Below are 121,896 nucleotides of genomic sequence, written 5' to 3'. Positions count from 1 at the left end.
TATTTAATTTTTGTTCTTGTGGGTTTTTTTGTTTTTTTTAAAAAATAAATTTATTTATTTATTTTTGGCTGTGTTGGGTCTTCGTTTCTGTGCGAGGGCTTTCTCTAGTTGCGGCGAGCTGGGGCCGCTCTTCGTCGTGGTGCGCGGGCCTCTCACTGTCGCGGCCTCTCTTGTTGCGGAGCTCAGGCTCCAGACGCGCAGGCTCAGTAGTTGTGGCTCACGGGCCTAGTTGCTCTGCAGCATGTGGGATCTTCCCAGACCAGGGCTTGAACCCATGTCCCTTGCACTGGCAGGCAGATTCTCAACGACTGCACCACCAGGGAAGCCCTGTTCTTGTTTGATAAAATACAACAATCCCAGAATTTTAGTCAGTTTTTAAAAAGAAGATTCTAGATCATAGAAGCTTATTTTCACTAGAGAATATTCTCATTATTTATTATATCTTCCGAAATAATTTTAAGAATCACTCTAATATTCTTTTTAGGTTTAAGTGCTAAAGTAGGAGTTGGGGTATTTAAAATGAACTAGAATTTACATGCATCTAAATGGATGGATTTAAAACCATGGTGTCCCAGTTGGCTATCCTGCATGCTGCACGGGGAGGAGCGTTGGGTCCAGAAGAATCCTGGCTACTTCAACCACTAATCACCTGTATGACATTGGGCCGGCCATTGCACCTCTTGTGTCTCTTAGGTGTTAACGGAGGAGGTTGGACTAAATGGTCTTCTGGGTCTCTTTCTATCTCTGATGGTCTGTGAGTCTGCTGTTGAAAAACACAATGGCATTCATTCTTCACTGGATTAAAACTGAACAGTGTGTAGGCTGAATCTCTACCTTGAAGCTAATTCTGACAGATACCAAACCATATTTGGATTATAAACAAACCTTGTCAGTGATCTCTTCAATAATGACATTTTCATAAAATCATTTTACTTGCACAGTCTGCCTTCCTCCTTTTTCCATGTTATATTTGGTTTTAAAATGGTGTAGGATTAGAATCCTACCTCTACCACTGACTTACTAGCTGGGGTAAGTGTGATTTGGGGTAGTTAACATTTCTGAGCTCATTTATCTCATCTGCTCAGTGGAACTAATTGTGTCTCCTTCAGAAGAACTGTTTAGAGACTTACGTGTAATGGCTCACGAAAAGTGCCAGGCTCAGAACATGGCACACATTGGTTCTCCATAAAAGTTTCTAACTGTTCTTTAACATCTAGACCTGATCCCCTTAATCTGTAAAATTCTCCAGTGAGCTCAGATTCTTGTCTCCTTTTACTAAACAGCAACAGATCACTCAAACTATACAACAATCAGAGGTGAAAGTATTTGGATTCTATAATTAGCATATTTATTCTGTTAGATTGTATAAATTCATCAAATATTTCTTGAGTGCCAACTCTATGCTGAAATACTTTCCATAGTTTAACTCAAAAGCCTATGAGGTTGGTATTTATCATTTTCATTCAGAAATATATCTCACATGAGGAAATTGAGACACAGAGAGGTTGAATAACTTATTCAAAATCATACATTCATAAGTATGGAGCCCACATTTGAATGCATGTATTTTGTCACTCGGCCACATTTGCAAAAAGCCACTTTAATGATTTTTATTTTAAAATGCAAAATTCAGATGTTTAAAATGCAGAAGAATTAATGGCATTAAGGGGTTTCTTTTTTTCCAGAAAGTCTTTTAAATAGCATTTCTAGGAAAAAAAAAGAGAGGCAACAGCTGTCAACTCCACTGACCTTGCTTAAATATAACTAAGGCTTGATAATACATTAGGTTTTGATACATCCTTCCCGCAGCCCAAGAGAGGGGAGAAAGAGCCGTCAGGTGGGGTTAGAGCCTAGGGGACTGAGCAGACTCCATTTTCTGTCTCTATGCTCTAGCCAGTGCCAACCAATTTTTTTAAACTTAAATCCTTGTTTGCTCTAATAAATACAAAATATACTCTGCCTAAAGAAGAGCCTCTACTAATAAAAGTGGCTTCTGGTTCAGTAGGAAAGAAAAATAAAAACAGAGTGGGTGTCAGAAGAAGCCGAGGGGAAGTGTGAAGAGAGGCCGGGGGGAATGGCGAGCTTTTCTCCTGACCGTCCTATTAATGTGTGAGTGGAAGTTGGGAGTGAATTTCATGAGAAAATATGGAATTTTGCCACCACATTCTTTCCTCCAGAGCTAATATTCTCATGGGATATTAATATTAATGCAAGGAAGAAGGCCCTGGTTGAAGAAAATGATTTTCCTTTTTCAGGGGCAGAGTGAAGTTTGAGTGTCAGAAAGTGGTAATAGAATACTAAGCATTTTATCATGAGCAAACAGGAAAACAGAGTACAACCTGTAGGATTCTCTTTGGAAAGTTGAAAAAAGGAACCTAGTAATACCAGCCTAGTCAAGAACCGTTTTCCCTACCTAAAACCCTCTAAGCTTTCCAGGGTGTGTGGGCCTTTTGATCCTCATCATTATTCCAGACTAACTAAGGTCATCAGAATAGAAATCTGGTAAATGTGGATGTTGTGACTGCATCATGCTTTAGATACATAGATAACACATTAGGTGGGAAGGGCGTTTATATTTTATGAAGTTCATCATTTCATTATTATGAATTAATCTTTTTATGATTTCTCTGAATCATTCTTTTGGAGCATTCTGAAAGAGCTAAAAAAAAAAAAAAAGAAAGAAAGCTTTTTTTCAGGCAACTGACTTAATGGATAGCTGCATGTCCAGTTTCAAAAGCTGTTACTTATAGAAGGCCAAAAATGTTAATATGGCCTTATAACTGTAACATAATTTTTCCAAGGTGGGAAAGGCAATAAATTACAAAATACCACACTAATGGAATATATGGTTTGTAATAAGAGCAGCTGTTATTTCACTAAGGTATATAATGTTTTAAGTCTTGGTTTTCTGTTTTGGAAGTATGTTAATTAGTTCAGTTGTTTTACTTAATTTATTACCATTCTCTGTGTGTTTGTGATTCTTAATTGTATGATGTGGTTTATATTCACTGCTTTTATGTGATGGGAATGCCACAATGTGCCTTTGGTATTTTTATGCTTAAAAAATAAAAAAGTGAAATCACGAGGACTGCTCACAAACAGTTGTATATCCTTGACTAGATTCTTTAGCCATGTGTGTGCATAATGGTTTGCATGTGGGCAATTATCTGATCACTTACCGTGGGATAGTTTCCTGAACTGAGCTTCAATTTCAGTTACACTGGATGCAAATGAGCAATACTAAAAGTATAAATAGGCCCCAGAATGAAAACTTTCCTTTTGGAAATGCTAAGCCAGGAGCATATATCAATTAAAAAATAAGTTTCCATTATATGAGACTTGCCACATATTGGGAAATAAATACCAGAAAGCAGGTGTATTTTAGGACAAACCTGTAACTCTTCTGATAATAAAGTAAATCTTCAGATGCTTTGAATATTAAAGACTTGAGGGGTTGCCATTAATTGCATTTCGGGGTTAAATTAGGATGAATGAGAAATGCTTTCTGGCCTCAACTCTTCTAGTTGGAAAACTTTCTGAAATATATGAGTAGATTTTCTTAACCAGCAAGACAGTGAATTTTGTCAATGTATTTTTTTATGATTTAGACCTAGCATGCCACAGGGACATAATTCTAATATTGATCACCATATGTATCGATCATCAATACAATAAATAGGTAGAAATGAAAGAGATGAGACTATCTGTATTGCTGGACTCAAAGTAGCGATAGTCAGTCACCACAGGACTCTTACAGACCAGCCCTGTGAAAATTGCTGAAGGGGGATAAAAATATAATTCTTTGCTGTAGGGGGCGTTTTATACATTTTGGGATGTTTAGCAGTAAGCAGTTCTGGCCTCTTTTTATAGGGGCAGAAATAATAACAGACATACTTCCTGTGAGTGTAATAGGAATTCAGAAAAATAACACAGGTCAAGGGAGGTTTTGTAGAGGAGGTGGGTTATGAGCAGGATCTTGAAGGATATATAGTGTTGGCATGTCAGGTTAAAGAACTTGATGACTAGGGGGTTACTGCTTTTTAACCAAAAGGAGGTCATTGGTGACCTCGATGAGAAAAAATTCAGTAAGCTACATTACAACTATTGGATGAATCATAAGAAGTTTTAAAGACAAATTCCTCTTCTGACCCAGGCCTGGGCATAGGCTTAATACCCACCACACTGATAGAAGTGGACTTTAGGGGCTATGTGAACTTCTCCCCAATATGATTCACACATGACCTGTACCATTCAGTGAGTTATTTCTCCTCCACTTTTTTCCTGATTCTTCTTTCTTCTCCTCCTCCTCCTCTTCCTTTATCTCTTGCTTGCATTCTGTTTCTTAATTTTTCTTTTTCTTCCACCTCCTGTTTCCCTTAGGTTAGGCTAATAGAGGTCTGTGAGAAGAGAATCCACAGTCATGACGAGTATATTCGTTTCCTGTTGTTGCTGAAACGAATTACCACAAACCAGTGGCTTAAAACAACAGAAATGTATTGTCTCACAGTTCTTGAAGCCAGAAGTCCAAAATCCTTTTCACTGGACAGTAATCAAGGGCTGCACTTGCTTCAGAGGCTCAAAGGGAGAATCCATTCCTTGACCCTTCCAAGTTCTGGAGGCTGCCAGCATTCCTTGGCTTGTGGCCACATCCTTCCAATCTCTGTCTCATGGTCACATGACCTTCTCCTCTTCCCAGTGTATCAGATCCTTCTCTGCCTTTCTTTTATAAGAACACTCATCTATGGAAATGAAAACGCTAGTTTGAAAAGATATATTCACCTCAATGTTCATAACAGCATTATTTACAATAGCCAAGATATGGAACCAACATAAGTATCCATCAACAAATGAATGGATAAAGAAGATGTGAGATAGATATATAATGGAATATTATTCAGCCATAAAAAAGAATGAAATTCTGCCATTTGCAACAATGTGGATAGACCTAGGGAGTATTAGTCTTAGTGAAATAAGTCAGGCAGAAAAAGAAAAAGACAGATACTCTGTTGTCACTTATATGTGGAATCCAAAAAGTAAAACAAAGGTGTAAAACAAAACAGAAGAGAAACAGACTCACAGATACAGAGAACAAACTAGTGGTTACCAGTGGGGAGAGGGAGGAGGGGAGGGGCAAGATGGGGTTAGGGGATTAAGAGATACAAACTACTATGTATAAAATGGATAAGCAACAAGGATATATTGTGCAGCACAGGGAAATAGAGCTATTGTTTATAATAACTTTACATGCAGTATAATCTATAAAAATAGTGAACCACTACGTTGTACACCTAAAACTAATATAATATTGTAAATCAATATACTTAAGGGAAAAAAATGACACTCATGATTACATTTAAGGCCCATTCAGATAATCCAAGATAAACTTCCCACCTGAAGATCCTGCAAAGGATCACATCTGCAAAGACCCTTTTTCCAAATAAGGTAATATTTACAGGTTCCAGGGATTAGGACCTGATATATTTGGGCACCATTATTCAACCCACTGTAATCAGGCTACTACAAAGAGTCCTCCCTTGACATATGGCAGACATCATTAAGTCCATCCTAGACACACATGACCTTCTCTGGTGGATCTCACTTGCAAGCATGAGAAAGGAGTCATACCTCTTCATGTGTCTTGTGTTCACTGGAACAGTGCTCTGTGTTTGAGCAATACCTCCCTGCTAATGACTGAAGAAGGAAAAGAGACCTCACTGTAACTTTCCAGTAACCTGAGTACCAACCATTAAGTCCCAAATAATGAAGGTCAGCACCAAGGGTGTGTTCCTCATGGAGAGCTCCCTATTTTCTTCCTCAGACTTTGAAGCCTATTTTTTGTTTTTGGTAAGGAAAAGCCATCCCCTGGGCTTACTGGTTTCTGGTTCAAGTTGCCAACATACCCTCTTCAACTCAGGCTGGAGGAGAAGTAGAGAAACACGCAGAGAGGATTGATAAGGAATTCTCCCAGCTAGAGATCCTGCTAAATTCACCTGAGATGTTGAGACTGTGAGAAAAGAGATGCTCTGAGTCCTTCACATTTAGCTTTCTTTAATCCCATCACCCACAAAGTATCTGGGTGAGGATGAGGAGGGTGAAAATATAAGTAAGGAGCATGAAAATGCGTGCCCACTTTCTTTCCTACCCAGTGTCCATTACTGGCAGACCATTTTCACTTGCAAGGTCCTCTGGCAGAGGGAATCCGGATAAATTTGCCAACATTAATTTTTATGGTGTGGTCTCTAAAGCCCTTATGCATCCTTGTTCATTCACTCTCAGAATTCTTATTCAGTGAATTTTAGAATAGTGATTCTAATGAGGAATATTACTCTTTTAAAAGAGCATTTTAAAATAACTCTAACATGCTGTTACAGTCCCATACAGTCAATAATTACTTTCACTTTTTCCAGTGTTAGCTTACTGGATATTAAATGGGTTGTAGTTTCTGTAGGGATATTTTTGGTTTTCCAGCAATCTTTGCTTCGTGGCCTCTTATGCCCCATGGGGAAATATCTCAGGATCTCTGTTGACCAGGGATGATTTTTCTCAGCTCAGTATTTCTCAACCTTGGCACTATTGATATTTTAGACTGGATAATTATTTGTCATGGGTGTTGTCTTGTGTGTATTAGAATGTTTAGCAGCATCCTGGCCTCTGCCCTCTAGATGCCATTTCCTTGCTGAGTTGTAACAACCAAAAATCTTCAACATTACCAAATGTTCCCTGGGGCTCAAAATCACCCCTGGTTGAGAATTAGTGTTCTAACTCTATTATTTGCTTGGTTAATAATTATAGCTAGCATTTATGGAGCACTTACTAAATGCCAGTCACTGTAATAAGCACTTCACTTGCATTAATAAATTCATACCTTACAGAATCTCACAAGGTAAGTTCCATCATTAACTCTGTTTTGCAGATAAGGAAACCGAGGCACGGAAGTGTTGAACAACTGTGCTAAGATTACACAACGTTTAAAGAGTAGAGCCAGGATATTAACCAGAAGTTAGGATTTAGAATTCATGCTCTTAGGCGTGATGGTACACCTGTGGTCCAGTGCTCATGAGAATATGTGGTTACAGATTTAAAAGCCTCTTCCTTTGCATCTATTTAAAGGTTGTAAATAAACTATAACAATGGACGAAAGGATTAGAAAGGACCATTTATTAAAATCATGCTATGAGTGGGGCACTCGTCTTGAGACTTTCATGTAAGTTAGTTCATTTAATCTTCACTGTAGCCGATGGAGTAGATATTATCATATTAATTTTTTCTATGAGAGAACTTGGCACCAAAGAAGTAAGTAATTTTACCCAAGCTAGTATAATAACTGGCAGAAACTGAATTTGACCCAGTGCCTTCTGACTTCTAAGTCCATGTTCATTCTGTTTTACTCTGATACTTTCCTTGGGTTTCAAAAAGATGGAGGGAGGGGCATTTTTAGGTTTTCCATATATATTTTCTGGTCCAACCTCTCTTCCTGTACAAATTCCACATTACTTGGAGCTGATACTTGGAGATTTTGAGCTCTCACTTATCCTTCCCCAAAGCCTTCTGACAGTGTAATAAAAATATGCAGGCACAGGTGAGTGGGCATGAGCATCCATAGACCTGGTGTGAGTCCTGGCTCTTCCGCTTCACTGCTGCCTGACCCCGGGCAAAGCACGTAACAACTGGGAGCTTCAGCTTCCTTATTCGTAAACATGGGGCTAATAATACTGCCAACTCTGCAGGGTAAAGATTAGAAATAACGTATCAAAACACTATTTTAGTTGGTACAGTTTTGCTCCTTAAAATTACAAGTTATATATATTTTGCCACTTTTCTTTTTTTCTCCCTTTCAGAGCACTTGCAGTGTTTCCACCCCAGTTCCCCCCCTACCCCCATCAAGGGTATCTGGAGACCTCCTATTTAGAAATTCACTAAGACTCATTCTTGATTAAAATGAAGGTATCTTGGGCGTAGACAGAACATTTGAAGTCTTTGTTAGCTAAACATACTTCTGAAGACTAGTTTGGGTACCTGGAATGGGGAGATGAAGACAAGGAGAAAGTGACTTCACAGATATTTTTCAGAGAGACCATATGAAAAAGATTATTATGAAAGATAGCATACCCTGACCTGTATCCACAGAGAGCAGTGTTAAGAGCTTATTGAAAATTTTCATTTTTTATTGAAAACTTTATTTTTATTGAGGTATAATTGATATATAACACTATATTCATTTCAAATGTGCAACGTAATGATTTGATATTTGTATATATTGAGCAATGATCACTACAGTAAGTCTACCTCTCACCACATCTGTCTCCATCTAACCTTGCAAGGTGACCAGTTATTCCCCATATATAATTACAAAAATTGTTTTCCTTGTGGTAAGGACTTTTAAGATCTACTCTCTTAGCAACTTCCAAATATACAATATTGTTAACTATAGTCACCATGCTATACATTACATCCCTATGACTTTTTTTCTGGAATTTTTCTTAGCAACATTCTTCTAAATAATTCTAAGTATATATCTCACTGATGCCTCTTCTTTTCAAAAAATGTTCAACTTTTTAAACAATTTTAAAAGGTTACACTCCATTTACAATTGTTACAAAATATTGACTATATTCCCCGTGTTGTACAATGCATCCTTGTAGCCTATCTTACACCCAATAGTTTGGTTTTATAATAGTTTTATAACTGATTTATTTTATAACTGGAAATTTATACCTTTCTACCCCTTTTAAAAAAATTTATTTTATCAAAGTCTAAATTGTGAGTTAGATAGGTGGGACTTGATGTAGAACTTATATTTTTAACTATAGATGTATGAGAACACGCATGCATACACACACACACATACTCACGCGCACGCGCACGCGCGCGCGCACACACACACACACACACACACACTTCCCTTGCTACCATAAAATAGAGCGTTCCTATGAAACCTTAATAAACCGAAATGGCATAAAGCAAAGAAACGGTTACGTACCTTTTTTCATAAAAGCGAAAATCCTCTTTGGATTTCTTCTGGTTAGGGAAAACAGGTACTAATGTAGGTCTTTTGTAAAAGCAGAGTTGCATAAAGCAAACTTTCCAAAAGCAGGTGGTACTTGTATATGTACAATTGGGGTGGAGGATGGAAAAAAGTACAAGAAATATTGAGGAATGTAATTCTATAGGAAAATATTGTGAACTTCACAGCTCAAATATGTGGGGAGATATTAACAAAGTTCTTGTTACTTCTAAGTTGAGCAAAAGAAATTCCTATAGTTCATTGGAATAGTAACACAGTACTCAACTCAATGGATTGAGACCTTGCAAGGTGACCAGTTACTCAAGGGAGATGTCATTTTATTATTAAAAAAAAAGTCGATGGAGAAGGTGTTCATATCTAGTTGCCTTGCTGAGAATGTCAGTCACAGTCTAAAGAGATTCCAAAGGTAATGTGATAATATGGCAGGTCTACTCAAGGGCAACCAGTGGAAATGTTCTGAATCAAAAATAACTCAACATTTGAGAATTCTGAGAGGACATTCAATACATCTCCATGTAGAGGAATTGGGGGGGGGAGGGATGCATTAGTTTGTTTCAAGATTTCAAGAGATTAAATTTAGTATGTTATAAATTTATTGTTGGAAATGTTAAATCTCATTACTAATTGAATTTCACTGAAATAAAGACTTGAGGGAAAGCTGATATTTATCTATTTGGCAGAAATCAGTTAAATTCAATTACACATGATTTTTTTTTTTAATGTTTTCACAGTCACTGTGAAGACCAAAGCTGTAAAATTCAATTACATGAAGGTGATCATGCTGTCACATTCTGGTTACCAGAAATGGTCATGATGGAATTCAAAAATGGTATATTGGATATCTGCCCTTTCAGCAAATACCATTATAAGAGCAAAGACAACGCATAGCTGAATGATTCCTAAGCTTCTCTTTTGCTTTCACTCAATAATAGGTATAATAAAATTTCATTCTAAGAAACGAACTTGGAAACTCCCTTTACCACAGAATTTATTCCCATTACCACAGAATTTGACCTGAATATTCATTTTCTCAGTTAAGAAATGAAGATGGAATGACAAACAAGTTATTCCAGTTATTGCTCTTTGGAAATCACATGTGTTCATTCTATAGTATGGTGTGTGAAGCTAGGGATAAAGATTTTTTTCTTTTTTCAGAAAAATAACCCATAGCTTCAACTTTGTGAGAAGAAACTTTATAAAGAAAACTTTGTAAAGAAGAAAAATGAAAGAAGAAAAACATATTAGGAAAGGAAAATACTGTTAATCTGAGTAGGAATGACAAAGAGAAAAGCAGTAACGGGTTCATAATTTTTTGGAGGTGCTTGATTTGGAAGACGAGCTAGGGGTTCAAATATGGAACCTGAGTTTTCTTTCTAGCAGTGATATGCCAGTCATGCTGATCATCCTTCTAAAACAGAACCGTGTTGTGTTTTATAACCTGTGGGTGAAAAGAATAGATAACCTCCCTTAGCGTTTTAGAAGACAAGCAGTGCAAAGGAGAGACAAGTCTCCAGGAAAAGGAGTTACAAGAAGCTACTTCCCACTAACTGTCATTTTGGGTCACTGGAAATACACATGTGTGCCCAGGACATGCGTAGATGCTTTGGGAAGTTGGAGACAATTAACCTTGAGTGTTGCTGAGTGGAAAACACGTCAAAGGCAAGGGGCAGTGAGAGAACCAGAAGCCAATCAGAGTGAAGAGCATGTTTGAACAGAAAGAGGGGGGCATATAAAGACTAAGTGTTTGGGGCTCCTCTCCCTCTGCACTGTCTCTGTTCTAGCAGACACCTGCCAATCGGGGCAGGTATTTACGACTCCAAGAGGACAAGAGGGGTCAGGTGAGTCCCGAGATCAACTAGACTGTGTTTACTTGCATACATTTTGTCCCTTTGCAGTTGCTCCGCGAGACTGGTTAAATTTTGAATCACAATGACTGGCATTCCCAACGTATTCTATTTGTTTACTCTGAACCTGCTTAAGGAGTCTGTCATTGACATGAGAGCTCACAAATGCACATTCAAGAAATGAGTAGAATATGTGGCTGTCACTGCTTCCCCTCATTTTCTCTGCATAGGGAGAGGCTGGAATGACACTTAGGCCTCCATTTGTCAGAGGGGGCTGGCGCTCCCTGCGGCCTATTTGGCAGGTACACCATGATACTAAATGAGACTGCATTTGGACGCCTCCTTTGGAAGAAAGGCATATTATGGTTCAGTTCTAAGGTGGCAAACTTTGAATACATTGCTGCAGAATTCTTCTTTAGGAACTTTTTTTCTTGTAAGTGTCAGAAAATAGAAATATTAGACTGGAGAAGAAATTCCAAATTATTTTTTTATACATAATTGTTTAAAATATTTTTACTCTAATATGCATTTTTATTTACACAGTGATCAAATATTTTGAAGTGATGAAAGGAGCCTGTAATAGTGGAATTTCAGGCATCAGCCACAAGACTGGGGGTAGGGGAAATATTTTTTTTAAGTTAATTTTTATTGGAGTATAGCTGCTTTACAATGTTGTATTGGTTTCTGCTGTACAGCAAAGTGAATCAGTTATACGTATACGTATTCCTTCCCATTTAGGTCACCACAGAGCATTGAGTAGAGGTCCCCGTGCTATACTATAGGTTCTCATTAGTTATCTATTTTATACATAGTAGTGTATATATGTCAATCCCAATCTCCCAATTCATCCCACCCAGAAATTCCAACTTCTGAAAGACCTATATCCCAGTCGTGAGTATTTTTTAATGCCTGTAGACCCTTTTGGAGTGATGCTTTGGTTAAACAATGAGGCCAAGCACACCAGTAGAACGAAGTATTAAAGTGATAGTCAATGACCAGCTCTTGCTTTTTTGTTTCCATGCCATCTGTGCAGAGATTTCTAACCCATTTTATTATATGTTATCATTTCTTAAAAGACTGGGGCATGGGGGGAGAATCTCCAATGCCATTCTTTGCTAGTTCCAGCGTTAACCTAATGATTTTACTCTGAGATTTTCAGTTTGAGTTAGATGACCATCAATACTAATCTGTCCAATAAAAATACAGTCTAATATATTCATTGTTCGTGTTAAGGACTAAGGCCATAAAACGCAATGCTTTACTTTTGCATGTTTTTTAAAAAGATCAAAGGGAATTGATGGATGGTTTCAAATAGAATGGTATTGCCTGAGCTGATGAATCAAAGTTGTTTGTATTAACCCTCCACCTCACAATGAAATTAATTCCTAATTTATTTACCTGTATATAAAAAGGAATGTAGCTCACTTAAAACTAACAGGTGGTGTGGGACTAGGAAAAGGAAAGATTAGTCATTCTTATTCTTATCATCTCACGATTCAAGATTATCACTAAGGAAAAAAGTTCAGAAGAATGTTGTAATAACAGTCCTGCTGAATTTAGGGTACAAGCCTAATGTGTGCCTTGTATTGCACTATGGGAACTTGACACCTCTCAGATGTGACTTCCAGAGAACTCTGGCAGAGTTGGCTTATTAACTTTATCACCCAGGGAGACAGTGACAGAGTAATGGGATATGGGTGACATTGTATGATTAGATGTAGGTCATTATTAAGATTCCAACTTTTATTTGTGGGGGGCAGTTCACAAGTGTTCAATAAACTATTAGTAATCTGTTATTACTAATAAGGGAACGAAAGTCCCCTTATCTGCTTTGCTTTTAGCCATCAATGAAGAGCAGGAGGGCTCCACTAAAACATGCTTCTCAAGTGTCATCTGCATGGACTTTGTTTTGTTTTAAAGCGTCTCGTTGCACCTTTGCATTGTGTGTTAACCTATAACTGCCTTGACTCACTTTAGAAGCAGCCGGGAAATAAATCCTAAATAGTAAAGTTTTTCAATTTAGCTGATGTGTGCATATCTTTATAAGCACACGTGTATATATGTGTTCATATGTATATATATGAACACATTTATAGGTGGCTTTATATTGTTAATGATGCTTTCCTTACATAACACACACATACATACATACGTATGTGTGTGTGTGTGTGTGTGTATATATATATACATATACTATTGTGTATTTGTATAAAGATTTTTATTTTCCAAAATGCTTCTTATAGATTATCTTTTTCTGAACTTCATAATTACCCGGCACACAGGTTAAATGACCTGCTCAAATTCACACTTAGTAAGTAGGAAAGCCAGGGCTAGCAATGAAGTTTCCTGATTCCTAGCCAAGGGTTCTTTCCACTACAACAGCTGTCACTGGTTATTGGGAAGCCAAGGGGAAGAAACAGATTTAACTTCTCTGAAGTTGAGAATTATTGATAGTGACTGAAATATCAGCAGTGCAGTTACTTTCCAAAGTCAGTTGATCTAAGACAGTCCTATGTGTGATTGAGTTAAGTTATGTAAGTGGCTGTGTATGATAATTTGGGTGCGTTCTGGCTATATTATGCTATATTCCACCATCACGTGGTGCTCTAATTCTTTTATGTTAACTATCTTTTTATTAACTTTATTTTTGACAAATAAACCATCTCATAGCTATTCATTACACTAGTAATAAAAATACTGATGCAAGATACCCTATTACTGAAGGTATACAAAACTAGAATCTTGAATCATACAATAAAATTCTATTTCCGATATTGTCCTTTAGTCAACAAAATTTTTTTAATGGAAATCAGTGATTATGGTATACAAAATTGACACTATTATTTCAAGGTTAAAATTTGATGAACCATTTTTTTTTAGATATTCTCTTTTGAGACACCCATTCCTTTATCTAATTTATGGTTAAGCTTCATAGAGATAGGGCAAGTTGAAAGGTCTTTAGTTTTTTCAACCGGCACTCACTGGCAGGATTAGTAAAAGAAATGGGAAACCGCTACTTCATTACAAACAACAGCATACTCATAATCAAAACCAACCAAATTGACAAGTATTCCCCATTAGAACTCAAAATACTGTTACCAAATGAGTGATGGAAAAGCCCTTGTAGTAACCTTGGTGTAATAATGAGTATTCAGAAAGTTCAGCCTGACACTTCGGACTTTCATATTTAAAAATCTGTTTGTCCCATAAAGTCTTAAGGGCAATTTTCACAATTGAAACAATTTTTTTTTCTTGTAAAACAAAGTAAAACCCTGCATTCCATGGGGTAGAGGTTGAGATGCTCTCACCCTCCCTCCCAAAAATGTTTTAAAAACAAACAAAACCCAAATGTAGTGGCTTACGTAGATAGAAATGTATTTCTCACATTACAGTCCCTCTGGTCCAGGTGGTGAAGGTCATTAAACAACACAGGTTTCTTCCTTTCTGCTGCATCACCATTCCCTGATGTGCTCATCAGCATTACCAAAGCTGGGTTTCTACCACGTCTGTGCTACAGCCCGTAGAAGAAGGGAATAGGAGAGAGTCCAGGGCAAGTGTCTTTAAGGAGGTGACCCAGAAATGAAAGATATCAATTCTCCTCTCCCATTGCCCAGAACTTTAGCACATGAACTTACTTAGCTTCAAGGGATGCTGGGAAATGTAGTCTGTAGCTGGGAGACCATGTTTCTAAAAGATGGGATGGAGGAGGAAGGGTGGAGGGGTGGTCTCATCTATTAAAAGAAGGTGGAGAAGGAAAGATACTGGAGACCATATACCAGCATCTGTCACAGCCACAGTATACAAAGTAAAATTCATTTATTCAAGCAGGAATAGTATCCACAGTGAATCATCAAAGGCATTCAAACAATTAAATGAATTAATGCTGGTAGTACTTGTGTTATTTAAAAATAGTGGTTCTCAAGTTTTCTCAGTCTAGTACCACTTCTTTGGAGTAAAAGTTACACAGGTCACCTACACTCTGCACAAAGATTTAGCTGTGTACATGGCTTTGTTTCTAATGAGAAGATATGAAGGTAGTTTCTAGTTTTTATATAACACAAGTATATTAGAGGGGCATGCTATTTTTTTAACATTATTGAAGAATGAACTTTTCTAAGTTAACTTTCCAAATAATGGAAGCTTACCATTTTAAATTTAATGTGAAACAAACGTAAGATCCTCTTTTGTGTGTATTTGTCTAAGTGTGAATGTAAATATTTACTAAACTGAGGTAGTTTTCTATCTCCTTAAAACAGGTATACTGAGCACAGTTGAATGAATTTATACTTTCATTCAATGCATTTATTCAGCACCGATTATGTGCCAGTGATTGCATCAGGCTTTGCATAGGATTTCAGATTTAATCTTCCCAACAAGCCAGCAAGGTAGGACAGATTTTCCCTGTTTCACATGTGAGGAAACTGAGTGTCATCAAGGTTAGGTAACATGCTCAAGGTCACATAATCAAGCCTCATTTAAAACGCTGGTCTCGCTATTCACTCTACTTCAGTCAGTTTCCTTCATTCAACAAATATTTATCAAGCACCTTCTCTGTCCATGCAGTATGCTCATTGCTTTTATGTTTTACTCCTATTTAACCTATGTGACAATCCCCTAAAGTAGATATTATTTTCCATTTTATAGATGATGCAGCTCTAGTTCAGAAAAGTGAAATACGTTACCCAAATTGCAGAGGAATGGGTAGGACAGGATTTACATCTAGATTGCTCTTTCTACTCAGAACCTGCCTTTCCTCCTATCTTATAAAGTGATAAAAGTCCCATTCGGCTCCCAGCTTAGACACAGCGCAGACCTGGTTTACCCTGCTCTATATTTCCCATCCACCGGCTCGGCATATCCTGTCAACTCTTGCAGAAACACCTCTCCAGTCCACCCTCCAGCCTAGCTGAGCCTTTATCATATTGGGCCTGGAACTGTTTCCTAACTGGTCTTTTTATAATCAAGTTATCTTTATTTATTCCAGTCTCTACATTGTCATGAGGTGGTCACCCTCAAATAAATAAAAGTATCCAATAACAGTTCTTTCATTCTTAAAATGTTCCATTTGTTGCTCCACCTCCATAGAATAATATCTCAGTTTATTACTTTGGCATATAAAGCTCTTCTCAGCTCAGCTGTGGCCTCATCGCTCATCACTCAGCTCCCACCCAACCTAAATTCTATGCATACTTAATGCTTTGCTAATCTCCAAACCCATCTGCTTATTCATGCCGATGTACTTTTTTTTTTTTAACATCTTCATTGGAGTATAATTGCTTTACAGTGGTGTGTTAGTTTCTTTTGTACAAGATGTTCTTGTGACCTACAGTAGCCTTTCCCATTTTTCCTGCCTGAAAAATTTCTACACTTTAATGATCCAATTATAATATAAAATTATAAAGTTACTTCCCCAAATGAACTTGGTCACTCTTCTTTGCTCTTGATACTCTTGTGTATCTTAAGTGCTATCATAATTATGTGTATACATGCCTGGATGAGTATAGTCTCATCCAGACTATACTCTCCTTGACAGCCAAGACCACCTTGGCCTTGCACAATGCCTGGCACATAATAGCCATTCAGCAAATGTTTGGGAACGGTGGATGAAAAGACTCAGCTGCTAGACATAGCACAAAGGCAGTTGTGATGAAGTGACCATTTAACAAAAAAAAACAACTGCTTATTGAAAACTTACTCTAGAAAAGCTCTGTCTCTTAGTACTATAAAGGGATCAAGAAAGAATATAATAATCCTCACTTTTAACTCTTTGTCCTAGCTTAAAACTTAATTAAGTGTCTAAAACTGATACATTGGAATTAGAGCATTCATGTACCTTCTTAGTTGTTACTATTTTGTTCTTATTAGATTGTACAGTCCAAGAAGCTGGATCCTGTTTTCATCCTTGTATTCCCAGCTCTTGTCATTGTTCACATAGTAAGGGTTCAAAAATCTTTGTTGAAATATGAGTGAATAACAAGTTTTCAAAAATACACAGAATGACTATATTTAAAGTACAAAGTAAGTAGCATAGCCTCTGTAGACGTTATTGGAGATGAGATAAAGATATAGGAACTGAAAGACCATTTGGGTCAATCTGAGACATAGGAAGGATTTAAGAAGATGGAGAAAGTGTTGAAGTCATGTCAAGGACATAGAAAAATTATGAGAAAGTGCATTATATTAATCAGCTAGTACCACATAAATACTGCCTAATAAAACTACCCCCAAACTCAGTGTCTTATATCAGCACTTATTTTCACACTTATAGGTCTGCTGATTTAGGCTGGATTAGCCAAGTAGCTCTGTTTCAGGTTGCAGGTCACCCAAGTTGGAGTTGGCTCTAGACTGGGGTTGGGTTCAGTTCTGCTCCACATGTCTCCATCCTTGTGGTGTTACTTGGGGAGGACTAAAGTGTAATTTGGGTATGAGAGGGACATGAATAATTACGACCAAAAGATGGGATTTTGTCAATTGATTCATTCATTGTTCACAATTATCCACACCTGCCCTTTGTTGGCATTACACATTTACACCCTTCCCCACATGACTTTGCAATACCTTCCACGAGAGTGAATGGAGTATATTTCCCAGCCTCACTGATGTTCAGATTGGCCGTGTGGTTTGCTTTGGTCAGTGCAAAGTGGGAAGAAGTCACAATATGCCAGTTTCGGGCTAAGAACTCAAGAGAGACTGTGCTTTTCTTATTCACCCACTTGTGCTCCTGCCCTTTGCCACAGGAAGTACATGCCCCAGATCGCTGCTGGTCTAAGAATGATGAGAGATACGTGATATAAACTTGTTCCAGATCCAGAGTCTGGAGCCCAGCCAACTACAGACAGAAGCACATCTGCCTCTGCTGACCATCAAAGAGTGAACAAGAAAAATATACCTTTAATGTTGTAAGACCCTAGGTTTGCAGGAATAGCTGACCAATACAGGTGTGGAAGTGGGCAAAGAGAGGAAGTATTCAGAACTTATTTTGGAGAGAAAGCTAAGGATTCATTGAATGGAGGCACGAATAGGATGTGGGAATTGACAGGATAGAGAGGCAATACGGGAGAAGGGGTTAAAGCTGACTGGGTGGTCAGGTCCAGGTTGGAGTTGAATGAGATCTTGAAATTATGTTGGAAATTGTAGTCTCCAGGGCAGAATTTGTCTGTAGAGTGGTTTTGTTTGGCCCATCTAGATCTTTTAAAATTTGAATTTGAATCTATTAGGTAGGTCATCTACTCTCCAGTTCCTTACCTTCCCTACCTCTCCTTTTTCACACTCCATTTCTTGGAATGCATATATGTCCCCTGTTAATCCCATCACCGCTTATTGCCAGGTCCATTGAGTTTAATGAGATAATGTGAATTATAATGATGATGAAAGCTGGTGTGAATTGAACACATTATGGGTTCAGTGCTTTTTCTAAGCTTTATACGTCTTATCTCATGAATTCCCATTTCATACATAGGGCAAAAGTAAGTTAAGTAACTTGCCTAAGGTCAACAGCTGCAAGTGAACAGGCCAGAATTTGAAAATACCAGTTTATTGAATAGGTCAGCTCAAACATGAAACAGGAATTATTATTATTATTATTATTTTTTTTTTTTTGCGGTACGCGGGCCTCTCACTGTTGTGGCCTCTCCCGCCGCGGAGCACAGGCTCCGGAGCGCAGGCTCAGCGGCCATGGCTCACGGGCCCAGCCGCTCCGCGGCATGTGGGATCCTCCCAGACCGGGGCACGAACCCACGTCCCCTGCATCGGCAGGCGGACTCTCAACCACTGCGCCACCAGGGAAGCCCAGGAATTATTTTTGTTTAAACACTTTCCTCAGTGTCCTATCTTGCATCCCCCCTTCCTTTCCTGGTTGTAAATTCTTTAGCCACATCTCGGGCAGATTTATACCTTCCCAGTCACTTTTGGTGTTAAAAGACTATCCAATTTACAACTCCAGTCTTAACTCTAGTTCAGACCTTTCCTTCCCTGATCAACAGCTACATCTAGGGCTCAAGGGACCAGAGGGGAAGAGTGGTGGTTTCCCCTCAGTCCTCTCCCACTCCTCGCCCTGGCACCATGTGGCATGTGTGGGTGTATTCCGGTTGAGAATCGGGGTCATGATCTGGTTCTCTTATTCTCTTTTCAAGGTCTGTGACCTCTGGTGTTGAGGGAGGGTTGGGAGAAACGGTAGAGGAATGGCAGATGTTTCTTGACTCAATTGCCCAAGTTATTCTCTTTCTGGAGACTGTCTTTGCTTCTCTGGCCAACACAGCTGGCCTGCGGTACTATTGGTATAATAGGTGTCCAAATACTGATGCTACAGTAAGTCACAAGTATAAGTTATTTGGAAATACATTTTATGGTTAAACACATTTTAAGAAATTACATTTTATGGTTTTACTCCCCTGAGCTAAAGGAAATTCTGAGTTTTGCTCTCTCTTTGTCGTCTCACTTTGCCCCCTCAGAAATTGACCAGAGGCATTGGGTGACATCCCTAGTGAAAGGGTAAATTACTCTTACTTTCATGAAAGAAAATTTAGTTTTCTCTTGCAAATTTAAAAAATTTAGCTTATTGAGGTATAATTTACATACAATAACATTTGCCAATCTTAAATGAGCAATTTGATGAGATTGGATAAATGTACCCAGTTGTATAAATACCACATAATCATGATACAGAATATTTCCATCACATCAAAAAGTTCTTTTTCCTTTTGCAGTTAATCCTTCCCCCACCCCAACAAACTCCAGACCTTAAAGCCTAAGGGTCTGCTTTATATCACTGTAGTTTTGACTTTTCTAGAATTTCATATAAATGGAATCATACGGTCTTCTGTATTTGATGTCTTTTATTCAGCATTATGTTTTTGAGGACATTTGATTTGTTTCCAGTTCTTGGCCATTATGGACAAAGTTTCTATGAATATTCCTGTACAGTTTATCATGTGGACATGAATATGTTTTCATTTCTTTGGATAGTTAGAATGGAACTGCTGGGTCATATGGTGGGTATATGTTTTAGTTCATAAGAAACTGCAAAACTGCCAACGTGTCTGTACCATTCTTGTATTCCCATATGCAACGTGTGAGAGTTTTGTTATTTCCACATCTTACCAGCACTTTGTATTGTATTTTTAATTTTAGCCATTACATTGTAACTGTAGTGTCTATTTGTGGTTTAATTTTTTTTAATTTTTATTGGTGTATAGTTGATTTAAAATATTTAAAGATGTATGTAGTTGGGCTTCCCTGGTGGCGCAGTGGTTGGGAGTCCGCCTGTTGATGCAGGGGACACGGGTTCGTGCCCTGGTCCGGGAGGATCCCGCATGTCGCAGAGCGGCTTGGCCCGTGGGCCATGGCCACTGGAGCCTGTGCTCTGCGGTGGGGGAGGCCACGGCAGTGAGAGGCCCGCGTACCGCAAAAAAAAAAAAAAAAAAGATGTATGTAGTTTAATTTTATATTCTTCTGATAACTAATAATTTTATGAGAAATTTTTTATATTAAAGAACATAATTTTAAAACATTTTAATATTAATTATATTAATTTAGTATTTTAATTTAATGTGTTAATTTAATAATATAATTAATTTAAGATTAATACTATATCTACTTTTTTTCAGCAAATATTAGTTTACTTTCTATTACAGTTTAAAGTATACAGGTCTTACACATATTTTATAAATTCATTCCTAAGTATTTCATTTTATTATAAATGATACTTTTTACATATTACTCCAATTGATTATTTCTCATATATAGAAATAAACTTGATTTTTGTGCATTGGCCAGGCATCTTGCAACTTTGCTAAATTCGTATCAGCCAGTAATTTTGTAGAACTTTTCTTCAGATTTTCAACAAAATTCTGTGGCCTGAAAATAAAGGTGGCTTTACTTTTTCCATCCCAGAAGCAACACTTAAATCTCAAGTGAAATTTTACCTCATATAATAAGTATGCTCATTTAGCAATGCTTCATTATAGCTCCTGAAAAATTAAATCACATTGTGGACAACTTTCTTTTTTTTTTTTTTTTTCAGAATAATATCTTTTTTCACCCAAAATCACAATAAATAAATACACAATTAAAGGTGATATTTTGACATTATACCCCGGCTAATTTTCTTGGCACAGTGCTTTCTAGTCAAGGACTATCCTGTGGAAACAAATAAAAATTGTGTGCCCATTTGGATAAACCCAAAATATTTTGCTTGCATACATGTGCAGCAAACAGATGTTTTGCTTTCAGATACATGCGCAAAGTAAGAGGGATGAAAAAGTAACGTCTTCTACCACAGTTTTGTCTATATTGGATGTGTGCTATTTTCACTTGGTGTTAAGAATTTGGTCTTTATTTTTCCCTAACAGGGAGTTGCTGTGCTATAACTTTAAAGTGTAGTTTGATTGCAAGGTAAGAATGAGCCCCGAAGTATTGCAAATTATTTACCGTAAGATTCCTATTTGATTCCTATCTGTTCTTATTCCTGTAAGCATCTGCCTCGCAGTACTGTTTACCTTGGAAGCAGCAGTCCCTTTCAAAAACAGCAGCTGAATCCAGTTTTAATTTTTCCCATACTGGTAGAAACATCCCCATCACCCACCCCCACCCCCCTCATTGCCCCAGCCCAACACAAAAAGATATCTGCACCAGCTAAGCAGAGCCGCATTGTCATTGGAAGTCTGACTTCCAGCACCACAGGCCCTCCTTCCAGCTTCTAGGGTTTAAAAATTCCAAACTCTCCCCCTTGTCTCCCACCCCCAGCCCTAAGGGCGGTAACTGCTTCCTTCAGTTGCTGCCTCTATGACACCTTCATGTTTTCTCCCTCTCTCTCTAGTGCTCGCTCTTTTTGTTTCTCTGTTACATAAAATACAACTTTAGACATAATTAGTAATTCATTCCATTAAGTCAATTCATTTCAAAACATTGATATGCTTTGCTTTTGAAGGGATCCCGACTGATAAAGATTTTGGCACTAGGAGTAGTCCTATGAAACATACCATCAAACATAGTACTTTAGGGTTAATTTGGTCATTTTGTGGGCTTGCATTGAGTGTTGAGCTACTTGTTCATGGAAAATGCATTGTTAGTGATCTATGACATGAACTGACATATGATCAATCAAAGCATCACTTGTGATTGATGGTAAAATGCTGACTGAAGCAGGTCCTTAGAAAACCAAAGGGTTACTGTCCTTCAGCACTGTGGCAAGGAAGGTAACAAGGACTGTGGTGAAGGATAGAGTCTGTGTGCATTGGAACATTTACAGAGAGAAAATGAGGAATATTGTGAATGGATTCTAAGGGCGTTTGCCCAAGGAGGAAGGAACAGAATTCCAGAAAGAACCAAGCTAATTGATGTTGATGGTTTTATGAGTGTTTCTGGGTTGAATGTGTTCATTGGAGGTGGTTCTAATAGTTTATTTTGAATGAGTGACATCTGACTCTTTGATAGCCTGCATTTAATGAGATTGAGATGCCAAAACACCCCTGGGAAAGTGTAGAAAAGCAGATCCAAAAGGCTTGGGGAGAAAAGAATGTTAGAGACATTTATCACCTGTGACCTACAGTCCCACCCCTCCGTTACCTTTAACCCACACTGCATTCACTGAGAAGGCTCCAAGGACACCCCATTTACATTGGTGAGGGGAGAACCTGAATCTTGGGAAAGCCCTCTGGTTGCTGTTACTTATAAGTACAAAAGTGGGTGATACTGCCGTTGAAATGTGCGCTCTGATTTTCAGTAGGAAACTGCATTTGCAGAGGCTTAACTGACACTTAGCCAAGTATCAGTGCTTAACTGACAATGTGGATGTGTTTACCATAATGGGCAGAAGGAATAAACTGGTAATCAGTATGTTTTGAGTTGCAAATATCTTTGGCAGTGGAAAATTGTTTACAGTGTCTCTAGGGATAAAATATATAGACGGGTCACTAAAATGTTACTTGATCTATAAAATAGAAACAATTCAAATGTCTGAGAGAAACTAGGTGTGGACTGACACAATGCAGTGTCATAACCTCTCACCCAGTTTCTATATATAAGCCTAGAACCCCTTGATTGAAGGGGAGAGGTTAAGTTCATTTGAAGGTAGAGCCTGCTACCTTGCCATACATATATACTATGAATCTTCCTTCAAGCCTTTTCCAAAGGAAACTGTAGGCATTTATTAGTATGAACGTGCTATGGGAAAAAGAAGTACCCAGATCTTTTGGGAACTATGAGGCACTGGCTTTGAACTGGTTCTGACTTCTAGGAACCCTAAATGCCACTTGGCCCACCAGTCATTATTGGGGGTTTATGGTGGTCATGCAGCAAATGGAGTTAACAGTGGTGTGCTGGAGAAACACGTGAGATGGAGATACAATTTTTGAGTCATTAGAATATAGATGAATATTTAGGAGCCATGATACAGGATGACCTCACCAAACAGTGGTATAGATAGAGAAATGAAGTCCAAGGATTAAGCCAAGAGCTACTTCAAATTTTAGATATTGATAATATGAGAAGGAACCAGCAAAAGAGATTGAGAGAGAGTAGCCAGAAATAGATTAGGGATAGCAGGCGAGTGTGGTGTGCTGGAAGCCAAGGGAAGAAAAGAGAATAAGCAACTGTGTCAAATGCTACTAATCAGGCAAATAAGAAAAGGACCAAGAGATTGCAACTGGATTTTAGCAATACTGATGACCTGGAGAAAAGGAGTTTCATAGCAGTGGCTGGTGCAGAGGCCTGAGTAGAGTGGGTTCAAGAAAAAAAATGAGAGGATACATTGGAAACAGCAAGTACAGACAACTTTTTAAAGGAGTTTTGCTGTAGCGGAAAAGAGAAATAGGGCAGCATCTGGAAGTAATGAGGTCAGGAGAACATTGATGTTGTTGTTGTAAGTTGAAGAAATAATAGTATATTTTATGTTGATGGAAATGTTTCAATAATAAGGGGGGGGAATATGATGATGCAGGGAAAGAAATGAGAATTGTCAGACCAATGTTTTTGTGTAGGAGAAGGGAATGAAATTTAATGCACAAATGAAGGGGTTAGACTTAGCTTTGAGCACAGATAGTCTGTTCACAGTAATAGGAGAGAAGGTAAAAAATATTAGTACAGATTTGGGACATACATAAAAGAGAAATAATCTGCAAATTTAAAAGTTGTTTCTTATAAAATTCTTATAAACTTATAAGCCTTTAAATAAGTTAAAAGTTCTTATAAACATAAAATTGACAAAACAGTGACAAGGTTTATCAGGAAAAAAAGATAATGCTTTCACAGGCAAAATTAGGAATAAAACAGAAATCATAACTAAAGATGTAAAAGAATATCATGACCAACTTTATGGCAATGGATTTGAAAACAAGTTCTAGGAAAATGTAACTTAGTAAAATTGACTAATAAAGGAACAGAAAATAGTCCTATAACTGTTTTAAAAATTGAATCAGTGGTTTAAAACAAAGTAAACTCCTATTTAATGATGAAATATTAAAATCATTTCCTTTAAGATTAGGAATGGGGTAAGAAAAAATAATCTATTACCAATTATATTGATGCCTGTATTGGAGAACCTAGCCAAAGCAATAAGGCAAGAGAAAGAAATAAAGGTTTTGAGAATCAGAAAGGAAGTATAAATAATTCTTGATATTTGCAGATGCCATCACTGTCTACATAAAATAACCTAAAAGAATCAACAAAATCAAAAAAATCTAAATAATTAATAAAAGGTAACTGGATTAAAAATCATTTAAAAATCATTTGTATTTTTATAAACTTGCAACAGAAAATTTATTTAAAAAAATATCATTTCAATAGTAATAAAATCATAGATACTTAGAAATGTACAAGACCTATATAAAGAAAATTGTAAAACTCTTGAAAGACATTAAAGAAGACCTGCATAAATGGAGATATACCATACTCGTGGTTCATAACAATATCATAAAAATGTCTTTTATTCCAAAATTAATGTATAGTTCAGTGCAGTTCATCAAAATCTTAGCAGGTTTGTGTGTATGTGTATCTGTGTGTCGGGGGGTAGGGGTGCAACCATGCATGTATAAGTGAATAAGTAAAACCTGAAAACTAATTCTAACTTCAGTAAAGAAGTTCAAGTTTATAAGAAAACCCAAAATTGTCTTAACGAATAAGAGTAAGAATTGACAATATCTTTGAAGGAAAATATTATAAAAGTTACAATTTATAAAAATAATTTCCTAAAGTATCCTGTGAAAGTTTTAAAATAGCTTTATTGAGGTATAATTGAAGTACAATAAACTGCACATGTTTAAGGTGTACAGTTGGATATGTTTTGTCATATGTATACACCTGTGAAATCATCACCCTCCAAAAGTTTCTGTATGTTCCTTTGCAATGCTTCCCTCCACATCCCTGCCCATTTCCAGGCAACCAGTGATCTACTTTGTGTCACTATTGTTTCTTTTTTTAGAATTTTATATAAATGAAATCATACAGAATGTCCTCTTTTTTTTTTTTTTTTTTTTTTGCGGTACGCGGGCCTCTCACTGCTGTGGCCTCTCCCATTGCGGAGCACAGGCTCCGGACGCGCAGGCTCAGCGGCCATGGCTCACGGGCTCAGCCACTCCGCGGCATGTGGGATCCTCCCGGACCGGGGTACGAACCCGTGTCCCCTGCACCGGCAGGCGGACTCTCAACCACTGCGCCACCAGGGAAGCCCTGGGCATAATTATTTTAAAACTCATTCACACAGTAGCTTGGATGAATAGGTCCTTCCTTTTTGTTGCTGAGTCTTATTCCCAAGTGAGATTTAAAATGGCAGCTTCCTGAAAACATGGGAAAGTGAAGACCAAGTGGATGACCTCACGTTCTAGAAATCCTCACACCAATGGACCTTCACAAATTTTCTTACGTTGGCCCTGATTTTGCTCCCACATTTTAGAAAGCTGTAGTTTTAAGGAACCAAATTCTTCTCAAAGCGCCTGTTGCTGAACACCATCTTTCCTTTTCACAGATTTTGTTTAGCTGAATACAGTATATTGTTACATGTTTGTAGCTAGGAATATGGTTTCCCTATGGGCTCCTTAGGCTTTACTTTATTCTGTTTCTTTAAACTGTAGCACAGGGCTACAGTTTATTGTTAGCTTTTGATCCCAAGAAAGAGTTTATGGTTAGGTCAGCCCTGTTCAAGCTACTGCAAGAAAAGCAGTTCAAAGAGCAAGTTGATTGATTATCAGGAGAGACAACACACCCAGTAAGACTTCTAATGGATACATCATTTACTCTAGTGCAGTCATGCAAGTAGCATTTACTTGAGTATATTCTATGTACTTGTATTATTATCAGAGTTTTACATGTATTGTCTCACTTAATCCTTAAATCCCAATGAGACGGATGCAATTAGTTATTTTATACAGAGGAAACTGAGGCATGGAGATAGTAGGGTAACAGAGGAAATGGCAGAATACAGCAGAGCATGGAGTCTAGAGACAGATACACCCGGGTGTATTCCAGCCTTGACATTTTAGTAGTGCCTAGCTTCCTTGCTGGTTAAATAGACTTGTGTAAAATAAATACCATAAAATAAACAGTACCAGCTCATAAGGGTGTTGTATGGCTTAAATGACACGACACTTGCAAAATGCTTAACAGAGTGCCTGGTACCAAGTGAGTTATAAATGGTAGCTATAATAATTTTATTATCATTATTATTACCATGACCAACAGTAATACTTTCATTATTACCTTGAGCCAATTATTTGAAAGTAAAATGTTTCCAAACCTCCTAATCAAAAATGAGATTATGTCGCTTCTAGATACTGGACATGTAAGATGCATGGGATATTAATATTAATTAAAATGCATTATAGTCTTCCATGAAAAGTGTTGATTTATACTCTGTCACTAGTCGTGTTTCCTTGCAACATTTTGAGACAACTAATTTCTTTTTTAAACACATTCAGAGAGAAACACCACTAATATTTTGATCCTGTGACAATTATCTTTACCACATGGGTATTATCTGAGAGTTAGCAATTTGACTCCTTAATCAACAATCCCTGCTTTACTTTGTTCATTTCAGCCAACTCCCATTTCTTTTACTTTTCTCACCACATAATGTGATAAATGTTGCTGCTGCAACATGATTCACAGAGTAACTGTGAGGTCGCCAAGGCACAGACACAAAGTCTCACCAGGAGATGAGGAGGATAATATACCAAGGCTGCCATGGCATTCTGGGATTGTTTATGGCTAGGGAAAGCTTGTGGGCTTGCTCTTGAATACAACCTCATGGTAATTGTTAGTGTAAGTGTTTCCTTCCTCATACACAGGATCACAACCAAGGGTTATGGGCTCTTACCTTAGGTAAGGCGGAGCACATGCCCTTGCATGCCACATGACAAAATTAGCCTTGCCAGTTACATCTCTCTCTACCCCCATTCCAGCTCAGGATTAGTACAATGACCTTTTCTAATTGGATGGCACAAATTCTTGTCTGGGCTCTTACTCTGAATTGTAGGTACCAGTCATATGACTGTAATAAAATACTCCAAGCTGTTAGCACCAGGCAGCTGGAGGAGGAAACCAAGGTAGGAATCCTTGTTCTACAAAGCCGGCTTTGGTTCTCTCTTTATAATAGAACAGAACTGGAAACACTGTCTAGTATTGTGGGAAAATAAAGACAGGCATTTGGCTGTTGTCACTCATAGCCACCCAGTCCTTCTCTAATTTCAGCCATTGCTTGGAAACAAGAAAGAGTTGGAAGCAATCTTAGCCTAAACCCACCACCTCTTCAGTTTAGGTTTATTGCTCCAGTCATCTGCATTTTGGTTCCATCACATCACATGTCCATGTCTCCCTCAAAAATAGCCCCTCCTGCACACACAAACATTGAGCCCTCCATACCATCCAGCAGTACTGTGATATCTCTTTTGTTGACCCACTCTTCCGTTTGTCATAATCTCAACTCTCCTTAAATACCCAGCCTCCCCCACTTACGTATTCCTTTCCAGCAAGGAAACAAGCACTACAGCAAACAGCAAACCTTCACCAACAGCAAACCTAAAAGGTATGTGCGTCAATGTATCTTGCATCCTTCCACAATGAGGAATGAATGATCTCTTTATTTAAGAGGATAATCCCTCTGCGTGTACTGTGGATCCTCTAATAGTCCTGCCTTCTTAAGAACCTAATCCTATGGATTAGGATAGGATTAACTCATCTTCATCCTTCTTTTCTCTGTGGCCTCTTTTTAAAATATTTTATTGACTCTAATATATCTAAAATATTATTTCAACATATAGTCAATACAACAAATGAGTAATGTTATATTTTACATTCTTTTTTATATCAAGTCTTTGAAACCTAGTGTATACATTTTTAGCATCTTAATTGTTCTTTTTTCCCTTTTATTTATATATTTTTATTGAGGTATATTTGATTTACTCTCTGTGGCCTCTTTGCCATCAACATTTAAACATTCTCAAGTTTCTCTTCTCTTAAAAAGAAAAAAACCTTTTTTCAGCTGTATTTCTCCCACCAGCTACCTCTCTCTATGTTTTTATTCACAGTCACTCTATTTTAGCCCCTTTCTCTGTTATATTAGCTCCCTAGAATCTTGTCCTCCATCCTACCACAAATCCCCTGAAACAGTTCTTGCCAAGGTCACCAAAGACCTTGATGTCATCAAATTTAATTGGTCTAGGGCTTCCCTGGTGGCGCAGTGGTTGAGAGTCCACCTGCCGATGCAGGGGATATGGGTTCGTGCCCCGGTCCAGGACGATCCCACATGCCGCGGAGTGGCTGGGCCCGTGAGCCATGGCCACTGAGCCTGTGCGTCCAGAGCCTGTGCTCCGCAACGGGAGAGGCCACAACAGTTGAGAGGCCCGCGTAGCGCAAAAAAAAAAAAAAAAAAAATTAATTAATTGGTCTAGCTGTGTCTGCCTGACGTCTCTATGGTATTTTACACACTCCTTCCTGTTTAAACATTCTCTACTCTTGGTTTCAGGACACAGCCATCTCCTGTTTCCTCCTATAGTTGATATCTCTTTTTCTCGACTTCCCCAACTCATCGTGCCCTACCTCTCCAGTAAATGATGGAATTTCCCAAAACTTAGTTCTAGGCTCTATTCTCATGTAAAACTATAAATTCTCCCTAGATGACTCCAACTGCACTGCACATTTTAATTTACCATTAATATGCTAATTAGGCCAAATTAACTTTGTTGCTAGCCTTCTATGAGGTCCATATCTATACACTTAGCTATATATTCATCCTTGTTCACACATTTCAGAGACATCTTAAAGCTCACCTGTCCAAACCAATCTCAATATATTCTCTCAAAAATGGCTCTTCTGAATCTTCCCCCATCTACTAGTATTACTATGTATCCAGTTGCTCACACAAGAAACTGTGGAATTATTCCTGATACTTTCTTCTCCTTAACTGTCATATCTAGTCAATCACCAAGTTCTCTAATAGAGAGAATCCCTATTTTCCTCTGGTCATGTTGCCTGAAAGGAACTTTTTGGTCCTAGGAAAGAATTGTGTTGAAACAACACTTCCAGGGACTTCCCTGGTGGCACAGTGGCTAAGAATCCGCCTGCCAATGCAGGGGACACGGGTTCAAGCCCTGGTTTGGGAAGATCCCACATGTCGCGGAGCAACTAAGCTCGTGCGCCACAACTACTGAGCCTGCATGCTGCAACTACTGAAGCCTGTGTGCCTAGAGCCCGTGCCTCGCAACAAGAGAAGCCACCACAATAAGCCCGCACACTGCAGCAAAGTGTAGTCCCCGCTCGCCTCAACTAGAGAAAGCCAGCACACAGCAATGAAGACCCAACACAGCCAAAAATAAATAAATAAATTTATTTTTAAAAAAATAACAAAAGAAATAACACTTCCAGTTCTCTTTCTATCCTTCCTCTTCCCACTTTCATCTTTTCTTGTCAGAGAAGAAATGAATTGCCTTATTGGTGAGTTTAGGTGAAGGAGTCAGACCATTCTGCATTTCCCTCTTTTGGCTTTTTATGCTGCAACAGTGGGTGCATTTTCAAACACGTAGAAATAAACTTAACCAAAAAAGTGCAAGACTTGCACATTGTAAACTACAAAACATTGTTGAAAGAAGTTAAAGAAGATCCAAATAAACAGAAAGACATCCCATACTCATAGATCAGAAGATTTAATTTTGTTAAGATTTGCCCCAAAATGATCTACAAGTTCCCTGGAAATCCTATCAATATCCTGGCTGGCTTCGTTGCAGAAATTGACAAGCTGATACTAAAATTTGTATGAAAATGTGGAGAGAGAATAGTCAAAACATTCCTGAGAAAGAAAAACAAAAAGTTGGAAGACTCAGCCTTCCCAATTTCAAAACATTAAAAAGCTACGGTAATCAAGACAGGGTGGTACTGGCACAAGGAGAGACAAATCAATGAAATATATTAATTCTAAGTAAGAATTCATAAATAAAACCTTAACATTTATGGTCAATTGATTTTCAACAAAGGTGCCAAAACAATGCAATAGAAGAATAGTCTTTCTGACAAATGGTTCTGGGACAACTGGATGTTTGCCTGCAAAATAATGAAGTTGAACACCTACCTCACGTCATGTGTAAAAGTTAGTTCAAAGTGGATCAGAGACCTAAATGTAATAAACCTAAAATAGGTTTTAAAAACTATAAAACTCTTAGAAGAAAACAAAGAAATACACGTCTGTGACCTGGCTTAGCAATGATTTATTAGATATTACTCTAAAAGCACAAGCAGCAAAAGGAGAATTGGATAAATTGGACTTCACAAACAAAAAACTCACACTTTCAAAGGACACTATCAAGACAGTAAAAAAGACAACCCACAGAATGGGGGAAAGTATTTGCAAATCATATATATTACAAGGGACTTTCATCTAGAAAATATAAAGACAATCTCTTACAACTCAACAATCAAAAGTAAATAACCCATTTTAAACGTAGGCTAAGAATCTGACTAGCTTTCCAGATAAACTACTCAAATAGCTAATAAGCACATGAAAAGATGCTGAACATCATTAGTCATCAGGGAAACACAAATAAAAATCATGATATGATACTACTTCACATCCACTAGGATGAATAAAATTTAAAAAGACAGACAACAAGTGATGGTGACAATATGGAAAAATTGAAGCCCTCATATATTGCTGGTAGAAATATAAAACAGTGCAGCCACTTTGAAAAACCATCTTGTAGCTCCTAAAATGTTAAACATAGAGTTACCATATGATCCAGAAATTCCACTCCTAGTTATATCCAAGAGAATAGAAAACCTATGTCCACACAAAAACTTGCACATGGATATTAATAGCAGTATTCATAATAACCCCAAAGTAGAAATAACCCAAATGCTCATCAACTGATGAATGGATAAACGAATGTGGTACGTCCATACAGTGGAATACTATTCAGCAATAAATAGGAATGAAGTACTAATACATGCTACAGCATGGATAACCCTCAAAACATTAGATTAAGTCACACATAAAGTCTCATCACAGTCACAAAAGACTACATATTGTATGACTTCATTTATATTAAAAGTTCAGAACAGGCAAATCTATAGGGACACAATTACAGCATATGTAATCATGCTAAAAACCACTGAATTTTTCACACTTTTTTTTTTGTTGTTGTTGTTTTGGCTGCGCTGCACAGCTTGCGGGATCTTAGTTCCCCCAGCAGGGATTGGACCCAGGTCACGGCAGTGAAAGTGCCAAGTCCTAACCACTGGACCAACAGGGAATTCCCTGAATTTTTCTCTTTAAACAGATGACTTTTACGGTATGTATATTACTTTCTTACCCATCTTCAAAATTAGCAAAGTCACAGTCTCTGACCCTTAATACACTGTTAAATCTTTCTAACCAAGCCAGTAACCCAGATTCCTAGTAGTTTTTTGTGTGTGTGTGGTACGCAGCCCTCTCACTGTTGTGACCTCTCCCGTTGCGGAGCACAGGCTCAGCGGTCATGGCTCACGGGCCCAGCCGCTCCGTGGCATGTGGGATCTTCCCGTACCGGGGCACGATCCTGCATCCCCTGCATCGGCAGGCGGACTCTCAACCACTGCGCTACCAGGGAAGCCCCCTAGTAGGAGTTTTTTTAATTTAATAAATATTTACCCATTTTTCAGTTGTTTGGGAAAATTTTAGCTAGGATATTTCAGTCTACTTGTATTTAGAGTAGTTTTGAAGGACCTTCTAAAATACAGAATTAAGACTCTAGGTAATGAAGCTGCAGAGCTACCTGCAGAAAGGCTAAATCTTATGAAATTTGAAAAAGACTACTGAGGGCTATTGCAGAACATAGCTTGTACAAACTGTTTGAAAGTGAGCTGGCAATAACATAATAAAAACTTAAAATATTTATACCTTCCAACTTGCATAATAATCCACAATAAAAGTCATTATGAACAAAGATGTTCATCTTAATTTTAATGACTGAAACTTAGAAAAATCCTAAAAATCCAAAAATAAAGAAAATCAACACACACATTCTACATATACAGTCACAGGATAGAATATTCAAGAAACACTAAAATGTTCATAAAGTGTTTTTAGTTGCATTATATCATAGACATTTTCTCATTTATTATATTCTAAACCAGGGATCAGCAAACTATGATAGCAAACTATGAGCTAAACATATTTTGCCACCTGTCTTTGTACAGCCCATGAACTAAGAAATAATTTTTACTTTTTTTTTTTTTTTTGCGGTACACGGGCCTCTCACTGTTGTGGCCTCTCCCGTTGCGGAGCACAGGCTCCGAACGCGCAGACTCCGCGGCCATGGCTCACGGGCCCAGCCGCTCCGCGGCATGTGGGATCTTCCCGGACCGGGGCACGAACCCACGTCCCCTGCACCGGCAGGCGGACTCAACCACTGTGCCACTAGGGAAGCCCAATTTTTACCTTTTTTAATGATTGAAAAAAATCTAAAGAAAAATAATATTTTGTTATACAGGAAATACATGAAATTCAAATTCCAGTGCCCATAAATAAAGTTTTATTGGAACACAGCCAAGCTCATATGGTTTTGTATTGTTCATGGTTTATTTGACATAACTGTAGAGTTGAATAGATGTGAAAGAAACTTTGTGGTTCACAGAGCCTAAAACATTTATTATGTGGCTCTTTACAAAAAAAATTTTGCCAAACTCTGTTCTAGGAAATAGTGCTATTTCAGGTTGGTCTGATTCCAAAGCTCCTTCCTCCATGCCATGCTGCCCCAACACGTGCGTATGAGGTAGAGGCAACACATCAATATGGTAACAGTGGAAAATTATCTTTGCGAGAACAACATCTGGCCCATGATAGACACTTGATATTTTTTGAATGAACGAATGTGTGTATGAATACTAATGGATACAGAAGGATTCACATGGAATAAATATTCTTGAGAAGTCCTATGTCAGTCTGTCTCTCAGTATTATCTACAGAGAAGTAGCCACTCAGTAAAGAAGCCAACAGTTGCTTGAAGGGGCCTTTGTGTTCCTTACTGTGAGAGGATGGCCTGGTTTAAGAACTTCTAGAGTCATGGAATAATGGGGAGAGAATTTTCTCCCATTGAAGTCTAATTTCTGAGAGGGCTCTTCTGACCCAACTGAGTTTGACAAGCCAGCATAGCTATTGGAATTAATCCTACTTAGGCCAGAAGCAATGAAATAGAAACTTCTGGTATATTAATTTGTCTCTAGACCTGGGCCACTAGCACTATGTGGCTATTTAACTTTATATACAAATTAATTAAAATTAAATAAGATTGATATTTTAGTTCCTCAGTCACACTAGCCACAGTTTAATTGCTCATTCACAGCTAGTGGCTTTTGTTTTGGATGGTTCAGAAGAGAACATTTCCCATCATCAAAGAAAGTTCTGTGGAACAGTGCTGCTCTAGACAACAGGACAAATCTTTCATGCAATTGATAGTATTGCGTAGAGTTGAACATTTTTGCCCTAAGTCATTTGTGTGATTTGTTAAGCTAAGCTTCTGTTCCCAGTATTTTCCATGATGACACATCTCTAAATTTAGACATCATGGGGAGAGGAGATTTCCCTTCCAAAATTCTGTTTTCCATATTTCAAGAATCTATGTGTATCTCTCTTACTTTATGCTTGGGGTCCAAAGATTAGATGTGGCTCTCCATCTACATTAGGAAGACAAAGGCTGACTTTTCACAGAGTGTAATTCTTCTTATGCAATTATGAAATATCAAGGTCTGTGGATGCACATTGGCAGTCATTCCTTTCCCTTCTGTACTTCTCCATGATCTGTCTAAATCCTTATGGACTATGAATCAAGTAATTGTTGAATGTGTACTGGCTTGCAACTTAACACTTTTCTCTGATCCCAAGGCCTTTCATCCAAACTTTGGAGAGTACTTTATATTTCTGTACTCACTAGAACATCTCATTCTCCTGGGTAGGTGACAGGGATTAAAATCTGCTCACAGATGGAGAGACCAAGGGAAAGAGAACCACAAGGTCACTGTGTGACATTGACCATTCTAAGAATTGAATCCATTAAACCAACAATAAATGACCCTGTGCTAATAGTGATGATTTGACCTCTAAAGAATATTTCTCATCCAAAATTTCTTTAAAGGCATTTTTAATTTCTGGAACTACTTTCTGCGTCTGTGGAAAAGGGCAACTCTTCTTTCTTTCATTTCCTTCTTTTTAGTAATTGTAAAAGTAGTGAATATTCATTTTTTTTAATTTAGCAAGTATAAAGGAGAAAAAAAAATCCAAAAATCAATTGTTAATACAGTTCTTTTATTCAAGAAATACTTATTAAATGCTTACTACATGCCACATACCTTTTAGAGAAAACTTTCCACGTTACCTCTTCGTGTTTACGTTTTTCCCTTTATATACATCTGGGAGATAGCATGGTATAGGGGAAAGAGTATGGTCTTTAGCATCAGACCAGCGTGTGTGTCTGAATTCTGACTCCAGTACTAACTGTGAAGTTGGGTAAGTCATTTAAATGCTCTGAGTTCTGTTCCCTTATATGTAAACTCAGTGTATTAATAGAGCAATGCAGGCTTTCTAAGGATTTCAAGAATTTCTGCTCTGTTGAGCAGTAGCTAGGCTGTGTGGGACAGAAGCCCATTAGCCCCGCCCAGATCTTTATTCTACACCAACCTGGAGCAGGATTTTTTTTTTTTTTAATCATAAAAAGATGGCTGCAGTAGGGAATCAGGGGATATGGGCCACTGGGATAGTGGCCAAGTTTTTCCAAGATTCAGAGAGGGAGGACAGATTTTTTTTTCCCGGGCCAAGCTTGCAAATTCCCAAGTGTATCACCAACTACAAAGCACTCCATGTTAACACACCATTCAGGGCAATGATTGCTAGGTTCTCAAGCAAAGTTGTAGACTCAACACAGAAGAGGATGTATGCAGGGCAAGTAGGGCTGTGTAATCTTAAATTATAGTGAGTTAAATGGGAGCCTTTGAGAAATGATTAGGTTTATCCATAGTATTTGCAGGTCTCTCTTGCCAGCTCACATACTGCTGCCACAATGGGAATGAAGGAATCATGGAACCTTCCATACAGCCTTGCCAATTCTCTTTTTTAGTAGGAAGCTGATTATTCAGTTTGGAAATTAACCCAGATTCCTTGTTTCTCTTTCTGCCTACTTTCCTCCACTGTTTTCTGATCAGTTCACTTATTAGAAGCTCTGCCAGAGGGTAGAAAGGAACACGTTCAGGAAGCATTGAGTCAATGTTTCATTGTTTTCTGGTAACACAGATAAAAGTTATTTGGGAGACTATACTCTAAGATTGTCCTTTGCTTCTGATTATGCAAATGACAGATCAATCAAAGCCCTGGAAGAATTATCTTGTTTTCTTCACCAATACTCCATTCTTTAGAACTGGACATTCAGGATCTACCATCTCCTTTTTCCCTCATTACCATGGACAAATTGAAATCTGGATGTATCAAAACTCTCCCAGAAGTTTTATATTTATTTTTAGCTCTACACATTGGTCCAAAGCTAGTTTAGAAAAAAACAAAGTGAATTTCATCTTTGAACTGATGAGAACAATTTACAACATATTGAATAACTTAAGGAGTTTCCAATATATAATAAGCCAACAGTTGATACAGTTTAGTTTCCTGCCTTATAACCTGATTTTATGACAAGTATAGCTAGCTGTTCAGAAAAATTTTAAGAACATTATTTTCTAACCACCTTGCCACTGTGCAATATTTATTGTTACTGCAGAGATTTTTTTCCCCTTAACCTCAGCTTGAGATCATTTTATGCCCTAAAGCACATCACAGTATGTCCTGAAGCATATCCTGGGAATCAGAAGTGAATCTTTAAATCATCTAATTTCACATCCCAGCAGCTATGATTTGGTCAGTATCTGTGCAGAGTATACACTGAGGCAAAGGTTAAAAACACAAAGAGAAAAAACCCAAACTGAGTGGAATAAATAACTTGCCTTCAGGTGGAAAGAGTCTGTATTTTTGTCGACTTTGCTTTCATAATACCCACTACATAAAAGATTAGCATCTCAACATCCACAAGAAAACCCTCCCACCTAAGGATTTTTTAAAATAATTAGGCACTGCCTTTATAACAGTTGAGTTGCCAAACAGAAAGAGATATGACTCTGGAGTCTGCTTCTGGGTGATATATATCACTTCTGACCTTTATTTGTTCAAATTTGAAGATTATTGCTTTTCATATTGCCTGTGAGCCCTTGGAAGCTAAAAATGAGATCCAGCTATCAAGATCTAGGCAAGCTATCTATGCAGAATCCTGAAAAAAGGCTCAAGCATTCAGATTCAACTATAGCCATACATATTCTTTTATTTTATTCTTAAAACTGTAGAAGGACATACTTGGACTTTGGAGAATGGTAAAAATTGCTGTGTGACCTTCATCAATTTAATTAGGCCCAGCTTTTTGTTCTGCAAAATGGATTTAGAAATACTTACTTCATAAGATGTTTGTAAAGTCTAACACAGTTCTCATTTGTAAACTTCCCCATTACCTGTCATATAAGAGACATTCAAATATTCACTCTCTTTATAAGCAAACTTGAAAAGTTAGTTGAATATCTTCTTGTATGTTACAAGGAGGACAACATAATTTGGAAAGAGAAATATCAGGGGAATATCGTTTTTTTCTGAAGGGTCCAAAGTAGGAGGGTTGCTTTGTTTGTTTGGTTTTGGTTTACTTTTATTTGAGGTCCTGCTATATACACACAGTTGGCTAGCCATTCATTATTTATTTCTGTCTGGACTAGAGCAGCAGAGGCTGACTCCCTATTATCCATTCCAACCCCAAAGTATTAGCCCAAGTAAATACTAATAATTCCATAACTTCTGTCAGTGAAAGGTTCAGGAGTAACCAAAGAGGTATGGGGCAAATTTAGAAGAGAGGGCACTTGCTAAGAGATTGCCGCATGATATACTAATTTCTCTCCTACCTCTGGTCTTGGTGATTTGGGAGCATAACTCTCAGAGGCATAACAGCTATTTTGTGGTTAACATGAGAATGAAACAAAATCCAGGGATGGCAGAGGGGTCTCCTTGATGACATCATGGAGTTTCTGAAACAACCAACCCTGGAGTTCACCCTGCAACTGGACTTCTTATATATGAAATGAAACATGTCCTTGTGTAAGTCAGTCTGTGTCACTTGGATTTAACAAATCAAAATACCTTTCTAACTAAAAAGAGTAGCCTCCAACTGATCCCCCTGCTTCTCCTCTTTCCCCTCGCAGTTTATTCTCAACACGCTAGCCAACGTGATCTTCTCATTCGCTGGCTTAAAATCATCTGGTGGCCTCCTTAGAATAAACTCCAAAATCAGTACCAAGACTTCTATAAGTTGTCTTCTATAAGCAACTCTATAGGGGCCTCCAGTAAGATGGACAACAGCATCCGGTGTGCCCTGACCCCTGTCCACTTCTCCAACCTCAGCTCCTGTCCACCTTACCCTCTTTACACTACGGCCACAGTAGCCTTCTTTATGTTCCTTGAACAGTCCTTTCTCACCTCAATGCCTTCATTCTTATTGTTCCCGCTACGTAGAATGCTCTTTCCCCGGTTGTTATGTCATTCTCTTCTCAGCTCAAAGTCACCTTCTAGAGAGGCCTTAATCATCCTATTAAAAAGAATAGCTTACATATTCAACTAAACCTAGCTCTCTACTTCATTATGCTACCTTATTTTCGTCACAGCATATGTCATTATTTGAAATCACATTATTCATTTATATGTCTTCCACACTAAAATGAACTCTCCATAAGAGCAGAGATCCTGTCTGCCATGTTTGCCCTTGTATCTCCAAGTCCTTGGTCAGTGCCTAGCATATAGTAGGCATTCAATAAATATCTGTTGAATAAATGAATGGAAGAACTATTGTAGGGATAGTAGCAACTCAGCCTGAGATAAATGGACAACGCAGAAAGAGGAATCAAAGGAGACGGGGAAAATATTCAAAAGCAGTCTTGATAGAGTAATTAAAATGTAAAAAGTACAGATACAAACATGTAACACAAAAGAAATGGCTATAAATACCAACGGCTAGAAGCCCAGCTCTGAGAGAAGAAAAAGTGGAGGTTGCTTTAATTCAACAACAAATCTGAATACACAGAGGAAGACATGGTGCCCAGATTCCAAGGGGAGGCTCCAAGGGCGAGGCAAGCCCCACCAGCCCAAGAAGTCAAAAGGACCCGAAATCTAAATTGGAAGACCCCACAAATGTAAATTTAATTGTAACTGATCAAAGGTCTGGAATTGCATAGTCCTTCCCTTCTTTCCAGGGGAAAAAATACAAAAGATTGGAAGGAAAGAGATAAGGAGCCTAATGAAATGTTGAGTTGTCTTCTCCATTCACACAACAGTATAGTAAAAAATCAGTTTCCCAAAGCTTAGAAATTAGACAGTTATACAACCAAAACGAAAAGTGTTAGATATACCAGGAAGTAGTGAAAACATGCTTGAAGGGAGGAGCAAGATGCAGGAACTTTGTAACATGAATTAAAAATACATACAGAAAAGGTGTCATTGAAGAGGTAAACCCAAAAGCTTTAAAACACTGAGAGATTCCCATCCACATAAGTGGCTGGAAAGAGAGACCAAAAAAAGCATAATTTTCATGAACTTCAAGCAGTATTGAAAAACTAAAGTTGGTTTAAGAAAATGTGCAATGGTCTCTCTGAACGGTTCGGCCCCAACCAGAGCTCATCACCTATGACTCTGTAGTTAGGTAAAAGTCAACCATTAAGTCAAGGATAGCAGTGTGATTATAAATAGATCAAGGAAAAAAATGTATTAAGAAGAGTAGTCTTCAAAAACAAACAAAAACCTTAGAAAAATGATGTTTACCTAGCAGACAAAAGAAGAGAGGAAAATAATAAAGTCATCTGTGCTGACCAAAGGCACATTAACTCAGTCACTTGGAGTAGGGTTCTTGGTTATCCTGGTTATCCACAGGACTGGAGACTAAATTGTGAAAGGAGGATAAGGAAGGCACTGCCAAAGCTTGTGTAGTCTTAAAAATTCTCATGTCTGTCTACGATGTAAGACAGGAGGTTATGTTGCCTAAAATAATAGTAAAAGCTAACATTTTTGAATATCTACTGGCTGCCAGATACTATTATAAGCATTTTATAGGTAGTGTCTCATCTGTCATCACAACATTACAAAGAAGGAAGGAGAGCAAGCCATAGAGAGATAGAGAGGGAAAGAAGGAAGAAGAGAGGAAGAAGATGGGAGAGATGATTCTGCAACAATTGGTAATAACAAAGATCAAACAACATTAAGGCAAACCAAAAGACCATTAACAGAAGATGAAGGTCTTCAGATCTCAAGAGGACCCTTCAGAAAGACAACAAAATAATAACAGGAATAATTGCATAAAATGCACTGGAAATCTCCAGCAGCTATAACAATGTCTAACATGCCAGAGAGGATGTAAAAACAAGCAAGTCTAAATTTGATGGTATGCTGCATATACCTTGGGCATAGTTTAGACAAACAAGAGAAGTAATTCAGTCTACCAGAGAAGATGGGAATTCTTTCTGTCAAGGTAAATAAAATTAAAAAAGGAAAAGCTGGGGGAGGATGGAAGGAAGGAAGGAAGGGAGGGAGGAAGAGAGGGAGAGGGAGGGAGAGAGAGAGGGAGATGAAAGGAAGAAAGACTAACAAACTTATATTTACATTGTCTGCTGGGACCTGGATATTCCACAGTACACAATTTTACTATGAAGGAAGTGCCAAAAATAAATGTAAATCTAAACATACTGAAGCATGTTTTTCTCTACTAATAGACATTTGTATGAAAATTAAGAAATATAGCCTATTTTGTGTATGCATGCTTGTTCTGGAAGAAAGGATCACCATTTTTATCAGGATTTTGGTCTAATGAAGCAACTTTATTTTTTTTAACATCTTTATTGGAGTATAATTGCTTTACAATGGTGTGTTAGTTTCTGCTTTATAACAAAGGGAACCAGCTATACATATACATATATCCCCATATCCCCTCCCTCTGGCGTCTCCCTCCCACCCTCCCTATCCCACCCCTCTAGGTGGACACAAAGCACCGAGCTGATCTCCCTGTGCTATGTGGCTGCTTCCCACTAGCTATCTATTTTATGTTTGGTAGTGTATATATGTCCATGCTCCTCTCTCACTTCGTCCCAGCTTACCATTCCCCCTCCCTGTGCCCTCAAGTCCATTCTCTATGTCTGCGTCTTCATTCCTGTTCTGCCCCTAGGTTCTTCAGAACAATTTTTGTTTTTTAGATTCCATATATATGTGTTAGCATACAGTATTTGTTTTTCTCTTTCTGAGTTACTTCACTCTGTATGACAGACTCTAGGTCCATCCACCTCACTACAAATGACTCAATTTCGTTTCTTTTTATGGCTGAGTAATATCCCATTGTATATATGTGCCACATCTTCTTTATCCATTCATCTGTCGATGGACACTTAGGTTGCTTAATGAAGCAGCTCTTCATTGCAGAGTGGGAAGGCTGAAATACCAAGATATCCTCCAATGGGGTACAGAAGAACAGTAAACAGGGTACCATAAGCTTCCACACTGTGCTAAAAGGTGAGGAGAGTAGTCAGGGAGCAACTGGAGAGCAACCTCTGAGAACTTGGTAATGAGTTGAAAAGACAGTCTTTAAGACCATGATGAAAGAAAATATTTAGAATAGCACAAAAAATATGAGAGGCACTAAGAAGGTTGTTGGAGAACGGCACAGTGATGCCTACCTCTCCATGCATAGGAGTGATCTACCTGAAACTAGAACTGGACTGAGGTCTGACATGGGTTAGTGAAAAAAGACCATCTCACATTCAAGATGTCTGTTGTCTAGTACCATTTCTATTACCAACCAGCTGTGTGAACTTGGGTCACTTATATAGTCTCTAGATTCAGTTTTCTCATCTCTGTGAGGCAGGAATTATATTGGTTGATCAGAAATATTGCTTCCAATTCAGAAAGTAATTCTAGGGACTTACGTGGTGGCACAGTGGTTAGGAATCTGACTGCCAATGCAGTGGACACGGGTTTGATTCCCTGGTCTGAGAAGATCCCACGTGCTGTGGAGCAACTAAGCCTGTGAGCCCCAGCTACCGAGCCTGCGTGCTGCGACTACTGAAGCCCGTGCGCCTAGAGCCCGTGCTCCACAACAAGAGAAGCCACAGCAGTGAGAAGCCCACACATTGCAACGAAGAGTAGTCCCCTTTCTCCACAACTAGAGAAAGCCCGCGCACAGCAACAAAGACCCAAGGCAGCCAAAAATAAAAATTAAAATTAATTAATAAAAACTAAAAATTAAATTAATTATTTAATTTAAAAACTATCAAAAAATATGCACGTGTCAGAAATGACAAAAATATCCCTTTTATTTTTTGTTATGATTATGGAATTTGGGGAAGCCTTTAAATTTATAATATGATCTTTAACAGGAAGGCTTATTTATAAGATAACTGGCATTTTCTTTGCATTATATGCTATGCTAGAATTTTACATACATTATCTTAATTTAATTTAATCTTGACATTGTTTGGAAAGTAGGTATTATCCCATTATCCACCCCACCCCCCTTTTTCTGGATAAGAAACTGAGGCTAAGAAAGGCTAAGTGACTTTTCTCCAGATCACAAAGCCATTAAGTGGTAGAGCTGGGATATGTACAAGATCTGTGTCTCTGGCTTCAAAGTCCATGTTCTTTTTATCCCAGCACACAGTGCGTCCAAAAATAAGGAAGTGAAGGATGAAGGGGAGAGAAGAAGAAAATGTACTGCTCTGGGGAATAGTAAAAATCTGTGAGCTTCAGAACATAAGCTGCTTCTTAGAACAAACGTGGGAGTTCTGAGACTTACCCCCAAGCATTCTGAGTTCCAGGAAATACCAGTGCTTGTGCCATGCCAATTATATTAGGCTCTTTGAGGATAAACCAAGGATTGATATATATGTATATGTATGTATGGGTCTGTGCATATATGTACACACACACCATGTTAGTCTGCTTAGCCTGCTATAACAAAATACCATAGACTGGGTGGCTTAAACAGCAACATTTATTTTTCACAGTTCTGGAGCCTGCAAGTCAAAGATAAGGGTGCCAGAATGGTCAGGTTCTAGTGAGGACCTTCTCCCTGGGTTGCAGATAGCCCACCTTCTCTCTGTGTTCTCACCTGGTGGTGGGGGATGATGGAGAGGGAGAGGAGAAGGTGGGGAGAGGAAGAGAAGGAGAGAGAGGGGGAGAGAAGAGAAGAGAGGGAGAGACAGAGAAAGGTCTAGTCTTTCAGTCTATTCCTATAAGGACACTAATGCCATCATGAGAACGGGCTCCACCTCATGAATTCATCTAAACCAAATTATCTCCCAAGAACTCTGCCTTCAAATATCATCACATTGGAGATTAGGGCTTGAGCATATGAATTTTAGGCGGATACAAATATTCAGTCAATAATACACACACACACACACACACACACACACACACACACACACACTCTCACAAACACACCAGGTGATTCTAATGTTCAGCCAAGTTTGCAAACCATTGCTTTAGAACAGTTGCTTTGGGCTTCCCTGGTGGTGCAGTGGTTGAGAATCTGCCTGCCAATGCAGGGGACACGGGTTCGAGCACTGGTCCAAAAAGATCCCACGTGTCGTGGAGCAACTAAGCCTGTGTGCCACAACTACTGAGCCTGCGCTCTAGAGCCCGCAAGCCACAACTACTGAAGCCTGCGCACCTAGAGCCCGTGCTTCGCAACGAGAAGCCACCGCAATGAGAAGCCCATGCACCGCAACGAAGAGTAGCCCCTGCTCACCACAACTAGAGAAAGCCTGCATGCAGTAACGCAGACTCAACGCAGACAAAAATAAAATAAATTTAAAAATAAGTAAATAAATTATATATATATATATATAAAGAACAGCTGCTTTCAACCTTTATTGTACTTCAAATCCACCTGGAGAACTTGCTAATAAATGCATGGATGGGCACCACCCCTAGAGTTTCTAACTCTCTAGGTCTGGGATGGGGCTCCATAATTTGCATTTCTAACAAGTATCCAGGTGTTGCTTATGCTGGGACCTCACTTTGAGAATTGTTTTAGAAGTTGCTGACTTCTGATGTGTACAAGCTAGTAGAAATTAATTGTAACTAATTTTAATCAACTCTTGATTTCAGGAATTCAGTCCACAGGAATTCTCTTATTCAATCACATGTATTTATTGAGTGCCAATCAAATCATGTTATGCACTGGATCATAGAAAGTGCTCAATAAATGTTGGCTCTTATTACTATAGTATTTTATTAGCACTATTATTAGTAGCTGTAGTAGCAGTAGTAGCACAAGGAGGGAGAGGAGAAATAGCAGTAAAAGTAGTAGTATGTTTAGATGAGAAATGATTGGAAGCTAAACCAAGGAAGTAGCAGTGGGGATGGAGGGGGAGAAGAATTTTGTATGATATTTAGGTTTTAAGTCTTCGTAACAGTTTGATTTAGAAGTGGGTGAGGAGATAGCTTGGATATGTGGCTAGATAAACAATGGTGCCATTTTCTGAGATGAGGATCATAGGAGGATACTGATTTTAATGGAAAAGTTAGAGTCTGGTTTTGAAAGTATTGAGTCTGAGGTACAATTGCTACATCCCCAAGGAGATTTCCATATGTAGCAGGAGAGGTTATATTGTTCTGACATCAGGGAGACAGAGACAGACTTAGCCTTGAGATAAATATCTGATAGTCAGGAGTATATTTATAACTCTGGTATCTTTGGGGCACCCACATTTTAAAAAAATTAATAATTGAGAAAATAACTAGAAATAATGAGAGCCAAAAATAGCTTTAAAAAGATTTTAAGCAGAAGAAGAGAATGGTAGTCTCAGGACGACTCAGAAAATAACTGTAGAAAATGCAGCCTTGGGAAGAGAACACGGTACACCAGAAATCTCAGGTAGAACCAATAATGTCCACCATGTCTGTAAAACTACAAAAGTAGATTCACATTGTCTAGGCAATGTCTGCACTTCCCAGACCACAGAGGGAATAGAGAGTATAAAAGGAGGAATTTTTACCTTTAAAGTCACAGATGACATTCCACTACAAGGTGAGAGAAACATCACACTTGAAATCCATGTCCCCTTTGATAAATTTCCTTTGAACACTGGGGCCCAGGCTAAAGTAGTTCCACAGTGTGTAATGCTAGCTCTGTAAGAAAATCTGACTTATTTTAGATGTGTTTTTTAAAACCAAGAGCATACAGTTATCACAGAAGGCTACAGTGATCTAGAAATTAAATGTACAAATTAGAAAAAAATAAAAGGAAGGCATAAGGATAATTGTTCTGGGATCAAAGCTTCCTGTTTCTTTTATTAGGTAAAAATAAAAACTACATAAGAGATTTAAATTGTATTTTACAAAGCTAAGTGTGCAAGGCATATAATATTACTTTATTCCCTTTAAATCAAACCAAATTAAATCTGACCCTAAGTTTCGATACCACAGAGATAGTGGTACATTCATGCTGGGTTATTATTGGGACTCCGTCCTTATTTACGGGTGTTATGCAAGGCCAACTAGGCTTTCAGAGGTGTGGGCTTCACTGATTACCACTGAAAAGTCTGTGACCCTTTAAAATTTAAGGGTGCAGTTTCTCTTTCCATGCAACGCTCAGGGCCTAGGAATCTGAATTTACACCCCCAAATTGCATACCTAGAGAAAACACACTTCCAGAATGAAGGGAGACATCAAGACATTTTAAAATGAAGGAAAACTAAGAGAATTTGTTGCCATCAAATCTACCCTAAATGAAAGACTAAAAGAAGTTTTCTAAGCAAAAATTGATGATTGAAACAAAATTACAACACCGTCTGATATGGCTCTAAGTATATGTAGAGGAAATATTTATTACAGTTATAAGTGGGGGAGGATAAAGATGTAAATCCAGATAAGGTTTCTATATATCACTTAAACTAGTAGAATGACAATACCACGTAGACTGTGATAAGTTATGTATATACAATGTAATACCTAGAGTAGCCATTAACAAATCTGAACAAAGAAACTAAAAAATGCTATAGATAAATTAAAATGGGTTTCTAAAAACTGTTACAGAAACCCACAAGAACACAAGAAAAAGGAAACAAATTAAAAACAGAGAACAAACAGAAAACTAACCAAAACATGGCACATTTCCCATTTATCTATTTTTGTTATTGCTGCTGCTTATGCTTTTGGTGTCATATCTATGAAACCATTGCCTAATCTAAGTGCATGAAGATTTACTCCTATCTTTCTTTTAAGAGTTTTATAGTTTAGGCTTTTACATTTAGATCTTTGATTCATTTTGCATTAATTTTTGTGTATAGTGTGATGTATTGATATATGTATATATGGTCCAACCCTTGGCACTCTTACTAAAAATCAATTGATCATAAATATAAGGGTTTATTTCAGGATTCTTGATTCTATTCCATTTGTCTATGCTTACAACAGTACCACATTGTTTTGATTAATGTATGTTTGTAATAGGTTTTGAAATTGGGAAATGTGAGTCCTCTAATTTTGTTTTTCTTTTTTTTTGGCTGTGTTGGGTCTTTGTTGCTGTATGCGGACTCTCTCTAGTTGTGGTGAGCAGGGGCTACTCTTCATTGTGGTGCACAGTCTTCTCATTGCAGTGACTTCTCTTGTGGAGCAGAGGCTCTACGGATGTGGGCTGCAGTAGTTACAGCACGCAGTCTCAGTAGTTGCAGCACATGGACCCTAGAGCGCGTGGGCTTCAGTAGTTGTGCCGCATGGGCTTAGTTGCTCCATGGGATCTTCCCAGACCAGGGATCAAACCCGTGTGCCCTGCATTGGCAGATGGATTCTTAACCACTGCGCTACCAGGGAAGTCCCTTGTTTTTCTTTTTCAAGATTGTTTTGACTGTTCTGCATGCCTTGCATTTCCATATGAATTTGAGGATTAGCTTGTCCATTTCTGCAAAGAATTCAGTTGGTATTTTGATAGGGATTGCATTAAATTTGTAGATTGATTTGGGGAGTATTGCAACTGTAACAATAAATATTGTCCATGAAAACAAATGTCTTCCTGTTGAGTAAGGTCTTTAATTTCTTTCAATGATGTTTTGTAGTTTTTAGAGTGTAAGTTTTGTACTTCCTTTGTTAAATTTATTCCTAAATATTTTTTTTGATTCTATTTTAAATGGAATTATTTTCTTGACTTCATTTTTTATTTGGTCATTGCTACTGTATAGAAATACAAATAATATTCATATTTTGATATATCTTGCAACCTTGCTGAACTCATTGATTAGCTCTAATAGTTTTTTAGTGGATTCCTAGAGGATTTTCTATTTACAAGATTAAGTCATTGGCAGATAGAAGTAGCTTTATTTCTTCCTTTCCCATCTGGATCCTTTTATTTAGTTTTCTTATCTAATTGCCTTGGCTAGGACCTCGACTACAATGCTGCAGAGAAGTGGAAAGTGCAGACACCCTCGTCTAGTTTCTATTTCATTAACACTGTTAAATATGATGTTAGTTGTGGGTTTTATGTAGATGACCTTTTGTATATTTTTCACACCAAGGGGATCATATCAGGTTTGCTCATTTTTAGCCTGATTTTCCACCCAACATACCACAAACAGTTCTCTGTCATTAAATTGTCTTTTGTATACCACTGTAGTGGCTACATACCATTTTATTGCATGTGGCCACCTTTTAAAATTATCTTGTCATTTATCCAAGATTAGTTATTCTAAAAATTATTCTATAAACCCATATGGTTTTATACATCATTGTTTATTTGGGCCAAAATCTGAGAAATAACATATCTGGGTCAAAAGTTATGCACCTGTGATAGATTTTTCTAATTTAATTTAATATTTATTCTACTTGTTTTTCTCTCCAACTGAATTGTCAGATTCTTTTAGAGAAGAGCCTACTACTGGGTATCTCCATAGGCTACCCAGGATACTTACAACAGGACCATTCACCTGAAGGTGATTAGGGAGAATACTTAAATGACTGGATATTTTTTTGCAACAAAGTATTCATTCTTGGGCTTCCGTGGTGGCGCAGTGGTTGAGAGTCCGCCTGCCGATGCAGGGGATGCGGGTTCGTGTCCCGGTCCGGGAAGATCCCACATGCCGCAGAGCGGCTGGGCCCGTGAGCCATGGCCGCTGAGCCTGCGCGTCCGGAGCCTGTGCTCCGCAGCGGGAGAGGCCACAGCAGTGAGAGGGCCGCGTACAGCAAAAAAAAAAAAAAAAAAAGTATTCATTCTTAAACCTCCCTGATATATCTAAGATGATTTGATTATTTTCCTTCTATATGCCTTTATTATATAAAACTACTATATACACACATTTTGATAACATTAAATTTTTTTGTATATTCTCTTTATCCAACTCTATTTTACATTTATTACTTCTAATTATCAAAGATATTTCAAGCCATCTTTTTTTTCCTTTCTAATCCAGGCAGAGAAGGGCATATCAGGAACTTAGCCCTTAAGAATACATTGTTTAAATAGTGCAGGGTTGATAAGCAAATGTAGTTGGTAAAAGTTTAGTTTCTTGTAAGTTTATAGGTGGATTGAATGAATATCTTTTGCTTGTCTAAACAATCATCACAGGTAGTAACAAAATCTTGCAACTAGATACACACAAATTGAGAAATTGGGTGTGTTTAGTAGACAGATTTCAGAGGTAGGATACTATGAGGAACAAGCTGATTTAAAGAATGGGAGGGGAGGAACCATCTGAAAGACTAGGAGAGAAAATTCATGAAAATCTATGCCTGGTGAATCAAACAGGAAAAGATAATGGTTATTAACTGTGAATAGTCTGAGACTAGAGTGTACAATATTATAAATTACTGTTTTGGGATTGCTGTGCTAAAGAATAAATGACACTGTTTAAAAAAAAGAGAGAAGCATCTTCAGATTGGTTTCTGTTTTCCTTTAAAGTTATTTTCCAAGGAATACTGTAGGAGCCTTTTCAAAATGTGACATTTCAAATCCTGAGGGTTTGTGCCTATATACAATTTATCTCTTAGCACATATTAAAGAAAAGATGCTCTTATGAAATTTTACTCACCTGTTAGTAAATTCCATGCCTTTTCAAGTTTAGAAATTCTAAAGTTTCTTATCAAGACACCTACTTCTGCATCTCTAGCACCTTAGCAAGAAATGTAAACATGCAAAAGATTAGCATGTTTACTTTCACTTATTGAGATGCAAAATGTCAACACCTAGGGCTTCCCTGGTGGCGCAGTGGTTAAGAATCTGCCTGCCAATGCAGGGGACACCGGTTTTGTCCCTGGTCCGCAAAGATCCCACATGCCGCCGAGCAACTAAGCCAGTGTGCCACAAGTACTGAGCCTGTGCTCTAGAGCCCACCAGCCACAACTACTGAGACTGCGTGCCACAACTACTGAAGCTCAAGCGCCTAGAGCCCGTGCTCTGCAGCAAGAGAAGCCACCGCGATGAAAAGCCCGTGCACAGCAAGGAAGAATAACCCCTGCTTGCCGCAACCAAAGAAAGCCCGCGTGGAACAATGAAGACCCAACACAGCCAAAAATAAAATAAATTAAATAAATAAATAAAAAATAGACTAAAACAAGCTTATAATGATATAGTATAAAAATGTATTGCACAGCCTTATATAACTAAACTGCTTAAGACCAAGACCAAACCAAAACACTGAGTACCTATATAATATGTGGAGATACTGTAGAAGAGCTATGAGGGTAGTGACTAGAAAAGTCAGGTAAGACAAGGATGTATCCTGTTGTGCAAAGAGCCAGATGTTCTGGATAAGATGGGGGTTTGAGAAGAAAGCATGAAGGGATCAGCTGTGCTCTCCTGTGTCCCTTGGTTTTCCATCAAATCATAAAGCAGGAAGGATAATCATTCCCTCGGTTTAGGGGAAAGAAAGGAAGAGTTCTAGGAGTTGTTAGGATCTGTAAACACCGTGTGGGGAAACACTGCAAAAAAGACTAAAAGCTGTGCATGAGCATGACCCTCAAAAGACTTCATCGTCACCCTCCAGGGGCACGGTGCTGCCTTTGGATCCTGGAGCAATCGACATATGAGGCTGGGAAGGGACATGGTAAGGCTGATGGACGAGAAGGGGACCCAGGGTGCTGAGAAACATGCTATCAAAGCAGTCAACTACTGGTGTGTAGCTTCCGCTGTGACCTCAATTTCTGGATTCCAAGAGTCTTACTCTTTATTCTCATGGCTACTACTCTAGTAGGATTATTACCTACGTATGCCTGGGCCGCTAGAGTAGACCCCTGTTTGACATCCCTTACAAGGCCTGCCCTCTTTTTGCTTCACTATTTTTTATACTTATGATCAATCTTTTCAAAACCCCACTTTCAGCATGTGTGATCCTGCCTACTTGAAGTTCCTGCTTCAAGTTCATACTTAACCATTTTCGAGTGCTTCCATTAACTGTTATGAACCTTATTTCACACAGTTCTTTTCGCAAATCATAAGCCTTTGTCTCACTTAAGTCAGAATTTTTATTTTTGCTTCTGTGCTTTTGCTCAGCTGTTTCCTGAGCTCCACTTTCCTTGGTTTAGATTCTACTTATCCTTCAAGGCCTGGTCTAAATCATATTTTTAATTTAAAACCTTGGGCAACATACGTCAGCTCATGAATGTTTCTTCATTTTCTCTTTGCCAAGATATAAGCCTGTTAACTAGGATGCTGGGAAAGAAATGACCTCATTTAACATTCTGTTGAATCCAGTAGTTTCATATGTTTCCATTCTGCTTTCCAAACCATATAGTAAACACTTTGACAATGGGAGCCATTCTGAGCATCCTATAGTACCTCAGGCAATGCTGGGCACTGAGCAGTTAGCACAGCCTCTGATTGTGACTGAGGAAGAAACCATATTAAAAAAGAAAAATGTCACAGTGATGCAGGGTATAGGGAAGTGATCAAGCCTTGAATAATACTAATCAGAGATAGTTTCAAGAGGGTAATATAATTTTGCAAAGGTTTTATTTTTTCTTTCTTCAAAGACACAGCATGAGAGATAGGGAAAAAAATTCCAAATATCACATGGTCTGCTGTGTTGTTTGGTGTAAACATCCTTGGGAAAATTGGAATCTGGAATATTTGACGGATCCTCCAACCATGGCATGTCAACCTGGAGTGTACTTTATTTTCTTTTATTCCTCAGAATCCTTATGATTATTAATAGTGGAGATTATCCTAGGGCAAAAAATGTGTGGTCCTTTTTACCAAAGACTAGTTTCTATAAAGAAATTAGCTAACTAATTATCATCTCTCTGTCTCCAGTCCATTTCTGCCACCCATAGTAATGAAGGACTCCATTAAAAAACATTACTATTTTATTAAAAATGCTCCATTAATTTAGTATTCTTTTTAATTTCCCAGTAGCTTTTGAAGAGCTTATGGTACCATCTGTATATGCCCAGAAGTGGTAATTATAATAGCAGGAGAACCAGCCTCAGCTTTGGTGCCTTCTTCTTTTTTAAAAGTGACCTGAATAGAGTCATTGCCTTTACTGATTATAGTTCTTTCTCTTCTTTCAAATTGGTAACAAGGGAGACAATACTTCTTAATACTCTTTTGGTAAAAATGAATGTTTACTGAGGTAAGGAGTTCAGGTAGACTACTTAATAGGCTTATTCAGTAATCAGAGTTCATGTAAAAGTTGAGCCAGTTCATTCTGAACTGGTTTTTATATACTGAATATCCTTTAGCAGTCTGTGAAGCTTATAAAGCAACTCCTGTGCCAGGTATAAAGCTATTGTTTCTTAGCTCCAAGCCCACTCTTCTAAACACCACTTTGTGATGGTGAAGCTAAGACTTTCCATACCACATTTCAGCATGGCACTTGGCTCCCTACTAGGCTATACCAAAGGAGGCCACTAGAGGGAGATGGCAAGGCGGGGGGAGGGAGAAGGGATGTTTTTCCTTCCCGTCTGTTGTATACGGGCTTCCTGTTTATTTCCTATGACCGTGCCATACTTCTTCACCTTTGCATCAGCATTATCTTCCCATAACAACAGCTGAATTCATTTTGCAGATTTTCCAGCGCTGGCAGAGGTGGGCTATGGTACCGCCTCAGAGATAGCAGCACCAGCTAGCACCTTCTCAGAAGTCGGAATTTCATCTCCACTGGGTCTTTCCTCTAGATCCGGGATTTTTAAAATTCCAGCCTCTCCTATTTGTTCTGCTAGGCGAAGGTGTCTGGCTGCCTCCTGCTACTGATACTTCCATGATCCCTTAATGCAGTGGCAGGCAAACGTGTGTTTGTGTTATCTATGGCTGCTTTATAAGAGTCAAGTACTTGCAATGGAGACCATATGACTGAAATGTTTACTATCTGGCTCTTTGTACAACAAGTTTACTGAACCTCGCCACAGTGTTCTAGTCTTGGCTTTTTAGTTAAGTTTACAATAAAAATTTAAAAAATTTTATATTAAATTCTCTCTGTTCATATAACTGATGTGGTTTCTAGATCCTGCTTGGACACTGACTGATACAAATATTGGTTCCACATGTGGTCCCGGGAAATGGACACTCCAAATGGGGATTTGAGGATTGGTTTGGTCATGTTTTTGTACTTGAATACAATGCTGAAATTAGGTACTAGTAATCCATGGCGTGCAGTCACATCTCATTTAATCAAATTATCACCAATGTTGATTGTGGTGAAATGCCTACTACAGCATATGCCTAAGAAGCTGCCCATTATGATGGTAATGACGACTCCAAGGACTTTGTGTGGGGTAGATTTTCTGATTGTTCTGAAGTTCGTACAGAAAGAAAACAACAAACCCAGAGACTCAGGGACCTTTATTGTAGCCCTAAAATAATATTTTTTATAGCCACTGGGCTATCATTGATGAGAATCAAATACAAAATTTAATTGGGCAGGGCTTCCCTGGTGGCGCAGTGGTTGAGAGTCCGCCTGCCGATGCAGGGGACGCAGGTTCGTGCCCCGGTCCGGGAAGATCCCACATGCCGCGGAGCGGCTGGGCCCATGAGCCATGGCCGCTGAGCCTGCGCGTCCGGAGCCTGTGCTCCTCAACGGGAGAGGCCACAACAGTGAGAGGCCCACGTACCGCAAAAAAAAAAAAAAAAATTTAATTGGGCATAAGGCACAATTACAGCAAAAGTTAAATTCATAGCTTTCACAATTCTCTCATGTACAAGTACTGAGTCTGACCTGGGAAGAAATGCACCCCTATTAGTCTGGTGAAATCTATGAACCCTTTCTCAGACTATTGCTTTTAGATGCATAAAATAAAATATATAGAATCAAAAAGGAAGCCAATTATATTGAAATACAGCAGTCAAAATGTTTAAAAGCAATCATGTTCTTTAAAATAAATGCTTTAAAAACAATATCTAGCAGTAGTCATTAAGTGCCACAATTTTGAACACTTTTTTAATACATCTGCATCATCTTGTAGAGTAATATGAAATACCTATGATTTCTAATGTTACCAAAGTCATGGGTGATGATAACACTACTGTGGGGGTTTTTTGCTCATATTTATTATTGAAGAAAATGCTAAATTTCAGTTAGAGGCTGATGAAAATAAAGATGTATTTTTTCTTCTCCAAATTCATTAATCTTCTGGATTACATCTATGTACCTCAAATTAAGAATCCCTGTTTTAGTGGTATAGGTACCCTTGAGAAATTAGTGGTGTATATATATGAGAAGTTTTGAAATAATTACTCAGTATTAATTAGATGAGGGCCAAGGCTGTGGGGTTCATTTAGTCTCCTTTTAACTCTTTCTATTTACAACCCATCCTCATATCATTCTTCATTTCTTACCTCAGGAATCTCTTCCTCTAGGAGACTGGGTGAGGTACATCTTCTCTGTGCATCTATATAGTGCCCAGGACTTCTGCTATCAAAGCACTTATGATACTATAGTATTCAGGTACTTTACTGTGTTTTCCCCATCAGGGATTATGATATTATTCTGCCTGTTTGCCTTTATGTATTCTCCCCACTCAGCTATAAGCTTTCTGATATTAGAGACCATGTCTGACTTGTTCTTGTTATATCTCTAATACAGCACCCATCACCTAGTAGATGCTCAAACTACATTTGTGAATAAACAAGTGAATGAATGGATGAGTTCTAAGGTGTGAATAGTTTTCTTCTCGTATTCATGGCCAAAGCTCTCGACTAGATATTTTGTATAAGTGTTGCCATGAGTGGGGCCAGAAGAGAGAATATGAGTGAACGTGTCAGTAAATCTGCCCATCACTGGAAATGCAACTCAGTGTTCAACCCTACTGCCAGTGGTGCGATAGACATGCTACCTCTGGGGTGGACACTGTTCCATTTTTTTTCCATTGCAAAGAGAATTATGATTTGTTTTGCAGCATCAGTATGACATGTGCATCAGGGAGACTGGATTTCCCCTTAGCTGTGGGGGTAGCAGATGAGCCTTGATTAAGCGAATCCGGTCGTAATAGTTCCCTTTGACACTGTCTGGTTTAGGCGTGGGCATGTGATGCAATTATGGGCAAGGAAATATTATGGCAAGCCTGCTGCAAGGTGTCCAGAAAAGGATAAAAGGATATGCATGAAAGGCAACATTCCTGTTTCTTTCCCTTTGGATGTGGTTATATGAGGGGGTGATACTGGAGCTCATGCAAACAAAGTGTGACAGTGAGGGGAGCAGCTGGCATACTGAGAGTGGCAGTGTGGAAAAATGGCAAGTGGATCATTGTTGACGTTGAGATGCTGTATGAATCAACTGCTGTACTTGATATACAACAGGAGTGTTTATTGTTTAAGCCATTTTTTGATTGGCTTTTTTGTTATTTGCATTCCTAAGTGTCATAACCTTCTTAAGTGAAGGACAGCTTTACTAATGGTCATGCACAGATGTGATAGGGATTCCAGTCTGCCTGAGATCTTAATGCTCGAGAGTAACAGAAATCTGCCATTGTATGCAGGAATTCTTTTAGAGCTAATTAAAAAGTGGATAGGGTGCCAGCCATTTCTGAAACTCATCAAATGAGAACATTTAAAGCTGGCTGATAAGAATTTGTAGGTGAACTAACCCCAAACACCCTTTTGAAACCCAAGTGTGCTGTGGTGAGGCATTCTTGTGCAGCGTGTTACGTGTTAACCGTGTTATGAAACTGGCTTTGACATTTGGATGTCTACCACTTGGTGAGTGGTTAGTTATGAAATGCTATTGGTTCAACAGATTATACTTCTGGAATAAAGCCTGGACTTCTGGGATCTTTTTAGTGGCTGGTTTATTTGTATTTCCAAGGCCATTTTCCCAGTAAGCCAACACAATCAAATTACATGCAGCTTTGAAGACATTCTATCTTACAGTTCGACGTTTTAATTAGGACTTTAAAGAGATAATAATCACTGCCCACAACTTCCCTAATGTTACCTAGAAATGGGCCAGTTAATTAGGATCCCAGAAAAACCACTGCATACATTTCTTTTTAATTGTTTTTCCAAAACTTCCATCACCACATCTCTTGGCTTCAACTCAGACCAAATCAAATAAACAGCAGGGAAGGGTTCAATCTCTTTGGCCTTCCGAAAACTCTAAGGGTGCAAATAAGGAAGTCAGTCTGTGTCCATCATCTAAAAATGTATGTTTCAGCCTGCCTAAGATATTTTTCTTTCATTTCAAGATTACTTTTGAAAGGAAAACCATGCCAGTGCATTTCATTAGGTCATTCTCTATGAAAGCCATTAGCATCTGGTTCACCTGATCTCTTTGATTCTTGTATCTATACTTCATTTTTCTTTATCTCTTCTAGGGTAACATTATTAATGGGTGGTCCCACTAAGGAATTTTTTTTTAATGCTCTCTGACTGCATTAAATTTCTTCTAAGTGGATTTTACAAGGTGGAGGGAAAAATGAGTCTGTTATTGAGAAACAAAGGGGCCCAGGGTGTGATAGCAATTCAAGAAATGAATTGTGCGCGGTTGGGAGGGTCATGTGTAACAGGATGCTCACTGCCTCACCAGGCCTTGCTGCTCCCTATCCCTTGGGTCAATATACAAGAATGGAAATGTGGGAAACGTCTGAGTTGTTTGTCTAACGCTCTGATGTGTTTTGACACATTCAGGCGGGAGAGGTGGTTGCTGCTTCCCAGAAGGGGTTTAAGGAGCGTAACAATAAGCCACTGTCATTCTGCCAGTCAAGTACCTTTACCCTCACTTTTGAACCTGATTACATGTGCCTCAGTCTCCAGCTGGATGATCAGTTGCAACGTTTATCTCAGTTCCCAAGATCTACCGGTTATAAAGTTCATTTTGTTAAATTGATGGGCTGCAAGTGGTTAATTTGAAGGATATCCTCCCTCCACTTACAACTTCATTGATGACTGCTTTTTCAACATTCTGCTGAAGGTACTCACTTCACTCTTGTTCATTGTGAGAGGCAGTAAATCCAGTGAGACTCAAGCTTTAAGACCCCTCACACAAACCCCTTCCAAGTCTCTGGCAAGAGCTCTTACAGTGTGTTCACATGATCACATGTGTTTGTAAATTTTGAAAATATAAGCTAATCTAACCACGACTAGTTATAACCACTGTGTGGTTTCACAAGCAATTTTGTATTCACAATATTGTGTGTTTTTTAAAAATAAGGACCCCCGAATTACATAAACTTTAGGCCTAACAAACCTGGATCTGTCCCTGCTCATTATATAAGTACTTTTTAAATTGGTTTATAACATTATGTAAGTTTCATGTGTACAATATTTTATTTTTACTTCTGTGTGCACCTCAGTGCACTCACCACCACCAAAAGTTTAGTTTCCATCCACCACCATACTGTTGACCCCCTTTACCCATTTTGCCTTCTCCCCACTTCCTTCCCTTCTGGTAGCCACTACTCTGTTCTCTGTGTCTATGCATTTGTTTTGGTTCTTGTTTGTTTTGTTTGTTTGCTTTTTAATTTATTTAGTATTTTACATATTAAAAATATATAAAATCATATAGTTTTTGTGTTGCTCTATTTGACTTATTTCACTTAGCATAATACCCTTCAAAATAGTATATAAAGAACTCATATAACTCAACAACAACAAAAACGACAAAACAACCCAATTAACAAATGGGCAGAGGAGCTGAATAGACATTTTTCCAAAGACCTACAGATGGCCAACAGACACATGGAAAGGTGTTTAACAGCACTAATTATTAGGGAAATGCAAATCAACACCACAATGAGATATCCCCTCATATCCATTAGAATGGCTATTATAAGCACTTTTTTTTAAGGTTGTAGGTCCTAGATTAGAAGCCTGTGATGTGTCCAGATAATCACAAGGTGGCTTTTCAAGGTAGCTTTCTAAAAGGAATGTCCTTGAAGTAGACAAAGTTTGTTTGGCAAGTCTTAGTTTCCCTGTCACCATGATTCCCTGAGATTTCTCCAAATTTGAGACACTTCTCTGATCTAGGGAGTTTAAATCAGATAAGATACATGTGATACTTAGGACAGTGAATGGGCACTGTTAAGTCCTCAGTGAAGGCTAGCTATAATAATTATTGTTATATTAATGTCCTCACAATTGTGCAGCCTTGTGTGTGCCTTTTTTCTACCACTCTTCTCTAAAGAGACCAATGCTATTACTGTCACCGTGATAAATGCCCCATTCCCCAGGTGCATCACTTGACTTTTTCTCTGCTATTAAAAATGTTTCTCTCATAGATAAACAACAAGGTCCTACTGTATAGCCCAGGGAACTCTATTCACTATCTTTTAATAACCTATAATGGAAAAGAATCTGAAAAAGTATCTATATGTATATATATATATATACTAAAAAAAGTATAAATATAAAAAACTGAAGCACTTTGCTGTACACCAGAAACTAAAACAACATTGTAAATCAACTGTACTTCAATAAAAACTATTTCTCTCATAATTTTCAGCTATCTTGAAGTGTAATATCGTAAAATTCTGTATGATAGACCACCAAAAGTGATAATGGCTTAATACAGTGACTCAAGGTGGCACAGTGGAAGAACATAGGGGCTAAATATTGGCTTCAGTACTTATTAGCTAGGTGGCCACTCTACCTTCACTTCCTTCATCTGGGAAAAGATTTCATTTTACAGGGATGTTTTGGGGAATAAGTATGTAAAGCACTTGCCACAGTGTCTAGAATGGACTAGGCACTCACTGAATGGACATCATTATTGTAATCAGGCCACCCTTGATGACTCAGTGTCTGAACCCAAAAGAAGCCACCTTTAATGGAGAAATTAGATGATTTTCTGTAGGTTGGGGAAATATTCAGAGGCATGTTGGTTTGTCTAGTGTTTCTTAAATCTGACGTAGTTAAAACTTCTATACCTATGAACAGCTCTATGTTTCCTAAGATATAGATGGAGAACAATAAAAAGATAATATTCCGACATACTTAGGAATGCTGATAAGCTAACTCATAAGCTCACTTTATAGGGTTTCATAGCACTTAGATTAGAATTCTAAATCTAACTAATGGACTTTAAGACCTACTAGAATTTCATTAAAAAAGTTATCAGAATGATATCTGAATTTATTTGCCTAATTGATCTAACCTTGTACTGGACTTCTGCACAAAATATAAGTAATAATTGGTAATTGTTAAGGATTAGTGAGAAATAACCTGTTGGCAAATATATTCCTCAAAGCTCATTTGAATTTCATTCCAATTGTATTCACAATCAGGGATTTGAATTATTGATTTCTATCTTACCTGGAAATTTTAAGAAAAATATCTGTAGTATTTCCTTAATTTGCTTGAATAAACTATTAGTTAATGTTTTGTTTTTATGCTAAATATATAGATTGTCTCAACCTCTTTATTTAATGGGGCCAAAATTCATAAAATATTCTTCTGCACTTGAAGATGTCTTTAGTTTTTTAAAAATAAATTTATTTATTTATTTATTTTTGGCTGTGTTGGGTCTTCGTTGTTGCACGTGGTCTTTCTCTAGTTGCAGCAGGCAGGGGCAACACACGCAACTCTGTTGCGGTGTGCAGACTTCTCATTGCGGTGGCTTCTCTTGTTGTGGAGCACAGGCTCTAGACGCATGGGCTTCAGTAGTTGTGGCATGCGGGCCCAGTAGTTGTGGTGCACGGGCTTAGTTGCTCCATGGCATGTGAGATCTTACCAGACCAGAGCTCAAACCCATGTCCGTTGCATTGGCAGCTGGATCCTTAACCACTGGCCACCAGGGAAGTCTGATGTCTTTAGTTTTAAGTGTGCTAGACCAAGTTGGGCATATTTGCACTGATGCACATAAACAAAATGGATGATGTGCGACATAAGAGTGTATACATCCTCTTTAAAAATAAATATGTATCAAATATAAAACATATAAGATTCTGGACTATGAACTTCTTAAGGGTAGTGTCTAGCAGAATGCCTAGAACATAGGTCGATGTGCAATATTTATTTGTTAAATGACTAAATGAATGAATTTACCTGAATTAAATGGAGTAGTTTGAACTTGGTAGGGAAGGTTCATGAAATATCCTGAAGAATGCGAATCTTTGAGCTTCTTAGAGGAGAATCAGAGATTTGGGGGCTCAGAAAAGAATTCAGTGACAACATAGGCCAACAGCCTCATTTTATACAAGGGAGATATAATCATTTATATAAACTAGTAATGGAACCAGGAGACAGTATGGAGGGCAAAGTGAGGTTTACGTGAAAACATTCCTGTATATTGTATCTCCAAGTAAATCAGTAAACAATACTCATAACTTACGGAATGGTATCAATATTAAGAAAATGAGTGCTCCAGGTCACGGAAACAGCCTAAATGCCCATCGACAGACAAATGGATAAAGAAGATGTGGTACATATATACAATGGAAAAATGGTATAGATGATCTTATCTGCAAAGCAGAAATAGAGACACAGATGTAGAGAACAAATGTATGGATACCAAGGGGGAAAGGGGTGGGGTGGGAGGAATTGGGAGACTGGCATTGACACATATACACTAACTAATAGGTATAAATAGATAAATAATGAGAACCTAATGTACAGCACAGGGAACTCCACTTTGCTGTACAGTAGAAACTAACACAACATTGTAAAACAACTATACCCCAATTAAAAAAAAAAAAAATGAGTGCTATGTCAATGGCAAGACTTAGTTTCTTCTCAGATTATTTGTTTACTTCTGGTTATTAATTTCTTTCAGACTAATTCCCAAAGACTGTCCAGATAATTTTGTTATAGGGAAGCTTATTGTATTGTGTATTATCTGAAAAAATAAAAAATATTCATGATTGAGAAGTTTGGGATGTCTGTCTTTCAAAGGTTTCTATTGTAATGAAATTCAACATATACCATGTATATGGTAAAAGTGCAAATTTAGAGGAAAGTGAAGAAAGGAAAGTAAGTTTTATATAATTGACAAAATCTGAAGCACAACAATCCATGTGGCTCCAATTACTTTCAAACCCCATTTAGTTGATTATGGAAAGAAGAGGGAACAAAACAAAAGAGGACCGTGCCTCTGAGGTTGAGAAATACCCCACCACTGGAATTTGAGTTCCTAGACACTGTGTGTGTGTGTGTGTGTGTGTGTGTGTGTGTGTGTGTGTGACAGAGAGAGAGAGAGAGAGAGAGAGAGGGTGGGGGAGGGAGAGAGAGAGAAGGAGGGAGAGAGGTGGGGGCGGGAGGGAGATACCTGAATCCTCCTCTCTTTGAGGTTTTTGGCTTTCTCAATCACATGAAAGCTACTTGCCTAGGGAGTCTTAAGAAAAAGATCATAGTAAAGCTGGCTATGAATCACTTCAAATAACTGGTCAGCTTTTTAAGTCCCAAAGGATATTTAGCCAGGTCAAACTTATGAATTCCTTTGAGCAACTCTCTGGACTGATCCCATCAGTAGCTGTCATGAGATCTGTAGTATCCAAACTGTAATTCCCTTTCCATCTTAGCTTTGAAGACCACTAGTGAACAAGTTAAACTAGAGCTTTGGCTGGTGATCCATAGAGTCGGTATGGCACCCCAGACTGAAGTTGCGTTGTCTTAAAACAAGAGATGAACAATTAGCATATTCTTGGCGATGAGTAAAAGACAGTAGGGAAAGTTAAAAATTCAGGTACATCAAAAGCATCATACGAGTCTTGCCAGCATGAGACCAGTAAGTACTAAAGAAGTGTTATATCTACAGGTGGAAAATATTAAATTACTATTCTTGTACTTTTCTTTCTTGTGCCCTCAAAAGTTTTGGCAGAGATATGACTATAGGCTGCTGCCCTTGCTGTACAAAAAAAAAAAAAAGAGAGAGAGATGAATTTAGGATAAAAATCAGGACCTGGACTCAAGGAGTTGGGACTGGCTAAGCAATGTTAGTTTTTCAGTGAAACAACTTCTACAAGCTGGAATTAAATTGATTTGATGGCTCTGAAGCTAACACCTTTGGGTGATCATTTTAAAGGATCTTTTGAAATGTGTATTTGTGGTAGAGATATGAGGTTCACAATAGTATTTGAAAAAAAATTTAGGCATATCAAAAAAGAAATTTCATTAGAATATTTCCAGCCTTTTTAAAATTAATCTTTGCATCACCTTCCATTATGGCGGAACACTGAATAAAGTGTTTCTCAAGCATCCAACTTTAAGTGCTAGTTAAGACTTTTGCCAAAACATCCATTTATTTTCCTAGCCTGGGGGAACTGAACTAGCAAATGGATGTCACTTTTAAGCACACAAGTGTCTTTTTGGTGCACGCTAAATGAAAGAGTTTAAAAGAAAAAGAAACTTCCATTCACATAAAACTCTTTCTTGCTAATATCCCAGAGCTAAGAGTTGCTTGTAAGTTTGGCGGAGGTGAGGAGGGTGGAGAAATATCTCTGGCATTCAGCTTTAGGTTGGACAAGCCACATTAACTCTACAATTTTATTATAACATATTTTTTCTTTCCTGGATTTACAATCCCTTCAACATTTGCTTTGACCAGTGACCTCTGCTAGGGATTTCCCCAGGTGTGTATAATAATTTGGAAGACTACACAGTTCAGAAGTCTTCTGTGTTTCTTATCTGTATGTCATTTGCTTGTACTGGCCTACCCGTGTTATGATCAGAGGAGATTGTATTTTTCCAACCTCAAAGAATGTGTTTTATTAACTCCTTTTCAAATTCTTCCCACTCAGTGAACGTTTCAGAAGGAAAATGCTCAGATTCAGGTGAAGGGAGTCATACCAAATACTTGCCAGACCACAAAAACTTCAGCTGCCTGGGCTTAAGGCTGATTTCAGTCACTGAGGAATCTGGGGATGAAAACACTGTTTGTAGTGAACTTGCAGAAATTCTGCAAATGTCACTAGGACAGGGATCAGGTCTGTCACCCATTCAGCAGAAGAGCCATCTGTCTACTTTAATGACTTTTTCATCTCTTTATCATGATTGTTTACATTGTTAGGCCCCCTAATAATTTACAGACTCCAGGATTAGAGTTCTTTTCCTGGAGTCATTAAAGTTCTGCCCTGATAATGGGCTTAGGGGAAAATGGTTTGCTCTGTTTTGTTTTTCTCTTAAATGTGCTTTGGTCTTCATGCCCTAACTCAGTGGTTCTCAAAGGTGAGTGTGCATCAGAATCACTGGGTTATTAGACTGTGGCTTGTTGACATCACCTCCTCCCCCGCCTGCCTCAACACGCGCGCGCACACACACACACACACACACACACAGTTTCTGACTCAGTATGTCTAGGGAGGGGCCTGCTAATTTGTGTTTCCAAATAGTTCCCAGGTGTTGCTGTTGCTGGTGGTCCCAGGACCACATTTTGAGAACCATTGCTCTAACCAGCCATCAATTCCCATTCCCAGAACATTCTGTTTTTTGTTGTTCACAGGCAGTATATTTCTCTTTTTTCTCTTTTGACACCATTTTCAAATCTGATGCTAAATATGCCAAACATACTTAAGCCTTACCATCTAACATAATAACATTCCAAATAGTTTTCCTTTCACATTATTCACCTGGGCATCGTAGTGATGCAACTAGTTACCTAAGGATGGTTTGACATCTTCACCTATCACAACCACACTTTGGAATTATGCAAACTCAGACAAGGATGAATCAAGGGTCATTGTAGAATTCTGTGCTGGGCTACAAGCTTATTTCTGTTCCGTGATGGAGTTCCTTGCCCCACTGGTATTGTTTTCTCATTAACCCAGCCCCCAACTATCATATATCCCTGAATACTTATCTTGGAAAACAGAAGTGTATGTTTTCATACAGTGATGGATTTATTGTTTTAAAGGTATTTTCAAATCAGTTATGCCTAGGTTGTTTGGGAGATCTCAAAGTAGATAATCCAAGTTGGTCATCACCAAGAGGCAAGAGGTGTAAATACAACCCATGCTAAGTGTAATATAAATGCCAAGGAAGCAGTTTATCTTGTTAAATTCCACCAAGGGCACGTGACACAGTGGCTGCAGACCTGTCCACAGTGGCCTGGGGAGACATGCCGGCACTTTGAGGATCCTGACTCTATCCCCACCCGTGGGAAAACCTTGCATGTGATCAAAGCTACAATTATAATGGGACTTGACAAAGTAATTGAGAGAGGCAGCCGCTGTTGCAATGTTCGGGATGAATTCAATGGATTTTCTTCCCTGTCTTCAGCAGCATTCGGCAGCTTCTTTGGTCACCAGCTACGTCGTTTGGCAGCAGCCTCAAGTGCTCACAACTGCACAGAGCCAGGAGCATGCTGAACAGGGATGTTCCAGTTTAAAAAGACAGAGCTTCAAACAAAGGTAGGCTTTTATCTCGGGGAAGGTCCTTTCAACTGCACAGAATCTCATGCCTGACCACATGCCGTTCACCACTGCCACACTCACAGTGCTGGGCATATGTCCTCACTCCCTTATTCTTGAATCCTGGGGGGCTGGGGGGACTGGATGTCAGCATTTTGTCCTGAGTTTTCTATTTATTTAACTCTCTCCATGTCCTATTTGCCACTTTGCTTCTCTTTACCACTTTTCAGCACCTATCCCCTCCTTCGCTTTGGGCCCATGTTTTATTAAGATGATTATTTTTGGCGGATGGTTTGGTTCTCTGAATGTAATATTCAGTGTTTTCTTTTCATGGGAGAAAACTCATAGTATTGCAGGCTTCACATGGAATACAGAGTATGCCTAGCTTTGCCTCGCTCTGTCTGTCCACAGTTCATAGGGGAAGTAGCTGCGTACGAAGTGTGGTGATACTTCTCCTTCATTGCACTTGTCATGGTTAATAGTTGTGTATGTTTGAGTGATTGATTGATACCTGTCTTCCTCAGTGCACATAGGCCACTGTGAAGACAATGAATACCTGTTTTGACCACTATTGTGTCTCTAATACCTTTCATAGTGACTGGTATACAGCAGATACACAGTAGTATTTATTGTGGGACAGGAAAGAATATATATCAAGTGTACTAGCTGAGTCATGGGCAGTCCTTAGCTGGTCTTAACTATACTTTGGAAATGGTGCTCTGCTTTGGAAAGAATTGTGCAGAGAGACCTAAGTTTTATTAATGAGCTTGTGGTTTGGTTTGTTGTTTTAGTTTATTTTGAGACATTCAAGTGATGGTATTGTTGGGTAGAGATAGACAAACAGTGTATCGCAATAAGGAGAAATATTGATTATGATGAATTCTATAAACCTTCTATTTTAGCAGCTAGCTACTGGAATGTACAGATTGCTAGAGCTTTGTATTAAGTTTCTCAAAACTTTGTGCTAGTTTTTTGAGGGTTGCCATAACAAAGTACTGCAAACTGGGTGACTCAAACAACAGAGATTTATTACCTGGAGTCCAGAAGTCCGAGATCAAGGTGTCCACATGGCTGGTTCCTTCAGAGGGCTAGGAGGGAGGAATCTCTCCACGCCTCTCCTAGTTTCTGGTGGTTCCTGACAATCTTTGGCATTCCTTGGCTTGTAGAGGCATCACCTTGATCTCTGTCTTCATGTCCCATGGTGTTCGCCCTGTGTATCTGCGTCTTCTTATACGGATACCAGTTACACTGGATTGGGGCCCATCCTACTCCAGCATGACCTCATCTGAACTAATGACATCTGTAACATCCCTGTTTCTAAATAAGATCACTTTCTGAGATACTGGGGTTACGACTTTAATATACGACTTTTTTGGTGGACTCAGTTAAACCATAACATGATCCAGTAAGATAGAGCTAGTGAGCAAAAGATGCATCTGCTCAGCCAGAATCATCGCACCCAGAAGCACCTCTCCACGCTCCCTGCCACCTCCTTTCAGCGGCAGGGTTTCGACCTTTTTTCCAGTGCAGGGTCAGGATAATCTTGGCTTGGCCATTAACTTGGATTTAACTAGTTGAACCTGTTGCAGAGTGCCAGCCAGCAGGTGGGTTACCAGCTGGCACTCCTCTCTGTGCCATCTCCAGTGGTAGTTAGGGACACTGCCTGAGACAGTAGAAGATTTCTGATGTCGGCAAAAAGTTCAAAAACCCCTCTCCTCCTCGCTGTCGCTTGTGAAGCAGTCCCCTCTGCTCCCCCAGTGGTGTGAAGAAGGCAAGAGAAGCATCTAGGGCAGTCTCTGCTATTGGCTAGTGAGGACCCTGGCGTCAGTTGATGAGCACTGATCTGTTCTGACAGAAGAGTTCCTATGCAAAAAAAAAAAAGGAAAAATCAAACCTAGGGTGATGAAATACACCGAAACCATCAGGCACAAATATTTTACTTCACTGTAGTAAAGGGAGAAGGTACTGTTTGACTTCTGGCTGAATGTCCATGAGAAAGACCAATATTTAATCTCGTCTCTGGCTTGTTACCAAGTGAACATGTTACATCACTTGTAGCTTCCAGGTGTTTAAAAAAGGAACTGGCTGAGATACAAGGGCTTCCCAAATTGTAAAATTCACAGTGAGTCAGTTGTCCCTGTTGACGCAGCCTGTGCTCTAGGGTTCGTCCGTCAGCAATGCAGTCATTGCCCTTGGTTTGGGACGAACCAGAGAGAGAGAGGCCGCTGAGCAAAGTTACAGCAAGGGGCCAGCACCATGGCAGTTTGTCCCACGATACGTTAGTGGCAGGGGTGGAACTTGAATGTGGATTTCTTGCCAAATGGGCCAGAATGCTCTTTAATGAAAAATATCATTTCATGAAGGAAGTGAGAGAAGGTCAGGGATAAAACAAAATAGGAAACAAAAACTCGTAAGTGGTGTAAGTGACAAGCCTGACAAAGAGTCACAAAATGTGGCCCTGCTTCTGGTCCTGACTACCTTTGTGATCCTAAACCAGTCTCCCCAACACAATAGGCCTCATTTTTTCTCACTTGGTAGTGGGGGGTGATGGCATAGCTCATTTCTAAGGGAGTTTTAGGATAAAAATTCCATAAAATTGTCATTTCGAGCCAATCTAGAGTCTAGATTCCTTATATCTTTAGTTTGCTGGCTCTATCGCCATAATCTTAATGTTTTATATATTTAGTTTAAACCTCCATCTAGTTGGTTATTGTCCTTTTGTGTATAATATTTTAAAATTTCCTTGACTTCCATGGTTTTAGGGTATCAGTGCCACAAGGTATACCCTAAAACTATTTTGTAAAAAACAAACGACCAAAATTTTAGGGGCTTCCCTGGTGGCGCAGTGGTTGAGAGTCCGCCTGCCGATGCAGGGGACACGGGTTCGTGCCCCTGTCCGGGAAGATCCCACATGCCGCGGAGCGGCTGGGCCCGTGAGCCATGGCCGCTGAGCCTGCGCGTCCGGAGCCTGTGCTCCGCAACGGGAGAGGTCACAACAGCGAGAGGCCTGCGTACCGCAAAAAAAAAAAAAAAAAAAAAAAAAAAAAGAGGCCCTTGTAGTATATAGAAGATCCTGTCCCCAGCTCAGCAAATTATAGTTCTGAGGATGATGGGACATAAGCATATAAGGAGAGAGGAAGCTCCTATGAAAGATGGGCTTTAAGCCATATTCTGTGCATTTAAATCCACAGTATATGGATTTGATGGCATTTGGAAGAACCGTAAGATCCTACCCAGTGAGGGTCCGATTGCTTCGAGGCCGTTTTGGACTAGCAATCCGTGTGGCAGGAACTTAGCTCAGGTGAGAAATTGCTCCCACTCCGAAGGCTCTCACAGAGTTCTAGTGAGCAGCCTCCGCAGTGCTCTTGTGTTGGCACAGCTTTGTGATGCTGAGTCAGTCGATTATACTGCGATGGTGGGAAGCCGTGTTGGATGGTGGTGAGGCTTCTCGAAGGGCAGTGGTTGTTCTAAAATACTATTTCCATTTCCCACAGCTGTGTGACCCCGGGAGAGTTTTTTAATATTCCAAAGTCTCAGTTTCCTTACCCGTAAATTGTGATGGATCTCAGTACTTATTTCAGTTTTCTTTTGCATGTGAGGATTAAACGAGACAATAAATGTAAAGTGCTCAGTGAGGGGCACACAGTAAGTGCGTAATAGATATTAATTATGATCATTTTTATACTCGTTTTGATGTCCTCCCTTTTGTGGAAACTGACTCCATTACAATAATGGATTCAGAACCTAGTGACTTGCCATCACTGTGGAACAATTTTCTCCTTAATTGGTGACTGATCACAAAGTTCCAAGTATACAAGGACCTAACATCATCCTATAGATCCAAATCCGAAGGAAAAGCAAACAAACGCCCCTGAGGTAACGCATGGGTGTGGTGATGGTGTTGCTGTCTTAGGAGCACCCAGTCCATTACAAGTCTGAACAACGTGATCCTTGCTCTGGGCAGAAAACACACAGCAAGGAAGTGTCTGTTTCGTAAGAAGACAATTCAGACTTGTTTTTCAGGGCCTTCCGTAATCCTAAATTTCTTAGCTGCTGCTGCAGCAGCAAGAATTATTGAACATGGCACCCAGATATTGTGGGAAAACAAAAATGAAAAAGAAAAGGCAGTTTGCAGCCACAAGGTGAAAAATTAGAAACGTGGTAGGAAAAGAACACAAGACATGGAAAAAACGTGAATGAAGGTAAGGATATATCCCTAAGATGTGGAAATATGGAAATGACTTCAAAAGGCCACCCCATCTGAGTAAATGTCTCACCCCTCCTTGTCCATCTCCGATAACAGGGTACTCCATGTCTTCTGAAGCATCCCACCCACCCTCTCTAGGGACTAGCTGGGTATAACTTTGTAGAGGCAATAGTGAGGAGAAAAAAACCCAAGGCTTTCTTTACTCTAACCTTAGTCTGGGTCCTGGCTCCCTTGTTTCACGTTTCTAAACTTCAGATGTAAAATAAGGACAATGTATAAATGATCATCATGAGAGTACCTACTTCCTGGGGTCTTGTAGAGATTTCATGAGATAATACATATAACATATAGCGCGATGTCTGGCATATAACGAACAGTACTGGAACCAACTGAGCGTTCAATTAATTTTATTGTGATTGTTGAGCAGACTGTCTGGCTCCAACATTCTAATCTTGAACAATTGACTTTATTTCTCTGTACTTGTATTGTCTCCTCTGCAAATGAGGATTTTAGGAGCATTTATCTCATGACATTGTTGAGAAAAATTAGATGACTCGACATAAGTAAAGCTCTTAGAAGAGTGCCTGGCACATAGAGGGGATCATTCAGTGTTAGTCATTATAGATGAAGGAGTGCTACCAGTTCTGACCAGTTGCTACTTCTTTTTTCAGTCTTTTTGTTTAATGAGTATTTCTCTCAAGCAGAACTCCTCTGCCTTTCCTAGCTCTCCCTCTTCACGGGAACTCTTTCAGAGTAGGATCTAATTGAAGCCAAAATAGTAGGTTTAAACTTTTAGGGGCCACCAGGGCTCACACTGCTCCTGTGACTTCCAGGAGTAGGAGTGGATGAGAATAAATTCATTTCCAGGGACAGATGAAGGAACAAGCCACAGAGAAGGCCTGAGGGAGAGGTAGGTCAGTATGTTCAGCATGGCACACGGAGAACTTGAAGTACTTGGAGAAGTGGAGGCCCAGGATGGGGATGAGACAAAGTGGTTTGTTTGGGAGCCTGGAAACGTGGCAGATGTGTGAATGGCTCCGAACGTGGAGAGCTGGCTCTGCCAGGCGCCGCTTGCCTTTCATAAGCATGAAATCCACTTGGGTAACATTTGTTACATACCCTTCTGAATCCACAGCTTGTTCTTTACAAGTTTTTGGCAAAAAGTGGTGTTCACTGGTCATACCCAACCTATTCTATATTTATTCTGAGTGCACAGGACTAATGAGATAATTATACCCTGGGGCTTAACTGGTTGAAATCTGTAAATCTCCTAGAAGTGTAATTATCTAGTCTTAATCCTTTTTTTTCCAATATTGCGTAAATCTCATTAGTACCTATTTTTTAAATTATTCATGGTATGGAAAAAATTGCTTTTTTGTCATTGAAAGAAGAGTTGGCAGGGGAAGACTGAGATGTGTTTGAGCTATTTGGTTTTATCTCCTTGATGAAATAAAGGAATGCGCCCCCAAGTGTAGGAGATTCTCTTAGCAGTCGGTTCTGTTCGTTCAGCCTTTTGCTTTTACAGCAAGGACTCTCTGTGAAGGGCTGCCGCACTGGTGTGAGGCTGGAAAACTGCAGAGTGAGGACTCAGCCAGTCTTGATCTTGACTCTTATCTAAGAATGGTTCCTAGGAATTGTGGACCCATGCGCCATCGTAGGAATGGGAACCCTGCAGAGAGCTAAATTAAGTCTCATGCAGGCTCTGCAGACAACGCCGTGGCCCTTTGCCTGAAACATCAGTCTAGACTGGACAGCAACCACATAAGATTCATATGTTTATATACTAAGAATTGTGGTGACTGGAGATTATGAAAATGTTTTTTTTTTTTTTTCCAGAATTTACTTAATCTAGTGATTTTTCTAGGCAGAGATAACATGAGCACTAATGGAACTTTCATGACGTTCCCAGTTTATTTAATCGTTTTTTTGATTCATGACACACGGTACAATTTCATAGCATATGAAGTGGTCCTATAAATTTCTCTGAAGTTTCCAAAGTACTTATTTTGGGTTGCTGCAAATAAAATTGCTTGAAACTGCGACCCCTAACTACAGTGTGGGATGGGGCAGGACAGTGTTTACCTGTTTTGTGGGTGTGTGTATATCTATATGTGACCCGCACTCCTTCTTGCACGTTCCATTTAATGTAGTGTAGAAAAGAGCCCTATTAGAGAAGCAGAAGATCAGGATTCTCCTTCTGTCACTGCCACCAGCCAGTATTCTGTGGTGTGTGGGCCACTTAACTTCTCTGAACCTTAGAACAGAGAGGTGCAGACCTCACGACCTCCGGATTACACGCGAGCTGTCTGTGGACAGCAGCAAACCATGGCCTCAGCCTTGAGAGGACTGCTAGAGCCATGGCCTGTTCGGCTGAGCAGTCAAGGGGGTTGACAAGCAAGGCAGTGAGGAGGGGAACTTTCCCATGGGGTAAAGAAGGAGAGAAGCTGGGGGTAAGGAGGCAGGCTTTGTCCTTTGCTCTCCGAATGTCCTAACCTCCCCATTCTAAGGAGTAGGGCTAACACTAGAGAAGCTGGCTTTGCCTTTTCGCCTTTCCTACTTCTGCTCCATCCCAGCTCCTTCAGGAAAGGGGATGCAAGCCCTCTATAACTCCCTATATGATTCACCCTTAAAAGGCATCGCTCTAAGGTCCTTATGCTAAAGGACCAAATACATTTGCATCAAGTCTGAATCTGCATTCTTTATTCATGTCATATCTTCATATGTTAGACACGTAGATAAAAATTATAGTCTCCCAAACTTCCAAACTCTGTAAGTTTTTAAAACCTTGAAGTCTTGCAAGCTAAATATCTGGATAACAATTTAAAATTTCACTTTTTATTTGACTAGTTGGGTCAATAGGTATAACCTTCTTAGATCCAGCCTTTATTCAGTGACACATGAGTAGTGTATAACAAGTCTTAGCTGACTTAAAAACATTTTCCCTATAACACTTTGTCTATAATGATCTTAAAGTGATTTAGACTTTCTACCTTAATGTACTACAAGTACTAAATGAAGTGTGCTCATCTCCATCGGTTGCAGACGGAAGGCATCTTTATTTTCCACTCCCCGAATCCTCCTCCATTCTTTAAACCCATTGTCTCTCTACATAGCCTCTTTTGTAAAGGACCTTAAATAACTCTAGGACAGCTCTTTCTCATGTGCTGCGGACCATATGTAGTACTTGGGAAACTTGTATGCGTCCTTGATTCTGCCATCAGTGGAAGAACAGTTTGCGCTCAGTACAGCCTTCAAATCACACTATAGGCAGCTTTAGTCAGCGTCTTGCCTAGAGATTTTTTTGAGTATGTGTCTTGCATCAGACCCTGTACCTCCAAAACTCTAAAAGGATACAGGCCAAGCTCCCCAAGTAGTTCTCTTGAAACGTCTTTCATTTGACTTGAAGTAAAGAGGGAGTACGACGCACCATTGGCAGGGTAAGGGCATGTGGAGAGGGAAATGCACAAAATACCAACAGATCCTCCAAACTAATTGTCTCTCTCTCTCCTTTCCTCTTTAACCACCATCCTTGTATTCTCTCGAGGAGGGGGTGGGGCTAAGATTGCAAAATCACCTTCTGTCCCTGTCCCTCTCTTTTGCAAGTACTGTATAGGTGGTCTGACACCTCGACTTGTGCATATTTATTTTATTTTGTATAAATATGTATTATATACTATTACATAGGCCTGCAAGCTCCTTAAAGGCAGAGGCTTTTGTTATGCATTCCTATACTCTTTATAATACCTGACGCAGGCCCCATGTAGCAGGTGCCCAGTTTCTGTGTGCTGAGTGAATGAGGGCTGCCTGCTTCGTGAAGAGCGACCAGTTTCTGTTAAACTGCACACTTTCAAGTTACCCTTCTGCATTCTGCTTCTCATGTAAGTACTGTTATTAAACTTCTAAATACTTAACAGAAGGCTGTTTTTTGGCAGTGAATGAACTCCTTTTGTCTTCTGTCCCGTGAATATCCTAACCACTTTGTCACTTTGATCTAGGGGGCATTTCATCCTCAGAAATGCAAAGGAGTTGGCGACTGCACAAAATGTGTCCTATTTCCTATTGCTGTAAAATCCACTGCTCTTGAGCCTTTGCCCGCCCCCTTTCATGATAATGTGTAAGCCACTAAATTGCAGTTACTGGCTGTGGCCATGGCCATCAAAAATCGTGAATGCCATGTAGATTTGAGGCTTGCTCCACTAAAGAGTCCACAATGGCTTTACTGTAACTGGGTTAACTAGAACTTGGCAAACAGCAATCCAAGGAGGGTGATACCAAGCCCCCTCCCCCTTCCAGGATGCTGGCCTGATCTTCTTGTATTTGTGCAACTGGCCCATCCAGAGACCCACTAAAGCTGGGAGGAGGGCCCCGGTGAGGGCGAATCTCTCTGGGTCAGGTTGTCCTTTTGCAGCTCTTTTCACACAGCTTCTCTTCCTGCAATGCGAAGTAGGTTAGAGGATAGCTTGTTTTCTTTTGCTATTTGAAATACAGCATTTAGGGTCATGCTCTGAATAATTTGTGCTTGTTAGAAATGACTGTCATCCTCTTGAAGCAATAACAAAGAACTACATTTAAATTAAATTTAGCCAAGCAAGAGCCTCTCCACAAAATCAGTGGAGCCAGGCATTTTTCAAAGAGTTATTTTGATTTTTTAAAATCTGTAATATTGTAGGGCATAAATCAGCAAAGATATCCCAGAATCTAAAAAGAGCTGGGCCATAGTTCATAATGCTTTAAAAGTATTTGGTAATATTTGGGATGGCAGGAAAAGGTAAGATAAAATAATAGATGCAATCATCTTTAATATCACTTATTTTTGTATTTGGCGAACTTTGTTCTTCCTCAATATCCTAGTTTAAAATTTCAAGGGTGGATTTTTGAAAGACACCTTTATTTATTTATTAAGTCTGGAAGACTTCAAGAGACCAAAGCCATGTCAAATATAGTTTTTAAAAGTTAATTTACATAAATGTATTCCTATACCCATACACTGTTGTGGTCTCCTTACCACTATGGCATCAGTAGTGACCAGCAATTTGGCGGCCTCACGTGCTAGGTAGAGGACTGTTATGTCAATACATAGAAACATATCTATTTTTTTTTAAGAACTGTTTTTTTCAAAACAGTTTTGGGTTCATAGCAAAATTGATAGGAAGGTGCAGAAACTTCTCATATGCCCCTGAGCCCACACGTGCATAGTCTCCCTCATTATCAACATCCCCCACCAGATACAATATGTATTTTAAAAATATTCTTTCTTGCCAGCATCTGTATCGAACCCTACTTCAGTACTCAGAGTATCCAATCTTTCCTTGAATATCTCAAAGCGGTTACACTTTCCAGTTCTTCAAGACCAAAACTTCTCCATTCTTTTCTCATACTAGACACATAAATATCTGGAGCTGCCAAGCTTTATCTTTTAAAGTCAAGAAAGAAATTTCCATCTGTTATTTTGATAATTTGCCTTATGGTTGCTCTGCTCCAATTAGGTACTAATCCTATGTAATAAACCTGGTAAGTAGGTTAATCATTAATACACACTGAGAAATTAAACTCCTCATATAGTTTCACCTTGTCTGTACGATAGACAACATCACCGTAGAAACATGTGCTGCTTTGTTTCTGCTTTCAAATCAAAGGAGGTTCTTAATTTTAGACAGTATGGCTACTCTGAGCAAAATCATTCTACCTGGATTTTGCCTTACCCTGAGCAGAGTATCTTTTTTATGCTTGCTGTTTTCTTGAAGACTTTTGTGGCTTTTTGCATTGGTGTCACAAAAATCGCAATAGACATCCACTCCTTGCCTATTTGCTTTATGGGCACAAAGGCAATCCATCTTATTTCTATTAGATTATCCCTCTTTCCCTTACTTCTTTCCTTATACCCCGTAATAACCTCTCCCAGACCGCGCCTCCTCTAGCAACTTGGACCGTAAGGACCCTTGCTCTAAGTTAAGGGTGTTGTCTTCTACCGATTTTTGCTTTATTCCTTCAGGCTCTGAAGTATGTGTGAGCAAAGACCCCTTTTCATGACCCAAGAAGATGACATATGCTATTATTATTTATGCTCAGTTCAAGCTTCCTGAACCTTTTCTCTCTGCCAAAGTCAGTTACTTTCTACTAATACCAGCTTCACCCCTAGGGCTCCCCTCTGTCTTTGCTATTAATACTTTTCAGACTTTAATATTTTAGAGTCAGCAAGGTTAACTTCCTGAAGCCCATCTCCCAAAAATATAGCCATCCTGATCCCATCTTCAGAATTCTGATTGACTCAGTTGGTCTCAGATGGTACTTGGGAACCATTTCATAAACATGATTCTGAAGTGGTCACACTTTGACAGACACTCGTCCAGTTAGCCTTCTGGTTTCTGTCTGTTCTCTCTGTAGCAGTGCCACACTTGTTGCCTCACTATGGGTTAAAAGACACTGCTTGTTGTTGCTTCAGCAAAACTATGAATGGGGAGGGGAGAGTGGATGGGGAGGGTAATCGAGAGACAAATTTTCTAACAAACATTTGGATTCTGGAGAAGTTTCCCATATTACTGTCTTTCAGAAATGAGTAAATTTTTTTTTACAAAAAGACAAAATAGTGATGAGATGAAGCTGATTTATTTCATTCTAGAGCCATGATTAGATACGTGTCCCCATCCCCCACCCTTGTAATATTCTATCCAGAGTGACTCTGGCATGGTCAGGGAGGTTGTGATCTGTGGACCCATGTGCATGCCATTTGCTGCCAAAATACCTCAACCCTGACCTCAAAAACCCCATCTTCAATTGATAAGGCCACTGCTATTGAATTATTTCTTTGATATTTGTTCTTGGCACCCACAATTTAGGAATAACTTCTCTTCTGAATACTATAAAATTTATTGAATAAAATCCTGTTTTTGCATGTTCAAATGTTTGAATTTAATCCAATGGAATAATTACAGTATAGCCATTACTTCGGTGTCAAAAGAGTGGAAAGTTCTAATACCCATTCACTTAGATAATGCCAAATTTCCAAGGCAGAATGTTGTAAACTTTGGGAAAGCATCAGTAATTGAGCTTATTTAAGGGATTCTTGAGTTTTGATTGGTAATCTCATCTGGGTTTCTGCCTGTGTCTGTAGGCATGGGTTATATTCGAGGACATTTTGAGCTTAAGAGACAGCCCGACCAGGAGGATTAGACACCAGCAAAATGAGCTCACCTCTAAACCCCAACCTCTCAGGTGGATGGGTGGGCAGGTGGGGAGTTGGTATTTTAGAACTATTCTAAACAGATGTGGAAGATGCCCAGCCAAGCAAGGGAATGTACTAGTTATAGCCCTTGACAATTAAGCTGCCCATCAGTGTTAAAGTGATCCAGCAAAGAAGGATCTCGGCAAGAGTTATGGGGCACCAGCTGAATGATGGGGATTTAGTCAGTATGACTCCAGCCTTCAATGGGCTAGCAAAATTAAGGGAGGAATCCCATAGAAGTATTGCCTGGAGGATCTGAGAGTCATATCTTTCTTTCTTTGGCCTCCTAATGACTTCTAAACCAATCGCGAATTAGAGTCTCCACTAACCCAATATATTTTAGACCTTTTCTCCAAGCACGATGATGATAAGATTCATAAATTCTGCGAAAGTTAGGTTGAACATTTTCTGCTTTATATATCACTTCGCACTCAAGAATGGAATGGGCATTAAACCAGTACGACTTTGAGCCTATCCTAAATTTCTTTATGTCTTGAGCATTTAGTAGCAGTTAAATATTTTCTGGGTGATTCTCTGAACTTTCATACTATCCTCTCCATTACCTTTTTGGAATAGCAAGTTACATAGAGACAAACTATTTGTAAAGGTACAAGATATGAACCTGTATCAGGGTATAAGAGAAAAGCTCATGAACCAAATATGAGACATAAGGTCATAGTAGGGCTAACTAGAAGGCTGAATTAGTGATGAGTTGTATGAGTTACTGAAATAAAATTCCTTATCTTCCCCTAAAGATGGATTGATTCTCTTCTCTGGACTTAAAACCCTCCCATGTCTTCCCATTGCAAACTGTTTACCATGTTGGATGAGTTCCTGCATGCCCTGGCCCTGACAATCCTCTGACCTCAGCTTCTTCCACTTTCTCAGACATGCTGGCTGAACTACTTCCAGCCTCAAGGTCTTTGCACTTGCAGGTCCCTCTGCCTTCCCCAGATCTTTAATTAGCTCTTTCTTGACGATCAACTGTTGGCTTAAATGCTTTTTCCTCAAAGAGGCTTTCTTTGACCACCCCTTTGAGAGTCATACCTCTCTTTCAGTTACTTTCTATCATATCAGCCTCTTCTTAATTCCCACATAGCACATTACATGACTCACATATTTCATAGTATATACTTATATTTATCTTATTCCTTTGTTTATTGTCTGTCTTGTCCCCCTGACTGCTAGCTCCGTCTGTGCAGGGGCCTTTTCCATGTTTTGTTATTGTTCTTCACTGCTGTATCCATAGAACACAAATAATGCCTAGCACTTGGTAGGTACCCAATAAATATTTGCTAAATAATTAATTGAAAGTGATCTAAACTCAAAGAAGAGCTGGCTGGAAGTTGTGCACAGGGGTAGGAAGAGGGAGGAAGCTGAGAAAAGCATCTCATTGACATTTTCAATAATTCAGAACTCTCAGCTATAAAATGTATACATTACAACTGATTCATTTTGCAATATTACACTATTCATTCAAGAATAAGTATTTTGTAAATTTGGAATTCCTGAGTAAAGATTATAAGACTTGATAATCCCAAAAAGATGTGATGGAAGGGATAATATGAAGGTTCAGAGAATTACCTAGGAAATATATAACATACTAAATGCTAGTGATATAAAGACATTTAGGACAGGTTCAAAGTTGTATGGGTTTAATGTCCATTTCAATCTTGAGTTCAAGTGATCTATCTATCTATCATGTTCAACTTTACTTTTGTAGAATTTGTGAACCTTACCATCATCTTGCTTGGAAAAAAGGGTTTAAAATTTATTGAGCCAGTGGAGACTCTAACTTGCTATTGGTCTAGAGATCATTAGGAGGCCAAAGACAAGAAGAGAAAAATCCAATTTCTTTTTTTATTTTTTGTTTTGAAAATTATAATTCTGTTTCCTCAAAACATTCATAAATCAACACTGTCACATTACGGTGGTTTCTATAACACAAAGAGTTCTAGTTGGATTTTATAAATGAATGATCTCTACTGCTGGATTTTACTCTTGTATATTACTAGAATTTTTATTAATGTTCAATTAATGACATGGAATTAAAACTTACTACAATGCATCTGAACCTGAAACAGAGCAGGGCCCTGTGGTCCTTGCCCCCCACACCATGTCCCCAGCCTGCCTTTTGTCTGTGGAAAAACTTTAGCCAAAGAATAAGTTTAATCAGAGAAGTGAGAAAATGCAGAAACAAAGGAAAGCAGTCAAAGGAGACCAAATAATGATAGCTTAGTCATTAAGCATAGTCAAGAACCTTTAGTTCCTCCTTAAGGGCTACAGATAATATTCTGAGTCGTATCCTGTGAGCTGTCTTATAGATACTGAAACCCCCAGCAGGTGGAAGAAGTTAACTACATGATGACCAGGCTGTAGCCATGACATAGGCTGCCACAATTCTGAGAACTGGCCTCAAGGAAATGGAAACAAACCGACCCTGGAAGTGAAGATTAACTGTACCTAAAATAATCGAGATGATGCTGATCAGACCACCGATGACCCATTTCAAGATGACTGTCAGAGCTGACTGTATTGTTGCTGCATGTAGCCCCTCCCTCTGTCTATAAAAGCTCTTGCTCCCTGATTGTCGGTGGTGGGGGGGAGTCAGCCTTTGGACAGGCATCCACACTCCAAAATAAAGCAAACTTTCCTTTCTACCAACCTGGTGTCTTTATTGGCTTTTGAGTGGTGAGCAGCCGCACCCCGCTTTCGGTTACAAGCCCATGCATAATTTCCATAATAAAACTAATAAACCCCCCAATAAAGGATGAGACTTCCCTCCTCGCTCTCTCCCTGCCTCACAGTTATTGTGGTTTAATCCGTAGTCATGAGAGCTTCATGGAAGTTTTACTATATTGTGACTAAAGCCCAGCACTCTCTGGTTTATTGAAAGCTTGGCGTCAACAGGATTCTGCCTGAGAACATCTAGTTCCCCCACGCATGCTATTGTTCTTTGTATTTATCAAAAATCAACTGAATCATATGCCTGAGCCTATATGGTTCTAATTCCTCAGAACTGTAATCTGATTCAGTGCTTCCCAAATATGAGACTCAGGATCAGTACTGGTCCACGGCTAAGTGAAACATACAAGGACAGGGCAATGAGTTTTTTATGAAGCTATTTTTTTCCCAAACTAAAAAAACTTCCTTTATATAAAGATAGTATTCCCCCTACTATTTGGTGTAAGCCATTCTTTTATGAAATTATAATTATAATAGATGGTAGTCTTTTTAAAATATGTTTTTACTTGGCAGCCTAAAATATTGGCAATTCTGAGTATCAGTTTCTCCCGTTAAATTTTTTCCAATATATTAAAAAAAGTCAGACAGTAGTATAATGAACCCATATGTACTCTGCAATTAATAGAAATTTGGGTGGTTAAAAAATCCCAAGTAAAATTGAAACAGGTTCCACAGAGGATGTTCAATTCCCTCACAATGCTGGTGAGAAAATGGAAACCTAAGAAAGGAAAACACCTTAATACTGGTACCTGCTGGACCTGACATTTCAGCTTTGGCATTTTGCTTCTAAGACAAATGATTGTTTATGATACCACATAGACAAACGAACATATACCTGGAGGAATCCATAATTCAAAAAGATACATGCACCCCAGTGTTCATTGAAGCACTATTTACAATATCCAGGATATGGAAGCAACCTAAATGTCCATCAACAGAGGAATGAATAAAGAAGATATGGTACATAAATACAGTGGAATATTACTCAGCCATAAAAAGGAATGAAACAGTGCCATTTGCAGAGACGTGGGTGGATCTAGAGACTGTCATACAGAGTGAAGTAAGTCAGAGAGAGAAAAACAAATATCATATAATATCACTTATATGTGGAATCTAGAAAAATGGTACAGATGAACTTATTTGCAAAGCAGAAATAGAGACACAGACATAGAGAACAAACTTATGGATACCAAGGTTGGGACGAATTGGGAGACTGAGATTGACATATATACACCACTATGTATAAAATAGATAACTAATGAGAGCCTACTGTATAGCACAGGGAACTCTACTCAGTGCTCTGTGGTGACCTAAAGGGGAAAGAAATCTAAAAAAGAGGGGATATATGTATATGTATAACTGACTCACTTTGCTGTACAGCAGAAACTAACACAACATTGTAAAGCAACTATACTCCAATAAAAATTAACTTAAAAAATTAAAATAAAAAAACTGTATTGTAGAGGACCCCTACCTCACACCATATACAAAAATGCACTCAAAATGGATCAGAGACCTAATTGTAAGAGCTAAAATTACAAAAGTCTTGGAAGAAAACAGGTGTGAATCTTTGTGACCTTAAAGGGATATTCTGGAATTGGATAGTAGTGATAGTCGCACAACTTTGTGAATATACTAAAAACCAATCAACTGTAGACTTTAAAAGTGTCATTTTATGGCATGTGAGTTATGTCTATATATAGAGAGGTGAGCATGCTTCCATCCTCAAAAGTTATTGCTGTCTTCATTTTAGTTATTTTCTTCATTTGTCTACTTTTCACTATGTTTTCCTAAAGGAGGTTTCTAATTGTAAACTAAAGTCATAGATGAACAAAATGTTAAAAAACAGGAATTATTTTTGCTTTTTAACTTTTAAAGATAATCTTTTTAGTTTAGAGTGATTTTAGATTTACAGAAAATTTTCAGAGATAATACAGAGAAATCCTGTATATCTTTTACTCAGTTTCCCCTAATGTCAGCATCTTACACAGCCTTTGGACCAAGACCCAAAACTAAGAAATTAACACTGATATTACCATTAAATAAACTTTAGACTTTATTCAGATTTTTCAGCTTTTTTTCCACTGATGTCCTTTCTCTGTACCAGTATCCAATCCAGGATACACTTTGCATTTAGTTGTCACATCTCTTTGGTTTCCTCTGATCTGTGACTGTCTCATTCTTTCCTTGTTTTTCATGACCTTGACAGTTTTGGAGAAAATTGTTCAGGTATTTTATAAAATGTTCCTCGGTTTAGGTTTGTCTGATATTTGTCTTATGATTAGACTGGAGTTACGTGCTTGGGGGACAATATCAGAGGTAACGCCCCTTTCTTATGACGCATGTGGAGGAGTACATGGTATCCATATGACTTAACACCAGGAATAGTGATCTTGATCACTTGCTTAAATTAGAGTTTGCCAGGTTTCTCCACTCTTATCTTTCCATACTCTATACTTTGGAAATAAGTCATAAATCCAGCTCACATCCAGAGCAGGGTGTGGGGGAGATTAATCTCTACCTTTGGGAAGGGTGTCCTTAGTCTGTTTGGGCTGCTATAACATAATACCACAGACTGAGTGGCTTACGAACAACAGAAATTTATTTCTCGCAGTTCTGGAGGCTGGAAAGTCCAGCAGCAGATCAAGGTGCTGGCAGATTAGGTGTCTAGTGAGAGGTCAATTCCTGGTTCATAGACAGCTGTTTTCCTATTGTATCCTCACATGGCAGAGAGCAGGGAGAGCTCTCTGGAATCTCTTTTATAAGGGCACTATCACACTCATGAAGGCTCCAATTAATCACCTCCCAAAAGCCTCACCTCCTATTACCATCACATTGGGGGCTAAGATTTCAACATATGAATTTTGGGGGGATACAAATATTTAGTCCATAACAAGGGGGTGAGTATTTACGTACATTATTTGTAATTTTCTGTATGAAACAATTTGTCTCTTCTCCTACATGTATTTGATCGTTTATTTATGTCAATATGGACCTGTGTACATTTATTTTATAAACTTTGTCTTATAATCCAATTCTATGTTTTTTATTTTGTTGCTCAAATTGTCCCACATTTGGCCACCAGAGCTCTTTCAGGTTGGTTCCTTTGTTTCTTTGACAGGCTCCATCCTTTAAAAAACATTTTTTTTTCTTTGAGTACTTCCTTACTTTCTGGCCCTTCAAGATGCTCCAGGCTCATCTTGTGTACCCCCTGTCCCAGACCTAGAATCTGCCCCAGTTTTTGTTATTTCATTGGTGAATGGTATTAGAAACCAGTATCTAGGTGCTGGGTATAAAAGCAGTAAGGTTTGGGTGTAAAAGTGGTAATGTTTGCATAGTGGGACTATGTCAGCTTCAGGGAAAGGAAGAGATCAGCTGTCAAGTGGAATAAAGAGGAGAAAAGAACCAAGGAAGTGGGTTCCACGATAGCTGAGGATTGAACGCTGTGTTGAAGCTGGAGGTAAAGCCTGGCACCTACTGGGTACCCACGTGAAACACTGTGCATGAATAGGCATCGCCACTCAACACAAGCATGTAAAATTGATTATGAGACCCTGAGGTAAGTCTATAACAAGCACCCTTGCAATGGAGTATGATATGCCATTCTACCAGAAAAATTCATAGCTGACCTTTCAGGCCCACTTTCATTTGGATTCTCAAAACCGAGTACTGCTTGATATTTCTATCTTTGCACTGAGTTTTCTCTCTTTTTATGAAGTCAACTGAAATAGTCACTTAAAATATAAACGGAGGTAATAATGATAATGAAAACCAGAGAGTGCAATTGGTTGGGATTCCAAAACTCCTGTTTGTGTTTTATCGTTATGACTTTTTGTTTTGTCCGAGGCAGAGAAAGACTGGATACCAAGTACGCGAATAGCTGTAGTGGAGAGATGGGAAGGAGAGAAAGGTGGTAAAGTCACGGTACAGCAGGCCAGGAACGCATTGCAGTTCTGTTCCCTCTAAACGTGAAGTGCGGAGGCTGGCTATGTGGGAGATTGTAAAGGGAAATCTGCTTAATAGGAGAGCAACGAGGTGGGCGATCTTTGCTATACTTATATTAACATATGTGCACCTCCTCACAGAATATATTTTGAAAGTGCTGGCAGACAGTTTTTTTTAGAATAAAAACTGGAGAGTGCAGTTTTTTAGCAGCTGAATATTTTGAACTGTACTATAGATTAGCTAGAAGTTACAAAAAGCCTTTCCTGAGTCAGCTAAATGCTGAGATGAAGTTTCGCAAAGTGGATTTAGCACTGGTGGGTAGCATAATAACTCCGGAATCGTGGATTCAATCCATTTAGGGGATGGAACAAACGTTTCGATTCCGCCCACTTTTTTGCCAGGGGTGCCTGAGGGACCTGCTGTAATCAACAAAACATTGTTGTGCTTGTAGAGTCCCTTTTATCTCAGAAACCTATGATCCTGGAGGAAAAAGATCTCACAGTTCTCCTTAAACGAAAGTAGATGGGATCTTTCATTTGATCTGTAAAACAGTATTTTCCTACTTAGCACTCTCGGAGGCAGCATGGCTGCGTCATGCTGCGTGAAGTCTGGGATTTACCCTGCCTCGACTATTCACATGCTGTGTGGCTGTCTGCTTATTGTGCTTTGCTATGGGCTAAACTGTGCCCCCTCTATACCCAGCACCTGCAACGCACACACAGATGCCTATGTTGAAGTCCTAGCCCTTAGTGACTCGTGACTGTATTTGGAGATATGGTCTTTAAAGAGATTAGTAAATTAAAATGAGGTCATTAGGGTGGTCCCTAATCCAATAAAACTAGTATCCTTAGAAGAAGAGGAAATTAGGACAGATAATATGAGAATACACGGGGAGAAAATGGCTGTTTACAAGCTAACCAGAGAGGCCCGGGACAGATCTTTCTCTCACGTCCTCAGAAAGAACCAACCCTGTGGACACCAACCCTTGGTGTACTTTTGCAATGACTTCAATGAAAGATACACTTGCTTATTTAGGAGTAAACCCAAGGAAGCTTTAATCTGGAAATAATCCAAACCTCTTGATGAAAGAAACCCTCAGGATGACAAACAACCCTCTTAATAAACCATGAGTTACTTTGATCTCCCACTAGATGGTGCTAGAACCTATTTCCATGTCATGAAGCAGTATGGTGCCAGGAGCTCAATCCAGTGTTACTTTTCGTGATTTGGCCACAGTCTATTTTGGTTTAACATTTCTTCCCTATCGTTGTTCTTGTTTCTCTGCTTAAAATTGAGAAGGGAATCCTTGAAAGTGCCAGACTGAGAGAGTCATCCACCATATTAGCATGGCAGGAAATACATGCCATGATCATAGTGTGAGTAATACCTATACAATGAGCACAGGACACTTTTTATTTATGGAGAGATCTTTAATACACTAATTCGTGGTTGAATGCATAAAGAACAAGGGACTTAAAATTGTTCTATCTTTAGTTCTTCTAGTGATTGATTCACTCTGGGGAGAGGCATATAACTGCTCCCTGCCCTAGTTTTTCCACTTATAAAATAGAAATAAAATATGAGACACTTACTTCAAAGGGTACTCAGAAGATGAATGAAGTAGTGACTCTTAAAATATGCTGTGGTTGTTGGAGAAATAGAGTTATATCCTCTTTACAAATAGTGCAAGAACGATGAGGCCTACAACTTGACTTTGACCCATCAATGCTTATTTGAATCTTTTAACCCCACTTGGTCACAGATTATCCCCAAGTATTTTCACTGCTGTTTTCCTCAGTAAGATAAAAGGGCATCAGTATGATGGAAACTGCCATCTGGGGTATGGATTTATAGGAGTCTTTCAGTTTCTGAATGGAGGAATTTGTTCTGCCTTTCAGAAGTCATTTCATCTCTATTTTTCTCCAAGTTCAAACACTTTGCTAAGGGTAATATTTGGGGTAAGATTTCAGGATAGTCTCTTTATTCATAGTCAGTGGGGAAGGTTTGCACTGTACTTTGTTTTCAACTTATTTTTCAGATGTGTTTAGAAGAGCCTATAGAAAGGTACATGGGGAATGAAAGACCATGGATATTTCAGACTAAATCAGATTTTGTCGGCTTGAATATGCTATATAATAAATTGTGTCTCCCCAAAATTCATATGTTGAAGCTGTAACCCACAGTGTGGCTGTATTTAGAGGTAGGGCCTATAAAGAGGTAATTAAGGTTAAGGAAAGTAGTCAGGTGGGGCCCTGATAGGATGGGATTGTTGTCATTAAGAGAAGAGTCATCAGAGATGCTCCAGCTCACTCCCCCTGTCCCTACCCACCCCCTTCACCAGTCATGTGAGCTCACAGTGAAATGGCAGCCTTCTGTAAGCCAGGAAGAAAACTCTCAGCAGAAACCCACCCTGCTGGCACCCTGACTTCCAACCTCCACAACTGTGAGAAAATGAATGCCTATTGTTTAAGCCACTCAGTCTGTGGTATTTTGTTACAACAGCCTGAGCTGCCTAAGGCAGAATACTTACCTCAAAGCTCTAAGAATGGGGTTGGCACACTTTTGCTGTAAAGGGCCATAGAGTAAATATTTTAGGCTTTGCAGGTCATACAGTCTTTTACAACTACTCAACTGTGCCCTTGTGGCACAAAAGCAGCCATAAACAGTAAATAAAAAAGTGAATGAGGCTGTGACTTTATTTACAAAAACAGACAGTGGGCCATAATTTGGTCACAGGCTGTAGTTTGCTAGCCCTTACTCTAAGAAAACACAAAAATAACAAGTGGTTTTATTCAGGTTTTTTCCTTGAAGGCAGATTTCCATTATTACTAAATAAACACAAAATAAAGACAATTACTTATCTTTTCCATTTTTGAAAGTTCCAATATATGATTCCCATGGTTACTTTTAGGCAAAAGGCACATGGGTTAATGCTTATTTTTATGGCTAAGCCATATAAACTCTGGATCTCCTAATCCAATGAAAATTTTCTCTTTAATGTCTTTTTTTTTTCTTTCTTTCTACATGGAACATTCACTTATGGTCAAAATATAAGTAGCATGTCTTTGTTATACATAGCAAGTTTGTTGTTGTCAAGCTCTTTTTGTCTTTACATGTGCCAATTCTGACAGTCACCTTTTCCCCCACTTCTTCCCAGTGTTGCCAAGCACTTAGCCAGGTTTCTCCTTTTCCTACCCACGGGCTATGATTATTTGAAAATGTCGCCTCATTGGCCCCTATGACTGTAGTATGACTGCCAAAGTTTTCTACTCAATTGTTTAGATATAACCACAACCACCATTTGTAAGATGCTAATTATGACCCAGGCACTAGGCTAATTATCTTCCAAATATAATCTCATTTAGTTGTTATAACAGTTCTATAAGATAGGTATGATTATGTCCATTTTGTAAATGAGGACACTGAGGTACTGAGTAGTTGAGCAAAGGGCCCATAATTGAATGACCAGCAAGCAAGCCACATTACTCGGTTTGGAACCCAAGAGTGTCGGAATCCTGAACCTGTGTTTTTATTCACTCCTCCCTATTGGCTCTCCGTAATGCATACACTTAGAAACTAAGAAGACTTTCTCTTTCCTTATACCCTCATAATACCAAAAAATATAATCCGTACATAATTACTACCCCTCAAATAAGTTGAAGCACTGGAGATAGGATTTATTATATGTCATCTTAACAAAGAAAATCTGGGTGTTTCATTTTTGTGAATTTTACAGTCTAATTTCTTGTAAAAGGCTGATTTTTGAGATCCATGCATGTATCATCTTAGTGCATTGTTCTCCACTGAGTTAAATATGGGTTAGTCAACTCTGTGTTAATATGCTCTTATCTAAGTCTTTTGTTAAGACTATCAACTTACAGAAAATAAGGATGACTTAGCCTTTTTTTTTTTTAGGATAAAATTATTTATTTAGGCTTCGTTGGGTCTTTGTTGCTGCGTGCAGGCTATCCCTAGTGGCGACAGGCAAGGGATACTCTTTGTGGCAGTGCACCGGTTTCTCATTGTGGTGGCTTCTCTTGTTGCAGAGCATGGGCTCTAGGCACGCAGGCTTCAGTAGTGGTGGCACGTGGGCTCAGTAGTTGTGGTGCACGGGCTCTAGAGCGCTGGATTAGTAGTTGCTCCACGACATGTGGGATCTTCCCGGACCAGTGATCGAACCCGTGTTCCCTGCATCGGCAGGCAGATTCTTAACACTGCGCCACCAGGGAAGTCCTGACTTAGCCTTTCTTACCTATAGGGGAACATACTACCATCTGGGAAAATGGGAAGACCATGGGCTTCTGTGTTAGGCAGAACTTGTGCTAGCCTCTCATTTGCTTCACATGTTACATAACCCCTTGAGACTTTAATACCATTATCTATTACGTAGGTTAATAATATGTCCCCACCAGGTGACTGAGGTTACAACTAATGTTTGTAAAGTACATAGCCTAGTGCTTGGCATGTAATAGGCTCTTAATAAATGTTAAACTGCTGACAGTGTTGATCAGATGACAAGTAACTTCAGAAAGAATATAAATTGATCAGTTGAAAATGGGTTATTACTGCTTCCATGAGATATGAGTTGAAGCCATATGTATGTAGCTTTGAGATTGAATGTTGTTATGCGTTTAGAAAAAAATGTAGTTTTCTCATTTGGAATAAAAATGACATTCTAGAAGTCCTTGATATGACAGTGAGCTCTTTCACAACAGTTTGCTGTTAGAGGGAAGAAGTGAGACACATGGCTTAGATTTATCTTTGAAATACACAATTTAACTTTTAAATGAAGGGGAAAATGCTTGGGGCAAAATGTGTTTTGTGGTTTTTTTTAAAGGCCAAACACCATGAACTTCTCCTGCTCTTTCCCATTTGTACTTAGTATATATTTGGATTAACAGATCAGGGCAGGATTGCATAGATTAACTGAGCCCTTATTTCATCGTATTTATTATTTAAGCCATCATGTTGGGTCAGCAACTGTGAGTGCCAGGAGTTGCTGACCTCCAGGCAGTCAGTCCTCTGAGACCAGAGGAGGAGGATACAACCCAGGTTTTCTTGCCTAAACTGCCCCTTGTGTATCAGCCAATCAGCAGGGATTAAATGTGATTGTGATCATCGCTCCTTACTTGCTTTGTCGATTACTTGAGGAAAAATTAAAATATGAGGCAGTTTCTTCTCCTCCCTGCCATTTCTATAGACTTTATCTGCCGTTAATTAGAAGAAATGTTAATATCTATTGAAACCATACATAAATAAAGAAGCAAATCTAGAAAAAAATCCTAGACTGCATTAAGACAAACATGTGATTTAGGGTTTATCAGCTATTGGGAGACTTCTATACCAGCAGAACTTATGAATATTTCTCAACCTGGGCCTCAGGTAGTCGTGACTGTGGAACAGGGTTATGAACTAACTGCTGCACAATGAAGAGTAGAAGTGATGGGAAGGAGAAAGTCCATCAGCTACATGGTCCCTGGATACATTGCCAGATTTAGCAAAGCAACAACAGTAAAAACCAAACCAAACCAAAACCAGGATGCCCATTCAAATTTGAATATCAGATAAAGATGAGTATCTTTTTAGCATAAATAGATACGTTACAACTATTATTATTTTAAAAATTTTATTGAAGTAGAGTTGATTTACAATGTTGTGTTAATTTCTGCTGTACAGCAAAATGATTGTTATATATATATTATTTTATGTATATTCTTTTTCATATTCTTTTCCATTATGGTTTATCACAGGACATGGAATATAGTTCCCTGTGCTATACAGTAGGAGATTGCTTTTTACCCATTCTATATAGAATAGTTTGCAACTGCTAATCTCAAACTCCCAATCCTTCCCTCTCCCATTCCTCCTCCCCCTTGGCAATCACAAGTCTGTTCTCTATATCTGAAGTCTGCTTCTGTTTCATTTGTGTCATATTTTAGGTTCCACATATAAGTAATATCAATATGGCATTTGTCTTTCTCTTTCTGACTTATTTCACTTAGTATGATAATCTCCAGGTCCATCTATGTTGCTGCAAATGGCATTCTTTCATTCTTTTTAAAGGCTGAGTAATATTCCATTGTGTATATGTACCACATCTTCTTTATCCATTCTTCTGTTGGTGGACATTTAGGTTGTTTCCATGTCTTGACTGCTGTAAATATTGCTGCTATAACCAGGGGTGCATGTATCTTTTTGAATTATAGTTTTGCAGGTATATGCCCAGGAGTGGGATTGCTGGATTGTATGGCAACTCTATTTTTAGTTTTTTGGGGAACCTCCATACTGTTTTCCGTAGCGGCTGCACAAATTTACATTCCCACCAACAGTGTAGGTAGATCCCTTTTTCTCCACACCCTCTACAGCATTTGTTATTTGTAGACTTTTAATGATGGCCATTCTGACAAGGGTGAGGTGGTACCTCATTGTAGTTTTGATTTGCATTTTTCTAATAATTAGTGATCATGAGCATTTTTCGTGTTCCTATTGACCATCTGTATGTCTTTGGAGGAATGTCTATTTAGATCTTCTGCCCTTTTTTCGATTGAGTTGTTTGTCTTTTCGTTATTGAGTTGTATGAGCTGTTTGTATATTGTTGCAATTATTGAACAGGACATATCTATACTAAATAAATACATATTTATTGGAAATTCAAGTTTAACTAGGCATCCTAAATTGTATCTATTAGAGTATGACATAATTTTATTATTTATGTGACATAATTTGTATTTATATGACAGAATTTTACCTAGAGAGTATGACACATGTAGATGTCAAGGTAGAGTCATGGGTCCAAGGCAGGCAAATTGAGGGGCACGAAGGAACATACACAATGAATTGGGATTTATGAGGATCTTGAAAATTAGGAGAAACCTGTTTCAGTATAGGGAAGCTGTTAGAGCTCCTGGTTGTAACAGGAATCAGGAATTTTGACTTTTTAGAGTGTGTCCTCTTCAGATCTTACTGACATTGCTCTATCCACCATCTCACCACAGGATGCACAAGCTGGCAGGTCCTTAGGATTAAATACTGTGAAGTGGTACAGTGGGGAATGCCCTGGGATGTGAAATGGTAAGACCTGTGATGGAACCTTGTTTCTGCCACTAATTAGTAGCATAACTAGTTAAATAAACTAATCTCTCTGAGCTCTAGGATCCTTGTATCTAAAATGGAGAGGCATTGAACGGGATCACTCATGTTTATGCTTGTTACTGGTTGAGTATCTAAAATTTATAAGAATCCCTCTCCTTCATGTGTCTTCCATCCTTCCCTCTCTACTTCTTTCTCATTAGTACCCAAACTTCTTTTAGTCTACTGAGTTTACCTAAATAAATCACTAAGTAAGTGTCTTAAACTTCATATCCTCTCTTCCTCCCACTATTGACATATCTCTTTCCAAACATCTTGAAAGAATAATCTGCACTGGTTGTATCTCTTTGTTGTCTCCACTTCTCCTTCTACTGTGGTCTGGTTAAGATTACTAACAACCCCTTAACAGCTAAATCAAATGGTTGCGTTGCAGGATGTTTCACCCGTGACTTTTCTCTAGCATTTGGCAGCACTGGTGCACCCCTCCTCATCCATGTACTCTATACACTCATTTCCTTTGGCTTCTGAGACAGCCTGCCAGCCTTCCCAGACTCTTCTTGTTCTGCATGCTTTTTATATCTGAATACTTTGGAGGGTTTTCTCTTGGCTCTTCACTCAGCCTGAAAATTATCTTTTCACTGGTGTATGCATTGCCATGGCTTCAGTTGACATTATTATGTTGATGAACTACAATTGCAAATCTCCAGCCAGATTTTTCTTCTGAGCTCCACCCGGGTATTTCCAACGATAGACTCCCTGATGTTGATATCCTATGGCCACCTCATATTCAATATAGCCTAAACCCCTGTGGCTCCTATACCAGCAGAGTACAAAAAGAATGCCATTTATTTTTTTCTGACAACCAAGAATATGATAAAGGAAGCAAGACTGAACTCCTTTTAAAACTCCTATTCCTCAAGTAAATGTTCTCTGGATGCAGACAGTAGCGTTTTTGTAATTATAATGATTTGTTTTTGAAAGGTAAATATGCTGATTATGGCTGAAGTTTTCCAGTATCCTTTTTGTCTGGCCATGTGCCTTTACAAGAGGTGTTCCCACAGTCTTAGTTGTTTCTTCATTGTCCCAGAGATATATCCTGTTGATAATATTCTAAATACTCTTTTGGTTGTACAGAATTTTTGACGTACTTCTATATTTTATCACACACAAAGTCACTGCTGTGGTAATGCTTGACATAGTTTAGGCTTATGAGGCAGAGTGTCCCAAGAGGCATGTGGTGATAGCATATTCTTTCCTTGCTCATCTTCTGCCAGCTAACCAAGGGACATTTATCAGAGGCTTCAGTTAAATCTACATACACTAGAGTGATGATGCCCATTGTGGGTGCACATCAATTTACCAAGGGTTATGCTTCTCAAGGATCACTCTGAACACAGTTTGTAAAGGAAATCACATTTTCCTACTGATTTGCATTATAATTTCAAGGATGTGTGCCCTCATTAAAAATGTTGGCACTAAGGCAAATTAAAATCATTCTTTAATGTGAAAAACCCTGCAATAATGTATTTATTATGAAAGAGGGACCTCTGAAAAATTACCCACAAGATACCAGAAATAAGTGAAATACCTTGCTGGAACTTCTTTAATTTCATAAAATTTCAAGATAAGAAGTTACCCTAGACACAAACAATAAAATAATATTCATCTTAATTTTTTATAGTTTTGTTTATATTATTTTGTTTTGTTTTGAGAAAAGAAGAAATTCTCTTAGGGTTGGTTGGGTGAAGATTATTGAAAGGGAGTCTGCACAGGCTGCTATAACAAGATACCATAGACTGGGTGGCTTAAACAATAGATATTTATTTCCCACAGTTCTGAAGGCTGACAATCTGAGATCAGGGTGCTAGCATGCTAGGGTTCTGGTGAAGGCCCTCTTCCTAGCTTGCACATGGCTGTCCCTAGCTATATCTTCATATGGCAGAGAGAACAAGAGTAAGCTCTCTAGTCTTTTCTTATAAGGGCACTAATCCCATCGTGAGGACCCCACCATCATAACCTCATCTAAACCTAATTACCCACCCCCTGAAGCTTTATATCCTAATACCATCATATTGGGGGGTTAGGACTTCAACATATGAATTTTGGGGGAACACAGCATTCAGTCTATAAGAGGAATAGTCTACCTGCCAGGAAAATGCTCTGTATATCCATAAGTTGGTAGCAAATTTTTCTGTTTTGAGATGAATAGCATATAGCTGAGTACTTCTTAGAATACTTATTTAAACTGGGAATCAAGTCTAAATAGATTTGTTGTTCTGTTTGCCTCAAGAAGTCTGTGGCATTGAATGAGTTCATGCCAGAGAAGTTTTTATCGTGTTATTTAGACAGTTGTACACTTGGAAGAAGAAAGTACATAACCCTTGATAAAGGCTACCTTTGATAAAGGCTACCTTTTCTAGCATTTTGAGTTGACCTTGTGTCATTTCTCTGAGTACACTGACCTTGACATAGAATGAGGAAGAGTTAGGTAAAGAATTCAGCAGAGTGAAATGAATCAGGTCCAGCTTTTCATTCTTTTTAAATCTTGCTGGTGTTACTGTTTTCTGTGGGTTTTGACCATTCCAATAGAATTATGACATTTAGAAAAAAACCCAGTGTTGAGGGGAGAAAGATTATTGTGATTTTTAGTGAAAACATATCCACACAAAGACAAGACATGTATATGAATAGTCATAGTAACATTATTCATCATAGCCCAAACCTGGAAATAATTCAAATGACCATCAATTGGTGAATGAAGAAACATACAACGGAATACTACTCAGTAATAAAAAGGAGTATACTACTGTATGTACTACAGCATAATTGAACCTCAAAATAATTTTGCTCAGTGAAATAATTCCAATGCATAAGACTATGCATAATATAATTTCATGTATATGAAACATTGAGAAGAGACAAATTTTATGGAGAAAGAAATCAGATCAGTGGTTGCTGGGGGCTGGGATGGGAATAGGATTACCTGCAAATGAGGGCACAAGGGCACTTTTAGAGGTGATGGAAATGTTCTAAAACTGTATTGTGATGATAGGTGCACAATTCTAAATTTTCTAAAAACCACTGAATTGTATACTCACAATGGGTGAACCAACACTGTGTAAATTATACCTCCATAAAGCTGTTAAAAAGATAAACTTCTAATAAAGCTTCATGTTCTTCCTTAATGTAAAACTGTTGAAAACCTATATCCTAGGGAATTGTCTTTGTTCTGGTCCAGCCTAGATTTCTCTTCTTTTAGATTATGCTGATCTTAGTACCATGACCTTTCACAAGTCTTTTGGAGTCCATTCAGAAACATTACTGGCCAACTGGACACCAATTTTCTTTCCGAGGGTTACTGTGACCACAGAATTATCAGTGACGCGCAGGTACAAGCTGCTTAGCCGAATGACAGGAATTGTAAACATATTAATTGGGAGGTACTGGGTGAGGACCTCTGTCTTTTCTGGTACTGTCAGCCAGAGTAAAGTGAAGTGTGGCGAAGGCAAATCAATCTAATAGCTGCATTTGATTCCCATTACGAGCCACAGGGGTACAGTTCCTGACATATCAAAATTCTTGAATAACATCCATCAGCACTTTGCTATCGTTGTACTGCACATTGAGTGTATTCTTGCTTGAGAGACACTCTGCCTGTCTCTAAATCAGAATCTTTGGAGAAAGTGCAGAGCACTGTTGAAAAGCAGATAATAAACAGTCATGGAGCAAGAACGGGGCCGTGTTAGTGCTGTTAGTCACAGTAAATGCATCTGATATTTGCTCCTTAATCTGTAACTCTCACCATTCCTCCTTTAGGCAGGGAGCAAATGGTGTTTATATACTTTCTTTCACAAGATTTTCCACATACTAATTCGGTTAATAGAATCAAATGCCTAAGTTTAGTTCACGAAGAGAACATAAAATCAAAATTCAATTCTTGCTGTTTGTTCTGTAGTCACGTAAAAGATGGGAAGTAGTGTCTAATTTTCTCCAGCTGACATGAAAGCCATACTGATTGGATCATCATGGATGGTATGGATGGGGGCACTGAATTATTCTTTGATTTGAGACCTAAAGCTAACAGAAGGAATACTGTCATGTAGGAGATCCCATTAAAACACTGCTGTAAGGGGATGCGACTGTGCTCCTCATAAAAAGCTAAACACTTACATGATACTTCACTTGTGCACAGTTTTAAGAGGATATGAATAGTCTGTGGAAAATCCACATCTATAAAAGGCCAAGTCATTCTATAATGTCAACCTTTAGGCAAACAGAATCACAACATTAAAAGTTGTAAGATAAAAAGTAAAAAAATAAAGGCCCCAAACTTAAAGACATTGAATTTGATTTCAGAGGTAAAATATATTCATTCTAAGAAAAGCTAAATCATTAAAACATTATGAGTGCCAAGATAGACAAAATAGTCCATGCTCTCTGAGAGAGTTGGATGTTGGTTGGAAAAGTTAAGAAAAACCTCAGGAGGAGGTGGTACTACAGGTCTATCTTAAATTTGGTGAAACCTGGTCAGCTAGGGAAAAAAATTGGAGCATGCCAGGAAGTGATGAATTTGGAGGTGAAAATGCTAAAGTATGTTTTGTGAACTGTGAGGAGAGTGGTCTGGCTATAGCAGAAAACATATATTGGAGAGTTATAGGAGATAAGGTTGAGAAGTATCTTATACTTTGTGGGCTGTTTTGAATGCTTTAATAATAGGTTTAGATTTTATTCCATAGATAGTGGAAAACCAATGAAGGTTTTGAACAGGGATGTGACATCATGTGGATGATATTCTAAAAATAATGTGCCAACCGTATACAGAGTGGATTGGAATGAGAAGACCCTGAATGCAAGGGGGTCGATTAAAAAATGGTAGGAAAGAACAGATATGAAATTTAAAAATGGATAGTTGTGGAGTGGAAACTAAAGTCCTCTCTTGTACTTCCTTCCAATATTCAAGTTAATCCCACAGTTACACATCTGAATGAATAGGAGAGTGATTATAGTACTGACAAAAAATATTAAGAAAGAGTGCAAGTAGAACAGAAAATGGTGAGTTTTAATTAATGAATGTCAAATACAATGTGCTGAGCAGACATCCAAGAGGTTACTCATTGGCAGACGATTCTGAAGGTACTGTACCTGCACTGACTGCTTTGTGTTCTGTTGCTTGTGGAAAGATCTGTATACAGTAAGTGCCCTATACATATTAGGTGAATGACTCGAAATAAATAAATATATAATAATGGGGAACTTGTTAAACATTAAGATCACAGATTTGGAAGTCCTCTGCACAGAGATCATAGTTCAAAATGTGATAAATGGTAAGTTTTTAAAAGGAGTGTCACAAAAGAAAGAAAAGAAAGGAAGGAAAGAAGGATAAGAAAATGACCAAGGACCAAGTCTTGGGAAAGTCTTCTAGTGTGGAAGTGTAACAAGATAAGGAACCCACAAAAGTGGTATCAATTAGATAGTAGCTTTAATGCATAACATTTCTACAATTTAAAAATGTTAGGTAAAGACAACATTTCAGTGGTAGTTTCAGAAGAAAAAACTACCTCTAATCATCTAAATAATAATTTAAAAATTTGATTATGTGAGAATTGAGTATGCTTGCTTGCTTTAAACTTTTCTATGGTAGGTTATGTGAAAAATGAAGGATATTATACTTAAATATTAAATCAATTGTACAGTTATTTTTCTTGCTGACCAAAAGTGAAGAAAATGTGTGTCATGTCTATGTTGATGAACATCGAATAGTGACAAGCAAAGCCTGTTTACTTCCTCTAGGGTGATATTTTATTCCACTCATGATTATATAAAAATTAATTTTGGAAACTGTATTAAGCATAATTTTAAAAATATTCAGAGTTAGTTGTATATGGTCCAATCCTACAAAAAATTTCTTGTGAGTTTCCAAAAGGGATTTTTGCCATGACATCAAGAAAATACCATCCACATTTTTCTTACAGTAGGAGTAGATGAGACACAATGTTCCCTCCTTAAAAATCACTTTTAAGATATTGTCCTTGAAATATTCACCAAGTTGAGACAATAATTAGATTTTTTTTAGCATTAATATGCTGTATCCATATCTGGGTTTTGGCTATAAATGCTTAAAATTTATTATAATGAGAAATGAGGTTGGAAATTTTCTCTTGACATTTCAGATTCAGTATACTCAATGCCTAAAGTATATATGCCAAACAGCCAAGATCCACTGACAGTTATAATTTTTTCAGGTCTGACACAGTTGATCTTTTCTTTGGTGTTCCAAAAATAGGCCACTTGGTCTTTCAGCTCATAAATTTAACCAAGAATATTTCCTTTTGGGAATCAAAGAACATAAGCATTTTTTAACCCAAATATGTATCTTCACAAAGCAAAGGAGACAATCTGCTGTTTCATATATTGTTATTCCCATAATTGATTATCTTGATAGTGAGGCGAATTCTTCTTTATAAGATCTTGGCAGCATTTGGACAATCATTGCTTGGGGGCAAATGGTATAGGGCATCTAAACCAATGATTTTTCTTTCACTCCAAATTTTTTTTTGCTAGCAATCTAGATTGTCAACCCAATATTTCTAGAATAGTAAAAGCATATACTACAATCATCCTCCTCCCTAATTCTGCTCCTTTATTTAGAAAAACTTTGACAGAACCATGAAGATAATTCATCTTTTTGGTAGTTGCCAAGGCTTGAAAAAAGAGCATTTTTTATTCCATAGAATATTTAGCTAAATATTCAGAATAAACTAATAGTTGAATTGACTCTCCCACTGGTAGAATCATAACAAGTCAAACAAAGAAAATAAAAGGTAATGATTGCATTTTTGACAAACTTGAATTGTGGTGTTCTCTGCTGAGTTATCTGTTTAAAGACTGATTACAAGACTAACACAAAGAAACACCATAGGGTTCTTTGATATAGAACACTACTTTTCCCATAAAGAAACACTATTAGAAACATTTTGGAAACATTCAGAATACAAGGTTTAACGAGAGTCACCAAAGAAATAAGGTTTTTACTTTTTGCAATTATAGGGGCTATTTCTCATAAAATATTCACAGTTTTTGAAGATTCTTAGAGGTTTTAGTAATTGCCAACTTCATGTGTTGGGCAGAGAATAGTCTCTTATTTTTCAGGACTTGTATGATTTTTATTTTAATTTTTTTTTTACATCTTTATTGGAGTATAATTGCTTTACAATGGTGTGCTAGTTTCTGCTTTATAACAGTGAATCAGTTATACATATACATATGTACCCATATCTCTTCCCTCTTGCATCTCCCTCCCTCCCACCCTCCCTATCCCACCCCTCTAGGTGGTCACAAAGCACCGAGCTGATCTCCCTGTGCTATGTGGCTACTTCCCACTAGCTATCTATTTTACGTTTGGTAGTGTATATATGTCCATGCCACTCTCTCGCTTTGTCACAGCTTCCCCTTCCCCTTCCCCATATCCTCAAGTCCATTCTCTAGTAGGTCTGTGTCTTTATTACTGTCTTACCCCTAGGTTCTTCATGATATTTTTTTTTCTTAAATTCCATATATATGTGTTAGCATACGGTATTTGTCTTTCTCTTTCTGACTTACTTCACTCTGTATGACAGACTCTAGGTCCATCCACCTCATTACAAATAGCTCAATTTTGTTTCTTTTTATGGCTGAGTAATATTCCATTGTATATATGTGCCACATCTTCTTTACTCAAATATCATTCAAGTTTGTTTGGTTCCATTACTCTGCATTTTTAGACTATACTGAGAAATCTGGATATCATCTTTTTACAATGTTTGTGACCGTTTACTTCATATGAGCCTTATCACATTTAAGAATTTTATTTTTGCCAACATTATCAGCTACCCTAATGTTTCCTCAAAACAAAACATTCCATCCCTCAACCTTCAGAAAACTTCTAAAGTCTGGAGATGCTGATCAGAGCCTGGAGTTACTTTCACAGAATCTTTTTCTAGAATCTAAGTTGTGTGAGGGAAGAGATTTATTTATTGTTCAATCCCCTTACCTAGAAGAATCAATGAGTCAATGCTCAGAAAATATCTGTTGAATGAATTTATTAAGTGAATATTTGTTAGTCTGTCATCAGTGATGTCAGTGGTGGGGCTGGCTGCTTCAGGTATGCGTGATCTCCAATAAGCAATATTTTAGATAATTTTCCATATATAGCTACCAATGTAGACCCATTTAAATGTTCCTAGGACCAGATCCAAATGGTCTTATTTTTAAATCTGTTTTCTAGCTTGCATAGAGCATGAACTATAGCTGATGGGAAAGGAAATGGGAGATGCATCATAAAGAACCTTCATGAGAACCATAGCCCCCCTTTTTGAACATTGTGGTAGATTCAAATATAAAACACTAAATAAGCTTATCAACATAAAATGTATCACACACATAAGCTACATGGAACATAATTAAGAAATAATTACTATGTATTACATTAGAAGTAGTACTTATTATGAATGTATTCTGAGGCTGTTTCTGCATACCCCCCAAACTTAGAAGTATTTGTTTTGATATCAATTTTTTGTATTTCATATTATGAAAGCTACCTGTATATATTTTTTTGATTTTCCAAGTTTGCAGTTCTCTTATTAAATATATTTCTTTAAAGAGTACCTTGCCTGACTTATCTACTAGATTTACATCTGAACTTCTAAGGGAACATCTTGCTTTCTGCCTCTTCTTCCCCAGAATACTGTTAAATGTAAGCAAAGGGAGCAGAGAGTTTGGACTGGGTGGTTCCTGGTAGGCCAAATGCAATTGAGGTCAAGCAGAATGATGAGTACAAATGAAGTCTTTGAGATTTGGCAAGAATGTGATTATTAGATATCCATGGAAAGAACAGTTTTATAGCTAAATAAGGGTGAAAACCAGATTGGAAAGCAATGATAAGGTACCTTTAAACCATTAGACACCATAAAATGTAAAGATCTGACAATACCAATTACTGCAAGGCTGTGAAGGAAGCCTCATACATTAACAGTGGAAGAGCCCACTGAAACAACTATTTTGGAGAGGCAACTGATACTATCCACAGTATCTAGTGAAGATGAAAACGCACATGGCATAAGGTCCAGATATTTCACACCTGATTAAGTACCTTAGAGAAACTTTTCCCGTGTCCGCAAAGAGACATGAACTAAAATGTTCACTCTGACATTATATTTGGTAGTGAACAATTAATATAAATGTCCATCAGTAAGGGAAAGATAAATAATTTGTGCTTTATTTATATGATAAATAGTACTTACCAGGTAAAATGAATGAATTGAAACTGTATCAATAATATGGATACATCTCAAGTATGTAATATATAAAATATATTTAAAGAACAAATTTCAGAATGAAACATATAGTGTGATATAATGTACTTTAAAAACAAAAGGATCAAAAGGATCGTGTTTAAAAAACTATGTATACATATAGTAAAGCTACATAATAAAACCCATACATATGTAACAAAAGCATAAAAAACTGAATGGTAAGGATTCAGGGTGGTGGTTACTTGGTGGGGGGAAGGGTTGGCAGAGAAGTTAGGTAAGAATGGGTTCAAGGAGAGCTACAAAGAAAACTTTAAACTGGGAATGTTTTATTTATTTTTAAAGTCTGAATTGAGTAAGATGAAACACTAACATGTTCGTTAAGGTGGTAGATGACTTGCTATTTTACTTTATTTTTATACATGTTTGAAATATTTTATTAAAACATGAAAGTGAAGAGTGTTTTTCAGTTTGGAGAGGCATAATTATATTTGAAGTTAGTGGATGCTAAGAAAGGGGGAGAATGTCAAGACTGAAGAAATGGGGGATACGGCATGGGCCTCTTGAAAATGAGGCATACAGGGTCTCAAGATTGAAGAGAGGAGTAGACTTTGAGGTCCAAACTGCATCTTACTCTTTGGTACACCTTATGTCACCACCTATTATCATACATCTGTGTCTTGTTCATCTTTGTATTTCTGGTGCTGAGCCTAGGGCCTGGTAGTCAATCAGTGTCTGTAGGAAGGAAGAAAGATTGAAAAATATGAAAGGAAAAAAGAAAAATTGGGGACTATAAAAGAAGGGAAGAAAAGGAAGTTAGAGAAAGACAGTGAAGGACCATGAGGAAGAACTGAAGGAGAGAATAAATCAGAGATAAAGACAAAAGATGATGGCATTTGTTCTCTATAACCAAGATGAAGGTACATTTTCCTTCTGAGAAGGAAAGGGCTTGAAAAGCTAGGATTTGTCTTCTTTTTGAAACACTTGAATCATGTTCTCTTGGTACTGGAGCCTAGCTAGATCCCTGAAATTTAAATTCTATTAAGCTGTCAGAGAGAAATGACAGTTTGGGAAAAGTATTGAATAATTGCCTGATCTACTGAACAGTAAGCGAGAACTTGCACTGGTATGTTAGGGGAAAGCAGGCACAAATGGAATTTTGTGAAGCTTTGGATAAGTCACAGAGTTAGCAAATACTTGTTGATTAATTAACCGATAGGGTTGAACTAGTTTAGACAGCTCTTTAGCAATCACCTTATTTTGCGTTAATATGAAGAATTGAAGCCATACACGTTGAACAACTTAACACACATACAAACAGAGCCACCCCAACAATAGCTAGTGTTGCCTTAAACTATGAATCACACTGTGTGGATAATGGGAACAGCTACATTAAAACTCCTACTACAGCTGTCTCCAGGGCTTTCAAATGAAGTTAACCTTGATTCTTTGGATTTATCCATTTAATTCTATCACTGATATCAGAGGACTAAGGGCAAGGCAGACGTTGACTACTGCTCATTTGTAATTGTGTTACTGCACAGGATAAATCATCAGTTAATTCTGAGATACTTCTCAGCTGAATCAATAACACCAAATAATTCTGAGATAATTTCTGTCCGCTGGAAAACAAATCTCAGGGTTTTATGACACTACACAATATTTCAGTGTCAAAAAGTTGGCAGTTGACAGGTAGTCAAATTGTTTGGGACTTTCAGATTTTCTACAATGTGTTTTCTTCATGGACTGTAAGCTCTATAAACACCAAGTAAATAGAATTTGAGCATTTTAGAAAAGGTGAACTTCTATTAATATTTCACAAAATTCAGTAATGTACATCTGGTACCCATTGTATATAACTGTAAACAATTTTTATTGTTTTTTTTAGGTATTCAATCTATAAATATAATTAAGTGATGTATTTATATTCTGGAAACACATAAAATAGTATAACTATGGAGTGGGCAACTAGGACCCTCCTGGCAGTCCCATCCCACCACCTGTTTTTTGTCTGGATGTGAGGTAGGAATCGTTTTTTATAATGCATTTTTAAGAAGGAGATCTAAATGAGAGTAATATTTTCTGACACAAGAAAATTGCAAGAAATTCAAATTTTTGTCCACAAATAAAGATTTATTGGAACATAGCCCCACTCCTTCATTTACATATCATCCATGGCTACACTACAATCAGACTTGAGTAGTTGCAACAAAGACCACATGGCCCTGAAATCTTAAAATATTTACTCTGTGGCCCTTTACAGAAAAAGTTTGCTGACCCCTCGTCTAAATATGTTATTTTGTAATTATGTGGTACTTTTCCTCCCTGAGATTGGCGTAAACAACTCTTTGGGTCACTTGACAGTCTTGGGGTTTGGCTGGTCATCAACCATCACATCAGTAGTCCTCCCAAGGCCACAAGACAGGGAATAGATAATTATATAATAGTCATCTACATAGGAAATAATGGCAGTAATCCTGCAGAATTTCCTGAGAACAGCAAGAGGAGCTACTGAAAGCACACTTCCATTAGAGGTCTTTCACCTCTTGCTAGAAAAGAGATCTCGTTTAACCAACTTGTTGAGAATGCTTTACAGATAATATTGGTAGTCCTCGACAAAGCAAATAGAGTTGGTATTTCCTTAGAACCCAGAACAGAAGTTGCTAGATGAATATTCACTTTTTTCTTATTCATTATTTGGATGCCAGTTTGTATAGCTGAACTTTGTCCTGTGTATTCAACTCTTTTTTATGTTTAAGAGCTCAATTAAAAAAAAAGAATTCTTACATATAAAACTAGCAGTGGAAGTCTGTGCATAGCTTGCTCATTTTTGTGTGTGCTTGTTTAATTGACTGGCCACTTTGGTTCTCTCACTACTGTTTTTTACTGTAAATTCTTCACCAGGTTGGTCTGTGTGTTTTTGTTTCAATGCACTGATGCTGGTCTGTGTCACTGGGCATTGAACATGGGATGAAATGTCCCCACATACTCTAAAGGAGCCACAGAACCATTAAGGACATAGGAAAAAAATCTCGTTGGGATTTGATCATGTCAGAGTTATTTCTCTGCCTTGCTGAGGGAAAATCCAGAAATGATGTTTTCCTAATAAAACTTATTTTCAGTTACTGAACTTTACTGGAAATGTCTAACATTGCTATTGGCCTGCCCATCTCTTTCAAACAGATGTGATTTTGTGTTTTCTTAATTGTTGGACTCAGAAATACCTACGTGAAGTAAAGACTTTTTTTTTTTTTTTTTAACATCATGGTTGTGGAGTCTTGGAGCTTTCGCTTCCTTTGATGGCATTGAAGGCTGTTTTAAGCAGCCAGGGAACCAGTGAAGCTCAAAAAGGCTGAAATAGCTGAATGGAAACAGCATTTCTCTATTGCTTCTGGAGAACTTCAAGAGAAGTTTGATACCACCATGCTTGTCCCTGACACACGTTAGTCTAATTTTCAATACAGAATTTTATATTTGTCTAAAAAAGGTTTTCTTCTTCGCACTTTCCTGCCCTTCTCCCCTCCCTTCCCTTCCTTCCTTCTGTCCTTTTTCCCCCTTTCTTACATCTTTTCTTCTCTCCTAATCTCTCTTTTTTCCTCTACTGTTCCTAATGTGTGCAAAAAGCACACTGTATCCCTTCCATTTTCAAATTACATGATCTTTTCCTAGGTAATCAACCGAGTGTGATTTTGGTTTAACTGTACAGAGTGTTACGTGCTTCAAGTCAGGTCCACTGCCACCACTCCGTACAAAAAGGAGGGCAGTCAAAGAAACAAATGTAAGCATGTTTTAGCTCTGACCAAGTAGAAATACCTTAGGGTAACTTCATATATCTTATCTCCTTCTATCTTTATTCTTTCCTCGCTTCCTTCTTTTGATAGTGCCCTGTCCTCTCAGTTTTTACCTGTTTTTTTTCCTCTGCTTGCGCTATTCCTTTCCTTACCACAAGGTAATAATGTCTTAGTTTTCTGTTGCTGCATAACATATTACTGCAAATTTAGTAGGTTAGAACAGCACGCTTTATAGCTCATGGTTCCATAGGTCAGTGTCCAGGTGGGTGTCTTGATTGGGTTCTCTGCTTAGGGTCTCAAAATGTTGGGTTATCTGGAGAAAAATCCACTTCCAAGGTTATTCAGATTGTTGGAAGGCTTTAGTGCCTTGCACTTATTTGTAGGACTGAGGCCCCTGCTTTCTTGCTGGCTGTTGGCCAGATTCCTCTCTCAGCTCTTAGAGGCCACCCTCAGGTCCTTGCCCCCCGTGGTGCCTCCCCTCCCCCACCTTTGCAATGGAGAACCTCCCTCACAAGAATCCCCCTCACACTTAGAATCTGTCTGATGTTCTCTTCACCTATGAGTTGGGGGGAAACTCTGCTTTTAGAGGGCTCATGTGATTGTTTAGGCCCACCATAGGGATAATCTCCCTATGATAAAGTCAATTTGTGGGTAACCTTAATCACCAACGGCAGAATTCCTTTTGCCATACAAAGGAACCTTCACAGAGCTGACACAAGGAGGTGCAGGTCACGGGGGTCATTGTAGATTTCTGCCTACCAAAAATAATAATACTTTTGGGACAGTTTGAGACATTATTGATCATGAAAGTTGACTCTGCTTTTCATGTATGAGGAAACTCACTGATACCCTCAATAAAATTAGCTGAATCAGATATTATCAGATATGTGAGACTAAGCCAGGCCTTTATGACTCCTGCTAGAGTGTTTTCTTGGCTACACCATATGGTGCTTTTCTTAGGAAAGTTGTAGAGTTCAGAATTTTATTTTTCAACCCCAGCACTTACCAAAGACAAATAATCATTAAAGGCTGAAAGGTGGAGCAGTCTTTGAGAAGAACTTTTTGCTTATTCCTTTATTAAGAGTTGTTATGAGTTGCACTGTGTCACACACACACCCCCGAAATTCATATGTTGAAGAACTAATGCCCCAGTACCTCAGAATGTGACTTTATTGGAAATAAAGTCATTGTAGATGTAATTAGTTAAAGCAAGGTCATACAGAAGTAGGATAGGCCCCTATTCCAACATGACTGGTATCCTTATAAAAAAGGAGAAATTAGGACACAGACACACAGGTAAAATGTCGTATGAAGATGACGGCAGTGATTGGGGTGATGCTTCTGCAAAGCCAAGGAAAGGCGAAAGTTGCCAGCAATCCACAGAAGCTAGGGGAGAGGAATAGAACAGATTCTTCTTCTCAGACCTCAGAGGGAACCAAATTTGCGGACGCCTTGATCTTAGACTTCTAGCTCTAGAACAGTGGGGCAATAAATTCTGTTATTTAAGCCACCCACTTTGTGGTACTTTGCTACAACAGCCCTAGGAAACTAATACAAGAGTCTATTAAAGTGATGCAGATTTTAAAACTGTAGCCTACTGTATACAAAAGTTACATTTTGACTAGGTGCCATCTGAGTTCTGAGAGGCGATTGCTAAGTGGTCCAGTAAAAACTGTTTCAGAAATTAAAGCTACGCAGCTTTGGTAAAAATATGTTCCATTGTTTTGCATATCGAATTATCAGTAAGTGGTATAATATTAAATAATACAAACATAAAAAATCTGTTAACAACTTGAAGGAAACAATGGAGGTGCCTCCTTCCTTCCCAGCCCTGGCTGGGAAGTGCCAGTTTATAAACAGTGCCAGGTTTATAGCTGGTTCTCAATAAATGGTTGTGGAATGAATGAAAGAATGCAAAAGGGGAAAGTTGATTAATATAAAGTGTCATAGTATCAGTTCACAGGAGTCTCTAAAGAAATAAATTGAACAAAAACAAAACGTTTTTAATTGGAAAGCGCATGTCTTAAATGTATGGGCCCTTAGGGGAAATCCTAAATTCATCAAATTACTCAGTCAGGCAATGTGATTATAAATCTCCAATCTGCCAGGTACAGTACTGGGAAGTGAAGGTAGAGTGGTGATTGAGAGAGACGAAGAGCCCAGCCTCTTAAAGCTTACAACTGATTGGAGAATGTTTAAAACAAGTACGCACTGGCAGATATTAAAATTACACATTCTCTTAAATGCTATGAAGGAAAGAAGGTCTTCCATTCTTGCATCCCATCTTTGATAAAAATAAATAATAAAAATATATTGCAGCTTCAATTGCAATAATAAAATACCATAGACTGGGTGGCTTAAACAACAAACGTCTATTTGCTAACGGTTTTGGAGGCTGGAAGTCTGAGATCAGGGTGCCAGCATGGTTAGGTTCTGGCCTCCTTTTTGGTGTGTGTACTCATGGCCTTTCTTTGGTGCCTGTGTGCAAAGAGAAAGAGCTCTGGCTCTCTTCCTCTTCTTATAAGGGCACCAGCCTTACCAGATTAGGGACCCACCCTTATGACCTCATTAACTTTATGACCTCCTCACAGGCCCTTTCTCCAAGGATGAACCCCCTTGAGGGTTAGGACTTCAACCTATGGATTGTGGGTGGAGGGAACACAAACATTCATTCCATAACTCTCTCCTTCAAATTATTCCCCCCAAGGAGCAACTGGAGTGATCCTTTTATAATGCAAGGCAGATCTTATCACCCTCCATTCAAAAGCTTCCCAGGCCTTTCCATTTCAGTCAAAGTAAAAGCCAAAGAACGCACTGTGACCCCCAAGGCTCTACTCTATCTGACTCTATGGTTACTTCTCCAGCCTCATCTCTTAAACTGTCCCCCACCTCAGTTCACTTTCACCAGTTCAGCTCTTTGCCTTCTTCAGACAATTCAGGCACTGTCCTGCCTCAGGGCCTTTGCCTCTGATGCTCTCTCGGCCCGGAACACTCTTTCCTTGGAGGGTAGTAAGGCTTACCCCCGACCCCGGCTGTCCTTTCTCTCATGTCACCTTCTCAGTAAAACTTTCTCCAGCCTATATCTAAAAGAAAACTGAGTATCTAAATGTTTACTTATTTATTTTGCCCATTTTCTGCTTCTCTGACTAAAATGTTAGCTTCATGAAGGCACAGATTTTTTGTCTGTTTTGTTTACTGTTGTAACCACGGTGCTTAACACAGTTTTTGGCACATACTAGTACACAAAATAATTTTGTTAAATGAATGAAAAAAACGAACAAGATGTTCTGATAGGGAAGAGTAGGTGAGATCTGCCTAGGTTAATAAAGAAAGGCCTGTCTCAGGAGGGACATTAAAGGTCAAACCTGAAAAATAAGATGCCATTCATGGGGGGAGTCAGAGGGAGGGCAGTCATCTGGAAGGGGGAGTTAAAAGGGGAAAGATGTGTTCCAGGAAGAGGGAAAAGTTTGTGCTCTGATTTGGCATGGCTCAGGAAGTTAAAGGTAGTGAATACAGTTGCTGCTTGGTACCCATGGGGGACTGGTTCCAGGATCCCCCCTTTGGATACCAAAATCTATGGGTGCTCAAGTCCCTTATATAAAATGACATAGTGTTTGTATGTAACCTACGCACATCCTCCAGCATACCTTAAATCATCTCTAGATAACACATAACACCTATCACCATGTAAATGCTATGTAAATAGTTGCCTGTGCAGGGCAAATTCAAATTTTGCTTTTTGGAACTTGCCTTTTTTTTTTTTTTTTTTTTGACTACTGTATTTTCCATCGCAGTTGGTTGAATCTGCAGATGCGGAGCCCATGGGTATGGAGGGCTGACCGTGTTATTGGAACATATGAGAGAAGGGGTAAAGGGCTGAAAATGACATTGCAGAGGTCGGCAGGGGCTGCTTATAATGTCTTGTAGGCCATGCTAAGGAATTAGCATTTTTTTTCTTCACGTAATGGGATTCCATTAAAAGTCTTAAGTAGGACGGGAGTATTATCTGATATGGTATTTGTAAAAGTAACCCTGGTCTATATGAAGAGAAAGAATTGGGGTAAGCAAGAATGGTGGCAGAGAAAGTATTACAATCATCCAGGTAAGAGATGATAATAACTTGGACTAACGTTACCCTCCCCTGTCTTTATTTCCTGGTGCCGATTTTCTCGCTGGTTCCTGTTAAGGGCATATAGCTACAAGAGGGGCAGAAATCCCTCCGGACCAGTCACCACTCCTTGGGTGCACCACTAGGATATTTGAAGCTTAATGACAAATGTAGCGTTCTACAGTCTTTATCTTACTGCAAATACTGTTCCCAGGTATTAAGATACCGTAATGGGATCTGAGGGTGAGGATGACTTTTGAATTGGCACTCAAGGCATGACATGGGTTCTACCTGTGCTGCATGATTTTCTGGAATACTGGTTATGTGAGTAGAGAAGAACCAATCAGAAACCCATTTTCTCCATTTGCCAAGTGGGGATGCTCCTTGTTTTTAAGGATCATAATCTCCTCTGAATTAAGAGACAGAAGAGAGGATGAATGAATCAACAGGGGCAGCTCTAGAGATGAAAGGTGATAAGCAACATTAAAAGTATTCCAAGGACTAAGAACTTTTCAACTGAGGCTCTCAAAGAAATTGACCAGTTCTCCATTCCTGATCATGACTGTTTCAGCTCAGGAGAGAGGTAGTTTGCAACCTTAAAGATCCCAGGAGTAACAAAGTTGAGTTCCCCAAAGTTCTTGGCCTGTTTTCCAAATTTTAATAAATATGTAATCCAATCTGCCTATTCTAGGACAGAAACTAACATTTTATTTGGATGCAATACAGTGTACAATTGCAATAGTTTAAAAAATCTCAGTTAGACAGGAGTTACTGAATCCTGCTATTGTACACAAAATAGAAAACGGATGCTACTGCCGAATCTTAACATCTAGAAATAATCAGTCCAAGGGCAAGAAATCAAAATGGGGAGCTGATTAACCAGCTCATGCACAAATATAAAAATATGTGTGAGAAAAATTCCTAAAGGCAGTAACTTGGTGTATGACAACACTGACAAGACCTTACTGGTACACAGGCAGGTGCACAGGCCTGGGCCCAGAACACAATCTGAAGGGAAGATTCTGTATTCCCATGTTGCTTGCTGACTTCAATAATTGTTGCACTTTCAATGGCTGTCATGCTCAAGTTTCTTTTTAAGCAAAGATTATTGAGAGAGGAATTGCTGGAAGTTTAGGTAGGAGGCTTTAGGGAGCTCTGACTATGCTTCACAATTGTCCAGTTGCTCCCTGTAGGTCTGCCCCATTGGCAGGAAATTTGGAAACTGGGTTGAAGAAGCCCTCAATAACAATGTCGGCAGAAATGGGATTATTGCTGAGACCTCAAGACAGGCAACATTTCCTTTGGGAATTATATGTTTGAGAATGTGGTCAATTTTTGCCCCACTTCCGCAGCTTGGCACATTGATCCTTGGTGTATTTGTGATTTAAGTAGAATTTGCCTATAGGGTACTGTGCCTCTGCCAGTAGATTTCATGCTCTTGGTGCAGAGCCTCCCCAGGTATATTTCCACCAGTGGGAAAAATTTATTAACTACAAAGTAATATACAAATACTGCTATGACGGTGCCTGTAATAGGCGGGTGGAACTAGTGTGTCTTGTGGGGCATTTAACGTAGTGGTTAAGAACTCTAGAGTCCACCCATCTGGGTTCCAATATCCACTGCAGCTCTTGCTACCTCTGTGACCTTTGCTGTTATTTGATTCCATGTACCTCAGTTTCCTCATCTGTAAATTGAAGATGATAATGGTTATTTCCATATAAGGAATACATATATCATAGAGTTGTATTAAATAGTTTCATTTAAAGTACTTAGAAACATGCTGAGTACATAGTAAGCTCTCAATAAATATCACTTCTTTATGATGTAGCACAGGGTATAACATGACCTGCATGAGGTCAGAGGCCCGACTAACATCATGTCGTGTGACATGTGTGTGAAAGTGTGAAAGAAAGAGTATGTATTTACTGGAGCATGTGGTGGCTTTGCTTTGTAAGAATTTCAGAGAGCACATACATAGTTTTACTTAAACAGCTACATGGGGCTGAGGGATGACCAGTGCATGGTGTTGACACTGTGAAACATTGTTAGTCTAAATTATTGCTACTTTAGTGCTGTTTTAAGACTTTTGTTCTAGTCAGGTGTCCCATTAAATGTCATGAGTTTTTGAAAATGTGCTGAGAAAAAAAGATTGAGTTGAATTGCTACATGCCTTCTTGCCACACTCCTCACCCCCACCCTTAGGTCTCTGTGTATGACCTAGCACTCTGTATGCCCGCTTCTCCATTGTGAAGTCCATTTAGTTGCTTGCTTGATTGATTTATTCATTTATTCAGCAATTTTTGAATGTATTGATATAATAATAATAGTGTTCATTAAATGCGAACTCTGTGCCAAGCACTACAAAAAGCACTTAAACGTCTATCTTACTTATTCCTCAGAAGGATATTTAAAGGAAGGAATGATTAGGCCCAATTTACAGATTAGGCTCAAAGAGGTGCAATATCTTACCCAAAGTCATGTGGCTTGTAATTGACAGAATATGAACTCAAGCCGAAGACTGTGAAATCAAAGCACCATGTTAAACTGCTTCTGTGTTATCAGGCCCTGTGTCAGGGGTCAGTGAAACAAAAATAAGTGAGGAAAAGATCCCTATTTCAAGGAGGTCAGTTTAGGTCAGGAATAAGTTATGTATACAAAGAACGACAACACAGAGGGATAAATAAGTGTTAATGTAAGGTACAGAGAGTTTGCTCCGAATCTCTCCTTCCTCCATTATCAAATCTATCCTTCTTCTCTTTCATTAGAATTTGCCTGTGTCATGTTCCATTTGGTCAGGGCTGTAATCTCAGATCGGGAATTGGTAAATACTTGGCTGTGTGGTTACCATGTGTTAGAGTCCTATAGCCCAGGGAATTTTACAGAATGCTTCTGGACGTGGCATCTTATCCGAAAGACTGACTTCGGTAGGCGTCTCAGGTATAAGGGAAGAGCTGTGAGATTTATAGTGGGATAGTCTTTGAGTCAATACATCAAGCCATGTAGGCTGACATTTATTTGTGCAAAGGATGAGCCTTCTTCACCTCCATGTCCTACATCCTGCCCCAAGCTAAAGCTTTCCTACCTTTGCTTCTTCACCACCTTAGTTTACCTTTGAAGAAAGGGAAGACAAAAAGTTTCAACATTTCACAAAATTGGACAATTTACTTTTAGAGTCAAAGCTGGCAACGTGACCAGGAAATCTTTTGAAAAAGAAAAGTTCTCGGTATTTCCTGCTTCTTTTCAGATAATGAATTCAGAAAGGATGATCTCCCCCAACAAGCTTAAAAAAAGTGTTTACCTACCCTTCTGTTTTCCAATCCAAACTGGTATGATAGCATTCAGGAGGTCAACATTTGAAAATGGGTTTTGAAAAAGAAAACCACCCACACTCAAAAAACTATTTTCCTTGCTAGTAAATGTAATTTTAAATTTCAAAGGCAGGATTTAGGTCAGTGGTTTGGGTCATTTTTTATTTTACCCAAACTGGGCTACCCTTCCCTTATTGTGCAATCCAGAGGAATCAGAAAGATGTCAGGTAATAAAAATCCAGCAAGGAAAGAAAAAGTTGGAATACATTCTGCCCAAAGTTGCATGCCCTTAAGTTCTGCTGACTTTAGCAGGATTTGTACATTAGTAACAAAGGGCAGAGTCTGGTGCGCTGGTTTTATTATCATTGAAGAGGAGATTTTTCTGACTGTAAAATGGAAAAATATAATTTATGATTCAGACTTACAGGCTGAACAAAAGATAGAAACTTACCTGCTTGTGGCTTTCAATACAAAAACATGCAAGTGGGGGGAGACCAGGAGCACCCACACAAAACTGAGAGGCACTCAGCTCCAAAATGACCTTTCAGCTTCTGGAGCATCCAGGGCATATGGATATGCTCTCAGACAGGGTCTGCAAGTGAAGTTTATTATGACATGGAAACAAGATGAGGTGTGGCGGGCTGGCTGGACAAGTGACCTTTTCAATCTGTCAATCTCAGTTATCCTCGTAAATCATTTCAGTGAGAGGCAAGAGCCAAGAAGACTACGTTTCACCTCATACATAAAGCTTTCGCATGTAGTGCTGACACTTACTCTGGACTAATCACCTTTGATGGATGATTAAAATATGGATGAGGTGTGAAAATGATGTTCTTTTGAAAACCCTTTGCCATTTTCCTTCTTTATTACCCCCAACCTGCTGTAATCATATTTGAACTTGTCCACTTTTCACTGCCTGCATTTCCTTGACCTTTTGATTTCATATGAATGTGCTGCTTTTCTGTACTAAAAGCTCTAGTGCTGTGGTCCTTTGGCTGATTGGTGACTACATTTCAAAGATGACTAAAGTGATTCCAGTCAATTGATCTATGTATTTTTGGTGTTTGTGATGCTATTAATGTATAGATTCTCTAACAAGCTCAACTTTAATGAGCATGGTTCTTTGAATTATGCTAGCTTTCTCTTTATGTGACTCTTTCTTTTTAGAAGTTCATATGTTTATTCAACAAACATAACCCAATACTTGGTACATAGTAGACATTTAATTAATGTTTGCTGAATAGATGAATAGCTTCTTATTCATAGAAGATGTTATATTTGAACTGGATTTTGAAGGACAGGTGGAATTAAATAAGTTAATGAGGAGAGGGGGGAGTAAAGCCAGAGATGTAGGGAAGGTCAAGGCATGTATGCGGCATGGGCCCAATTAGGTAGGGAATCAACAAATATATGTTGAATAAATGAATGAATAATGGTTTTAAGCACTGAACAAATAGAAAGATAAGTGAGTTATAGCCCCTTCTGGGAGCTTAGAGTCTAGTAAGGGAATTGGATCTGTATATAACTAATAATAAATCATTTAGTCATTAAACAAGTATTTACTGAGTGCCTACTGTATTTAGCCAGGGCTCTCCAGAAAAAGAGAAACAGTAGGATGTATCTCTATCTTTCTTTCTCTCTATATTTAGCTAGCTATAGATATAGACATAGTTATATAGATATAAATATCTGTATCTCTATCCATATATAGAGAGAAATATCTATCTAGGTACGTAGTTCAGAGATTTATTGTAAGTAATTGACTAATAAGACTCCAGGGACTGGAAAGTCTGAAACTGGCAGGGCAAGCCAGCAGGATGGAAACCTAGAGAAGAGTAGATGCTATAGCTCAAATGCAGTCTGAAGGCAGAATTCCCTCATCTTTGCAGGATCTCAGTTTTTTTCTCTGAAGACCTGCAACTGATTGAATGAGGCCCACCCACATTATTGAGGGTCATCTGCTTTACTCAACGTCTACTGATTAAATGTTAATCTCATCTTAAAAAATACCTTCACAGTGACACCTAGACTGGTTTTTGACCAAATATCTGGTTACTGTGGCCTAGCTAAGTTGGCACCTGAAATTAGCCATCAACAGCTGCTGAGTGGTGGGCCTTATTCTGAGTACTAAGCATGTAGCAGTGAATGAGGTAGATGAAAGTCCCTGTGATTATGGAGTTTGCAACACACAAATATGTAAAATTTACATTATAACATATGTTAAATATTATGGAGAGAAATAAGATTTAAAAAAAAAAGGGAGAAGGGGAGCTACAATTCTTAAAAAACGATCAGAGAAGGCCTCATTGAGAAGTTGCCATTTGAATCTAGACCTTAAAGAGGTAAGGAAGTGGCCATACAAATATCTGGGAGAGGAATAGTCCAGGAGAGGGAATGGCAAATGTAAACTTTAGGCAGGATGTAAAATATAATATAAGCAGAAATGTAACAGAGGCAAAACTTGCTGCTGGATTACTGTGGAAATAGAGATTATTTTCAACTGGAGCCTTCTTGGAATAGACCCCAGTATTTAGTACTTAGTAGATATTTAATTAATGTTTTCTAAATAAATGAATGGTACCTCATCATAGATGATGCTGTATCTCAGCTGGATATGGAAAGATAGGCAGGATTAAACAGTGAACACAGGGGAAAGAGCAAGATGAGCAGAGGGAAAGTACAAGGTATTTTTGGCTCATGGACACTAGTCCGGAGTGGCTGAGTCATGAATGGATTGGTGGACTGAGGATGGGGAGTATAAGGAAGACATGGTTCAAAAGGAAGGTTGAAGCCAGACCATGAAAGGCCTTTGCATCTAGGCCAAAGATGTTGGGTGGCATTTCATAAGCAGTTTTGAACCATCAAATTTTTAAAGGAGGGGGAAAGTGAAGTTATGTTGTGATTTAGGAAAGTATTTGCTAAAGGACATTCTTTTAAAAATTATTCGTAGAGTATTGATAGGTTTTATATGAAAAAACCAACGACTTAATTTTCAGACAAATTTGGGGCATGCTAGGTTAAGCAAAGCTAAGCAGGTGTTTTATGCAGTAATTCAAATAACTCTTAATATGCCAACATGTATTATAAAGATCAAAGAGATGAATGTAATATGCTATGTTTCCCTAATATTTTTTGGTCACAGAAATACTTTTTTGATAGTGTATCTAAAAGGATTAACAGATAATTGTGCACACTTCATTTGAAACCCTGTTTTAGGAAGATAACACTTGTTGTAAGACTGGATTGAAGGAGTGAAGATTGTTTGGAAAGCTGATAGAATAGCCACAGGGGAGGTTAGAAGGACCTGAACTAGGGGTATAGTGGGATTGTGAAATGGGGAACTTTTCAGAAGCTGAATCACAAAATTTGTCAATGGATTAGGCTGTATTTGGTAGAGAGGGTTGGAGCCTTATGAAAAGAGTAGAAAATTTTAATGTATTAAGAATGAGAAGATGATAATATCCTCTGAGGTATAACCCCCTCAAAAGATTTAGATTTGAGGAGGAAAAGGATAAATTTGAGAGATTTATGAGAAACCAATTTTATATAATTTCTAAACATTTGGGTACTTTCCAAATATCTTTCCATTATTGAGATAGTTTAATTTCATTACGGTAAAAAATTATATTTTGTATGATTTAAATTCTTTTACATTTGTTGAGATTAATTTTAAGGCCTAGAGTATAGCCTATCATAGTGAATGTTCCATATGACCAGAAAATAAGTTATATTCTTCTGTTGTTGGATGAGGATCCTCTAAATATCAACTTGACAAAGTTGGTTAATGGTGTTGTTTAGGTCTTCTATATCCTTACTGATTTTCTGTTTACTTGTTCTATCAGTTACTAAGAGAAGAGCTTGGAAATATCCAACAAAAATTGTGAATCTGCCTTTTTCTTTTAGTTTTGTTTTAGGTATTTTGAAGCTTTGCTTTCACATTTGTTATCTCATTATGAAATGTCCCTACTTATGCCTGGTAATGTTCTTTGTACTGAAGTCTTTCAGATATTATAGCCACTCTCACTTTCTTTTGAGTAGTGTGTGTGGTACATCTCTTCTCAACCTTTTACTATTTATCTGTATGTTTTTATAGGTAAAGTGATTTCTTATAGATAGAATATAGCTGTGTCTTGCCTTAAAAAAAAATCCAATCTAACAATTGTTACCTTTTCATTGGGGTGTTTAGACCATTTACATATTTAATGTAATTACTGATATGCTTGGATTTGAATCTACTGTATTGTTAGTTCTCATCTACTTGCCTTGTCTATTTTTAGTTCACCTTTTCCTCTTTTCTGCCTTCTTTTGATTCAATTTTATCTACATTGTGGCTTACTAGTTATATCTCTTAAATTTCTTCAAAATTGCTCTAAGGTTTAAATATATACCTTTAAATACAATAGTCTACATTGAAATTATCTTACATTATTTCACACTATTACACATAGTGTAAGATACTTTCAAGAATATATTTTCATTTGCTCTCTCTGATAATTTGCGATATAGTTTTTATACATTTTTCTTCTAGATGTTATAAATCTTTTAAGACAATTTTTAACTTTAGACAACTAATTATTGTTAAAGCAATTAAAATGAGAACAATGTATCTTTCATGTACAGCATCTTTTAAAATAATTTTTGCTGCTCTTAACTTTTTTGTGTAAGATCCACATTTCTAACTGGAATACTTTTCTTTTTTTTCTTTTAACATCTTTACTGGAGTGTAATTGCTTTACAATGTTGTGTTGGTTTCTCCTGTATAACAAAGTGAATCAGCTATATGTATACATACATCCCCATATCTCCTACCTCTTGTGTCTCCCTCCTACCCTCCCTATCCCACACCTCTAGGTGGTCACAAAGCACTGAGCTGATCTCCGGGTGCTCTCTAGCTGCTTCCCACTAGCTATCTATTTTACATTTGGTAGTGTATATACGTCAATGCTACTCTCTCACTTTGTCCCAGCTTACCCTTCCCCCTCCCCGTGTCCTCAAGTCCATCCTCTATTTCCGTGTCTTTATTCCTGTCCTGCTCCTAGGTTCATCAGAACCTTTTTTTTTTTTTTTTAGATTCCATATATATGTGTTAGCATACAGTATTTGTTTTCCTGTTTCTGACTTACTTCACTCTGTATGACAGACTCGAGGTCCATCCACCTCAATACAAATAACTCAATTTCGTTTCTTTTTATGGCTGAGTAATATTCCATTGTATATATGTGCCACATCTTCTTTATCCATTCATCTGTGGATGGACACTTAGGTTGCTTCCATGTCCTGGCTATTGTAAAGAGAGCTGCAATGAACATTGTGGTACATGACTCTTCTTTTTTTTTTTTTTTAGGAGTTTTAATAAGCTAGGAAAATACTTACAATTTATTTATTTATTGAATATTTGAATTTTATTTTATTTTTTTATACAGCAGGTTCTTATTAGTTATCTATTTTATACATATTAGTGTATATATTGTCAATCCCAGTCTCCCAATTCATCACACCACCAACTCCCCCCCGCCACTTTCCCCCCATGGTGTCCATACGTTTGTTCTCTACATCTGTGTCTCTATTTCTGCCCTGCAAACTGGTTCATCTGCACCATTTTGTTAGGTTCCACATATATGCATTAATATATGATATTTGTTTTTCTCTCCCTGACATACTTCACTCTGTAGGTACATGACTTTTTTTTTTTTTTTTTTTTTAACATGACTCTTTTTGAATTACAGTTTTCTCAGGGTATATGCCCAGTAGTGGGATGGCTGGGTCATATGGTAGTTCTATTTTTCATTTTTTTAGGAACCTCCATACTATTCTCCATACTGACTGTATCAATTTACATTCCCACCAACAGTACCAGAGTGTTCCCTTTTCTCCACACCCTCTCCAGCATTTACTGTTTGTAGATTTTTTCATGATGGCCATTCTGACTGGTGTGAGGTGATACCCCATGGTAGTTTTGATTTGCATTTCTCTAATGATTAGCAATATTAAGCATACTTTCATGTGTTTGTTGGCAATCTGTATATCTCCTTTGGAGATATGTCTATTTAGGTCATCAGCCCATTTTTGGATTGGGTTTTTCGTGTTTTTGATATTGAGCTGCGTGGGCTGCTGTATATTTTGGAGACTAATCCTTTGTCAGTTGCTTCATTTGCAAATATTTTCTCCCATTCTGAGGGTTGTCTTTTCATCTTGTTTATGGTTTCCTTTGCTGTGCAAAGGCTTTTAAGTTTCATTAGGTCCCATTTGTTTATTTTTGTTTACTCTAGGAGGTGGGTCAAAAAGGATCTTGCTGTGATTTATGTCATAGACATAAATCTGCCTCTGTTTTCCTCTAAGGGTTTTGTAAAATCTGGCCTTACATTTAGGTCTTTAAGCCATTTTGAGTTTAGTTTTGTGTATGGTGTTAGGAAGTGTTCTAATTTCATTCTTTTACATGTAGCTGTCCAGTTTTCCAAGCACCACTTATTAAACAGGCTGTCTTTTCTCCATTGTATATTCTTGCCTCCTTTATCAAAAATAAGGTGACCATATGTGCGTGGGTTTATCTCTGGGCTTTCTATCCTGTTCCATTGATCTATATTTCTGATTTTGTGCCACTACTCTACTCTCTTGATTACTGTAGCTTTGTAGTATAGTCTGAAGTCCAGGAGCCTGATTTGTCCAGCTCCGTTTTTCTTTCTCAAGATTGCTTTGGCTATTCAGGGTCTTTTGTGTTTCCATACAAATTGTGAAAGTTTTTGTTCTAGTTCTGTGAAAAATGCCATTGGTATTTGATAGGAATTGCATTCAATCTGTAGATTGCTTTGGGTAGTATAGTCATTTTCACAATGTTGATTCTTCCAATCCAAGAACATGGTATATCTCTCCATCTATTTGTATCATCTTTAATTTCTTTCATCAGTGTCATAGTTTTCTGCATACAGGTCTTTTGTCTCCTTAGGTAGGTTTATTCCTAGGTATTTTATTCTTTTTGTTGCAATGGTGAATGGGAGTGTTTCCTTAATTTCTCTTTCAGATTTTTCATCATTAATGTATAGGAATGCAAGATATTTCTGTGCATTAATTTTGTATCCTGCTACTTTACCAAATTCATTGACTAGCTCTAGTAGTTTTCTGGTAGCATCTTTAGGATTCTCTATGTATACTATCATGTCATCTGCAAACAGTGACAGCTTTACTTCTTTTCTAACTTGGATTCCCTTTATTTCTTTTTCTTTTCTGATCGCTGTGGCTAAAATTTCCAAAACTATGTTGAATAATAGTGGTGAGGGTGGGGAACCTTGTCTTGTTCCTGATCTTAGAGGAAGTGGTTTCAGTTTTTCACCACTGAGAACAATGTTGGCTGCAGGGTTGTCATATTGGCCTTTATTATGTTGAGGTAGGTTCCCTCTATGTCTACTTTCTGGAGAGTATTTTATCATAAATAGGTGCTGAATTTTGTCAAAAGCTTTTTCTGCATCTGTTGAGATGATCATATTTACTTTCTCCTTCAATTTGTTAGTATGGTTTATCACATTGATTGATTTGAATATATTGAAGAATCCTTGCATGCCTGGGATAAACCCCACTTGATCATGGTGTATGATCCTTTTAATGTGTTGTTGGATTCTGTTTGCTAGTATTCTGTTGAGGATTTTTGCATCTATGTTCATCAGTGATATTGGCCTGTAGTTTTCTTTTTTTTGACATCTTTATCTGGTTTTGGTATCAGGGTGATGGTGACCTCATAGAATGAGTTTGGGAGTGTTCCTGCCTCTGCTATATTTTGGAAGACTTTGAGAAGGTGTTAGCTCTTCTCTAAATGTTTGATCGAATTTGTCTGTGAAGCCATCTGGTCCCGGGCTTTTATTTGTTAGAAGATTTTTAATCACAGTTTCAATTTCAGTGCTTGTGATTGGTCTGTTTATATTTTCTATTTCTTCTTGGTTCAATCTTGGAAAGTTGTGCTTTTCTAAGAACTGGTCCATTTCATCCAGGCGGTCCATTTTATTGGCATATAGTTGCTTGTAGTAATCTTCATGATCCTTTGTATTTCTGCAGTGTCAGTTGTTACTTCTCCTTTTCATTTCTAATTCTGTTGATTTGTGTCTTCTCCCTTTTTTTCTTGATGAGTCTGGCTACTGGTGTATCAATTTTATTTATCTTCTCAAAGAACCAGCTTTTAGTTTTATTGATCTTTGCCATCGTTTCCTTCATTTCTTTTTCATTTATTTGTGATCCGATTTTTATGATTTCTTTCCTCCTGCTAACTTTGGGGTCTTTTTGTTCTTTTCTCTCTAATTGCTTTAGGTGTAAGGTTAGGCTGTTCATTTGAGATTTTTCTTGTTTCTTGAGGTAGGATTGTATTGTTAAAAACTTCCCTCTTAGAACTGCTTTTGTTGCATCCCATAGGTTTTGGGTCATCGTGTTTTCGTTGTCATTTCTTTACAGGTATTTTTTGATTTGCTCTTCGATTTCTTCAGCAATCTCTTGGTTATTTAGTAGCGTATTGTTTAGCCTCCATGCGTTTATATTTTTTACAGTTTTTTTTTCCTGTAGTTGATATCTAGTCTCATAGCATTGTGGTTGGAAAGGATACTTGATATAATTTCTATTTTCTTAAGTTTACTGAGGCTTGATTTGTGCCCCAAGATATGATCTATCCTGGAGAATGTTCCATGAGCACTTGAGAAGAGAGTGCATTCTGTTGTTTTTGGATGGAATGTCCTATAAATATCAGTGAAGTCTATCTCATTTAGTGTGTCATTTAAAGCTTGTGTTTCTTTATTTATTTTCATTTTGGATGATCTGTTCATTGGTGAAAATGGGGTGTTAAAGTCCCCTACTATTATTCTGTTACTGTCAATTTCCCCTTTTATGGCTCTTCGCATTTGCCTTATGTATTGAGGTGCTCCTATGTTGGGTGCATAAATATTTACAATTGTTATGTCTTCTTCTTGGATTGATCCCTTGATCATTATGCAGTGTCCTTCTTTGTTTCTTGTAATGTTCTTTATTTTAAAGTCGATTTTGTCTGATATGAGAATTGCTACTCCAGCTTTCTTTTGATTTCCATTTGCATGGAATATCTTTATCCATCCCCTCACTTTCAGTGTGTATGTGTCCCTAGGTCTGAAGTGAGTCTCCTGTAGACAGCATATATATGGGTCTTGTTTTCGTATCCATTCAGCCAGTCTTTGGTTGGAGCATTTAATCCATTTACATTTAAGGTAATTATCAATATGTATGTTCCTATTATCATTTTCTCAATTGTTTGGGGATTGTTTTTGTAGTTCTTTTCCTTCTCTTGTTTTTCCTGCCTAGAGAAGTTGCTTTAGCATTTGTTGTAGAGCTGGTTTGGTGGTGCTGAATTCTCTTAACTTTTGTTTGTCTGTAAAGGTTTTCATTTTCCGTTGAATCCGAAGGAGATCCTTGCTGGGTAGAGTAATCTTGGTTGTAGGTTTTTCCCTTTCATCACTTTAAATATGTCCTGCCTCTCCCTTCTGTGTTGCAGAGTTTCCACTGAAAGATCAGCTGTTAACCTTATGTGGATTACCTTGTATATTATTTGTTGCTTTTCCCTTGCTGCTTTTAATAGTTTTTCTTTGTATTTAATTTTTGATAGTTTGATTAATATGTGTCTTGGCATGTTTCTCCTTGGATTTGTCTCCTCTGGGACGCTCTGTGCTTCCTGGATTTGATTGACTATTTTCTTTCCCATGTTAGGGAAGTTTTCGACTATAATCCTTCAAATATTTTCTCAGAGCCTTTCTTTTTCTCTTCTTCTTCTGGGACCCCTATAATTTGAATGTTAATGTATTCAGTGTTGTCGCAGAGGTCTCTGAGACTGTCGTCAATTCTTTTCATTCTTTTTCTTTATTCTGCTCTGAGGTAGTTATTGCCACTATTTTATCTCCCATGTCACTTATCCGTTCTTCTGCCTCAGTTAATCTGCTATTGATTCCTTCTAGAGAATTTTCAGTTTCATTTATTGTGTTGTTCATCATTGTTTGTTTGCTTTTTAGTTCTTCTAGGTCTCTGTTAAACGTTTCTTGTATTTGCTCCATTCTATCCCAAGATTTTGGATCATCTTTATGATTATTACTATTAATTCTTTTTCAGGTAGGCTGCCCATTTCCTCTTCATTTGTTTTGTCTGGTGGGTTTTTACTTTGCTCCTTCATCTGCTGTATTTTTCTCTGTCTTCCCATTTTGCTTAACTTGCTGCGTTTGGGGTCTCCTTTTCTCAGGCTGCAGGTTCATAGTTCCCATTGTTTTTGGTGTCTGCCCCCAGTGGGTGAGGTTGGTTCAGGGGCTTGTGTAGGCTTCCTGGTGGAGGGGACTGGTACATGTGTTCTGGTGGGTGGGGCTGGATCTTGTCTTTCCAGTGGACAGGGCCACGTCTCGTGGTGTGTTTTGGGGTGTCTGTGATATTAGTATGATTTTTGGCAGCCTCTCTGGTAATGGGTGGGTTTGTGTTCCTGTCTTGCTGATTGTTTGGCATGGGGTGTCCAGCACTGGAGCTTGCTCACCACTGGGTGGAGCTGGGTCTTAGTGTTGAGATGGAGATCTCTGGGAGAGCTGTTGCTCTCCATATTACATGGGGCCAGGAGGTCTCTGGTGGTCTAATGTTCTGAACTCAGCTCTCTGACCTCAGAAGCTCAGGCCTGATGCCAGGCCAGAGCACCAAGTTCCTGTCAGCCACACAGCTCAGAAGAGAAGGGAGAAAAAAAGAAAGAAAAATAATAATAAATTTTTAAAAATAATTAAAATAATCAGATATAAATGTAATAAGAAGAAAAAAAAGAAGAGAGTAACCAAACCAATAAACAAATCCACCAATGATAACAGGCGCTGAAAACTATACTAAGATAAACATAAAAATCAGAAACAAATCAGTCACAGACAGCAAACCCCAAGTCTACAGTTGTTCTCAAAGTCCACCACCTCAATTTTGGGATGATTTGTTGTCTATTCAGGTATTCCGCAGGTGCAGCATACATCAAGTTGATTGTGGGGATTTAATCTGCTGCTCCTGTGGCTGCAGGGAGAAAGTTCCCTTTCTCTTCTTTGTTCACACAGCCCCTGGCATTCAGCTTTGTTTTGGCCCCACCTCTGCATGTAGGTCGCCCTCAGGCATCTGTACCCCGCCAAGACAGGAGGGGCTTAAAGCAGCGGCTGATTAGAGGACTCTGCCTCACTCAAGCCCTGGGGAGGGAGGGGCACGGTAGTTACAATTGGAATGCGGGGTGAGCCTGTGGCCACAGAGGCCAGTGTGATGTTGCAAGAGCCTGAGGCACACTGTCTGTTCTTCCGGGGTAGTTATCCCTGGATCGTGGGACCCTGGCAGTGGCGTGCTGCACAGGCTCCTGGCTGGGTGTGTGTGTGTGTGGATAGTGACCTGTGCTTGCACACAGGCTTCTTGGTGGCTGCAGCAGCAGCGTTAGCCTCTCACTCCCATCTCTGGTGTCTGAGCTGATAGTTGTGGCCTGCACCCATCTCTGGAGCTCGTTTAGGCAGTGCTCTGCCTTCTGTGGGCAGATGGGCAAGGAATTCCCTCTCCTTATGTACCCTGAAACAGTGGACTTTTACCTCTTAGGCAGTTCCAGAGTTTTTCCCAGACTCCCTCCCCACTAGCTGTGGTGCACTAGCCCCCTTCAGGCTGTGTTCATGCAGCCAACCCCAGTCCTCTCCCTGGGGTCTGACCTCCGAAGCCTGAGCCTCAGCTCCCAGCCCTCACCCACCCCTGTGGGTGAGCAGACAAGCCTCTCAGGCTGGTGAGTGCTGGTCAGCACCTATCCACTGTGCGAGAATCTCTCCCCTTTGCCCTCTGCACCCATGTTGCTGTGCTCTCCTCCGTGGCTCTGAAACTTCCCCCCCACCCACCCCCCATCTCTGCCAGTGAAGGGGCTTCCTAGTGTGTGGAAACTTTTCCTCCTTCAGAGCTCCCTCCCTGAGGTGCGGGTCCTGTCCCTATTCTTTTGTCTCTGTTTTTTCTTTTTTCTTTTGCCCTACCCAGGTATTTGGGGAGCTTCTTGCCTTTTGGGAAGTCTGAGGTCTTCTGTCAGTGTTCAGTAGGTGTTCTGTAGGAACTGTTCCACTTGTAGGTGTATTTTTGGTGTATTTGTGGGGAGGAAGTTGATCTCCACGTCTTACTCCTCCACCATCTTGAAGGTCCCCCCTGGTATAGTTTTGATGGAAAATTTTCCTTTAAAACTTTTTGAGTATACATCTGCTGACAATTACTTCTGCTTTGGTTTATATAAAGAAGACCTCACTTTCCCTTCACTATCGAAGGGTATTTTTGCTGAATATAGAAGTCTGGGTCATCTGTTTGTTTGTTATTTTGTTAATGTTTTTGTTCTTTTCATATTTTAAATATGTAATTCCAATTCTTTGAGCTTGCATAATTTCTGATAAAATATCTATTGTAATTCTTATCTTTGTTTTCTGTATGTATATTTCTTTTGTCCCTGGCTATCTTCAAGATTTTCTCTTTATCTTTGCTTTTAATCAGTTTTACCCTGATGTGTCTAGGCATGTAGTTCCATATTTACTGTGGAATTCTCTGAGCTTCTATGGTTTTTTGTCTTTCATTAACTTTAGAAAATTGTTAGCGATTATCTCTAAAGATTTTTAAATCTCGGATGTTAATAATACTTACATTAGACCTTTGCTATTGTCCAACAGCTTTGGAATCCTTTGTTTTTATCTCTACTCTTTTTTTGTGTGTGTTTGCATTGAGAATGACGATGTTCTCATATAATGGCATGATCAGAGTCTTTGTTCACTTTTTTCCCTGTTACACATTACCATTTGACAAAGAGTCCTAATAAGAAGGGAAATTCCTTATTACAACTGAAGAATGGGACTAAGTGCCACAAACCTTAGAGCATCTTTTTAGGGTATGATAAAGGAGAAACTGACTGAGTTAGCAAGTATTAAAGGGAATTTGCCAAGCAGGCTTTTCTTTCCTTGTGGGGACTCACAGGCTGGTTGGCCCTTCCTTTAGAGTGACATGGGCTTGGAACAGCTGGACTATGCTGTAGACAGCAGGTACAGGAAGTGGTACACAAATCTCAG

The 121,896-nt window shown here is 38.5% G+C and overlaps 2 long non-coding RNA genes across 2 annotated transcripts; one reads left to right on the top strand and one right to left on the bottom strand.

Annotated features, from left to right (window-relative positions):
• Positions 1 to 1,596: 1,596 nt before the first annotated feature.
• Positions 1,597 to 14,600, bottom strand: LOC125963397 (uncharacterized). The gene is made up of 2 exons (XR_007475315.1): positions 14,505 to 14,600; positions 1,597 to 4,739 (listed from the first exon to the last, which is right to left on the bottom strand). It is a non-coding gene; the product is annotated as an uncharacterized LOC125963397 (long non-coding RNA).
• LOC125963395 (uncharacterized) lies at positions 8,936 to 77,223 on the top strand. The gene is made up of 3 exons (XR_007475313.1): positions 8,936 to 10,863; positions 63,003 to 63,130; positions 76,900 to 77,223. It is a non-coding gene; the product is annotated as an uncharacterized LOC125963395 (long non-coding RNA).
• The last annotated feature ends 44,673 nt before the right edge of the window (positions 77,224 to 121,896 follow it).

This window comes from Orcinus orca, chromosome 2 (genome assembly GCF_937001465.1).
Source record: "Orcinus orca chromosome 2, mOrcOrc1.1, whole genome shotgun sequence".
Taxonomy (NCBI): Eukaryota; Metazoa; Chordata; class Mammalia; order Artiodactyla; family Delphinidae; genus Orcinus; species Orcinus orca.
This window is presented reverse-complemented; position numbering and strand designations above follow the sequence as displayed.